Raw genomic sequence first — 144179 nt, 5'->3', positions numbered from 1 at the left:
ACAACAGCATTAGATACTCAGCCAACAAGAGTGATATGCCAAAATGACAAGAGCTGATTTTGCCTGACTGCCTTAGAGACACTTCCTGATTGTGTCTAGATTTGCCATCTGCTTAATAAGAAAAAATAGTTATATTTCTCTCAATAAACTCTGATTCCTTTACTCATAAATTATATCTTCAGCCTAGAGGTAGTTTGAATGCTGATATGACAAAGGACTCTTAGCCAGAGTATTACAGATTAATATTATAGATGTTTAAACACATAGCATCTAGTAAATCCAGCTGGAAAAGTGAAATCTACACAAAATTGCTGAACACCGGTTTGACTTCAATTAAACTGGCAGGTCATATTTATTCTTGTAAGCAATCTGCTACATTTAGTACTCTTTCAGTCACATTTTGGCATATTCTTTTCTCCAAAAGCTATTTTTAAAGATAAAATAATTCTCACAAAGATTAGTAGCCATTATTACAGCGGTTCTCAAAGACATAAAAATTAATTAAAAATTCTTCAATTTCATAATTTTGCTTCCTAAAAGAACCTGGCTCACTTGAAGCTCTTCCAGTGCTATAACATGCGAGCAGTCCATGACCATACCATTCAGAAGTCTTTGTATGTTAAATGTGATGCAGTCCCTGTCTTTTTGCATTAGGTTTGCAGGGAGAGAAGGCAGAATGCATAGAGGCCCTCAGGGTGTGTCACATTATCTCTCTGGCCCTGAGAAGGATAAACTAGGGTCAGGATGAGGGATAGCTAGTGCAGGGTTTGGGGAGGTGGGAGAATCCCTGACAGAGCAGTGCCCTCACTCACATGGGATGCACTCCCAGGGTATCCCAGCAAGGAGAGACCAGGAGGTTTGGCTGTGTCAGTATCCGGCACAGCCCAGATCTCCATACAAACACAGGACAGGTCAGCCAGGAGAATTCAGGCAGAGATCAAGGACCTGACCAGCTCCCAAGACAGGTGGGGAGGTGCCAGAAGAGCTTCTGTCAGCTCCTTCTCACAATGTTGCTGTTTGCGCAGAAGCCTGGTCCATGGGTGCAGCTGCTCAGTAACAGAGCTGACGTTGCACACCAGCTGCCATCCCCAGGGAAGTGGGGAGGCTGCAGAACCTGCTGGACACATCAGCACCTGTATACGGGCCATGAGAAAAGAAGGATCTTTACAGTAACAGGGGGACAGCTGGCAATGTGAGAAGTTGAACTTGAGCCAAGGATGTGCCCTTGTCACAAACCAGGCCAATCTATTTGGACACTGGACCACATTAGACAAAGTATTGCCCAACAGATGGTCCAGGGAAGTGATCCTTCCCATCTGCTCTGTATGGGTGGGGCCACACATGGAGTACTGTGTCCAGTTCTGGGTTCCTCTGCAGGAGACACAGCAACATACTGGAGAGTCCAGTGAGAGGCCACAGATGATGTGACACTGGAGTAGTTATTCAGGATGGCTCAAACTTGTGGGACAGTTTAGCCAGGAGAAGAGAAGGCTCAGGGGGGAGCTTATTTTTAAATGATGAGTACATAAATGATAATGATAGATAGATAGATAGATAGATAGATAGATAGATAGATAGATAGATAGATAGATAGATAGATAGATAGATAATATATTGTATATCACATATAGCAGACAAATACTAATAATTATCTAAATACCAGAAGAGAGAATGCAAAGAGAACAGAGCCAGGCTCTTTTCAGTGGTAGCCACTGACAGGGTGAGAAGAAATGGGCATGAATTGAAACATAGGCTTGTTTCTGTGAGCATCAGGAAAAATATTTATCCCTGTGAAGATAATACAGCAATGTCACAGGCTGTCCAGAAAGGTTGTGGAGATACTTCTAGACATGGTCCTGGGCTCTATGCGGCCCTGCTTGAGCAGGGTTGGTGGACCAGATAACCTCCAGAAGGTTTTTCCAATGTCAGGTGCTCTGATTCTGGGATTCCTCCAGGATGAGGAGATTCACCTGTATTGGCTGCAGCATCTTATTTGTTTAAGCTCCCTGCACTCTCAGGTCACCTCATTCCTCTGGAGGGCTGGAGCACCTGATTTGCAGCCTGCCTAGGAACTGTTCTCTTCCTTTCTGTGAGGCACAGGACAGTGTGACTGACACCTTAATGGTACAGAAAGGAATGAGATGAGTGGGGAGTGCTCCCATATTCCCACTAAATTAAGCATCCTTCTGAGAAGTGTTACTTACATTCTCTATTTTGGGATTGGGTCACACAGTAAATGCAGACTCCTATCCATGAGACTTTGCTTATGAGACTACAGTGGTGAGTTACTGTAATATGTAAAAAAGAGAGGAAGACAGGAAGGAAGGAGGATTCCTCTTTTTTTGCCTCTAGTGGCGATATAAACTAAAAGGAGAGGTTTCTCCATAGAGTTTTATGTATACTCTTGAGTACCAGTATTTCAAGAACCTACTTTGGTGATCCTCATTGAATTCACATGTATTCAAACTGGGCCACTTGAGCAGAAAGCACGTAGGGAATTAAAACATTAACTGCAGCTCATATGGAACTGGGGTTCCTTGATAAATTAACTGATTTCATTGATGACTTTAAATTCATAGACCCTGCCTATTTATAATTTATTTAGATTCTTAAGTCTTCTTTTATATTTCATTTGAATAAATAATCACATTTCTATCTTTTAAAATTGTTACTTCCTTTATTCTTATATTTTTAAAATCATTCTTACATATTTATCTCCAGTCTGCTGCCTTACAGTTAACAGCATAATTTTGTGACTGACTGAGTGAAAATTTGGAATGTAGCTCAAATTATTAGCAAGGTACCATATTGGAGTGGCACTATATTTAGTTTTAATTTGAGTGGCTGGTGAAAGTAGATGGTTTAGACATCATCTGTTGTTGATGGTCATTTGCATTATTACTATGCTGTTCCCTGTGACACCATAATGAAAGTCATCAAGAATATGCTGAAGAGATTGGGATTCTAAACATCAGATTTTTGAGTACAGACATTTTCTGAAATAGGTATAGATCACATTTCTCATTATCTTACCTTGTGTCTTTCTGACATGGGTTTATATAGGTCTGTTTCTAATGTTATTTAAACTGTTGACTCTAGAAAGCAGATGAAATGTTTCTCTTTTCAAACCCCACCTGCCAGAGTAAGCATTTTTTACAATTATTTTCTTCCCTCAGTGTGAGGCAGTGATTTTATTCATTTTTTTATTCATCTTTATTCATTTTTTTACTTTCAGAAAAAAAGGGTAAGAACATGTATTTCAAGGGCTGCTAGTCACTGTCTTCACACTGAAGATATTTTAGAGAACGGACCCATGAAAGGGTAGGAGTTGCAAGTGATTTGTAGCAGAGGAAAGTGCAACAAAGGAAATACAACTGCTAAAGCAAGACTGACCACAGCCAAAGAAGTTCACTGATAGTTTTTTAGTGTAATTTTTTCCTTCACTGAAAGAATTTCTGCTGCAATCACTCATATATCTTATTTTCCTCAAAAAGATCAAAGAGTCAGAGGGGAGATGATCAGTTACATTGAAATTTTTTCAGAAAGAAACCCTAGAAATCAAACTTAAGACCAATAACCTTAATACAACACTCAGCTCTGAAGATTTCATATAAGTATAGCACTAAATATTGAACACCCGTAGTGAGGCCTTCATGTAACATGGAGGTCTATCACTTGTGTTAGTTTAATTATTAATTATCCTATCACGTGTGAATGTATGCATATTCAGCACAAATAACTAAACTAGCCACACCAGGTCTGATGTGATAACTTGCATATTTTGGGAGGCCAAGAGGCTTATTAACTGCAGCAAACCCAGTTACCAAAAAAAAAAAATAACATTCTGTGTTGGCTTGGCACAGCCTATTGTTTTGGTAGCAAGGGGAGGGGAGGGCACAGGGATTGCTTTTGTGAGAAGCAACTAGAAGCTTCCACCATGTCTGACAGTGACAAGGTCCCTGGTGCTGAGATGACCCCGAGGTGTTAGAAAGTCTCTTTTTACTGAAGAAGAAGACAGGATTCCTTGGCGCTCGTTCCCAAGGTTGTTTATTTGCTCTTATCTAATACATTGTCTTTCTGACCTGCCGAGGTCTGTCTGGCAGGTTGGGTTGAGACACACTGACCTCCCTCAGGGCAGTGTTATCTTTTTATACTAAAAACTATGTGTACTTTATTTACAATAATTTTCCAATACCTATCACCTATGTTAAACAGTTTGTCTCTACTCTAAACCAATCCAAAAGTGCCACCATCACAGCAGAAGATGGAGGACAAGAACACAAAGGAGGAAGACAGAACATGCCCACATTTCTCCATTTTGCATCTTGAACCCCTGTTCTAAAAACCCCAACATTCTACATTTTCACCCTGTGATAAATTCACTATCATTTTATTTAAACTTTTGCGGCTTGTACATCTTCAAACAAAGTTGGTAGTATTTTCCATGGGCTGAAATCAAAGGCACAGGGGTTTTTGACTCCGTGCCAAGGGTCTTTAGTCCTACAGGGCAGTCAGAGGAATGTCCTGGGTTCTGACATGACAGAGCCAATCTCTGATCCCTGATGGCTCTGAAGATGGACATGCTGCTGGTGCAATTAGAGAAGTTGGTAGCACCTCTACATGACATATTTAAGAAGAAAATCAAAACAGTGTGAGCGCAGTTTTTTTCCAGGTGTGGCAAAGTGCTGCTGCCAGGGGCCATCTCGATGTGTCTCGTGGCAACCCTTCCCTGCCTGGCTGCCCCTAGCCAGCTGCACTGCAGGCAAAAAAGGGCAGGGAGGAGCAGTGGCAGCTCCTCCTTCCCAGAGCCTTGCATGAAAAGAGACATCAAATGGTGCCACCACTGTGGCAGCCGCCACTGCCTGCGAGATGGCAGCAAGGCTGCCTGACCAGCAGCAAGTGATTTCCCCAGCGTGGGACCTAGACAAGATTAACATTTTGGCACTGTGGGATCTTGCATGAATCTTTGAATTAGTAGAAGTTGTTGACAATGGTACCTACAAGCAGCAATTTTTCTTCTAGACAGAGAAGGGGAGGAAGCAAGGACATGTGAGGGAAAACAACACGGTGACACCAAGGTCAGTAGAAAAAAGGAGGGATAGGAGACATTTCAAGTGTGGGAGCTGGGATTCCTCTGCAAGTTGTGGTGAAGACTGTGGTAAAACAAACTCTTCCTTTGTAATGCATGAAGTCCACAGGGGATGCAGAGATCCGCTCACAGACTGTGGAAAAAGTGCTTGCACTGGAGTGGGTGGATGCCAGAGAATGCTGTGGTCTAGTGGGAAACTCAAACAGAGAGAGAGAGAGAGGGCCCTGGCTTCCAAATAAGACCAGCCCATCTTTCAAAGACTGCACCCTGTGGACGTGTGACCCACGCCACAGCAGTTGTGTAAAGGCTGTTTGCCCATGGGAGGGACCCCAAGACAAAATTCCCATGTCCTGTCTCCCTGAGCTGTTGGTGGGAAGGGAAGAGAGGCTGGGAGGAAAAAAGAGATGTTTTAAGGGCTCATTTTGCTTGTCATTATCCTCCTCTGACTCTATCAATAATAAATTTACTTTATACCTCTAAATTCAAGCCTGTTTTGCCCTTAGAGTGTTTTTCTTGCAATTCTTATCTTGACTCGTGAACCTTTGTTAATTTTTTTCCTTCACCTCTGCCCAACTACAGCAGAAGAGGGTAAGTAAATGACTCTCCTGGATGCTTGACATTTGGGCAGTGTCAAATCACAGCACATCCATAGGAGGGTGTATTGTGTCTGTTATGTTAAGGAACAATTAAAAAATATAATTTGTAATTCCCTCAATACTCTGCTGTTTTGGAAGTCTATACAGCTGGTAGTATGAAAAGACATATAGAATAGTTCTTATTAGATTATTCAACGTCTGTAATGGGAAGGAAAATTAAAAAATAAATTCTTGCACAGACAAAACACACTTTGTCAAAACAGGCCCTGGGTTCTGTACATTTCATTATTTCATTCCCTTGCCACATAAAAGGACATAAGCTCAGATGTACAATGCACAGTAAGAACAATTGCTTGCCTAAAATGAGAGAAAAGAGGTGATGATCTTGAGTGGGATTAGGGGAAAAAGCCCACAGAACTGCTCCTTTCTACACAAAGTAATAAGTCCAAACAAAAGAATATTTCTCTAGCATCTGCACATGTGGAGAATGATTTCAAAGATTTTCCATACGCATTTCAATCACTCCCTGTTGTCTCTTCTAACCTTGTTTTTTCATGATGAAGGAGCAAAAGCACAAGTACCTTGAGATTTACAAGTGCTTTCTGTCTAACCTCTTACTCCCACAAGAAGACTAAGCTAACCAGCTCTGATGTTTTCTCTGTTTACTGTGAACTGTGCACAGAGTTTATGAATCAAGACCTCACTGCAGAGGATTATGCCTAGAGCATAACCTTTCTTATGTTCAGATAAAGCAGTAACTCACACTGGGGTTGAAATTTAATGACACTGTGTTCCCTGCTGTACTCTGTGCAAAGTGTTGCAGAAAAAAGACTTTGGTACACATAAACTGTCATACATTTAACATGCAAATAATTTAATCAAATTATGTTATGATTTTGCAAACAAAAATGAAGAAAAACATTTTCACCGATCTTTTTTTGCTGAGAGATCTGAAGTTAGCTAACCAATTTTTTACATTAAAATGGTTCAGTTTATGCTACCTTATTATCTAAATGCCCTAACCCAAGTCAGAATGAAATGTGAAAACACACTGTACTTTATAGTTCCAGCCTCAGTCCTAAAGGGCTTACAGTGTTAACTGACAACATAAACAAGGAGTAAATGAAGACACATTCAAAAACTAATATCAAAACAGCAGTATTAGAAATTAGTGAGTTAGTGATTAATTTTCCTTCTACTTTAACAGTAGCTGCCTTAAACACATTAGAAAAGAAAGAAATCCTTCAACAGTTCTCTTTTTCCATGATTTTTAGAGGTTATGCACTTTATCCAATAACAAAATATTTGTTGTGGAACTATGGGTAATTTAAAATACCTTTTATGTAAATGATTTTGGCTGAGTTTTCCTGTGCCCTTTAAAGTGAAGAGGAAACATCCTGAAATTTTCAGTCAAAATAGAATTATCTTCTTAAGCCTGAAATTTATAACATTAATCAAATTGTTTAAATCATAGAGTTCCTTTTCTTAATGAATCCTATTTTTTAAGAAATAATTAGTCATTGCTACAATGTTACTTGAAGACAGAGGGATATGCTGTGCTGTAGCTAATTTGTCATTCCTATTTCACAGGGATATTTTTCCTCATAGAGAAATTTCTTAAGTGTCTCTTGAACTCCTTATAATGTAATTGAAAAGACACAAGCCTTATAAACAGAGATTTGTCAAATTAAGTCATATGAATTAATAGAGGTTGCTGGCTTTGAGTGAGTAATAGAAACTTGCATGATTTTTGTGTTAATGTGTGGGAGTGTGCATGGAAAATTAATCTTTGCTGGCCATAGTGCTTTAACTATGCAGTGGAAACAGAATTTACCTTGCAATCAGTATCACTTTAAAAACCAGTTTGAAAAAAAGACATTTTAGCCTCATATTTAGCATAATCTAAAGATTCAAGGGGATAAAGATAAATCCAGAAGTAAATTACAGCAATTCTTCAAACATACAAATATTTCAGACCAAGCCCACTGCCTTAAAATATGAAGTTTCTCAGTATTAATTGTCATAAATGTTTTGGCTGTGTGGTTTGTCATTGATGGGAGGGCAAAGCAGTGTTGTCTCTATTATGCTCTTATGTTGTAGTTAATTGGACAAGATAAAAAGGAGAAAGATTCCTGCTCTGAGAAAAAAATCTTCATGAAGAAAAAATGCTGTTGTAATTCTATACTGAGGCTGGTAAAGAAAATCACAAGTCTTTTTGGCACAAGGAAGGGCATTCATAGTAATCAAAGATTAAACTTTTCTCCTTAGATTCATTTTCTATTATGAGGGAACAGAGACGTCTTCCTCCCAGGGGCTGATGCTGAACATCTACTGTGGGTGTGCATGCTGAAATGCTTTTGAAAGACATCCCTTTCATACACTGACATGTCTTTATACAGACTAACTCTTTAGGGATTTTTGAAAAAGTCATCTGAGTTACACAGTGCACACACTGCCTCCCTCACCATGTCTGTTTTGTAGATTTGGTCAATTATTGCACTAAATCTATTCAATATAGGTAGCTGTGGGAAATCAGCTTTATGAAAGAGGATTCTTGATGCTACCTCGCTCTTCCTTTATATTAATTGCATGGGAGGAATGAGAGGAGGGAACAGAGGAAGGGAGGAATGAGAGGTGAGAAGGGAGGGGAGAGAAGGGAATAGAAGGGAGGGAATGGAAGGGATGGAGGGATGGAGGGATGGAGGGAGGGAGGGAGGGAGGGAAGGAAGGAAGGAAGGAAGGAAGGAAGGAAGGAAGGAAGGAAGGAAGGAAGGAAGGAAGGAAGGAAGGAAGGAAGGAAGGAAGGAAGGAAGGAAGGAAGGAAGGAAGGAAGGAAGGAAGGAAGGAAGGAAGGAAGGAAGGAAGGAAGGAAGGAAGGAAGGAAGGAAGGAAGGAAGTGTCGGAAGGAAGTGTCGGAAGGAAGTGTCGGAAGGAAGGAAGGAAGTGTCGGAAGGAAGTGTCGGAAGGAAGTGTCGGAAGGAAGTGTCGGAAGGAAGTGTCGGAAGGAAGGAAGGAAGGAAGGAAGGAAGGAAGGAAGGAAGGAAGGAAGGAAGGAAGGAAGGAAGGAAGGAAGGAAGGAAGGAAGGAAGGAAGGAAGGAAGGAAGGAAGGAAGGAAGGAAGGAAGGAAGGAAGGAAGGAAGGAAGGAAGGAAGGAAGGAAGGAAGGAAGGAAGGAAGGAAGGAAGGAAGGAAGGAAGGAAGGAAGGAAGGAAGGAAGGAAGGAAGGAAGGAAGGAAGGAAGGAAGGAAGGAGCATGTCTGCACTTTTCCTGGAAGATTCTCCCTTGGCTCTTCAACATGGATCTGGGCTGGAAGGCAGAGAAAAAACAGGATTTCTATGAACAACCCCATAGTTCCTAAACTCTAGATAGTGAATGAGGCACACTGTTATGCATGTACATAACAATATATATTCATGAATGGCAGCAGAGCACATTACAAAATGCCAGACAAAATTGTTTCAACCTTCTCTTTATCCTCTGAACATGCAACTTCACCTCATATTGTAGCATTTCAGTAAATAACATCCTCTAGTTCTTACACTAATATACTTTTTTCCTTTTAAATAGTGATTTTAATTAATTCATCCTTTCTGACATTTGCATTTGTCTTTAAATGCCACTAGATAACAGGGTTTTAATCATTCCAAATAGCTTTTTAATTATAGACCTAATTACTTTTGCAGAAGGTTAAGCTGCACAAACAGGAATAAAACTGTTTGCTTGTGCTCTGTGTTAAGAATGATGTAGTGTTTTCTCATTAGGTATTCTGTAAACTTGGTCAGTTTTATGTGACATTTGAAGAAAAAAAAGGCCCCAAAATGTGCATCAGAAGGCTGGAATTAGATTCTAGGACAGCTTAATACCCAGCTGTGTGGAACAGTCATTGATCTTTTAATTAATTATGAAATCAAAGTTAAGCATTCTTTCCCATTGCCATGGTTGTTTTGGGCTGACATATTTGAAAATGTAAATGTGAAGGGTAACATATGATATTACAGAATCACAGATTCTCAGAACTCTTAGGGTTGGAAGGGACCTCTGGACGGACATCATCCAGTCCAACCCCCTGCCAATGCAGGCTCACCTAGAGCAGGTGGCACAGGAATGGTCCCAGGTGGGAATGTCTGCAGAGAGGGAGCTCCCACAGACTCCCTGAGTACCTGTTCCAGTGCTCTGCCTCAATGGAAAGAGGTCCTGAGGTGAAATTAATTGTGCTGGATAAAAGTTTATTCTCTGCAAACCATTCTTCATATACTTTTTTTTTCTCAGAATATTTTCCACCACTGATGGTACCCTGATGGGTCAATGGAAAATAATTTCTTACTTTTTGTTGTTTATGCCTCTACTGGAGGGTAACCAGTTCATGAAAGTGTAACAGAGTTAATTTACACATCACTTTTTTGTATTCTTCACTTGTAGTTCATCCTTTCTGGGAAATGAAGGTCTGAAAAAGACCTGTGCAGACAGTAGTTCTTCCATTCCTGTTTGAAAACATGCCAGGTATGTTTATATTCTATGGTGTTTCTAGTATACCAGAATAGATGTCTAACTGCATTGCTTAATTTGTACATCAGTGGCGATATACGGTATCCATGAAAAATCATCAAGCTATATTTAGCTCAGAAAATAAAAAAAAATATAATTTTGCTGTTCCTCTAGTCCAAATGGGGTAATTAGAACTGAAAAGCCAAAATGTATTCTTTGTGTATGGACTTGACTCCCATTGGATACCCTATATTAACTATGGTTAAACAATCTCAAGATAATAACATATAGTCTGTGAGAGTTTATTCTACCCCTTTGCCCACTGATGATTTAATCATGCTAATATTTATATTGAATCTACTTTTCCAATTTTCTTGGGTTTATTCTATTCCAAGGAAGGTTACTGTTAGGTTGTGTTATAACTAAATTGCTTTAGATAAACTTGTTTCAAAGGAACTAAAAATAAAATTAATCCTAGGCACAAAGTTTAGGGTAAGAAAAAGGATTTAAAGCCTTTTACCTTTTACAAACAATCACAAAATCACAGAATTCTTTCGACTGGAAAAGAACTGTAAGATCATCAAGTCCAACCACCAACCCAGCACTGCCAACTCCACCACTAAACCATGTTCCAAGACACCACACCAACACATCTTTGATGTACTTTTTGTTATGGTGACTCCACCACTTCCCTGGGCAGATTAGTCCACTTTCTGATCACTCTGTAGTGAAGAAATCTAAATTTCGTGTTGCAACTGGAGGCAAATTCCTCTTGTCTTATCATTTGTTATTTAGGAGAAAGGACTGACCCCTGCCTGGCTAAATCCTCCTTTCAGATAGGTTTAGAGAGTGATAGGGTGTCCCCTAAACCTTATTTTCTGCAGGCTAAAGATCCCCAGCTCCCTCAGCCACTCCTCATATAACTTGTGCTCCAGACACTCCACCAGGTCCATTGCTCTTCTCTGGACACCTTCCAGAACCTCAAAGTCTTTCTTGTAGGGGAGCCTGATCTCATTCATGGGACCTTGTTGTGGGACCTGATAAGATGCTTCCAGAGACTTTAGGGAATTAACAATGCAATTACTAAGCAACTCTCCATCATATTTGAAAAGTCATGCCAGTCAGGTAAAGTTCCCAATTACCAGGGAAAATGTTAATAAAGATAACCCTGGAAATTATGAACCAGTCAGCGTCTCCTCCATGCCTGCTAAGGTCATGGAACAGATCCTCATGAATGATATGTTGAAATGTTTGGAAGACAGGGCAGTTTTTAGTGACAGACAACATGGCTTCACCAGGGGAAGATCCACCTGAATCATCTATTTGCCTTCTACAGTGGAGTGACTCCCCCAGTAGAGAAGGGAATGTGAATGGGAAGGGAAACGAAGGGAATATGGATGTCATCTGCCTGGGCTGTCTTTAAGGTCTTTGATACAGTCCTTGCTACTAAATTGACGATTTATGGCTTTGGTGAATGCACTGTTAGATGGATAAGGAATTGGCTTGGAAGTCCATGCCCAAAGTGTTTCAGACAATCATACATGTCTTAATGGAAAGCAGTAACTCATGGTGGGTCTTAAGGATCTGTAGTGGCACAAATATTGCTCAGGATCTTAATTAGTAACATATTGTGACTGAGTGAAACCTCAGCAAGTCTGTAGAAAACCAGTTGATTTGCTTGAGGGAAGGGATGTGATCCACAGGGACTTTGACAGGCCCGAGGAGTGCGTCCATGTGAACTTCATTCAATAAGGCCAAATAGAGCAAGGTCCTGCACCCAGTTTGGGGAAATCTTCAGTATCAGGCAACCCAGAGAAGCTGTGGACTCCTTATCATTGGAAGTGTCCCTGCCAATGGCAGGAGAGTTGGAACTATAGAGGTCACTCTCATTCTATGATTCTCTGTAGATGTATTTTCTGTGGGATTCTTCTGGACAGATCCTTGAGAAGATCTGCCCTCCTGAAATCCAGAGTTATTATCCTGCTTTTTGCTTCCTGTTGTCATTTTTCTGAACTTCAACAACCCATTACCAATGGTAGCCAAGGATGACATCAGCTTTCACATTCCTGACCAGTCCTTCCCTACTTAGAAGTATGAAGCCATATCTGAATTTTCAGCATGTCAACTGACTTTTCAGTTTGAGACTTCTCAGATTCTCTAAATGGTAATTTACCTCTATCCAGTTTCTGTTCTTTTGATTGATCAGTAGAATCTTGCAAAGATAGAACCATGGGCATTATAGTAGCCTGATAGCATCTTCCTACAACAGAAAGAAGGGGCAATCAGGTATTTTTAGAATACTGGTGTTATCTTTCTTACCTTTTTTTTTTTTTTTATGATCCCAGGATTCAGCTTCTGTGAAAGCCAAAATCTATAAGATGCATGAGGTCAAAGAAGTAAATTCTCCTAAAGTGGCTGATGGAATGGACTCATTTATGCCTATCAAATATACTGTTTTTTAAATTTCAGATATTAGACTTTATGACAAGGTTCTGAACTCATAAAGGGAGTCACTTTCTTGAGTGTAGAACTATGAACATAATTGCTTATGATTAGATACTGAATTTCTAAGCTAGTTTTGGTGTACTAAAGCAAATTTAAAGTAGCTTTAAAGTGCAGGAAGAAAGTGCTTTGTGTCACAACAGCACTTTGCAGCTACAAAGTACCACCCTAAAATATCCAAAACCTAAACACAGATTTTGGATTTTCCATATTTTCTCCTCCTAAATGAACCTATAATAGCACTTTACAAAAACATCATTCTCACTTGGCAGTTCTTAATGCATTTATAGATTGTTGCATTTCTCTCTGGGCTGTTAAATTATAAAAAGATGGGTAGGCCAGATGCAATAAAAAAACCTTGGTTTTTTTTTGCTGAGTCTCCACACTAAAAACATGAGATTAGCTGTTTGATATCTCTCTGGCTCTGCCCTTTTTGCTCTTACTCAAGGTTAATCTGGTAACCAATAAATGAAGTCTCATTAATGCAAGATCATGTTCTCCTTTGCTGTCCAATGTTTATAATTTTCTTTTGTGTACTTACAACATTATGCTCAGGCTGTTCAGCAAAAGATAAAGCAAAATGTCTCAGAGCTATTCTGATTACTCAGAAACAAAGAACAAGAGATGGATGTAAGATTAGTACATATAATTCAATACTTAGAAGTTCCTGTCTTCCATTTTGTTGCCAAATAAAGACTGATTAATTATTCAAAGGAATGTGGGCAAGAAATTGTTTCATAGCAGCATGAGGTAGATATCAAGCCAAAAATTCATATGATGTTGGATAGAAAGAGTGACTAAAAAAGAAATAATGAGTCCAGAACTGTGAGCAATATGGTTTTATTGTCTTATTATCTTTCTTGGGTAGTTACAGCTCAATAATTTTTCTTCTTGATGAAGTTATTTACACACAGACATCCACTGCCATTTGAGATGCATTAGATGTAGTTATAATTCATCTCCAGACAGCATTCCAGAGAGTAATATGTTGAATGTGCCATTATATCTACCAGACTGAGGCGCGCCTCTCAGGTACCCCAAATCATATCAAGATGCCTAAGTGCAGTGAAATGACAAGTCTTTGGTCAGGAAAGCTAGGGGGACTCTTGAGTTATTTAACTGGCCTCATAGTGGTGTGCTCTATGAGTTGAGCAGCTCTTTAACAACCACAGGTGTCACGGGCCACAACAGCTCCTTTATGGCTGAAATCCAACACCCTATTGGAGATCAGATTTGGTGCTCCTGAACATCTGAAATCACACTAGAAATCTAAGTGAAGACAATTTACGTCTTTCTCCCATTTTCATTCATGGAATGGGATTCTGATATCTAAAACCTGGGCATCTTGTGTCATGTTTTTGATACTGGGTCAGTACTGCATTAGCTTTTCAGCTCCCACCACAGAGGCGCATATTCATGCATCATACCTGATGTCTAACCACATTAATCTGTTAATCTGAAATTGAATGCCACAAAAATCTGTTCATGAACAAATTTGGTTTAGCAATTTTGTTTAAACAGATGAATGAAATGAATACCACTGATTTCACTCTAAAATTCTGTTCATTATACTAAACTATGTATTGAATTAAAATGAATGAAAGCTCAGCTCCAGTTTAATAATCCTAAATAAACTAAAATCTCTTGAGTGTTCTTGACCTCTTTTTATGGACATAAAAAAATCAACAGTTTTAATTGTAGGTGAAAAATTCCTGGTCACATAGAAAGATACCATGTGGGTGCTAAGTAATGCAGGAACTAGGACCTGTCTTTATTTTGTAGACAGGTCTAAATGTACACACAATAATAGCATCCAAAGATATATTTCTTTTTTTTTTCCCCACTGGTGGCAGCTATAAATTAACAGCAGCAACAGCAATTATTTCTTCCTATGAAAAATTCTGTGCTGATGAACTACTCCTTGCTTATCATATTTTAAGAAGATGTGATCATCCCCCTGAATTCATACCATAAAGAAAAATGATTATGCAGCATGCTCATCTTAATTTGTGCTCATTTGGATTTCAGTTAGGAAAAGTAAAAGGGGTAAAGGTAAGTGAAATGTGAGCCTATCTCAATGTGGCATTTGTGAACGTGGGAACATTGGTATTTTATACAAATTGCAAGTAACTTCCATTCATTGCAACGTGGCTATTTCCATTTCTGTCAATGCTCCTTTATCTCTCCACCTCTTCTAAATGTAAATGTCATTGATATTACAGGGGTTGATATCATCATTCTTCAAACACTGGGAAGATAGCCTTAAAATTGTAATTGACTCACATGTTGCTGACACAGTAAAGTATTTCCTAGCCTGGCCTGAATTATGCTAAGGCATTGAACTTCAGTCCCATGGCAGACAAAGTCTACATTACAAAAACCCAACCAAACAAACATAAACTGTTCTGTGCAGAAATAGTCAAAGGTTTTCCTCATATCTTTTATGAGAATGAATAACCTTTTTGGCAATATTATTTCTTAGGATGATCTTCCCTTCAAATTAACGTCATTTAGAGTATGGAGACCCCAGAATCCTTCTAGAATTATCCAGCAGTGACTCAGAATATCTGCAAACCTGTGTAAAGGAGATGAGGGCAAAACAGGTAACACTTTCTAAGAGCACCCTATTGAAATATTTCAAAGAGCAGTTTTGAAGACAATTACAGCTTTTTAGAGTAAAGAATAAAGTCAGCAAACCTGTGTAAAATAAGCCATTCCCAACTTAGTTACTGTATGTCTGATCTTCTGTGTCAAGATCATGAGTTTTGATAGGAAAATGCTGGCTAAAATGTCAGAAATGAAAGCAAATTTGAGAAGAAAAACATTTATCTGAAACAAATGGCAAGGGTTACCATGAAAATCTAATAGGGTGGACAAAGAATTTCTTTAAATTGATTTATTAATAGATAAGTGCATTTTCTGTCTATCACTCACAATGCATTTAAATTGGAATGAGTATACAGGAAAAATTACATATCTGAGTTCAGGAAATAAGTGAAATGTGCTTAATTGACAGAACAAATATAAAGAAGGGCTCTAGTTTAGGGGACAGACAGAGTATGTCTAATTATGTTAGAAGTCACTTACAATTTAATTGGAGACAGAATACAAAAACATGTAATAATATCCCATCATAGCAGTAAAAGGATATTTTCAAAGTGAATTTTATTTTTAAAACTGCCATTTATTCTTGGATCTTGTAGGATCCAAGCAGAGCCCATGCCTCCTCTCTCAGAGAGCAGGCTGAGTGGAAGAACAAGAAGAATGTGGCTGTTCTCTCTGGAAATTAGGGGAAATAAACATTTCTAGCAACAGCTGGCTCCTTTGATCCTTTTTTAATGCTCCACAACATCAAGGACAAGAAGCCTTAATGCTGATTTGTAGCTCATCAACAAGAGTTGACCATCCTTTCCCAAATGCTTTCCCATTCCACACATATTTTGACAGAAACAACTTGAGAGGCATTGGATAATATTAATGACATGTGATTGGTTGTACAAGAAAAGGCAGAGGATAGACTTTTTGTGATGAAGGGAACGTAGGCTACTCACAGATGTATGGGAAAAGAGCTCTGTGCGGCACAGACTGAGAGAGACTATGGCTGTGGTTCCATTCTGGCTCCCTCTGTGGTTCCGATAAGTTTTGAAAGCAGAGAATGAGACAAAGAAATAGCTGGAGGCAAATATCAGCCATGTTTGTCACATGATGACCAAGTTTAACATCTACTATGTGCTATATTTGAAATTACTGAATTACTTTAATTTTCAAAAAATACATCTTCTAGATTTCTTGGAATCGATCTGTTCCTTGACAGCATGGAGCATCATTATGAAAGACCTCTCCTTACACAACTGATGCTGTCATGGCAGCATCACTTAGCCAAGACAAGTACTGTAGCTGGAGTCAGTAATCCCAAACAGGCAAAGCTAATTAGTTATCTGGCGTTGGGAGGTCATATGAACACCTTGTTTCCAGAACAGACTAATGCATATGACATATTTCTACAGTTAATACCATGCCACTGTTGTGTTTCCCAATGAATTGAAGTGACATGGCACATGATAAAAAGTAAAAGTTTGCTTATATAGTTCTAAGAAATGAACGAATTATATTCTGTTGTTTTAAAATTAAAACATTGTTGCCACTTAGCAAAACATGTAATTTCAATTTCACCATGCTCCACCAGGAAATCAAGCTGTTGGCAGATTTCCCATTCCCCTTCAAGAACATCCCAGGATAAACCAGCTAACAGATGAAACTGGTGGAGAAAGGACAAAAAAATGTGGTAAGTGCAAGGCATTGTAATGTTGAGCAGATCTAATAGCTACAAGGTAAGAATTTATAATGATAATTAATGCACAACTGAGCAAGGAATGTCACCAGAGAAATGAAGTTTTCCTACTGACGCATTTTTGTACACAAGATTAAATGAAATTATAGGTCTGTTTCACAAAGTCTCTCTTGTGGACATCTTTTTTTTTTTTCACTGAAGTTCTGAGCATGGAAATTTTCCAGAATACTGTGTTTTTTTCAGATAGGTTCTTCCATCTTTATAGATGCAGAATATTTGCTTTGCTTCTCAGGTGTGAGTATAGAATTTCTTAAAATGAGGTGCTTTTTACCAGAAGCTATTATTCTCTTTGCAGTAAAGTTTCAGTGAATAATCTTCTTAGACTTGTCATAAGTACTCCCTATGGATTGTTTGGCTTTCAAAGGCACAGAATTCCTTGTTTTAGATGTCTGAATCTCATCATAACTGGGCAAAAGCATGGCCATTTTGTAATTTCTATACAATCTTTAGAGGCTCTTACAGCACTGTTAAAAGCCCCCAGCAAACTTTTGAAGTGGATAACTGTATGTGTAATTTCCTATTTTGCATTGAATTGTATTATTTCCTGACATATTTTTATAAAAAAAAAAGAGAAGCAAACAGCAAAAGCTTTTAAAAACATATAAATCATATAATCTGTGCTTGCAACAAAGTAAAAAAAAAAAAGTTTAATTATCTAAAATAATTAAACTGATTAGAGAAAAGGCAAGATTTTTGTTTCATCTAGAAAGTATAAATTCAAGGAGACACTCATGACTTTGAGACAAATACAAACCTTTTTTGAAGGGAAAGAACTCTGAATTTGGCCCATAGACCTTTTCACAGCCCTCAACTGAGAAATGACAGCAGCTGATATGTTGACTGATTATTTAATGTCTTTTGAAAACCAAATGTTGTAGTGTTTACTAAAAAATAGAGGGAATTGCATATTTGCTAGATGTACATGAATAATTCATAACAAATCATTTATTCAGTGATTTCACCTCTTCCTCAAATTGAGTAGATTGCAATTTTCTTTAATATATGTTCATTAATTGAACAGCTTCAGTGAATAATTCTGTCATTCTCTCAACAGGACTATGACACAGAGTATTCAGAAAAAAATTCAGCTTGGTTTTAACCCAGAGAAATAGATTTTTTTCTAATATGGTATATTCTTATTAAAAATATTTATATGAACCTTTACTATTGAAATAGCAACTGAACAAAATAATTTCTGACACTAGCCACCAACTTTTCCTGCAAGTTTTTTTCTTCTGTGAACATGATTGTACTTGTTACTACTTCTAAAAAAATAGCTGTTCTGAATATTAATTGCATTTCTCTTTTCCATGTCAGTCTTTCATAGTGAATTCAAGCTTCTGAGTACTGAAATAAGAATTTAATCTCCTGGAAGACAAAATATTAAAATTATTATGCAACAGTGCTTTTGTAACAACTTTGATTATTTAGTTGGTGGTTTCCTTTCACTAGAGGCACACCTGATTTATTTTTTTCTTATCCAGCTCCAAGTATCTGTTGTCTTTTAGGACACAGTATTTATTTGTTCAGTCTAATTTCATTATCACCTCCACATTTCACCCTTTATAGGTCATCACATAAATCCTAATATATGGTTTTAGTGGAATTGGATCAAAATTGGGGTTTTTTTGTAGCATTCTCCTTATGCCTACCTAATCGCTGGCACTTGAAGCAAGCATCTTATGATTTATGTACTAAAATTTCATCCTTCCCTGTCTGTGAGCTTTTCCAAAAGTTCTAAAATTGAAAGAAAATATACAGTCTTGATATTTGTTACTTGGTTGTTTCCAGGGGACAAAAATTAGAGGATGATTTCATTTTTGTCCTGAACATGTCTTGAATTAGGGATTGCTTTTAATCCAAAGCCATTAGGCAGTCCAAATAGATTAGAGATCCACTAGAAATCTGAGCTTTCTATTTATAAACAGCTCCTGTAAAAACTAAACGAATAATTGATTTTTTTGTTCCCCAGCTTGGTTGCTGAGATGAACCCTAATATCTGTTCAAATTGAATTGAATTTATTTTCTAGTTTTTCTGTGCTGGGAAAAGAAATAAAACAAAACAAAACCAAGAAGCACACTATGTTGTGTCAAACTGCAATTTAATTTAGTGGGAAATGTTTCATTTTCAAATGGAAAAAAAAAATATCAATGAAGAACAAGCTAGATAAACACAGCAAGTGAGGGCTGTCCTTTAGGAAGTGCTTGGACATCTCTAACAGGATGAAAAAGACCTTGTGTACCTTCTTTTAAGTAGGCCAAGAACGTATGATATAAGAAAAGTGGCAATCATTGTAGCCACTGAGAATTCCAACATGGAAAATAGCATGGAAACATCAACCTTTCTCACTACACAGGGTCTGTTGGATTACGTACTTACTAGTTATAGCAAATCTTCTAAATTTGCAATATTTATGCTCCCCAGTGACCACTGAAGTTTGATCTCCCTGTCCAGAGGTATTGGAGCAGACCACAGGTGCTTTGCTGCCCAGACATCCTGGTTTTATTTCAACTTAAATTGGATCTTGAGAAAATGTTTCTGACATTGATTTCATTGCAGCATGCAGGGAAATGGTTGTCCAGTTCCCCAACAGAAACACATGCTCTGAGTTGGGTAAGGAGACTGCATGGTTAAGTTTATAGAAAAAAAAACTTCCAATAAAGAGAGTACCTGTACTCTTGACTCTTATGCAGTGACATTTGAAGAGTTACAAAAAAGGAAATATATGTGAGGGATGTACATGGATGGATATGATGGACATGTAAATGTGTGCCCATATTTCCTGCCACCATATGATGTTGCAGCTACATTTCTTGTGAGGGAAAAAATGTGATAGGAAACTCCTTTTCCCATATCTTTGGTGAAAATTACAACACCACAATTCACAGTCACAGCAGAAAGGCCAAAAGAAGTTGATGGCTCGGAGACTGATGCTGCCTCAAGTACGCAGCTCCTTCACACAGGAATATTAGCAGTGCAGTACAGCTCCAAATCTTCCATGAATATTTGGAAAGAATCACTATGTTACTTTGAGGCGGAAGCAAATCCTTTTTCTTCAGCACTTCTCTCCCTCTGCAAATCTTTTGAGTCCTTAATTTTGAAATACATAATAAGAATTTGACTTGATGATCTTAAAGGTCCTTTCTAACCTAAACGATTTTATGATTCTATAACCACAATAAAAAATATTCTACCTTTGACAGGGCTGAAGACATTGACTTGGCCTTGTTTTACATTGTTTTGTAGCATCCACTGAGTGCAGTGCTAATATTCATTAGCTAAACTACAGCAGGTAGCCAAGGGCACTTAGGTACTTCAAGTTTCTCCTGGATTTCACTGATTTTCATCTACAGAGCTGACACATTTGAGTACAAAGCAGGATATCTATTATTAAACAAGAAAAATCTGGTCTTCTCTCCTCTCTTCTAGAGTTTTCTCTCTTCCTTCTAGAAAGAGGAAGAGAAGATCATATTAACCCCCTTGGACTAAAATTAAAAATGTGATATCTGGTCTGTATCCACCACTGTATAAAATGCAGCATTAACACTGGGATGTAACAAGAAACTGCAATAAAGGACATATTTTTATACTTACTAGACTATTTTCAGAACAAGGTTGTAACAGAAAAACTGAGCACAAAATACAGGGGGACTTACACTACAGAAGTGCAAATGCTTGCAAGTTTGGCCATCTGTGGGCCAGTGGACAGCCAAAGGGGACAGGATGCACCAGTTCAAACCTGTCCTTGAATCCCAGAAGCTCCAACCTGGAGCAACTGGGCAGGAACAAGTATATCTTTTTTCGTTTTTCTTTTTATAACATAAAGCCTATTCCTTGAAGAGGAGCCTGCTCAGACATCAGTTTTCCCATCATTACGGAAAGTCATATAGTAGAGCACCATATTTCCAGTACGTATCCACAAATTATTAGTAATCATAATAAAAAACATTATAGGGTAAAAGTCTATCAGTCAGTGATATTTAAATCCCAAAATATTTGTGCTTTGCTGTCACTTAGACATAGCAGGCTACATCCTAACCATTATTTTTCAGTTAATTTAAGATGTTTTCAGAACACAGAAGTGCCCTCTTTGTGGAAGCCCAGAGCACCAGGAATATTTCTCTGTCTGCTCTGAGGTGCCCTGACCCCCATGGGAGCACTGACTTTGACCCTCATTCATGGAGAAAGTTTCCTAGACTTCAAGATAGACTAGAATACACAAAAGTGTGAAATAGATTATAGAGAGTAGTGTGGGTGTATCACTTGGTGAGAAATGTTGATTTTGGGATTTTTAGTATGTTGTGGATGGAAGCAAGATGGAGGGCACAGGATGTTTTCCTGGGTTTCTTCTTCATCCTTCTTCTTCATGCTTCTTCATGGGTTTGGGTGGCATTTTGTAATTGGGCAGGAAAGTCCGCACTGGGGGCTCTTTGGGATCAGTTATTGGGCTAAAAGGGAAAATAATCTAGGTGTCAGTTCTTAATTGGATAGTTTAGTCTTAAAAGACTTCGTAACAGGAGATTGTGAGCCATTTTGTGCCTGCTAATGAAAAGCTGCTGAACTCACAGTAGTGAGACTGTTTTACTGGTAAGAAATAATAAACACTTGAGTTAGAACATGAACTACCATCTCAAGTGCCTTCAATCCAGACATAGAGAAACTGACAACCGGGACCCCGACACTTCTTAACTTCTCTATGTGACTGAGTTTTGTTGTCAGCCTTGGAAAAACATATTTCTATTGATAGTTTCTTTTTTTAAGAAAAGGCTTCATTTCAAATGTGAACATCTGTAAGAGTATGCTCCTCACTTAAATGATTTTAAAGTAATTTATTGTCCTTGCAACATGAAATAAAATAAAAGAGTAACTTCAAAGAAAAAAATCTTGAAAATTTTGTATGACCAGGATACATTTATGGCATGTCATGAGTCTGGAAATGGGCCTGTAGTATTTTCCAATGTTAAGCTTCTGTGAAATGAAAAATTGATTGAAAAAAAGAAATTGCATTTTGAATTCTGAGCTCATGCAGATGTGAGTTTTTTGCTTAATCTCTTGTTTAGTTATCAAAACCATAATTTGATGTTGTTAACATAAACCAAATGTATTTCTGAAATAAAAGAGGAAGAAAGGTTTATGACTGACAGGAGAAGGATGAGGCAGCAGTAGGAGAACAGCTGCTTCCTCCGAGTATTTTTCTTTTATGATTTTTACCTTAAGATGTCACTTTATATTTCATCGTTGGGTATGGGTTGTCACAAAAGCTTTATGTAACCAAAATTTGCACTGTCTGTATGCCCTCTCTTCATGCACAGCCGTGGCACTGAGGGTGACACCTCACTGCTTCTTGGCTCTGAAGAGAGACCTCTGTCTACCAAAAGTCTCTGGACATCACTGAGGTATGCCCACATGCCTTCATCCTCTACTGGGCAAATTATTTTAGGAAGGGATAATTTCTTCTCCTTTGTGGCTGAGCAGAAAGGACAAAGGATGCCCTTGTTTATGCTATGAGTGCCAGTTATAAAAAAGGGGAGTTTTGTTATCCTTTCAAAAAAAAAGAGATTGATTACATTTTGCATAGCAGATGGTCTCTTGGTATGGAACTACCTGTTGAACTGTATACAATTGAACACAGAGCTAAGGGACATAAATACTTTAATACTTTAAAGAACAAGGCTTACTTTTTTTCCTTTTTTTTTTTGATCTGACTGTGATCTGACTACCCTAATGCAGAAATATATTTCATGCACATAGCTATGTTGTTCAATACCAAATTGCACACTAATTGCACATCTTTTTCACTCTGAATATATTAAACTAGCTATTTAGAACCCGACCATCAGGTTTCAGTGAATCCTGTCTACCCTTCCAGAAGCATAAGCTGCATTCCTGGCCTGCTTCCTTAAACAGTCTCTGAGGGGAGAGAGCAGGCTGTGCCCATATGCTGCTCCCGCCAGAGATGGTTAGATGGCCTCAGTGACTCTGCCTCCATGACTAATCTGGAACACACCTGAATTAATTTGTTCGGATTTCTCCCATAACTTCTGCAACAGCGACAGGATCTTTTTGAGGCATTGCGGTTAAAAATATCCGCGTCTACGGCAGTTTGCATTTCCAATTAATTGATTGCCTATGATAGCTGTCTATTAAAGGCAGATACAGTATGGTTTTCTTCCTTGAAGAAACAAGAAAAAGGGACATATTTGCATTCAGGAAAGGAATGTAGAGCTGGAGGAGAGGACTGAGAGATTTTTTATTTCATCAGCTTTAGCCTGTCTTCCAACATGTCTGCCAATCAGTGCTGGTATGAATTTCCTGTTATAAACTAACAACAAGGAGGCAAATCCATCTCAGATGCCTGTACCTGGAGGCATCCATGTCTCAGGATGGTTCATCATACGCACTGTTCCTCGCTCAGGGCTGTGCTCACAGGCACAGTTTAGCTCACAGGTATTTGAGTTGCCTGCTCAGTTGTCTCATCCTCTCCTACGCCAACAGGAGAGGGCTCCCTTTCATGTATTCTGAAATGCTTTGTCCATTTCCTTTTTGAACTTGACAGCATAAATTACTTTCTCAATTTTGCACACCCTTCTAGTCATAGTAATGAACATTTCACTTTTCAGTCAGTCCTCATTTGGATGCAAACTCTGCTCTCGAGATGTGCATGGCTGATCTTGATTAAGATATTCTTCTCCTTTTACAAACATAATCCTTTTGAAGTTCCATCCATATGGGAGAGAATAATATTGGAGTGGAGATATGCCTTGCAGATCTGAGAGGAAAATTCCAACCTTTTGATTAGGATCATCTTTTTTGAATATGACATAAGCAATTCAGTAGCCTATATTGTGTCTTCTACAATACAGAAGAAATTTTGCAGACATTCCTATGGGAATGACCAGATTCTTTAATGCATAGACAGCCCAAACACTACTTACTTGATTCAAAATACTGCTTATAAAGTAAATTATGTTATAAAACCAAAAATAACATGAACTGACTCAGATTATGCAGTCATAAACACAAAAACTAATCTGATATGCTTAAGGGTTGATTTCAGTGTGTGCATATATATATGTGAGAGAGAGACAGAAACAGAGATGGGGGCTGTAGAAGTGGTATGGATATTCAGTCCATTAAGAAAATCTGACCTCTGCTCAATTAATCTGTTTGGCCTAGGAATGTCATGAACCCACCTGGCCAGGGTGGATTGGCTTCAATCCACCATTGGCATCAGTACTGTACCAGGTACAGTACTGTTCATCAAAGAGGTTACCTCAGTGTGCCTCCCAGAATGAGCATTTCAGCATTTCAGCGTAGTTGTAACCAAAAATGCCTCATAGTGCTTAAGAATAAAAATAATCATACCACAATTTCTAAATAATTTAAACTGAAAAGTCACCACTGCTCGAGTCCATACAATTAAATAAATTAGGTTTATACCAAAGTGCAACGTTACAGCAGAACTGCCATTGCCTTGGACTTCTGGTGGAATTCAAGAATTATCATAAATTGCTGTGCCACCATCTAAATCATAAAAACCACATTGACTTTTTAAAAAAGAAAGCTTTTGACATCTAAAGGAAAAAACTGGCAGAGCGTACTCCTCATGAGAATGTTACAGACTTTCTGTCAGCTGTGAAATAAATCCTACAATTGACCCAAGGAATGTTTTAGGATCTGTAGAAGTTGTTATCATTCTGCAGGAAAAGATACACCATATTTTTTGTCTGAATCTGAACACAGGACTGATTGCTGCTTGCTTTAGGCTGTGAATAAGGGCAGGGGGAGCTCAAGAAATCTGGTCCTTCACCTCTGATTCTCCAAGCCACAAATTTTCATCTGAGCAGGATTTTATCACAATGGTTTCTGCCAAATATGTAGTATTTGAAAACCAACTCTTTCTTGCCTCCAGTCAAGTTCAGAGAAATGCAAGTAAATGCTACCATGTTCACCACAGACCAAAAAAAAAAAAAAAAACAAAAAACAAAAAAACAAAAGAAGTAGTAAAACCAAACCAGCAAAACTTTTGGTTCAACAACTGCAAAACCAAAACCAAACACCAATTTTTCTTCAGTTTCTTTAGATGGAACTAATTTTATAAGCCATATGTGGTAGAATGCCATTTTATATCTTATACTGACAGTCTCAGCTGCACCTGTACACAAAGGTAAGGCTCTTTTAAATCTCCATGTTTGAATCACTTTGTGTCTCTCTGTGTATCTATAATCATGCCAGAACTTCTCTGGATTCAGAAGAAAAAAACACTATTACACAGTCTCATAAAGGGTAATTTCTCTGCAAATCTGAGTCTCAAATTCAAGGAATCCAGAGAATCCTGAGAGATGTATTCCCATCACTTCCATGGCCATAATTAGGAAATTATATTCTGACAGAAGTCCAATAACAGAAGTTCATCAGTAGGACATTTTAAAATGGACCTTTTCCAACATAAATCCAGAAAGAGTAATAATTCAAAAGTATAAAAATAAATAAAGTATTTTATCATAGATTTCACATGTGGCTTAGTTCTTATGTATCTCTGATAAAGACCTTTCAATATCATACTTTCAATATTTGCCTGTAAAATGTATAATAAAAAAGAGCCAAGTTATGTGTTGCTTTTGGGAAGAAAAAGGATTTCACTTTTCCTTCTGCTGGGAAATAAACACCTAAAATCTTCAAGAACAACTCATAAATCCTGTGGGGGGTTTATGTGTGGTTAAATTCAACTTTTTTGCTGCACATTTTAACTGTACTTGTATGAATAAAATAACAGTGACTTTCTTTATATAAGGCATTAGAATGAAATTTGAATATGTTTCCAATTTTCTTTCTCATCATTGTTTTACAGCTGAAATCACGGGCATAAACTGGCTTTTCCAACTATTAGTAAAATCCCTCCAGCAACACCACTTCAGACAGCCCTTGAAAATAACTTCAGCGCATGTTCTGAGATATAAATCTATTGCTTTATAAGGATAGATGCTGAGGTTATTTCACAATCTTGAATGTTAATGTCCACTGCAATTAAAATGCTGGACACAGCACATAATGCATAAGTCCTGTCCCCCCAAGCAGACACAAGACTTATTTGTGAATCACAGTCACTAGTTTCATAGCAAGCCAATATGCAAATAAGACAGAAATGCATTATTTATCTTATGTTTTCCAAGCCAGGTAGGGAAATGTAATTTACAGGATGAAAACCTAGATATGGATGCTTTTAACTGTCATTCACAATTAAATTATATCATTCCCCTCATTTAAGTAGCCAGAAATGTTTCATTTTTCATATTTCAAAATGGCTGAAATGTGCACGTTCTTTTCTTTGTGCAGCAATGAAACAGTGCAAAACATAATGTTTCTTAAGAATCTTTTTAGAGGTAATAGTTTGATTTAATACATGTGCTACATTAGTGTAGGAAGAACGTTCCTTTGTCATTGTTTTGCCTGAAAAGCTTTCCTGCACTTGCTCTGAGAGAGAAAGAAAGGCAGAAGACAGCTGCTGGATTTCTTTATCCTGTCCTTTTACTTGGTGCACTAAATTCTGAAAGAAAAATACCTAAACTAATTGCCCATTTCCATTTGTACTCAACACATTTTATTGACTTAGGTGTGACTATTGGGAGTGGTAGAGACAGTGAGAAATGTGGTGTGCTCTGGGATGATTATTTACATGTGCTTGCTTGGTTGCATGATTTTGCTTGTTTTTTTTGGTTTTTTGTTTTGTTTTTTTTTTTTTTTTTTTTCAGAAAAGTGACCATGAAATTGTTTTTTTAAACCCTACACATATCTTTAATATCTGTTACCTATGATTCACTATGGTGAACAAAAGTTTCTCCTCTGAAGACCTAGTCATCAAAATAGACTTTGCTAACCAAAATGAAGCAACAAGCTCTTCAATTTGGCCTTCACAGAAAAGTGTGATATTTTAAAGACTGGACTAACTGTGTCATTTTCAATCAGATCATAGAGTTTGCCAGAGGAACTGGGCTGAAAGACTATTCTCTGCTATGGTTTCCAGTTTTGTTTCTGTCTTCTTATTCTGTCATGTTTTTCTCCTACAGTGATCTGTGCTATGTACAGGACATTCAGCTATGGCAGAAAAACAGTATCTGCTGTGTTAAAAAGAAAGTCCTCAGCTTCATCTTTTTATTAAATGATTTCTTTTTCATGAGTTTTTGGGGAAGATTACAAACTGACACTGCTTGTATAGCTCACTAACTGTGGGGTGGGGTTCACAGCTCAAATGCCAACTTCATAAAGTCTGAACACAGACTTCTTATTTAAGTGTCCATAAATAAGAAGGAAAACCACCTTTTTATCAAAAATCACTTATTTTTGAATATATGTATATCCTTGTGTGCTCCAGTCAAAGTGGCCATAAGGAAAAAGAAGCTTCTTCTTAAACATGACCAGCTAATTGTTTTGACTTTTTCTGCTTGACCTCAGTACAGGCCTTGATGTAGACAAGAATTTAAGCACATATTGATTTTCAGTCTGGTAGCCTTTTCATACAGATTTCTCACCTGCTTTCCTCAAATGACTACTCAAATAGTTAAGATTTGAAAAAACATGTGGGATTACTTTTATTATTCTAATGAGTTCTCTTTCATTTAATGTTGGTTTTATTTTTCTTTGAGAACAGTTGCTGCTTTTAGCTGTGGGCTTTTGAGTGGCTCTGCTTTGTGACTTGAAGCACGGCTGATTGCACGAGCAGGAAGGAGGGAAATGTGAAAAATGAGATGTCTTGACAAAACAGGATGAATTAAATTAAAGTAAATTTAAGTGCTGACCTTCGATTTCAACTCATTCAACAGAAATGCTCATATAATTTCTTTGTGGAAAAACCATCCAGAGAAGAATGGTGCTATCTGTTAAAGTAAGAAATCACAATTTTATTCTTTTCTCTCTCCCCAAAATGTCAAATGATTTTGGTTGTTCCTCTGGAGCTCTAAAAAAGGTTTAGGACTGCTCAGTGTCATAGAGCATAGTGTCTATAGTGCCTCCTCTCATAGAGAAATTAAAATTAAATCTACTCAATAATTGCCTTTGAAAACACCAGATGTTTTTCCCCCTTTTGAAAAAAAAAATTCTTATTGTTATAACAAAAATCCTTTTCAAGACCGGAAGATTTTCACAGACTAAAAGCAGAAATGTTGGGAGTTCATTTAATTTCCTTTAATTTTTGATGTTTTAAAAAGGACTGCCTCTAAACAAGAGGAAAGAAAAATTTCCCCTCTTATTACTTTCTGATTGACATTTTTTTGTAAGGCTCTGTTGTAAAAACATGAGCACCTTAAAACAGTTGTATAAGTTAAAGAACTGTTTGGAAACCCAGTAATTGGAAGTGTCTGTAGGTTTCAGAATATGCTGCTCAGTTATCATTGAGGTTTGCTGCTTTCATTATACTTTAGTCTGCCAGTTGTATCTGATCCAAAAGTACAGAAGCAGACTTGTTTAAACTCAGCCATTGTGTAGTGTTTGTGATGTGTGCATAATGAATTCTGAATGCAAATATATGCTGTAAAGTGAAATCCTGAAAACCTGTATGACAAGCAGTAGGGCTGCACAACACAAAGTATGGCTTTATAGCATAAATATTCACTTGTGTCAAAAATATAGGAGCTGTTCAAAACAGAGCATTCTAATTACACACAGTTTGTTTCTCACTCAGTTTCAACTACTTGAACTCTTTCATTTGAAGTGTTTGACCTTCACTACAAGAACAAAACTGAAAGAGTAAATATCTGACTCATAAGATTCCCCCCCACAAACACAATTCTGCAGCAGCAGAGTATTTTCCACTTAATTGTCATATAGTTAGCTCCCTGAAAGCATTTGGAGACAATAGTTAGGTTGTATTAGTTTGGGGGTTTTTGGGTTTGCTTTTTTTTTTTTTTAATCTGAAAATCTGATTGTCACTGGATATGAAAAAAACATTTTATATCTGTAGGAACAAGAACAGCTTTTATCTCAGGCTGATTGATAATGTAAGCTAAGCAGCAGTACAGGGAATGGTACAGGTACAGGTGAGACACATAAGGTTATGGTTTTTAGAAACAACTTTAGAATTTGATATACAAGAGACTCCAAACTTTACTAGAGTCTTAAATAACTCTTTTTGCTCTCTTGAGTTGGTGTTCCCACTGTGTGTACAACTGATGGTCTTTTGACATTCCTCTGAATTGCTGAGTTTCACCAGTTTTATCTACAGTTGTTTGCATCTTCAGATCTAGAGCTTCAAATTAGTGCCCTAAGGGCATTGTATGACATTATATTTAAAATAAAGCAAATCAAAAAACCAAAATAAGACAAAACAAGAAACAAACAATTAAGGAAGAAGCTAAGAATAAATTAAACCTAAGGAGAAAAAATCAAACAGACTGCTTGAGCTGAACTTAAATCAATTGTAGCAGCTCATGTAACCTTCTTATTTGCATTTAAATTTAATGGCTTGTCTTTAGTTAAAGCAGCTGAAGACACATAGTTCTTAAACCCAAGGAAATGGACAACAATATTTCAGATCCTGACTGAAATGAAACCTGTAGAATATCCCACAGGTAATAGAAAAATCAAAAGAAGAAAGTAAGACAGCAGCATTAGTCTGCAGAATTTCTTGTCAACAGCTTGGTAATTTACCAATTACATTCAATTCAAGCACCATGAAAACCTCAGTTTCTTATTGCTCTTTGCAATAAATAAATTCAACCAGAAAGGAAAGGAAACGAAGCCTGCCTGTTTGTTAAAAGACAGACAGATAGACACCTGTGGTACACAATTTAGCAAATCTTTGTAATCAGTGGCAGACTGAAGACATGAGGACCAGGCCATACAATCAATCACACAATGAGAATATCCGGAGTTTGAAGGACTCCACAAAGATCACAGAAGTCCCACTCCTGGTCACTCCTCAGAGCAACCCCAAGCATCACACCATGCATCTCAGAACAATGTCCATATTTTTCTTGGAACCAAGAATTCTGTCAGGTTTTCATGTATGCAGATAGCTTCAGGGCTGGGCTGTGTTGTTGCAGCATGTTGTTGCATTTTTTTCAATGTCTCCTGTAGGACAAGTGCTTGCCCACAGGAATGCACAAATTCTCTCAGCTTCCTGCAACATTATGGCTGCAGAGATAAATATGGGTGCACTGAACACCAGGAAAAGGGTTCTCACATTTTATTTTATAGGAAGAAACCATCTCAAGCCACCCAAATCCTTCCCCCTTCGCCCCCTTTACATGTCTAAATATTGGCAAAGGTTACAGTTTTTCAATGTTGTGCCTAATTTTCTGGGTAGTTAACTGAAAAGCACATTTTAGGTACAGTTGGCACATCCAAGAACAGAAGTTCATTTTAAATGAATTGGAAAGTATTAACATTAAAACATGAAAACACTTTCTGGGATATTGGTCCAGATACATGTTCTTAGATAAATGGCATTTAAAATTCAATCTGTGGCTATAACTTGCTGGAAAAAATTAGTTTCATGTGCACTAAAATGCTCATGAAAAAAGCATCCTCTTTTTCATCACACTTCCACAAACACTGGAAAATATATTGCAAATAAAGACTGTTCTTAATTTGCAATATTAGGTCTGGGAATGACCTTTAACCAATCCTTTGAAGGAGACACAATGATACACAAAACATTCTGAGAAAATAATTTATTTCCCAAGAATTTTCCAAATTACAGTAATTCCAACCCCCTATGCTACATATTACAGAGTGCTGAAGTAGGGCTTAGAAAAGGCACAGGCTAAATCTTCAAGTTATTTTGATAACTAAAGCTTCTTAGTATTTTATGTGCCTGGAGACTTTTGAATAGAATTAATATATAAGTATGGAAGATCCTCAATCAAAGGAATTGTTCACTGTGTTGTCTCTGATGTCTGTACCCTCTGCAGCAAACTTAGATGATGACAGCAAACTAATTTTCCTAATTCAGCAATTTCCAAACTGTTTGGGAATGAGTTCCTCAGTTCTAATTCATGTTTCTGTACTTAGACACACAGTTAAGTCTTCAAAGCTGTCAAACTATTTTCTTGAGACTTAAATTCAATCAAAAAATACAATAACTTAAAAAGAAAAAAGAAATACCAATGAAATCTGAATTTATTGCTGCACTGAATGCTTCTCTCCCCCTCTTAAGAGGTTGAAGCTGCAGAAAACATCCAGGAATTGCTTGTGTGGATACTGTGTGTATGGGCAGGGTTTTACTCAAAGTTGGATCTATTCATGGTAGATAAGAACTACAGAAAGAGAGTCTGAGTGTGAGGCTGTTTTCCCAATTCATGAAGCAGTGCAGTGATTTTACACCATCAAATGCTGTGCTTTGGAAATTTTGACTTTTCAGAGGGGTTTTACATGCAGAGCTATCATTACATTAAAAACGAAAATAATTCACTTTCATAGCAATTTATCCCAAATTTTACTTCTATTCTTTTGCTTTCCAGGAATCTGTTTATTTTAGGCTTGATTTAACATGTGAGGATATATGAAACCTTGTCTTGATACCAAGAGGACTCTAGGCAGAGAATGGGACTTGAAATTATATTTATGATGCAGGTTTTCTCTACTTTTTTAGAACAGTTCACGTTTGCATGCTACCTCATTTTCTCTTACAGAGTCCTTTTGTGCTCATAGGAAAGGTTCTGCCACAGTGTGATTTCTGCCTTCTTCCAGCATAGTTGACAAATTTGTTTCCTAGAACATTTGTTCTAAAATTTTTCATTATGTGTTAGTTCTTTTCATCTTTTTAAAACTTATTTATATACCTGCAATATTTGGCATCATCTTAAATACAATATTTTTTCACTTTCTTCTCCAGAGAATTCATCAGTTTCTGATTTTTTTCTTTGCAATGCATCTGCATTCCTGGGAAAAGACACTAATTATTTCCCAAGGATACCAATTTTTTTTTCTAAATTTTCCCTTCATTTTATCTGCAGATGCTTATCACATTTATTGTCATGCCAGTATATGCCCATGTAAATATTTACAAGTCTCTACATTTTAAAAAATTTTGATTTAATTTACTTATTGTATTATTATTTGAGGTAATTTTAACATAAATATTTATATATATACACATTGCATTTTTTTCTTGACAACTGACTTTCACTATCAGTAATTTTCATTTTATTGCCTCTCTGTTATATTTGTATTTTCTCTCAGCACATCCACTGAGTTTCCACCTACTAGGCCATCTAGGCCATGTACATTCTATCCGTCCTTTTTCTGTGAAAGATAGTTATTTCATTTGGAGTCCTGCTATAGAAATGAACTGGTTATTGGAATAAAATTGCTTCTAATTAGTTTTGAGTGGAATAACTGCTCCTGCTGCTACCTTCCTTCTTTATGTTCATCAATGATTCCAAGTTTTTTATGAAATTGGCAATGATGTTAGTCACTATCTTCATCAATGTAATGGAGCTTGGACTTTACCCTTAAATCTTAAGAATACATTACATTTTCCTCCCTTACACTCAGTGCACTTTCCCCAAGACATCACCTGCTCTCTTTCTTTTACTTATTGCATCCTATTTATTCTACTTCTGTGTTACACTTCACTGACCATAGGCCTTTGGATTTTCATTATTTGTAAGACTTCCTCTTTTAAATTCCTTTTCTCAGCCTTGTGTCCCATGAAAGAAAATGATTAGGCTTTGCATAAATATGTATAGGCCAGTTTTCAATTGTTTCTTTACAAATTCGATGGCACTGACCATGACTATTTCTCAGAATCCTCATCTTCAAAATATTTTAAGCAGACCTGTGGTTTACATTATTTAGTGCACAAGAGTCCTCCTGCAGTCAACCATATCTTAAACATTGCCCAGAAAATTCCCTGTGATTCCAACATTTTATCCAGAAAAAAAATGCTGTGTCAGAAAATAAAATGCAATATCTTATTTATTTTCAAAGCAAATGCCAAGCAGATATTCTTGCACTGTAGAGCTCAAATACAAAATTCAATTTGCCTGACTCATATCTAGGAACACAGACATGGGAGAATGCTAGAGGGCAACATGAAGGACATTGCAGAATAATCCCTGCATCACTTGGCCCAGACATTCCTGTAGGATAAAGAAGAGTGAAGAATAAAAATTTGAATTATCCACAACAATGAAATTGGAATATAAGTCTCAATGCATGGATTACAAAACATATAATGATGAATTGTGGGACAATATTTCCATTGGGGGGTTCTAGTGAAGGCATGAACTGCACAGCTAAAAGCATTACTTTCAATATGCTTATCTAGTTTTTGTCTTACATAATTCATGGTTCCAGTAACATCCAAGCTGCAGCACATTTTCATTTGCATTTTCTTCTGTTTGACTAGAGGACAGGGCAAATAAATGCAAATAAATGTTCATTTTTTTGGTTTATCTCTGTTCTCTTGCTCTTCATTTGTCATGAAATCAAATAGCTTGACATTTTGACAGCCAATAATATATTCTTTTGGGTAAAAGTCAACAGATTAAAAAAAACCCCTACCTGACTTTCACTATTTCAGATAAGACTGCTTCTAGAATGAAGAAGTTCATGACAGTAGATTCTTACAATTTCTACAAATTAATTTACTCCCATATTATTTAGGTGCTCTGTGATGGCATTCCTGTAAATAACAGTATTTGCTCATTCTTTCTGTTCTATGATTCTTGAATTTTGGCATATACTGGGCTGTCTCCCTGTTTCACAAAGTTTGACTGGAGATGATTTGCAAACTCAATTAGCTTTTCCTAAATATCTCTGGGGAAAAAATTTGGAGCAACTTACAAAATTGATATGTGTAGCATTGCACAGATTAGAAAAATCTGGATGTACTAAGGTGGGGATGCTTTGTGCCTCAGGTAGGGACTTGCTGAGTCAGAGAGAACAACTGTGATTAGGATGCTGCAGGGTATATCTGAGATGATTTAAATCCTCAGGTGCTTCACTCTGAGAAACATCTTATGTAGTCAGAGAAAGCAGTCACTCAATAAAATAAAAAGCATTTGGGAAAAAATGCATACATCCTGTTTGCATACAGATTCAGGTTTTTCTTCTCTTGAGACATTTATTTTTTAGTTTAAACTAATTCTTCTCTCTCTAATTTTCAAGTTCATAGCTCAAACACAGAACTGGCAACTCACAGAGAATTAGGTGGGAATCTTTGACACAATATAAGATAGTTCAGACTTGACTGACTCTGCTGCTGTACCTTAGTCCATTTGCTTGGCCTCTGTAACCCAGTGTAATTTCTCTTGTCCTAATTGCTTCTTTCTCCTTTCCCTTCTGATGTTTCATTCTTTTCCCTTGAGATTGCCTCACTTTCCTTCATTTAATTTCTTATATGATACATACAATACTTCTACAGCTTTTATATCACTGTAGTATCTCAGTATCTTCTTCCTTCCAGCTTTGTGCAATCGATTTTTTCCTAATCTCTTTTCTCTCTTCTTTTTCTCATTTTGGTATCCTTTTCCTCTCTTTCTGTTCTTCACCCCTACCTTATCTCTTATGTATTTTCTTTCTCCTGCTGCTCTTCATCCACTTCAGTTGCCCATTTTCTCATCACTCCTACCATGCCACTGATTTCTTCTACCTCATTCTCCATGCCACTCTTTCTATGTTTTGTTCCCAGTTGTTTTCTCTGGACCATTCTGGCACTCACTGTAGCTTCCCCGCTTGAAATTCTTCTCCTCTGTCATCTATTTTCCAGACTTTTAAAAGTGATCTTAAACCCTTGAAGCCTTTCTAAGAGAGGGCATTTCTGAACACATTATTTCTTTTTGCATTCCCTACTACAAAGAACTGGCTTCTCAGAATTAGTGTTTTGAGGGAGAAGAGGAAACCAAATATAGAACAAACTTTCATAGCCTGGATAAATTACCCAAGTCTCTTTACGTCTTCAATTCAGAGAAAACACTTGTCTGTGCTCATCACAATAAAAAAAAAAAAAAAAAAAAAAAAAGAAAAATATACTTTTTTTTTTTAATTCTCAACTAAAATTTTTGTGCAGTGGACAAAAAAGGTTTCTTTGAAATTGATTATTTTATTTGTAATACCAGTGCAGTCAAAACAAAAGGAAATTTCTTGGGTTTGGACTGATGTGTACAATTATATGTGGAGATGAACCTGTTCACTCCAGGTCATTGCAATACAGATATTGATTGTCCAAGTCATTGCAACATAAGTTATTCATTGCTATTACTAATCTTTATCACTGTTTTTATGGCAATAGCTGAATTTAAATATGAAGTAATAGTAGTGTAAACAGAGTGCAAGCAGTGTCAATACAGCATTCAAGTACTGCTCAGCAACACATGGGAAATCAGATCAATGGGAAGTTGAACTTGTTAAACTGAGAAATAAATCAAAAATAGAACATGAAAGGCTACTTTTCTCTCCCTCTCCTGCCTCATCCTGCAATACTTGCTGTAACCTGACTTACTCATAAAAGCTAATTTTTTTTAGGTGTTAAAGTGAGCAAAGAATTCACTCTTACTCAGTGGGGCCCTGATATAATTTACTCCTTCTGTCATTGCATTTTGTACAGAGCACAACATGCATCTGCAGTCATAGAAAATACTTCTGTCAAAATCCTGAATCTAGCTGTTTGTGAGAATTTCTACTGTAAAAAATACAGCACTTTCATACACTATTCCTTGATTCTTGATTGGTATAATCAGTAAAATTAAAAAAAATAGTAGCGTTGGAAAACAAAGAAAAATATTCATGGTACAAGCACCAGATCCGAGAAGCAAGGTAAAATTGCTCCTAACTAAAATAAACCACATTCAAACGGCCCTGGACTTTTCCATGACAACCTCTAGGCCTTAAAACAGTAGAATTGTGAACTTACTGTTTTGTTTTGACTAGGCGTGACCATTCCCCTCAAAACAAAAGCTTATTATTCCTACCTAGAATTCAAGAAGCTGTAAAAATTGCTAAAATAAGGAAATTTCTACACTAACCTTGGTCACTGACACTGAAGTTAAGGTTTATTTTTGAAAAAGGTTATAAAGTTATTGTAGTATGATGGTATTGGATATGACAAATTGTCAAGGGGGAGTATGAGTGAGCTTTTTTTTTAAGTCAATCAATGACACATGGTGATATAAATGGATTTCTGCATAATTTGATGGTGAGGAGGCTTACCCATGTCATGGGAGACTTGAATTGAAGAACCATTTTGAGGCTCTATACCTTTAATTAATATGTTTACTGTGTTATTCTAGAAAGGAGTTTCTCATCCTGTATTGTCTTCAATCTTTTTCCTCTGGTAAGAAACTGTACTGAATTAATTGGATTAGCAGAGGGAGGCTGCCTTTCCCCCCTCCCCTGCTCAATTTCCTTTTCCTTCTCTGACTGCCACAGAATGAGGTGTAAAATTTCCTTTTGCTCAACATCTTCTCCATCCTGGATACTACACATAAAATGAGACCATAGCTGGCTCCAACATTATTTGTTCTAAAAAGTGACAGTCTCTACCTCTTTTATTTCAGCAAACACCCAGGTAGAGTAAATCTTAAAGGGAGAAAGGTATCTAATAATCTAATATCACGTCATCTAATATCATATTTCTTTGCCTTCAAGAGATCTCTGTATCTTCAAAAGAGAGAAATAATCTTCAAAGTACTATTCAGGATAATTTTCTGGATGTCTCCATCTCTGATAACATCTCAGATAACTGAGGTCACTATCTTTTCTCTCTCCTAGTTTCAGAATAGTTTTAGTCCAAACAATGGTTCCTATGTTTTTGCTGTACCTCATATAAAATGTCTTTTTCTTTTTTTTTTATGTTCTTAAAATAGTAATGCCAGAGAATTCAATGGTCTTGTGCTTAAGGAATCAGGACATTTGGATTTTGTCCCAGGTTTCCAGAATCAATATAAAGGGATCAGTATTGATTCTCAGATTATTAAAGTAACAAATAAACCAAACTCTTTTAAAGTCTTTTTAATATATGATAGAAGAACAGTTTAGTATAAAGATATATATTTTTGTATTTTTTTAAGAATTGTGGCAACATCAGAAATAAACTGTTCAGACTTTTCAGCTTAAAAATACGTCCAAATCTAAAAAATAGATCAGTGTTTACCTTTACTTTTATTTAGAGTTAGAGGTCATAACACTTGAATTTCAGTGACATTAGAGCTACTGAAAATATCCACACTCTAAGTACTCTATCTTAGAAATTACAATACCAAAGACTTTATAGGCAACCTAATTATTTCATGATGACAATTAGTTCATGTAGCTTATAGGAAAAACACAGACTCCTGTTATTGAAAACTACCAGATTTGGCTGGAAAAATTATTAAGGAGTTGTTCCTTGTTAATTAAACTAAATGAAGGCCATATGATAATTTTAATATGAACAATGAATTATTGAAATACATTATCTTTTACATTAAAAATATTTTTGCTTTTTAAAATAATATTTTAACATTAATAAAATACAAAAAGGAACAAAAGAATTGGAATTAATGTGTGGTTTTTTAGCAGCTTCTGAGTTTCTGCACATTTTATAATTGTATCAAGGTCATCAACTCTCAGATAATGTAGCTAAAATTGATTTCTGAATAGTCTCCTGCTGTGCTTGATGTCATTTTTTGTCCTTATAAAAGATGAAAAACTCCAGGAAGAAGGTAAAAATTCTTGTTTTTCACAAGATATTTTCTTTTTATGTCCTACTGTTGCCGTTCTTTTACTTGCAGATTTGTTTATCTGATGATCAACCCAGAAGAAAAGTTAACTATTCCTGAGTTTAATGTTCCTTTCTGGAAACATTACATAAATATATCTGACTATGCCTTTTTGAATTAATGGTTGTATGTAGTGAGCAAGAACATTTTCACAACCTTTTTGAGTGTTGTTTTTTCATTTTATTGTGCTGCTTTTGTGAAACTATCTATTTACGGCTTGCTTTTTTCATAAACACCAAAAAAATCTCTGTGGCCAAAAGAGTCTGATCCCCAAATGAATCAGCATTCAGAATTTTATTTAGTCAGGAAACAAAAAACCAATGCATAAAGTGAGGAATTTAAAAAGTTAGTTATATTTTTTAAATAGTCATTCAAAAGCTCATACAGGCATTCCCCTTCTTTTTTTGTCTTCCTTCTGCAGGAAATGTGAATTGACTTCAGTCCTTTCATTACATTAATTGTTGTAGCACCTTGCTACCAATAAATTTCCACCTACTCTCCTGTAGAGAGATGGAAACAATTGCAAAGTCAGAACCAACAACAAGCCTAGCTTAAGGCAACATCTGGAAAATGTTTATTTCACAAGTTATTTCTGCTGCTAATTAAACAAGTAAACCTAAAACCAGAAGCTTCAGAATATTAGGAGTGTGCTAACGAGTCCAGGGGAATGGCAACTGCACCACACTTGTGACAGGAAGTAAAAGTAAGATAATAAGGAACTGGCGAGAGAACTGAAGCTGCAGAAAAAAGTAATGAAAGAGTCTTTAAAGTTATACCAGGGAGCCATAGAAGAGAAGAAAGAACCAATCTGAATTTTGGAAGAAAATGAAAGAGAAAACCAATGTCTGCTTGAAGATAAAGGAGGGAGAGAAATTGTTGGGAGTGAGGTTCAGACAAATTTAGCAGGTGAATTTTATTTGTGCAATCAAAATTTGCATGCCTCTGATTCTAAAATTAAAGCCAATGTATGTAATAATAAAAATAATAGGAAGTATTTCTCATAACAGGTCCGACAAAGTTATGTTAAAAGTATTAGTGTCAGTTTCAGAGGGGTATTTTGTTTGAAAAATGTCAAGCCTATGCATATGATGCATAAAGCACCTGGGTACAGTGTTGTGATTCTCCTAACTGATGAAAAAGAAATGGAGTAACAAGGTAAAATTTCACTACAAACTTAAAATGAGACTTTAGAAACAATGGAAGGGATCTGTTTTTTTCATATCTCTGTTTATTTGGTTGAAATAAACATCATTACATCAACAAAATCTCATTCTCCTAGAAAAAGAAAAATGTTTATTGGCATAGTATTTTGGAGAAAGTAAGAAAAAACAATAATCTAATTTAAATCTATGGTAGAAAAAGCCACTTTTTCTTTGCAATCAATAACGGAAATATTTTTAAACTTAGACGTAAGCAAGTGCCCAAACTACACATCTGGATTAAGTTGGAATTATCATATTCAGAATTGTTAAGTTTTAGACAGATAATAGAAACTTATATCAGAACATCTTATTGCTTTTCTTTTTTACTAAAAAAAGTTATAAGTATTTTTTATAGTTATTTTTTTATTCAGTCAAGAAAATTTTGCTTTTCTACTTCTTTCTACCAAGGAGGATCAATTGTGTGAGAACTGCATTAATTTCACCTAAATTATGATTTCATAGTTTTGAAAATAATAGATTAAAAACACCAGCATCATTCAACTCTTTTATGAGTTACATTTTACACATTTTATAAGTTGAATTTAAAAGATAACAAAAAAGCCTCTCCTGTGCTTTTTCACAGCAGGCACAAATAGACTGGCATCTCAGGAGAAGATTAGTCTGTCTCCATGACACCTTGAAATATCCAGTTACCATAGTATCCACAATTTTAAAAGGTTGGCCATTCCAAACCTTTTAGTAAGTGCATGAAGGAACTAATCCAGAGGGTGTTTAAATGCCTCAATGCCCTCTTGTTCCACGTAATAGCAACTTCTACAAGATAGCAGAGGCTTTGTTTAAATGCTTGGTCTGTTACTCTTTCATTGTAATATCTTGCATGGAAAAAAATTGTACTACAAGGTGGAAAAGACAAGCAATAAGTTCTTTTTTAGGTTACTTATAAGTACAATTTTTAAAGCACATGAGCCCAGAAAACTAAAATAATTCTTCTTTATCTGTAAAATTCTGCCAAAATATTTCAAAAGGTCTGTCTGAGTAATCTTTTACAGATAGCTTTATGCAAACTGAGTGCATCTCAGACAATTAGGAGCTATATATATTTTCAAAGCTTCCTATCTTATTTGGAGATATTAATTTTCAAATCCAGTAAGAAGGATTTACCTAATTCATTGTTATCTGCTTTATACCTTTTTACTTCAATCACTAGATTAATATCTTGCAAAAGGACAAACCATTTGATGCAGAAGATTATGGGATATCCTTCAGAGAGGTGATTATAAACAGAGAACTGGATGACTTCACAAAGCAAGATCCTGCAGACTTGCAGAAAAAGGGCAATGAATAGGAGGAAAGATTCAATAAAATATTCTGAATGGTTGAAAATGTTATTAGAAGTAGTGAAGTAGTCGCTAAGCTCTTTACTAGTAATTACACTCACTTTACATGAAGCATGACAAAATATTAAAATCAGTGGAGAAAATGCACTGGTAGCCTACTGGCTTAAAGAAAACCTTTACACTAAAAGCTATAAAAAGCTCAAATGTTTACATTATCCAAGAGAAAGTAAAATAAAGTCTCATATGTTTTAAATTAGTAACTTTATAGATATCTCAACAATGGCTAAAGAAATTTAAGAGAGGCTAGTTGGAGAAAATTGAACCGAGTTAGTAGAAACTAAACTGGGACAGATTCAAATTTTACGACAAGAGACATATTTTTGATCATGCGGACTGGTAATTTTTGCAACATCTGCCAAGGGAAATTTCAAATTCTTTACCTTTTGATAGCTTCAAGTTAAGGGGGATGTAATTTGTCAGCATTATATTTTGCCTCACAGAAGTACCTGGGCTCAGTTTCTATACCATGTGAGGAATGACAATGCAAAGGTGCTACTAGACTTTCAATTTCTTTTAAAAATTAAAGACCTTGAGTTAGATTGTGAAGTCCTGTCTTATACATGGACATTATTACTGCCCTTGGACTTAAAAAAGCTTACAAAATTCCTTTATCTTATATATTTTGTAATTAATTAATTCACTGACAATGTAGCAGAAATTATGAGCTATCGATGGAATGTCTCAAGTAATGGTCATATTAACTGATGACCAGTTTACTTTTCTTAGTTTAGTGATAGGAAAGTAAGGATGGAGTTTTTAGCCTAGCGGTCTCTGGAAAGAGGAAGGGGCTGTACCACAAGGTTAGCTGCAAATATTTGTTAAACTAAGCTGGTAAGAGTGAAATTGAGTCAAACTTTTCTGAGAGTTTAGATGAGCGCTCTTGTCCAGGTACCACAGAATACCAAAGATATCTGACCCCACCTCAGTTAACACACACAGGAAAAGGGAATGCCAACATTTTTTATGATATTGCCTTGCTAAAAAACTGCAGGCCCTATTTTTTTTTTAATTCTGCCAAAAAGTCTATCAAGTTAGGAAAAAACTTTGCTGCAAAAGTGAAAATTTCATTTAAGTGTTTAACTCCACTCTTTCAGTCTAATTTAACCTATGGATATATTATTAATTTGTGTTTAGAAGTCAAGAAAATATTCAATTCCCACAACAGAGAGCAGGAAAGGGCCATTATTTACCATGGACTATTGGCTTAATCATGATAGAGATGGTAAAGGACTTTCTCACTAGAGGCTGGGGTGCTGAGCTCTGCAACTAGGTCTTCACTTCTGCTTGGACAGGCTGAAGGGCACATTAACAAAGGCAATTTGTACTGTGAAATGTAACTTTAATTTGATTCTAGTTTAAAGCAAAAAAATTTTATATAAGCTCATAGTATTATACTATCCATGCATAAAAATTAAAGCACTAGTTATGCAGAAAGTTCAATTTCTATTTTAGAGCTGTCTAACTTAAACTGTGTTTATTACATGCAGCACAGTCCTGATCAAGCATGTAAAAAGGTATTGGTATGCCTCTTACACAGAAGAAATACTAAATGTGTGTTTTTTCTGTAAACTATTAAAATCTGATTCAAATATTACACAGGAAATAAAACAGACTTTCTCTTTTGCAATTGCTGGATATGAAAAGTAGAGACAAGTGACCACAAAATTATTTCAGTTGACCTCAAGTTGTCAAAATCATAAACACAATTGAAATAGAAAATCCTGCTCTGTAATCAAAGCACACATTCTGAATTTCAAAGTACCTAGCAAGTGAACCAAGTCTGTATCTGGCTTTTGGGACAAATGGAACAAACCTATGGGCTTCCTCATGTTTTGCCAAGTAACAACAACTCCTTAAGGAATGTTCTCTCAAGCTGGAATTTCAGCAACACAGGAACTCTTAAACACAAAAATTAACTCCTTACAAAAACTCATGCAAAGCCTGTTCTTATTGGCTAAGGCAAGTTGCCAGGTGTGTACTGCTGGCCTGTGAGGGTTTCCTCATACATTGAGAGTAGCTAGCTGTCTGTTCTGGGAAGCAAATATAGCACACGTGCACAGCAAGAGTCAGGAACTCAGGTCTGTTCTTTACACTATAAGCTTTTAATATGTTCAAATGCCTTGAAATTATAGCAGTCTTAGAGCCCCTTTTTCCTCTTACTATGAAACACAAAAAAAACCCTGGCCATTATTCCAGAAGCCTAAATTGAATAGATCCCAGTTTCTCTTTATGAGACGTTTTCAAACCTCATAATTTCTCAATCATCAGCAAGTTTGACTGATGGCTACCTGAAAGAGGAGTGAGTGACTAGTGGTGTAAGCTGGATAGCAATTAGAGAGGACTGGCAGATGGCAGCTGAGCACAGGACTGGCAGTGGAAAACCACAGAGCAGACAGGAGTGCTTACAGTGATGACAGATTGCCTGACTGGAAAAAAAGCTTGAATTCTCTTGTGTTGTTTTCTCCAGAGTTATAATGGTGGACACAGAAGTTCAAATTTAGCTTTACATCCATCTTTTGGAATGATAATCTAAATTGAACATTAAACATACGGTATCTTTTATGTCCTTTTCTGTTGTCACAAAGTAGCCCCTTTCTCCTATGACTGTGATTGTTAACAATTATACAATGTCTCAAGGAATATAAATCCACTGTAGTACTTCTACAAATATTAAGCCAATTAAAATACATGAAAGAAAGTAGCACATAAACTTGCATATTCTCTAAAAGTGTAATTTGTTAAAAAGTTAGATTTTTTTTCACCAACAGATCTCATTGGACTGCTTAATCCAGATATCCTTAAATCAGACCTGGACTCCATCGTCCCCAGTTCTTTGAAATGTAAGTTCATCCCCAGTGTCACTTGTATAGACTGAAAAAAGAGACTCCAAATCTTCTCTAGTTATGTCACCTTTGTCCAGTGGACTTTATTAGCATTACAGTATTTTTGGTGTTTCCCATTTGAAAATGTTATTTGCACTGGTAACCATTCTTCCATTTTTTTAAAATAAATCAATTCATGCTTTATTTAATCTTATGCATTCTTGTGTGATGAAAGTCTCAAAATGACCTTGGCTGTTTCCAAAATCAAGTGAAAAATAGCAGCAGCGAGGATAGTTCAATGAATATTGGCCTAAGATTCTGACACTGCCATGACATTTGATTTGTCTTTATCAGAATTCAGGGGTTATCAAGTCTTTAGCACTCCTCTCAAAAAATAATATTGCATTCCACATTCAGGTCAGTTTTCATTCTCCAAAATCCTAACTGTTAAATCTCTTATTATTGTTTTTTAGTTCTCAATTTTATTGAATAGCTGATTTACAAAACTTTTCTAACAACATTCTTGTCAAACCTATATATAGCACAAGTCATGATTACTGCTTTAACTTATTATTCTCTCTCCTTCCTATAATGTATTATTTTCCCAGTGATGCTGTTAGGTTTCGTATCTCTTTGATGCTAAAGATCCTTGAATTAGAATACAAATGTGTCATTTGTTTCTCGTTGACTTTCTTAAATACCTTGTCAGTTGGAAACAGATTTTCACTAATTATATTGCCCTAGCAGATGCTACTGCCATCAATATTGCAAACCTTTGCTGTCCATTCTGGTCATTTATGCCACTTTATCCAATGCTATGTCTTTCCTAAAAGGACATATTCTTTCCACTAAAATAAAATAAAATAAAATAAAATAAAATAAAATCATAAAATAAAATGTGAAAACAAGAGAAAAAAGGATATTTTAAAATTTCTGATCAATAACTACTGCATTAAGAATTTATAAATTATATTTATGGTTCATTAGATGCATTTATAGTGTTTATAATTTAGCACATGGTTTGTGGCATGCTTATATTTTTAAGTAAATTAAGTTAATTTAAATAAAGTTTCTGTAAAGTTATGGCTTAGGAATTTGAAATCCCATTTCTATTAAGAGTTTATGATTCTTGTTCATGGTTCAAAATATCCATGATATTGAACTGTGCAAAACTGTTTAGGTGAAAATAAAGGAAAAAAAAATTGTTCCAAGTTTCAAGAAAGAAAGAGTTGGGATTATTTTTCTAGACTGGAAAGTAATAGCAACCCTGAAATATCTTAGCAATGTATTTTGCAAGACAAAAAGCCTCTGGTCATAAAATTGCTTCTTATGAGCAAATGACAATTCTCTGTTATAGAATAACCACAGAAGTACAAGTACAAGTACAATTACTTTGGTCAGAATTTTTATCAGTATCTTATACTTGAACAGCAAGCTACATAAGCAAGACATTCCTGGCCTGCTTTTAAACTTGCATCTAAATGCATGCCAGGAGCTTTTGTAGGCACACAAATTGATCTGATATGTCTATAAAATCTGTAGACATCTATCATTTCCTGTAGATGTGTCCTTTCATATTAATTTTCTGCCTGCTAAAAATCTTGTCTTTTCAGGAAAGCCTTTAAAACATTCAAACAATTTATGACTAAATGAAAAAATATATTTAAGTCAATGTTTACTCACAGACCACACCATGTCTTTGACAGCTCTTATCCCTGAAAAATAAATAAGTAGTTTGAAAAATTATTTGCTTAGTATAAATACACAAAACATTGTACAGGTGGAGGATTTCTCTACTTCAGATTTCTCTTGGATTTTGTCCCAGAAGATATTAGACATCTTGCAGCCATATGCATAAAATGAAATGCTTCACCTTCACTAAAACCAGAAAAGAACAGAATGATGAAACACAACCCTAACATCAATATAAGTTGGTACTACAGACTGTGTATCTATCTAGTACATTGTACAGATTTTTACTCTGAATTTTACTAATAGGCTACTCATTGCCTTCACAAGAATATATAGATTAACTAGGAGGAAGTTAATAGAGTATGATCAATCCTAAAACCTATAGTCGCTGGAAAGAGCTGTAGTATGGATCATGCTGTGAAAGGCAGAGACAAAATTTACCTTCAGGGCCATGAGTACAGGTACCAAGGCCATCGAGTGCAGAAGGATCTACTTGCTGACTCCAGCAAGAAAGACATACCCTTTCTCAGCCCCAGTCTGTTTTGTTTTAAGCCTTTTCTCTCCACACCAGCTTTTCTGTAGCTGCCAAGTAATCCAAACTTAAACCATTCATTGTAACCTATGGTGAAATTTTGTATAAATGTGCCAGTCTGCTTCTTCAGCTCTGAGAAGAAGATAAAAACTGGTACATTTCATTTTCATTAGATTAGTGAACTTTTGGAGGCTTGCTGTCTTCCCTATCTTTCATTTTTACACTGTAATATTATTTTTTTCCATACTACTTCAAGTTTCTTTTGGTAGACAATGTGACTGTGTTAATTTTAGGAGTCTTTCTAATCCCTTGCTGGACAAGTGTTTGACTTTTGGGAAATAAAGAGGCACATGAGCATCAAATCTTAATAAAAGTTGCACATTAACAATACCAAAATAACACTAGAATATTAACAAACAAATTGATAAAGCACAGAGAAGCTAAAATCCTATTGTGTGCTCCTCTTCCTACAGCAATCTTTTCCCCTTGTTTTCTTTTCCCAAGATACTGACACATAATGTTTCCCTCCATTCATTCTGCTGCATTCATTTCCAGTTCCTAAATTAAAGATGCAGCTGTGTGGTGTAACTCACACCCAGGGGGTTTTCTATGGCCATCCTCATTCCACTGAAGATTGGCAGGAGATGATAGGGAAGTCTGGGGAAATGCTGTAATTTTTGTTTGCCCTGCTACTGCTATGCTTTAAAAAACCTGTATCTGGCCAGGGGATGCTTGAGCAGATACACTTTGTGCTCACCTGGGCTCCTTGCGAGTGCCTGTGTTTTGTTCTGAAATATGCCTCCTACTCAAAAGTATACACCATCATCACCCTACATTTCCTTATTGTGGAGGGATAAAACTTGTGCTGATAGGTTATCTTCCATTTGGAAAAATGTACAAACAGGTTTTCAAAATATTTAAATAGTGAGCTATTTTAGATATCCCTTCCTTTCTTATTTGTAGACTTGGAAACACAGTTGCTTTGAGCTTCTGTACCTTGTTTCAATTTCAAAAGAAAAGGGTACCAAGTTTTTACCCCTTTATATAAGATGTGAAATCTTCTGGAAGGTTATTGGATTTATAAGTACTTTTTAAGAATAACTGATGGGAGAGCTAGAGTGGACGTGATGAGAGAGGGAAGTTTGTCATGCTTAAGAGTTATAGAAGATAAGCTGGATGTCACTGCAGTCCTCTGGATAGATGTACCAAAGAGAGATTTCTTCTTGAAACTTCTTATATAAATTTGGGAAAGGATATTTAAATTATTTTAATAATAAGAAACTAAACTTTTGCAGTTATTCTTCTTTTGGTCAATGTGATAATATCTTAACACTCATGCATCCCTACATACTTACGAAGAAATAACAGCCTTGTGTTCAGTATAAATTTTATTGCACAGTGGAGAGCAGCAAGTTTTTATAAACAGAAAACAGATTTCTTGTGGAATACCTAATGCTGTGTCCATCATCATTCTGCATTGAAAATGATCTGTCATTTAATTATTATTCCTTTTTCATACTGGCCACCTTCATGTAAGAGCAGCACAACCTTCACTACAGGGAAATCACTGAATTTCCAGAGGAAACACACTGGGTTGTTAACTCTATAAATATGCATAAATTTTCCACATAAATTTTGCTCAACTCAAAAAAGAAAATGAGCAAACCAGTTGTTCCTGGCTTCCAGACTCAATACATGGCTATATACAAAATAAAATCTTTATTTCATCAATGTGATTTCATATTTATTACAGTAAAATTAATCTCGATTTTAACAGAATTTATTTGACAAGCCTGTCAAATTCACCATTAGTTAATGTCTTTGTAACTGTTCAGAGGTAAAAATATACTTAGGGTATAATCAAACTTCACAGTTTTTAAAAATGCCATTAGTTATAAACAATATAACAGCTTTGTTCATTAAATATTATAAATATGTATCCTGGACTGACTATATGATGCTTTTATCCTTAATTGTCTGTTCTGATTACGCTGAATAATAAGTTTTTCACCTTTAAGGCTTGTTCTGAGAATGAAGGGGTGAGAAAAGAAGTGCGGAGTATACGAATAGAAACAGAGAAAACTCATAATTTTTTCATGTATATTTCCAGCAAAAATTTCAAGCTCATATCTGGCTTTATGTTTTTCATCAGTGACCATGGATTTGTATCACTGACAACTCTCTACAGAAAAAGGAGTGAAGAAGCAATCAGAAACATTGGTTTGTTTTTTTAATCCTTTCTTGCTATCTGATTTATGCTAGCTGACCACACACACATTTTCTCTCAGCATTCCATAATTCTGAATCAAGACACATCAAGCCTTAGGTGCAAAAATGTTTCATTCTTAAGAGTAATAATGTCACATAGCCAACAGAAACTGCATTGTCTGGTTTATAAAGATAAGATAACACACTAAATTATAAAGATTACCTAAGCAACACATGAAGTCTATAACTCTATTGAAAGTGTAAATGATGAAAAAACCCAAATAAATAAATATATAAATATAAATAATATGAATATAAGTATATATATTGCTTATACACTTACTAGTTTCCAGCACAGTGGATTCTTAATGTCTGAATAATTACATACTAGCCAGCAAAGTCCACTATAAAACATACAAAAATAGTGTCAGGAACATAGACTGACCATGTAACTTGATAAGTCTATCTCTAGATTTTTATATCTATGAATATCACAGTCAACTGGAATTTCTGGTGGCAGCTTTGGAGCAAGCCATGGATTTACCTGCAGGCTTCACTTGGCATCCTGAATGGACCACTGGGGTGAAAGGAGAAAGTTGGTGATGTTGAGCAGTGATCAGGAATGAACAGTCACGGGATGTTCTTGAGCAAATGAGAGGCTTAGAGAAGATAACAGGGTATGTTCACAAAAGTTCTCCAGCAATGCAATAACCAACAGAGAGTAAGTGGCTGGACGCTCCAGCAGCTCTTAAAATGTGATACAACTATCACTTGTGGCTCACGAGTGATAATAAAATTTACAGGCTGAAATAAGAGCCTGCATGGATAAAAATAAAGATATTACCCAGCTGCTTGAAAGTTTTGATGAAGTAGCTATTACTGCTGTTGGAAAGGTGAAGGCCAAGTGAAATATTTGCAGAAGCAAATTTACTGTGTAGTGGCACCAGAGACACTTTAGAACATGGATTCTGTGTAGATTTCATTTTATCTCAATGCTTAATAACTCTGTGTTAAGAGATCAAAGTTACTTTTGATGGGACAAGGACAGGCATGAAATTTTATTTTCAGGCTTTGCACATGGATTTATATTGAGAAAATAGAGATACAGTGATGATTTTGTATAAAACCTTAACCACTGAACATGACAACAAAATATTCTTGCTGTTGTGTTTTCTTGGCATGTGCTGTTGTGGCATATATATTTTTATGCCTTCCAATATATATCCATATCCAAAGAATAAAAAGTAACGTATTTTTTGCTACTTCTCATAAGAATTCCATTTCCATCTCAAATACTGAATATTGTTTCAAAAATACATTTGGATGTAATTTTCATTTCAATAAGAAGATGTTTAAGAGTTTTCTAGTATATGTTATTTTGCTCTTCTTTCAGTATTTTTCTCCATGGAGGGATATTTTGTTGCTAGAAAATTACAAGCAAAAGTAATGACATAAATTCAGAAGAAGATCAGCCTTTTTATATCAATGTAAAATAAAACTTCCCAGAAGCCTAAAACCTAGAAAGTTCATTGGCTTTATTCTCTGTATCAACTGAAAGTGAGTACATAAATATCTTTTTAGTGTGAAAAACAAACTGTAATATTTAAAATTTCACCATTATTTCACACCACGTACATCTACACTACAAGACAAGACATGGCTCTGAACTACTCACAGCAGGTAAGGACACTTTCCACGTGAGTGAACATCCAGAAATTCACCATATCAAATTTCAGCCTCTCAGTCGTACTATTAATACCTGTAAAGGACATATATTACAGCCCTTAAGGATGATCAAAACTCCTTAACCTTTACAGGACAGACAAGTAAAACATGCTTCAGGGGTTTGGAATGTCATATTCCAAAACAGAGAGAAACTGACTGTTTCTAGTTAATTGGGTAAACAACACCTTTTCAAGAGGCACTTTCCAGCACTGTTTTCTAGCCTTTCTATTGTTTCTGCATTGAGGGAAAAGTGGTCCTTCCTATTTTTATTCCATGTTCCAAGCATATTGAGGAGCTACATTGTGGAGGCACAGCAGGGGAAGGAACCTAGTCTGAGAACACTTCTCTGAGGTATGTGAAGGGAGAAATAAGCGACAGTATTTACTGACTGAAACAAACAGTTTCATTTTGAAATAAAGAGTGGAAGATTCCCTATCACTTCATGTTTGCAATTCAAAATGTATTTCCTTCTTGAAAGTTATGATTTTCTTGTAGTAAAGTTATACAGTCTCTTCTTCAGGTTTTATTTCGTTAAATTGTATAATTTTTGTGGTTTTTAAAGAAATCACAGATAATTACAGATTGACTGAAAATACTTTCAGTTCAGAGGCATGGTGAGTAGGTAAATTCTGTATAATCCATTAGAGAGATCTCAAAAGTAAAAGAAATTAAATCCATCTGTCTTACATAAGAAATAGGGACTTACATAAGTATAAGGAGTTACAGACTATGAGAATTTAAGAAGCATGAAGGAGTTGATACAAAGTAAACTAAGATAAACAGGAAACTTTCCAATCATTTAGTATGCCAGGCACTGGCATAAAAAAAGTGGTATAAGGCCACCTTATATGTATGGATACCTGCAGTCAGAGCTGAATAAAATGGATGGAAATAACTGAGGTGGGTTGCTGCTATACAGCCTTCTCACCTTCTTTCCATGTCTCCGTAGCGGCAATAATGGCAACAGCATCCAGATCTGAAAACAAGAGCAGTGAGGTGACCATTTGGATGCACACAGCCTTGACCAGTGTCCATGGCACATAATAAATATGTAAAATCTCTTAGGGAGAAATTTTGTGCCAGAAAGTCTTCCTAGGCCAGGTATTATAAGCAGAAATAAAACCCCAAAACTGGTCCTTCCATCTACCTTCCATTTTTCTGTTTGGATTTCCAGCCTGTAGCAGGATTGTCATGAGGTAACAAGAGGGGAAAATCTCTTATACCAAGAGACCCAATACCAATATCCAAATCACTGAAGTCTGTTGCCACCCTGAAGGAACCAGAAGAGCTCCTTAGTGTTGTGCTCATCTGTGGTGGGGGGAAAAAGAAAAGTGATGAAATCAAAAGCAATTGAACTGCAAGTTAGTGCTTCATAACTGCAAAGTCCCCGCTGACGATCTGCAACCTGTCAGCTTGTCCCACTCATCAACAAACAAGATTTCAGTTTAATTACCTTCATGCTTCCAGCTTATGTACTGTCACGTTCCTTGCTCGCTGGCCACAGTTATTAGTTGAAATTCTAGCCATAGATCTTATACTTTTGTAACTACCTTGTAAAAAATATATAAATTTATGCTGATATTGCTTTTTATTCTCCCAAATTAATTTGTTTGCTTTTAGCACAGAAACACTGGTTTGATAGAACTATTACGACCATATAGCCCCATTATACAGTATTCCCACTGCTATTTGCAGGCCAAAGCTTTGTTCTGAATTTGCAAGTCTCTGGGAATGAAGTTAGTCATACTTGCTCTACTTGAACTTCTCCTATGCTGCCTGTAATTTTATTTTACTCAGCTTAGTTGTGACAGCAATTTTCTCTAATTGACCTATGGTTGATTTGTTTTGCTTTTGTTTACCTTTGTGTGGTCCCAGCAACGTTTTGTATAGATTGCAGTAAAAGTAGGTATTCGATGTAGAATGAAATATTTATGACTCTACCTTGCAGTGTAATGTGGAGGAATACAGGGCTAGCGCTAGAGAAAAAGAGACATAGGACAGAAGGTAGAGAAGTATAGGCATTGAGTGGGACACAGGCTGGACACTGGAGATTCCACAGCTATGAACAGCTCAATAATTAATCAAAGAAATGCAGACCTGGAGCTGGGCACAGCTAGTTTTAGGGCTAACAAAGGAATAACATCTCCCACACTTAAGAGGTGTTGTATATGTGAAATTTAGATGTAGTGTGGAGCTGCAAATCAATGAAGAATGAGTAAAGGTGTGAAAGCATATTAAGAAATGTTTAAAAATAATTACAAGTGGATCCTACAGGGAGCAGGATGAGAGTGGGCATAGAACCAGGAAAAGTGAGGGAAACTAAGCTTGCAAACTGCACCTTTACTTTTCTTTTTCTTCAGTAATTAAATCTGCACTAATAATGATTAAACTCTTCAGACTTCATTTTGTACTAACAAGAAATTCTTGACTTTAAGGTATGCTTCTACTTTGCCTGTAAAAAAGATTTTGAGCATAATGCTGTCTTTCCTTAGGGTAATTCAAATGAGTCACCGATCCTAGGTCTTAATTATGTTATGCAGAAGTAAAGAAAACAGTAGTTCCAAATTACTTTCTTGTATGATTCCACAATCTGTTGTCTACTATAATCCAGTCTAGTTTTGGGAAGCTGCTTGTCAAATCAGGTACTTTTTCTCCCAGAGATGCTGTATATCCACAGGATGACAAAATGCTCTGACAAGATTGGAGAGAAGAAGATTGGAAAGAAACACCAAGGGAGAGCAACAAGGGGGTTAGGCTATTTTTCTCAGAATTTCTGGAGAATTAGGACTTAGGGAATAGTGGTAAAAAACACGATGTTGGGAGAAGAGGATGGAGTTTTGGCAAATATACCTTGTTGAGGGGGAAAAAATGAGAAAAACAAAACAGGATGTCTGAAAACAAAAGCTTTAATGTAATGTAAAGCATTAAGCCAGGCAGGAAGAAATCTGGGAAGATAAGCTCTATATGGAGTGGTGAACAATGTGTCTAAGATATGGTGTTCTACTGGTTTACCCTATTTAATTACCTGATAATGTCCACCACACTTTAGCCTGGGCAGGTTAGCACTCTCACAAACAAGGCACTGCTCAGGGAACAGCAAAGAGCAAACACAGTTCCCAGAGGGCAGAATGGATGACTCCAACCTGCCAGGATGAAGGTGGGGAGAAAAAAGAGGGGTTGAGCCACATGATGACACTGTGGAATGGTCCCTGTACAAAGAAGCAACTTCAACATTTTTTGTGTACTAGTCTAGATGCAGGTTGATGTGCCAGCTGGGACTACTGAGAGGGAAGAAAAATAATTCTATACTGCTTTGTGTTCCTCAAAAGGGCAGGTGCTGTAATGGGATGCATGGAATAAAGAGTATTTAAAAGAGTACCTGGGAAGTCTCATGTACAGCTGTGAGACAGTTAAATCTGACAAAGGTCACAAAGTACTAATTCACACAGCACTTGCAGCAGATAATGTTTGCTCTGTGATGCAAAACTTGTTTGTATGTCCAGAGCAAGTCAGTTACCACAGATGGCCTTTTTAAGAAAAAAAGATCACATAATACAGGCACAATTGGATTTGCAGCTGTGTAACTTGGAACTGTGTGTACCAAACCCCTGATTTTTATTCTTTCTGCAAATAATTTTCACAGAGCTTAACATTCACGTACTCTGAAATCCACAATGCAGTTTCAAAAGAATTATATGCCACTTTAGTACGCTCTAACAGGGTGTAAGAGCGCCATGAAAATCTGTCAGGACTTTTTTGCATGAGTGATCATTTGTTACAAGAGATGAAGTGTAAAGAACTTCCTAAACAACGATTATTGATTGGATTTTCTTTTTTCAAAATTATAATTGGGGAAAAAAAAAAAGTTTAAAAAAAGAGTGTTGAGACTATAAACAAAACCCCATAATTTGATTGGTCATTATTTTTCTTTAGAAATTGTATTGCTTAGGCAGTACCCATTTTATTTTTTCAAACACATCCTTTTTTAGGTGGTCTCAAATATATAAGATTAATATTTGTTTGTGAAACACTTTAGCGCATGATCTTAAGAGAGAACAAACAAAACAAAAAAGTCCTGAAGGATAGCTTCGTATGTCATGTTATGAGTGGCTATGGTGCTTTTTATCTCTGTTCTGTCACTAATTGTGACATCCCATGAACACTTTCTTTAAGTAACAGAATAAAAGGTAGAGACTCATTCTGCAACAAGTGGGGAGACATGGATTTTTGTTTTGAAGAGAAAATATATGTTTTGGAGTTTAAGGCAGGGATAAAAATTTGTAAGTTTTCATCCACAGGAAATGCTACTCATCTATCTTCTATTTTCAACCAAGATAAAAATTTCAGGTTACAAGAAAACACGAGAAGTATTCATTCACTTAGTAAAATTTTTTTTTGCATTTGATTTTGAGTTTAAAATGTTTCAAGCATCAAAACAAATAATGTATGGATTTTTAATTTTTTTCTCTGCAAGGTATAATTCAAATTGCACAATTAGAGATTTGAAAATATAAAAAAATACAGTCATCAGCTGAAGCTGATACAAAATAATTCATATAACAGAAATAGAGCTTTTGTACAAAAAAAATCCCGTGGAAAAATGCTGATTTTTTTCTTACTGCTGAGATTTAATTTAATTTTAAATATAAAAAACTTCTAAAGCCTTCTGTCTCAATAATATCCACTTTTACATTGCAAAGTAGAATGTTATTTTTCATTTTCATATTTTTTAAATAAAAATATATTAAAATGTTTATTAATTGATGGCCACAACCCAGTAAAAGCAATTTTGTGTCGTGTTTGCCAGTCTCACCATGCATAGCTTCAAACACAGGTTAAAAAACAGTTGAGTACAACAGAAAGCTTCACCACTTGTTTCATTTTCGCACACAACCAAGACAGCAGTAGAATAAAAATGTTGAATGAAGCTCTCTTCCACAAAACCAGCCCTGTAAAAGCCAAGCAGGGCAGGCATGCATGAGGTTAGGAGTGGTGGAAAGCTGTTGCTATAGGACACAAGATAAAACAACTCGGACATTGGAATCTCTAAGGCAAAATAAAGAAGGTTTTATTTCTGACTTTAATATTTATAGATTTTCAAAAGTTACAGTGGATTGAAGGGTGACAGTGCCACCTCTCCAACAACACTGGACAAACCAACAATCCATCAAAGTTTTCCTCATCCAGAAAAGAATGCAAAACAATGGGTACTTACAGAAAAGCACATAAGTTCATTACAAGAATGTAAACATCAGAAGGCTTAGAAGAACTTAAAAAAACCCAAAGCAACATAAAGCAGTGGGGACACCAGCTGCCGTGGGGGATTTGACATGAGCGCTCAAGTATTGTTATTATATTTCTGCTATCATATTTCTAGACTCCCATACCTTCTGGGTGGTTTTACTCACACACAGCTCTTCACAGCAGTATTGTTGCTGCTTCTCAATCAGGGCTCCTCCAAGGCTCTCCCTGAGCAGCCAACCCACCCCCTTTTATCCCAGCTACCTCCACGGGCTACAGCTGCTGCCCAATTAAGGACATCACAGCTGCAGCCTATTTACAATAACTAGAATCAGGGCAGGGTCACTTATACAATACCGAGATCTTTTACTGCAATACATATATTTACTCAGGCCCTTACACTCAAGCACAAGGCCTGAAAGTTTAGCCATACGTGTTTTCAGTGGCCTGCAGGCCTTCACAGATTTGGCAGCTTTAGCACTTGGACCATGTTGTTCTGCTTCTGGTTCCAGAGTTATTTCTGCCTCCCTTAGAGTGGCAATGGTTTCCTAGAATTCCATGAAATTGAGGTAAGGAATAGTCTTCTTGGGGCCATTGTCATCTCGAGTAATTTACACCAAATCCAAGACCTTGGGTCAGGTTTAGAATCAAGAAATTACAAATGGTATTTTTGTGCTCATACAGTTGTGGTATTATTTATCACAAAATAAATACATGTACTGTAAAAGAGCTTCATACTTGATGCCTTGTTTTTATTCTTTCTTCTTATATTTTTATTACTGCTCAAAATATTGTGAAAGCGTGATTTAATTTATACGAACAACAATGCTCTGAGAAAACAATGTCTTGGTATGAAAGTATATTCAAAGATTTTTAGCTATAAACTTAGATTGCAACTTGCTTCAGTTTGCCATGTGTAATATACAATAATGTAATCTAATACACTACAAAATCCATCATTCTATTACTGATACTTATTACAAATGATTTTCCACATCAGAATATACAAAAATATGTTTTTGACATCAGAGACAAAATTATGATGAAGATAATGCATTAAGGTTAAGGTAATGCATAAAATTGGTGTGGGGGGTTTGCTAATTTAAGCTCTTCCAGTTTAATGAAAAATGCAATATTTCCTAATTAAAAACAACTGTTCAATTTCTACTTATGAAATTGACAATATAAGTGTTTGTGAAGACATAATTTACAGAATTAATGCAAGAATTCCAGGGATTGAAATCAGTTATCTTTTTGTATGAGCAATCAAGTAATTTTACTGGTCTGAGCTTTAGTACATTTGATAGCCAGATTGTCAATCAAATTTTATTAGAAGTTTTATTTTATTTAAAAATGGGATAATTTATAATATAATAGTTTGAAGGAGTTCATTGTAGATCAATAGCATAAGAATGAAAATAAAAAAAAAATGAAACACCATGAGTCCAAATATGCTCCTAGAATATAGATCTGAAACCTCAACTAAGGTAAATTCAAAGACCCCCATTCACACTTAAAACAACTTCCAGATTATTTTGTTGAGTGCAAAGCAAATACAAATAAAATCAAAAACTCTTTCACCACTTAGGAAGGAAGAATGTCCTGGCACAGAGACTTGTTACAGCCTATTTCCATTCTGAAAGCCTGATTTCAAAAATTAAGCTGTTCAGTTTTGCATATCTGTACATTACACACATTCCTACAGGCTAAAGTGGATGCCATGTTTCAAAAGGCTGGCTTTCCCTCATATACACTTGATTCAACCACAGTGCTAAAACATTATCATTATTTTGTTTCCTTTGAAAAGCTTTCTGAAGTATTCTGGACATTTAATAAATAAAGATCAGCCTAATGCTTGCTGCTTATCAATATACAAACGTAATAATCTATAAACTGTCAATGATAAATTGTCTTACCTAAATGGCATTCATTAGGTCAAAACATTGTCCCATTTACTATTTCATTAGTATTGGCAGTAACTTTTTATGAGAAGTGAGAAGATGAAAGGAAATTAATGTACAGTTCAATACAATTAAGGTATCTATTTTGCTAAGCAGGCTTAAAGGAAATTAATATAATTTGAAAATATATGATGACAACAATTCAAATAATTTGGATCAGTGATGTCCAGAAAAGCAAAACAGAATATTCAGTCTTTACATTCAAGCCCAATGGCAGTCTGGAGGATAAATAATAAGAATGCGATTGAAATATTAGGAACAACATCTCAAATGGGAAGTCAGACATTTCAGACATCTGTGTAGTTAATTATTCTTTTGTTCTTTAGGAACAAAAGAATACTGTGCTGTCAGATCATGCAGTGCTTGTTTAATGCACCTTTCTTATAGAAGCTGAAAATACAGATTCAAGTCTGACATTTGTAATCATGATTAATAAAAAAAAAAAGGAAAAAAGATATTAAGTATTGATTCACGACAAATGACACAACCATTTTTTCTATTTCATTTGGACTAAAATCTGTAAAATTGGGTTCATAATTTTTAATATTTTATTACTATTATTTTTCTTTCTGGTCACCATTATTTCAACTCTTTTTTAAACAAAAGTTTTTATCATATGAGTTCTCAGTTTTGGATTGTTACTGATATGTTAAGAAAATTTTACTTCAGATTTTTATGTGTATTTTCATAAAATTTAGAAAATTTGATTAGTCCCTTTATTATTTGAGCATATGTTTTAGTTTCTTTTCCTTTTTTTTTTTCCCGATCAGTTGCCCTGTTAAAGTTTCTTGTAGAACTAGCTGAGAAAATGTTGGGTTCAAGTTTTCCTTGTTAGAGAATCCTGTGATTTGTGTATAAATTTTGTACTATCATTAAATTGTAAACCCTACAGATACATGTTTTAATTCTTTAACTAAAAGGAGGTTGACTTCAATGGCAGTTGAGCAGCTCAATCCCCTAATCAGCTTTGGAAATCTAAATGCAAAAGTCATGCTGACAAAATAAATTAAGCAACAACCTACGTGTCCTTTTCATTCCCTAAACACAGAGAAAAGCTTGATAAAAGGAAAGATGAAAGTAAAGATTGATTCTATGCATGAAGTTTAGCAGATCAGAGTCCATTCTAAGCAACCCACTGCTGGGGGCTGAAGCATTTCCTTGGACCACAAAAGCAGCAAATAAGCTGTCTGACCAAAATGACAAAAAGTAACTGGGATCAAACTGGGACCTTCCCCTTGTTTTCCTACATATTTACACCAAAAATGGAAATCAGATGCAGCCTGATAGTTTGGCTTTTAAAAAATGTATACACATATATATAAAAAGAAAAAAAACAAAAAAACAAAAAACCTCTTTCAAAGTCTGTCATCTGCCACAAATTATCTCTGCTCCCACTATCAATCTGTCCTTCTCTTTCCATCTTTGGATGTCTAGTAAGCTTTCAAAGCTTCAGAGTTAAGAAGAATAGGAAGAGACATCGATGTGTCTTTAATTACACCACAGGCCTGAGTCACTGAAATTTTGCAGCATGTTGCCTGGAACTGTTAAATCTGCTAGTTCAGTTTTGTCAGAAACTTCCTAGATGTCGTTTGTACCCCTACCTATCATGCCTGCCATTTAAGTTAGAACCAGAGATTATTTCCACCATTATTGAGTGAAATATTTTAATCATATTAATTATCTAGGACTTGCAATCTTGTCATCTAACATGTCTGTCGACTAATCTTCTGACACTATTGCATGGGATAAAATCAAATAATAGCTGCAGCCAAGACATAGAGGAACAGTGTAATACCATTTGCCTTCATAATTTTTGCTTTCCTATATTTTATATTTGGTGTTCCTATTTCATATAATCAGTGAGATATAAATGTTTCTATGAAGAGCCATTCCATCATAATAGTTTGTCTATTCCAATATTGTTAGAACAATGACCCTACAAAAAAACCTTTGCTTGCAGAGTCTAGAAAGTTGCTCAGCCAACACCTTTTCCTTGTCATCAGGGCACCTAACGCAAGTCCTTTAATTCTGAAAATCTCTTCTGAGTAATATTTTATATTGAATGTGTTTGTTTGTCTGAAACACAGTATAACCAAAATATAGTCAGTAGTGCTGAACTTCATTTTAAAGTAATATGTAACAAACTAAGAAAATATAAACCTGAGCAGGTCCATTCATTCAGTGAATTTACACATAGTCCGAGCAAAGCAGGTTTGTTAGCCTCATGCTATGTTCTGAATATCTGTTCATTTATTCATTTGATTTTGAATATCACATCCTAAGGGAAGAAAAATTATCCAAAAACCAAACCCAACAAACTTTTCAGAAAGTGGCCCTCATTCTTCTCTAAAACTAGTTCATTTTTCTTCAAATAACTCTTCTGTAGGAAAAAAAGTAGATCACATATGTAATGTGTGTGAGTATTAGAAAGAGAATCATAAATATTCAAAATACGGGGGTTTGTAAAACATTCTGCTGATTTGAATCCTCATAATTGGTGATGAAGACTAAATAGTTGACTTTTCCATATCCATTGAGGTTCATGATTCTGCAAAAGTAGCACTGAAAGTTATACATATATGATATATAATTCTGTATAAATTATATAAACATGCCGTAGAGAAATAAATCCTGATGTGTAACAAAATGACTTGTCACCTAAATTATAGACCCCTTACATGTATTAATGAAATACACTCAAGAAACATAAAGGGTTCCTAACTTGTTTAACTTACCCTGAAATTTAAAGAAATAAAGAAGGAAAGATATATAAATGAGATACAGAAGAAATGTTTCAACAAGGTTCAGATAATAATAGAAGTCACAGTACTGTTTGCTGGGTGACTATCCTCTGCAATGAGCCTTTTCTAAGCAGATCTTTTCATTTTTTACAAAATATATTATTCAAAATCTGTTACTTATTGATTCTTCACCTTTTTCAGTTAAAAAAAAACAAATCAAGCTTATCGTCTTCATCTTAGAAATACTACATAGCTATTCCACCAGGAAAATTCATCATTTTCCTAATGCCTTTTTTTTGCAGTATTTTTTTTCATTAACACTTCATTAACACCTGCCTTTGTAACATTATTTTACTCCTTTTCATATCTGTTTTTTAGTAAGACAGGCTGAGCTCCTGTATATCACAGAAAGCTACCCATCAAGCAGCTGTCACCATGTCATGCCCAATCAGTTGTCCTTGACACATGGTCATCCCCCCCACACTCATTTTCATTCAAAACCCTCCTCAAGACCAGCTCATTCAGTTGCATAGCTCTCCTTCCCAGCCTAATGCCAATATAACTATTTATGTTAGTAGCAGGAAGGAATGGGAAGGTTAAAAACTGGACTGAACATTTTATCTGTGCTGCTGGACACCAGCAGTCATGAGACGCTGAGTGAAAGGACAGCTTCTCCCTCTGTCAGGAATTTCACAGTATGAACACATATCTTCACTTAGGCATCTTAGTTTCAATATCACAAATTAAAAGCATATGTAGTAAGGAAATTTTCAATTATTCCTCATAGCTATCAAATCTTTGGGCTCTGATTGGAAGATCCTGTGGCATGAGACTCATGACAAATTCTCTTTCATGTGCCTAACTTTAAAAAATTAGCAATACTAAAAAAAAAAAGGGTTGCTAACCTGACTCTAAAAGGGTAAATTTCTTTACAAATATGACATTTAGCAATAAATTACAAACACATGAAAATCTGTTCTTGATGTTAATTCAAGTTAAGGAGTTTGTTTTGTGTAGTGTTTCTTTTATACCACCCTCCCATACCTTTTTTTTTTTTTTTTCTTGGAACTTTCTTTTCTTGGAAAAAGCTGTTCTTGAAGAATTCGGTCAATAAAACAGCAAATCCATTTAGTGCCCTCCAATCTCATAGACTCTCTCAAACACAGCTGTAACTGTAGTTTGATAAAGATAAATTACCCCACTTTCTTCAGACTTTAAATTACTCATTGTGTGTGCATTAGGCATTTCATAGCAATACCTATTAACTCTGTGGCACCAGAACCTCTAACACAGGTTCAGCTGAATTAGACACAAAATTTGTTGATTTTAATCATATTTTTTGACTCAAATTCTATTTTTTTATTGGACATTACTTAACACACTATTATCCCAGACACTGAAAAGTGAAATGCACAAATGCCTTGGTGTAAGATCAAAAATACCATTCCATCAGATATCAAAACACAGCTACTAGAAAATATTTTATCAGGGAATTATCAATAAAATCAGAAAGTGTTAACAGAGGGTACAACATATATTTGAAGACAGATAGGTCAGTAGTTCCCATCAGTCAAAATAATTTATTTTCTTATCACAAGAGGGACAAGGACATGCTCAAATAGAAGATATTTGAGGGTCAGGACACAGACATTTTATTTTTCTGGTCTCCTTTTTTGCACAGAGCAGTAGAAAGCCTAATGAAGAGTTTATCAGCATCCATGTGTATCTTGTGTACATTTATTGTACACATTAAGGTAGGTTAATTATGCCTAGGTTAATTATACTTATGAAGATTTTATTAAGTTTTTCTACCCTTATTAATCTCCAAAATATGGAAAAAAGTAATAGAAACATTCTGAGTTGTTCATACTTCATCTGCAAAAATGTTTTTTGTTAGATAAGCATATGCTATATAAATCTCACCACAAAAATGTAATCTATAATGAAAATAATATTCAAATATGTCATTGCAACATAAGCTGAAAACCAAGAAAAAAATTACTTGAAAGAAAAAATTACTGTGACTAAATCCTGTAAAAAAACATTTTACAGAAAGATCAATATCAAACAGTCGACACCAGTGGTCTTATTTATCCTTGTTACTTTGGGTGAGCAAACTACCCTTCTTGACAGGACTAACCAGACCTGTAGGAAAAACCTGGAGCTGGACAGACTCCTAGGGGAACACTCACCCTCTTGGTAGCATCTTAATCCCAGCTGCATATGCCCGGGTATTGTCCTTTTCTACTGCCTAGTAACTCATCACTGAACAGGAGAATCTGACTATGTTTCCTGAGTACATGAATTATAGTGAAAATATTGCCAGAATCAAGAAATTAATTTATAGTAAGTGACAAAACCCCTGTTGCCCTCTGAATAGAATCTGATTTTAAAATGGTCCTCCAATCCCAGATACTGAACACCTCTGAAGGATACTGAATTATTTTTTATAAAATGACATTGAAGAAAGTGCATCAGCCATTACAGATGTGCTCAGCAATAGCTCACAGGCAATCTTAGGTAACAGAGTGAGTTTTATAGAGAAGAGATGTGCCCACAAGAGTGCTATTATCTCCAGCTCTTATCTGAAAATGTCTCTTATGATTTTAGCATATATTTGGAAAACTGCCAGAAAGCTTGTTTTAAAATGTCACCTAAAGTACAGATAGCTCTTCTATCAGTAGAGCACTAGAGAATGCCACTTTGAGACTTGAACCCATGACATGGTGTCAGGTGCAAAAATCATAACAAATGAACCAGAGAGAACCTGGCAGCCTACCTCATGACTTCTTATCTTAACACAAATTGCTATGACAAAATGCATTACTTCTTAAAGATAAATGTCATTTGCACCCAAACCTGGAATTATAACATCTGGTCTTTATTCTGTTAAATAACCAGAGTTTAAGGCTGTGTCTTCTTTTATAAACACTTAGGTTAATACTTCAAAGCAGGAAAAGGATATGTGAATATTAAATACAATTCTTAACAATGACCTTAATTTTTACCTTCCCATTTATTTCTGATTGCTGCTATATGTAGTTTTACAATAACAGTAATGTCCCTTTAAATAATGAATTGTTAATGCAAGAACTAATTCTTTTATGCTGAATGGCAAAATGAAAAAAAAAAACAACCCTGGGAAAAGTATTACTGAGTGTGAATTAATGGCAAAACTCATTAATTCAAAAATAAGAATTTGATAGATGTATATTCCTTGATATAGAGTGAGAATATTGTATAATTATTAATACAAAGCACATTTTACATATAACACAGACAATATAATTTGCATCCCTCTTTTTAGCTTGTCCTAATGACAATTTAAATTTTTGTTTTATTCAAAAGGCCTCTATGAGGATGAGACCAATCTATAACTTAACAGTTGCATTCCCACCATGAGCCACTAAATTCTTCCATTTTCAGTGAGATTTTTCGAGACAAATTAGAAACCAGCCTAAAACATGACCTTATCCTTTTTGTGATTGCCATAAATTTGTGTGCCTTTAATTCCTCTATCTAACAGGCTGATGGCTGACTAAACACGTGGTTATCTTTAGGCATAGTTCCCCCAGTAAAAGGGAAGGCTTTCCCAGGACAGCTGTGTCATCTCTTTTGTAAAAATCCACACCTTCTGTCTGTCACTGCTATTTAGCCAAACAGCTGTATAAGAGCAGAGTTTGCCATCAGAGGTTTTGTGGAGGTCTTAAGTGAGACCTTTTGAACCAGTGATAGAAGATACTGGCAAGTCATTTGTCCATCACAATATTTTTAACTTTGTTCTTTGCTCACTTGCTGAAATATCTATTTCCCCATGCTCATTTTCTTCAATGATATAACTCTGCATTTGAGAGTATACAGAAGTTTCAATTACAGAAATGGACACTGATACCATATCACTCTGCAGAAACTGTCCTTTTTTTTCTGCCACTGATTTCCATAGGATAAATGGTACTGAGGGATTAAAGTTATATAACTGATTCATTCTTTTAGGTACAAGATTTTACACAAGCATTTTGTCATGCCATCAAGCTTCTAAAACAACTGAGATTCCAAGTAGTCCTTTCTATTAAGTTCCAGTTTTTGTTTATGTTCTGTACAACTACCTATCCAGCAAGGTACTTCTGTAGTATCTGATGTAGTGCATGTTTAATACAGTGTTCTGTAATGTATTCTGATTATCCAAATATTTTTTAGTTCTAATAAGAAACATTGAAGTTTGTAAAAAGGTTTGACAGTGGCACCTGCATCCTGACACATAAAAATAATTTACAATGCTTGTGATGTTTTCAACAGCATCTTCCTTTTAAATAGTAAAAAGTACATCAATAAATTTTTCATTAAAATTCTGAAACCCCTCAAGTTAAAAAATATTTTGGGTAAACAAATTGTACCAGAATGAAGTATGTATGCCACCATACATCTTGTGGGGCAGTCGTTCTAGCATGCATTCCCTTTGTGCATTTTTCTTTTGAAAACCGTCTTTGTTCTAAGTACAAAATTCTATTTTTAAGAACCTAATTTAATTTTTCATCATTTTCTTCACCAGCACACATTCCTAATGGATAACTTGGGAAACCATAGATCTTATATGTACTAACTTATATGTACTACAAAACAGGGATGGTTTAAGAGATGGTTCAAATTTCTCCATCATTCACCTCTCAAGGAGTACAAAGAACCTAAACCTCTAAGTTGTGGCTTCAGTGTCTTCACTGCGGAAGGAAGATTTCATTACATGGGTATAGTTAAAATAAGTCTGAAAATGGGAGATACATGAGTCAGAACAGCACACCTCAGGTAAATAGATGTACAAAGGCAAGGCTAGGTAGATAGTGCCCAGCATAGAAATTTCAGTTTTCTGGGATTTACCTAAATCAAAACCAAAGCTGTACATTCACAGCTTTGAAACATATTCCATGAACCAACTATTTTTTCTAGGACCCTATTTAGGGCTGATCACCTTGTGCTGTGTTACCAGCTATGAACATGTCCTCAGGATTCAGCTGATAAAAGAAAGAACTAGGACAAATTACTTTTATTACTTTTACATTATAGATGGTATAACAAGACTGACTTATTTCACAGTAGTCACCATCAACCAGTTTTCAAGTAGTGAAGTAGATGTAATGTTCTGATTCAAGGAATTTCTTAATTTAATTAGGTAATTATCAGACAAATATGAATGGCTGAATTTGGAGATTCCATTAATTCAAGCTTAATCTGTGAGAACACATTCTACACTAATATTCATCATGTTTAGAGTGAAACCAAAATGAACTATTTTTATCACTGCAAACTTCTTTAGAAATGAGCAGATGATATCAGTGATTAATATTCTTTATTTTTTTCTGTGACCTAATACAGTAAAAGGATATGTTTCATGTATTTGATTTCTTTCTGTTAAATTCCCTGTAACCCCAGGATTTGCCTTTGCTGCTTTGCCTGAACCTCTGTTCTCTTGAAATGCACTGCTCATACTCCTAGATGTGCTCATGCCAGCCTTATTTCTGCTGTAAATTGATCACGTCAGCATCACAATTGGAAGCATTTGGTAATATTTACTGTAACCAAAATAAGTCCATTTACAAGGTATATTTTACAGAATCAAAGTTGCACATATTTGTCTGGAAGAATTTTCTTTCTAAATCTCCCTGATTGAATCCACAAAGAGACTTTACAGAAGGGCAGAATTGATGGAAATAAAATACCTGAGGAAAATACATTAATCATACAAGATTTTAATGAGTTCTGGTCCTTGTTACAGTTAAAAATATAAAAGAAATCAAATTCCTAATATAGATATAAGTCTTTGCAGGGTTGTAACTAATTAACAAAGCAAAAAGGATGCTCAACACTGACATAAGTACATCTAGTGCATTTTGATTAAAATGTGGTAATATCCCCAAGCGATAGGCAAGTAATGTGAGATTAGATGAAAACTATACAAACCTCTAGTATTAAATCATTCTGATTAATACCAAGCTGAGGAAAAAGGAAAAAAATATTTAAAAGATCAACGTTCTCTACCTTTTCTTTTCTCGTACTCAATGTTGATCAATTGCTCATTTCCAGTAAAATGCCTTTTTAGGTTACAATAATTCAAATTTAAATTATATCTCCTGCAGTATAAAAAGAAAAGAAAGTAAAATCCATTATATGTGATTCTAAGTGGGAAATTTTAGCATGCAACCCTGCTTGACAGGCACTTGAGTGTATTGCGTATTACTTAATTTGTTTCAGCTTAATATACGTTCCTATTCAGACTTTTTTTCAGACAAATGTGAGCTACTTTCCAGCTTAATGTGACTATTTTTGTGTTGTCAGGATTTGAGCCTGCTTAATAAATTAAGATTTTCCTCCACCTTTGTGAAGGGAGAAAATAAATTTGAAACAAGGCTTCAGAAAAGAGTAAATGATGAATGAGTAAGTGATGTTTTCCTGTTTTGCTGCTGCATAGTGGATAAAACTGTTTGGCTATGAATTTAGAAGAGACCTTGTGCCCTGCATTGCAAATAGATGTGGAGGTACCTAGCTCAGATTCAGTTTCTGGGGAAAAAAACAACAAAGAGACAAGAAAATAAGTATGGAAGATTGCATATAGTTTTTCTTCATTAAAACACTGTAAGAACAGGCAAAGAATAATATGATGCCTCTCTGCTATCTCCCATGGCAACTACAGATTCAGAGAATTTTGCATGTGCACATGAACAAATTGTTGTGAACAGGATTATTTTAAAGGTTGGTTTGTGATACTGTTTTTGGAAACGTTGTGAGAGAAAGGAAGATAGAGAAGTAGCCATGAGTAGAATTTTGCATTTTAGTTAATTTTAACTTGAAGAAGCCTATAGATGGATCATAGAGTAAGAATTAATAGTGAAGCTGATGATCAAATTATCTATTTTCAAAAGCTGAGAAGCTTACTGTATGTGTTAAAGGCTTGCTTTTAAAAATGTTCTGAAGAAAGTTGAAGAAAGAATTATTATTTCTCTCCCTTTCCTTATCATCTCTGTCATTTATTTTAATTTGAAAAAATGAAAGACATGTCAGGAGAGGGAGGCTGAAGAGCAAGAAGAATGAGAAAATTTTAAAAAAAGGAGAACATTTGATGAGAATGATGTTTTACCCTCTTTTAAATATAGATAACTTTGTACAATTTTAGGAATCTAAAGAATGTATAATTTTAATCATTGGACAAAAGTCTTGGGAGACCAAGTTACATATTTGACATGGATTCATACGAAGGGTAGTGTAATTATATTGCTGCATGGAAAAATTGAGATGAATGTCATTAGGGCAAATACAGAAAAGCAGAAAAATCTTGAAGCTTTGTTTCCCTCCTCTGGACTCATTCAATGACCTTCAGATCCTCTGACTCATGAAGCTCAGAAGTGCACACAGTGCTCCAGGTGAGGCACGCCGGCACTGAGCACAGCAGGATAATTGTCTCTTTTGACTGTTGGGTCATGTAATGTTTGATGCGCCCCAGGCTGAGGTTTGCCCTCTGGGCTGCCAGGGCAGCGCTGGCTCCCACTGAGCCTCCTGCTGGCCAACTCCCCCAGGTCACTTTTCTCAGGTTGATCTTGTGCCTTGTCTTACTCCATTCTAGGTGCAGAATCCATCAAAGAATACAATTACTTATATTTGTAAGAAGAAAATGTTGTATTTCACTTTGTGTTAAATTTCTGGCTTTAAAGACTCTAAATGTAATTTTTGTTCTTTCCTATCCATTTATATTATTGTTCATTGTTTCAAATATTTTATTCAAGGGAAAAAAAAAAAGGAGCACTTTATCTCATTGAAATATGTTTTCTAGTGATGATAGTGATGGGTAAATTAAATATGAAAGTCAAGAAGGCCCTTTGAGATTATTTTCAGCCACTCCTCTCCCAGTTTATACTCATGTCTGGCGTTATTACATCCCAGGTTCAGAATCCAGCATTTGTTGTTGAAGTTCATGCTGTTCATGATGCACAAGAGCTGTTGAGCAGTAACTAAAACATAGGGGTTATTAACATTGTGTTCATAACAAATCCAAACCATAGCAACCTCAAAGCTGTACTTGTCCCTTGTGAGAACACCTCCCAGTTTGATATCACCAACAAACTTGCATGGAGGTTGTTGACAGGCATACTGGACAGAACTGTCCTTAGAACTGCACCCTGGGGAGCACTGCTCGTGACCAGTTGCAAGCCAGATGTTGGCCCATTCATCAAAACACTTTGAGCCCTGCCCTTCAGCCAGTTCTTCACCAAGCATTCTGTGTATCTGCTTATCTGACAGCTGGAAAGCTTGTCCAGAAAGATGCTGTGAGGGAAAGCATCAAAGACTTGACTAAAATCCAGAAAAACCTCATTCGCTGCCTACTGCTCATCCACTAGCCAAGGGACCTTATCACAGAAGGATATCAAATCAGTTAGACAGGAATTTCCCGTCATGAATTTGTGTTGACTGTGCCTGATGAGTGCATTGCCCTTTAAATGCCTTTCAATAGCACCCAGTGTGACCTCTGTAATTTTTTCCAGTTACTGAGGTTAGCCTAACAGATCTGTGGTTTCTGTGTTGCACCTCTTTATCACACAGCAGAAAATTCAGAACTCAGGAGAAAGGGGTATTTGATTTACCTTGCTCTTGTCAGACATTACCTTTAGCAGAATTTTGCAACAAGGACTGCATTTCATTATTGAGAGCAGCATCAACTCTTCCTCAGGACATATGTACCTACTGAAAATCTTTGCAGTTCTCTGTATTGCAAACCTCATTCCAGATTTTTCTTCTAGATTTTCACTGGATTTTGTAAGACTGCACCAGCAAGGACCATTTTCTAGTGATTGTATCTAGTGATTATATCTGCCCTTTCTTGGTTCAGGAAGTAGTCTAATATTTCACACTTTCTCAGATCTGTATTTGTGCTTCCTTGACACGTAGGTAAGGGGCAGAAGATGTGGCTTCCACTTTTCACTGAATACCAGTCAAGACTCAGATTACCTAGAGACAATTTTTTTGTAAGTTCTAAGCAATTTTCTGTGACCTAATTATAGACCTGTATCACTACCAGTAGGTTAGGTGAGATACAGACTAATGTCAGGCCAGGTCAGTTTATGCTGCAGGTAAGAGTAAGGCTGAGGTCTTTGCTGTGATGTTAGAAATTACTTTTTCACAATGACAACAAAAAAAGCTCTGGGCATGTACTGCTTATATGCATTTGAGCTCGAGCTTATCTCACTTATGTGATGTTTTGTGATATTTTATGATCTTATGGCTGTTTTCAAATATTGAGGTAAAGATTTTATCTAATTTTCTAACACATCTCCTTGCAAATATTTTAAAAATGCCCAAGGTGAGATACAGAAAAACTGTTTATAAAGAGGACATCTTCCATGCAGGTTTGTTTGTGACAAAGACCCCAATTCTTCTCTTTTTTTTTTAGATTATCTATCTATCTATCTGTCTACTTTAATTGGAGTGCCTGTTTCTCTTGGCTAACTACAAATTGACAGCAGGGTAACTAGTCCAGATGCAGACAGACATCTATACTGTAGACATCTCTCTGTATTGTTTTCTGTAAATAATTCAAATGAAATTACACAAGAGACAGTAATATTGTAATATTATTCACTGTTTAAACTTTATGCTGCTTTTTTACTCCATTCTGGGAATTTTTACCAACTTTATCAGCAATTTGTCAAAAGGCAGCAAGAAAACAGTTAAGTTTGTAGAAGAGATATAACAAAATACCAAAAAGATGGAAATATACTGTTAATTACCACAAAACAATGTTTTGAGGGTTTTTTTTAGGTAGTAGCTTTTTTGAGTTTGTGAGTTTTTTAAGTTGGTTTTCTGATTACAGAGAATAATTGAACTAATCAAAAATTTTAAAAACTGTGGTTTTTATTTATGGAATGTTGAAGGCTATATATATTCAATCAGTAGTACAAATCTTCAAATATTAAGAAAGTCCAGTAGGAGAGAAGTCATGCTCAATGTACTGATCGCTTATGAATTCCCAGTGACCTATAAAAACTTTTACCTTCACTCATTAGCTGCTTATGCAAAGCTGAATTCTTAAAAAAACAGCTCCAAGGAGAGGAGTATTGTTCATAACCTGCAGATTATATGAAAGGTTTATGGTTTGTGACTGTGAGATTTAACAGTGCTAGATATGTGTGGACAGTGCTATTCACAGTAATCGTACTGATCTCAGCAGAGCTGGCTGCATTTTGTGCATGTGCTGAAGATTTGAAGGAATAAAAATTCCCCACTGAAAAAGTTTGCAGTCTCTCTTGGGCATAAACAGCATAAACAAGAAAAGAAAAAATGTTGAGCAACTAAAGGCAGCAAAAAGTGATGAAGACGTGTGTGTTCCACTACCTCCAAAAAACCCTTGCTTGCCTTTGGTGGCTCAGTTTTAGAATACAGATTTGATTTCCTCATAAGCTGGTAAGAATTCTCTCTATTTACTTGTGTAGCTGATCATTTGCAGTTATTTACAGTAACCTGTAAATACTAGTAATGGTTTACAGAATTTTTAATTATGGAGTCACATTTGCAAAATGGGTACAATTTTCATCAATATTATTACATTAAATGCTGGCATGAGTAAGTAAGTTTCTGTTAGATGAGAAATCCAATTTATAACCAACAAGGCTCCACTTGGGTCATGACCTCTAAAGAACTATCAGCTCAGGGTATGACTTCACAGAACAGCTCTAGGCACTGAAGAGATACGTGGATTAAAGACCTGTACATCAAACAGACATGTCCAGAAATACTCTGTCTCTAGTAATCTGATCATTTAAACCAAGAAATGTTCCTGTGTTCAGAAGGGAAAGAGATACATTTCTTTAAAAAACTAAACTTATTGTATCATCTTTGTGGAAAATGATGATCCAAGCCGATTAATAACAACTGCAGCACTTACAATCAACAGCAAGTCTCTTGAATCATTAATGAGATGAGTTCAAAGTCCCAGAAACTAATAATTTGAGTACTTTCAGCACTAAATGAACTCATCTTTCTTTTCTAGCTCTTCCAGTGTCAGAGAGATCCTGCATGTAATGCACCGTATCTGTTGAAACTTCTGAATTAACAGTGTAATTACACTTGGCATTCCAGTTCCACTCTGTGCCAGGCAGTGAAAAAGTGAGAAAGGAGACAGTTTGTCTCCAGATAGGATTGAACTCTCCTCTTTAAATTTCTACCATGTAGGTGGCAGTGTATGAGATGGATGTCTAGGCTTCCAAGAAATGCAGAAGAGAGTGAATCAAAAATAGTTAATGCAATCTGGAAAGTAATTTATCTCTCCAGAATTAGGTAGGCAGGTACAGAGTCAGTTGTGTGAACACATTATGAGATGTTCTAACATATTTAAGATTTCTAAGGGCTGTTGAACTAAATGAGGTTGGACTAGATGATCTCCAGATGCCTCTTCCAGCCCTAAAAATTCTGTGAATCTGTGATTCTGTGTTACTCCAACACAATGTTGAAAAACATGGTGTTGGATCTACAGAAAACTTGTCCTCTTCTGAACTAGCAGCCGGAGGAAAAGTGGGACATAGAAGCATAAATTTTGAGTGTAAAAATAAAAATAAAATCTAAACCAGTAATTTAATAGATGAGAAGATACCCAGAAGTAAGCGTTATTGATGGATTATTTTCCCCCATGTATTTGTTGGCATACTAGAGAAAAAATGGTGGGAAGATGTTGAAGAATTTGAAGAAAATAATTTAATTCTCTTCAAAAAGTGCAGATGAGCTTGTTGCACAATAAAACTTTTAGCACAACTTGGGGAATGGGGGTGGTCATTAGCTGCAGTAAACTAGCAAATCTTAAGGAATTTAGATTCTTCTGAGAAGGCTTCAATATCCCATCCATCCATTTGAAATATTCAACAATTGATTCACTTCAGTAGTCTGATTAGAGCTACAGATACTATGAACCAGTAATCCAGGTCTTGGCTATAGATACTGTAAAATAATGAAGCTTTTTTTTTTCCCCTTTGCTTCGGCGTAATCCCTTGATTCAAAATATTTCTGTTCATTCCTTTCTTGAGGCATTATCCACTGGAACAAGTAATTTTGAGGGGTATCAAGTCACAACAAGAACAATTAAGAAAGTATTTGATGCAAGTAAAACCAAAGAAATACTAGATCTATGGCACAGGAAGTTTTGACAAAAAAATTAAGAGAGGAAGGGCTTGAGGAATGTTACATATTAGGCAGTAACACCAACTTAACCCTGTATGTACTGCATGTACCATTAACCATATATTCACAGAAGAGGGTAAGGTTAAGCCCATTTAGACTGATAATCTTTTTCATTATACATATTTACTGATTTGAAAATACTGATAAAAGAAAAGATAGTAAAGTAAAGAGCTTTGTGGACAAGCAGCAAAAAAAACCTCTTTCTAAAATATTTTTCTGATCTGTTGTACTGCTTCTCCCCCACAAAACATCTCTAGTGACCTAAAATGTTTCTTATACATCTTGTTTTGATTGAGAGTTGACACATTTTCACCACATATTAAATTATTCAAGTATGTAATTATTCTTGTTCATATAGAGCAATTTATTTCATGTCAGTACACCAATTTTCTCTTGCTGTTATTTTCAACGGTCTTGGGTTTTTTCAACTGTCATCAAAAGATCAATCTGTTGGCAACACTGTGGGCAAATTTAATCTATTTTAAAAATACTTTTCAATCTATAATACCAAAGAACAATCAGGCAACAATTGTATTTTGGGCTTAAATGCTAATTTATGAATCTACAGTAATTCTATAACTTAAGGCAAAAATAGCTATTGTTAGAACTTTGACACATAAAATGTTAAAAATTTCCCTCTGAATTTCATACCTTTAGGACACAAATTTGTCAAAAAGAACCACAAAAACTAGTGGTTCTTTAAGGGAAAATATTCAGGTCAATCAAGGACACATTGCTGAAATAAAGGGATACTGGGGAAGATGGAATATGACAGCTCTCAACTGTCCTTATCTCTTCTCAGCTTTTGGAGCCAAATTATGCCTGTTCACAACTTGAAACTCTGCTTTGTTTCCTGCAGCAGACAACCCGAAAGGACTGATCAGGCAGCCAGTCTGATACCCAGGGACTGTGATGCACAACAGTATTTCCTAGATCCATAATCTAGGGAGGAACCTGCATGTAAAGGAAATCCAAGCCTGGTTGTTTGAACCCATTAAGTCCACTTTGCACTTCAATTAACTGTAAAGGAAAGGATGAGGGTGTGCCTCAATAGGAGAAATAAATCTTACAGTTCTGGTTAATCACCTTTGTACTCCATTGGGGCTAAAGCATAGAAATGTGGAAGGAAAAGCTATATGCTCTGGTGACTGACTGTAAGCAATTTTTAAACTTTTAAATGAAATTCTTATAGCCAAATTTTTAAAGGAAATAAATTTTCATAGTTAAGAAAAAAAAATCCACAAAAAATCAAGGACAAACTGAAATAAGCAAAATGCAGTAGTCTAATTCTAATTTATACTAGGCAGTTTTATGCTACTCTACTACTGCAGTGAGGTTTGAAAATACTTGCAAAAGTAATTTATGCTGACTTTAAAACCCATTTATGCTGCCCGAACAATGATAACTGAGTCACTGAGCTTCTGAGAGTCAAAGCAGTCAACATTCATCAAAAAATTCTAAGACTGCACTTACTCAGTACAAGTGTCTAAAAATATTATTCACCCATGAATGCTGAAAAAATTACAGTCAGCAAATCAAGAAGGAAAAGCTGTCACATGAGCCAGGCAACCAATTCCGTTTCTCTAGAATTTTCAAATTGTAAAGCTCTAACTAACTTTACTGGATCCAGAAATTGACTTCTGCAGAGTGATCTTAAACTTCCCTTTAACAGAGAATACCAATGAATTGGAATTAACTTAGTACAATCTGTAGATGGCAAATTATTTGGACAAAATTTCAATGATCATTTAAAAATGGCAAATGTTGAAACAAATAAGATTCAGATTGGGTGAGCAATCAAACTATGTTGATATAAACTATTATTATTCATTATAAATGGCTATTTCAGCTCTTCAGAAGAGTTATTTCAGAAGGAAACATCATTAAAATCATTATGACTGGCAGTAAAATTGCTACATTTTTCTCTGACCCAAACTTCTGATGTACATCTAGCTTGCAAAAGTAAAAAAGAGCTAAGTAATTCTTTTGATTGCAAAATTTCTAAAAAAAAAAGGCCAAAATCCTGAAGTTACAAGATTCCAATATTTTACAAACAGTGATATCTTTTTTTTCCAGAGATATCCTTCTTGAATTTATCCCTTTCTCTCACCTAATTTACTCTCTATCCAAAAAGATCAAAAATGTTCATTTCTAAAGATATTTCTAGTGGCAAAAAATATATTAAGTGTCATATAATGCAGCTGGAGAATTGAAAAGTATTCAATTTATAAATGTCATTCTGCAGTAGACTACTTGTTGAAATTGGGAACACTTTGTAAAAAGCCATCCATATTTAAGAGGCAAAGATTCATCATGTAATGATTAAATTCCTGATAGTCATTAAAATTAAGGAGCCTGCTGAAGAGCAGCTTCAGATAAAGACTTGCAGAGAATAAAGTAAAGATTATCACAGACAGACAAACACATGGTACATGTGACATCAGTTCCAAAGGACTTACTCCTGTATTCTGCAAACTTAATTCCAGACATAGTCAGCTAATGAGCAATAGCTCATGACATAACTGAGATAGAGTTTTTTCTTCTTTGCTTGTCTTCACCTTCTTTAATATTAATGTCAATTCACAATGCTTAGAAACTTTCAGCTCACATAGTACAAGTTGAAACTTAGAATATAATCCAGCAGTTGGGACAATGTGACGGATCAGTTGGGATGTGCAGTTTATATTTTTATAATTACAAGTATCTTTAAATGTCCATGTTAGGTTTAGTGCTAGTCTTTTGTCTTGGTGATACTGGGGCATACCAGGTGGTTTCTAAAACTGTGGTAAACAATCTGGACTGCATATGTGAAATACAGTAAGTTCTCTTGTGTTGTTTGATGAGTTTCTCTGCACTGTCCTATTTAGTGGATATAGCAAGAGCCTCTCCCTTCTGCTGGTCCCTCTGGAAGAAATACCACACATGGGCTGTTTATTAAAGAACACCAGAGTACACTTTTCTAGAAGCACATATCTCAGAGTACCAGAAACCAATTTTTATATGCCTTTACAAATTCTGCATTCCTTCCAGACCGTCTGCTTAACAGATAATAGAAACATCTGACACATATTGAACGAAGTGTCATTCAGGTTTAAGGGAAAAAAGATTTCCTGGATTAATGATTCACAAATGATGGCATTAACTGGTTGATTAATCTTCCAGAACCTCCTTATATATATAACATGATGAGGAGAAGGCTTCTCCCTGCCTGACTTTAGAATGCTTTACAGAAGAATTTCTTTAAAGAAGTGAAATTGAGAAGATAAGGGTCAAAGATTACAGACTTCAAACATCAGTGGATGCGCAAGAACAGACTAAGAAAGAAGACATTTCTCTGCTATATTAAATCTTCAAATCAAAGTTTTGCGTACCAAGATGTGCACCATTCATTTCTCAGTCATCTGCACATAAAACACCCATGAAAGTCAGGGAACTGGATTTTTAGTTCTTTAGTCTCTGAACTCAAACACACTTTGCACAGCTAATGTTCCTCCTAGATAAAACACTGGAAGCAAAAAATCAGTGTGCAAAAAGTGGTCTGTACCAAAAGATATTGAAAAGGTGATATATTAAATACGTGCTACGTTTTATAAGTTGCTTCCAGCCTGTAAGCTGGTAAAACCTTTTTAGTTTAAAGTAATCAGTGTTTTGCAAAGAAAATTGTAGCTGACCTGAAAAGCAGAGTCACCTTCATGTAAACACCACAAACCTGAAAATGCCATCTCTCTTAAACTATACTGGTGGTTATTGTCATCAGCGGGCATTTCACTGTATTTTCCAAAATAAAATTTTTCATATATTTATTTTCTCAATTTCTTTCCTGCTCATTTTCACCACAACTATTTATGCACTATTCTAAAAGCGTATTAAAAAAATTCATTGATAAATATAAATATCCTGCTAAAATACCATTTTTATATTAATTTTGATCTGCTTAAACTAATTCTAGTCAACTAAGTAGAAAAGGGGTAGTGGTGCAGTGCAGGATGAAAGAGGGGGAGTTGAAATATTCCTGAAAATAACAGCCATAGAATGAAGCAGTACATAAGATGTTGTACTACTTCCCTGCTTGAGTGACTTCTGGACAGTGGATAGAAGCAAGGCCTAATTTAGCATCAATTTCTCTCACATGAGACAGTAGGTAGAATCATAAAGTAGTCTTTGGCATTCTCTGGACAGCATTAACAATCTCTGAAGCTGGGGAGAATTTCTGCTTAGAATTCTGCCTAAATCTGTGAATTTATTATTTCAGTGCTGTGAGCTGAAATAATAAGGCCTGCCCTCCATGCTGAATTTGATCAACAGCTCAATAGAAATTTTGAGCTATCATTAACCATTACCTAAAAGTTTAATCATGTGAATAAGCTTATGGCACTATGTTGCACCTACATTTATTCTTCAGCTATTTCTGTGGTTGTATTTTTAAGTACTGAGAATTCAAATATTTCCTCTAAATTCTCTTTATAATAGTCATATATCATGTTCTGTAATTTCTATGCAATGAGGTTTAAAATAAATATATTAGGCAACATTTTGGATGCAGTCTTATATTAATAGAAGAAGTTGAAATTACCAGTTGGGAGACATAGACAAATTCTTTTATCCTTATCTTTATTTAAACACAATTTCTCTACAAAAGTAAAAAGATTATAAATTAGAGAAAAGGTTGAATGGAGACAGTGAAAAAGAGAAGAGAGAAATGTGGTGAGGGGGATGTAACACTGCAGTGGAAATAAACTTCTTAATTATGCACTGACAACTCTTCCCATTTCCACCATGACTGAAATATTTTACATCAACTAATAAGGACCGATGTGTAGTTAAATGTTAGATTTCTAAGCATGCTATTATTTTAGGGAAATGAAAAATCATGGTAAAGCAAAATTGATACTTTTGCATTTTGTTGGAAGATTTAGTCATTCCTACATTAAAACGTGTTCATAGGTGTATCTATTGCATTTTATCTTCTTCTGACAAGCATGAGTTCTCTTGGGGTTCTAATCTACCTTTCTTCTAAAAATTCTACTCATGCCAAGCTACTTCAGGGCACCTAAAGCAATTCTGGTTTGCAGTCAATATCCAGTAAGTGGAAAAGAATTATCTCAAGTGCAAGAAAAAATGTAACTTAAAATTTGTTGAACTATGTTTTAAAACTACTTTTTGAAAATTGCAATATCAACCACTTATTGAAGAGATATGAACAAAATCAGAAAAAAAAATTCTTGAAAGTGTTTCATTTGAAAGTGGAAGACAGTGATAGTAAAATGGAAAAGGAAACTGAAGAAAGTAGGTCTCTTTGAGAAACCCAAATATTTGAAAACCCCAAATCATTCTTTACCATGAAAGAAAACCTAAATCAAAATTAAGATAAAGCACTGTTTTCCAAGGAGGTGGTGTTCATTGCATAAAGCATTGGTTGCAACAATCCCATGGAAATAAACAGACCAACGCTTAATCTAGGACACGAGAACCAAAATTACCAAACAGTTGATTGCCTTTATTGTAAGACAAAGATGCAAAAAATACGCAATATTTATCATTATTGAAGCTCCTGAAAATGTTCTTAACTGAGCTTGACTGACATCAGTCCTACTCCATACACTAGACACGATAGAGATATGAAAGACTGAGCTGTCAAATTAAAGAGCATAGAAAATAAACTCACAAAAAAAGGACAAGCAACAGGCAAGCTTTTCTTACAGAAATTCATACATCAATTAGAAATATTTGATTAAAAATTAAAAATAAAAGAAGAATTTTGATGCTTCAGTGGGTCATATCCGCCACTAGCAGGGTAGTGTTTCTACGGTTTGTTACCAAAACCTTAATTAAAAAATCTCATACATAAATAAATAAATAAATACAGATTCAAATGATCAAATGATGCATCCAAAAGAGAATATGAAAAAGGATTGTTTTAGTCAAGCAGTTGTCACTTGCCGAAAGTACAAGCAAAATAGTGATTTAAAGAAAACCAAATGTGCATCCACTAACTAGTAGAAAATATTCTTTGACAGACTTCCATAAAATGAAAAAATTAAAAAGATTAAGCAACTTCTAGGCTTCATAAAATTTCTCAACCTAAAGAGGGGCCAAAGTTGAGCAGCACAACGTGGCTACAAGATTTCCCAAAGATACTTTAAACTGAGTAAAATCTAACAATCATACTAGGATGGACATATTGCAGTGAAGCCTCCTCATGTACATCCAGATACGCTTCTCAAAGCTTAGCGTGGAAAAGTTATATTAAAAATTTACAAAGGAAGTGAACATCTCTTCATTAGGACTGAACTGAAAAGTAATTCTGTAAAAGAAAGTGTGGATTCAAGTGAAGATAACTCACTGTGCTGTATTTATGCCATTTTAATTCAGCAGGCTACTGAAAAGTAAGTGTTGTAAAAGAGTCTGAGAAATAGTAATAGATTTTTAGAAGGGGAAACTGAAAAGGTGTGAGAACCCACAGGTGCAAAATGTGAAAGACTGTGCAAATATAGTCAGGAAATTTAAAGGAGTACTTTAAAGGCTTTAGAAAAATGGAACAAGCCACTATTCAGTTATTTTAGTCCAGTCTAAAATCAGAATATCCTCTAAAACCCCCAAACATTGATTTTAGCAATTCAAACTTATTTTCCCAGTTTATTGCTCAAGTTCTCATGGAAGCTGATGGATACAGTGCTTAAACTTCTACTCATAAAACAATTTCACATCATAGAGCGCAGGACACATAAAAGTTTAGGTGGCAAAACAGAACACCAGTGCACATATCTATACCTCTACTACCTCATCATCCTCACTGTTTTATTCTGCTCAAACTAGATTTCTTAATAAAGTCCAAAGTAATTCTTTTCTATTTTCCATCTCATCTATCACAGTCTGCTCTTTCACCAAGTCTTGGGGTTTATTTCTAGTTTGTGCTTAGGGCTTATGGTTTTTGTTTGTTTGCTCCATTATTGGTGCAATTTGGTGTTTGTTTGGGTTTTTTTTTTGGTTGTTTTGGTTTTTTTGTGTCTCTGTCTCAACTGATTTAAAGGAAATTTGAAAGAACATTTTCTTCATAACTGTATGATTTGCTTTGTTTTCTTAATCCTCTTCCCCATGCTGAAATATTATTTAGTTACTTCAGTATGCAAAGCAGTTTTGAATAACATGGACTGCACTGGTGTGGTAAGTTAACAAAACCACCCAGTCCTTACAAAATGGAGAGAACACTAGGTGAAAAACTCATGGGTTAAGATGAAGGCAGTTAAATAAAGGCTGCACGTGGCTCTTAATAAAGGCAACGGCCATGTGCTACAGTAAAGGGAACAAAAAAACCCTTTATTTTTCCGGAGCACCAGGAGGCAATGCCCAGGAACTTCCAGGGAAGTAGGGCTTCAGCATGCTTGCTGGTTGCTTTGGAGGACAGACATGTTAGTATCAAATGCCCCTCCTATTCCTTTCTCTTAGGTTTTTATTGCTGAGCACAATATCATATGGTGTGGAATGCCCCTTTGGTCATTTTGGGTCAGCTTTGTTAGCTGTGTCCCCTCACAAACTCTTGCCCAGCCCCAACCTACTGGCTTTTGGTGGTGGGATTGGAGAGACAACTTTGATGCTGTTTGAGCACTGCTCAGCTTTACCCAAAACATTTGTGTGTTATAAACATCCTTCTAACAACAAAGCACAGCAGTACAAAAGCCACAATGGAAAAAGTTAAGTCCATCACCACCAGACGAAATATAAAAATCCAGTTCTTTGTTCGCACAACCACTAAGGTTTCATGATAATCACCATCCCTTGAAACAACAATCAAGACAGAGCAGATGGAAAATTATATCCATTGCTTAGCCATGGATAAAGTCACCTGCTCTATTTTCAGGAAGAAGTTTCAGGAGTGAAAATCAGAATGGTGATCAGTTAATTTCCTTTTAAAATATGAATTTTTTCAGAAAAACCCTCTTAAGCTTCATGCTGAAGTTTAAGAAACCCCACTGGCTGTCCATGTGGAGGCTTGCCATGCACTTAAGATGCCCACCCTAGAGTGATGCTGTTTTTTTGGTGGTTTTTCCCCCCTTGACTCACACTGAGCAATGTGCCATTACACAAGATGGAACCTGGTTTTCCTTATCATAAAGGTGATTTCCAAGCTTGTGTAAAAATATTTTTAATTTCTCTTTTGTTTGTTCTTCTGCTCAGATTTCTCTGTGCTTCTAGATCTACTTCTAGTTCATAGGCACACATGCATGACATCCCTGAGTGATATTTTCACATTTCCAAAAGAGTAGCTGCAGAACCTGTTCAGGCTTGTCGTTCCAGGCATTTAGTAAGAGTATTCATGAAAAAGTTCATAGATTTTACATATATTTCCAGACTTGACAAAGGTTATAAAATGCATTTATTTTCTCAGCACCAATCTTGATTTAGAGTGTAAAAACGTCACTGTTCTAATAGACTGTTAAAGAAAATGCCAACCAACCAAAGAAACAAAAAGAAAGACTTTGGGTAAGCACATCTATATTAATAGAAAAGGCCTCTTCCTAACATATTTGATTACATTTTAAGAACTAACTTAAGCTAATGCTAGTTTATAGACAGAATCAATCTCTTTAAGTAGGGGGAAAATTGGGCATTTGCATCCATTTCCTTGTTAAAGAACCTTTTAAAAGAAGTCCAGTATCAATCGCTTTAAAATAATTACCAACTATAATTGCCTGAGAATTAAAGAATTTGCCTGTTTCTTGTGACTTATTTAAACATATTTCTATCTCAAGTTTTTTTGCCTTCTGCTGCCTTTCCACCAAGAGGTCTATCATGTACATTTATATCCACTGAGGGAATACAAATTATCAGAGTTTTATTCTCTGCTAGTAAAACTAATGTCAGCACTAATTATATAAACTTAAGCTTGTGAAAGACAATTTATGTTGACCTTAGTTTTGAAAGAATCATAAAAAAGAAGATAAAAAACTGATTTGTCACAAACTGTTAAAAAAATAGGAGAGGGAAAATATTAGGCTTTTAAGAAAAAAAATAGTAAGATAAATTAACCTTTCTAGGGATTATGGAAAAACAAGTATCAATCCGCTGCCAAGTTTTGAATCCTAATTTAAAATATGTTCTTTGCAAGTTCCTTGCCTAAGAAGGAAGTTGTGGTTGCACAGGTGCAGATGACAAGACTGCTATTCTCTCTCTGACAAAAATATGTGCAGAGAGGTAAAGCAATGACTTATTAAAGCATGAATCATTACTGGGCACAGGGAGCAAATCTTAAATAATGTAACAATTTCTTTACATGATATTATTAATAGCACTAACTCCAATGAAGAACAGTTTACTTGAAGCCTCTTGTACTAGATCCTCCTTTTACCAGTTTGCTCTGATGAAACCTCTTATTCAGACTAATGCAAACATTATCTTGCAGGCAGATATAATATTTTTCATTGTACTCAGAAGTAGAAACAAAGAAGCAGAATTCTGCTGGCAAAGAATTTGCCATCCCACAGAGACTGGTCTGAATTTCAGGTGCTGCTTTAAAGAAACAAATCTATTTGAAAGCATGAGCTTAGTTGAATTTTTATATTTTGGTGGAAGAGGATGTGGATCAAAAATAATGCATCACACCACTTGTGTACAGGGTTCTGATTCATAATATCCCATGTGAGTGATTGTAGTGAAACCCACAACTTTAGCCAGGGCCCCGAGGAGAATCTGAATAATAGAAACGCTGACACAGCAGCAAAGAAGTCCTGACTCCAGGGACATCCGCCCTATAACCGATCCATATAGCCATGTAAGGCAATATCTTGTTAACCCTACTATTGGTCACTTATGGTCACTCTAACACCTTTGCCATTGGTTGAGACAGGAACCAGGCCAAGGGTATAAAAGTAGCATACTGTACCCCTACTAACTCGGAAGAAGAAGTGCAGAGACCCTTCACGGACCCTCCAATAAAGCCATACTCGTGGAACAGCTGGCATCTTCTCCTTTTCTTCTCTCTACCGTCTGCTGGAGCCTCAAGCCAAGGGCAAGCTACCTAGCAAGCAAAGCTGAAATCATAAGAGCTGGCTAATCACTAAGAGCTGAATATTCCCTGCTTGCTAGGGGCTGACCCGCGGCCTTGGTCTGAGCGAGCTGGCCTCTGGCACTCAGTACCCCTGGGAGCTGAGCTCTGGAGCTGTCATAGCTTGCCTAGGATAAGACCAAGTAAGGCTCATTTAAGTCATGAATGTGGATGTTTCTTTTTCTTATATCAAGTAATTCTTCCATTATCTCCCTTTCCCAATTTTTTAAGGTGTTAATTGTTACACTCTCATAATGGCTCTTTCCACCATTGTCTCTGGTAGCTGTCAATGCTGCACCCTGAAATATTACAGTGTTTTTTAAAGAATATCAAATAAATCTTTCTACGCAAAAATCTGGGAAGTATTTCTTATAGAAAATGATTGCCTTGCTATTTAAAATATCCTCAAAAATAAGGGGGCCTGGAAACTATAGGCTTTGAAAGCCCCAAATATCACCTTGAAATATGTATCTAGAGAAAATAAGATATTACTTTCCAGTTTCTGCAGGGACATGCACTGGAGAGAAAACAAATGCTAATTTCACCAGAATGCATCCCAGCACCATTTTTAATCATAGGAACTCCAACTAAATTACAGTTAAGCATAAGAAAGAAAAGAGCAGTACTTTAAAATACAGAAGGGCGTTTTGGCCTTTAAAAAGTGTTTGCAACTAGAATTTTGAGAATATTGGTTCATACAAGCTGTTATAAATCAGATACCTGAAAGGGTATTCCCAAGATCAATTAATAACTTCACTGTTTGTTTTTATTCGCAATTCATTCTAATTGTATGAACCAATGAAACTGCTATTAAATATATGATTAGATCTTTCTTCTTGTAGAATAATATTGAACAAATTAATAAAATGTGATGTAGCCTGACTGTGTATGTAGCATAGTGTTCTAAAAGCTAGCTTTCTTTTGTATTAACAAAAATGTTGGGATAATTAATGTGGATATTTTAACAATTTTCATTTGCTCCAGAAAATATTGTGCATCTGCACAGCTGTAGATTAGTGAGTGAGATGGAGAGGGCTGTTTGATTTTTCTTGTGTCCTTGAGTCTTCTTTTATTCTGAGTTAACAAGTATCTGCAGAGTTTTCCAGCAAATTAAGGCATGATAAGTTTTACATTGTCATCTTGACAGCTGAATGTATTTAGGGCTTATTACTTTGCAATATATTTCATAACAATCATATTTCATAAACAAACAAACTAGCAACATTACAAAGAGTGACAATTTAGTTTACTTACATGTATCTAACATCTTCGGAACACAGACACATACAATAAAAAAATGTAAGGGTCTCTCTACTAGTTTTCTTTGACCAGTGCTACATCACTTGGGTCATAATTTCATTTGTACTCCCAAATAAGTAAAATAGTGGGTGCCTAAAGGGATTTGGATCCTCATTTTCAGATCATATAGGCAGTGTAGCTGGGCTGGAGTGTGCCTCAATACTGGTCTATGTTCCTGACTTCTTTTGTTAAAAAAAAGAATTGAATCTGTACAATGGGATCAAGGGGCTTTTTAATAATTTATACTTTCACTGCTGAGCAGTTCCTCCTGTGGATAAAACACAGCCGGAACTAACCCTCCAGACGAAAGGTTAAGACCTTGGACTAGAATTGGAGACCGTAAACGCATTTCATCTCTAGGCTTTAAATAATAATTCAGACTAACTTTCTGATCACCTTCTTGCATTTAGATATAAATCCATACCTTAGGGCTTTGGATCTGTCTGGAACAAATGGGAAGGAAGAACAAATCTTCTGCTCAGATTTGTTCCCAAACTGTTTCCTCAGTACCTATCTGTTATTTCTGTCCTTTAGTCCTGTAGGTTTTTCAGGTGTTTTTGCTGATGGAATGGAAAAATAATGTCTCCTATGCAATGTGGAATGACTCAGAGGGAGAGAGTTATGGGTGGTGGTGATTGATCCTGATCCTTTGCTGCATACTGTCACATGTGGTGGAGTGGGAGCTTCTATCTGAGGAACGAAATACCAAAAGTGTGAAATGATGGCCAAGCATCAGCTGTGTAAATGGGGAAGAAGGTGCATGCCTACTTCAAAAACTCTTTTGAAATGTATCAAAAAGCTATTCTGGAAGCTTTGTGACAGCAATAAGTCTGTTTTCAAATCTGCTTTAAATACCTTCTGGTCCTATGTATTCACACTTGTCTATGCTTGGAAAAGCCTGTGATTGTTAGTGTTTTCATCATCTGGTCCAAAAGATCAAGGGTTTGAATTTTGTTTTCCAATTTATTTATTTATTTAATGGTTTCATTTTCCCTCTTTTTTTTTTTTTCTCCCAGATAGTCATTGCCTTAATTAAAGGGAAAAAAACCCCAAATACGAAACAAAAAAAACCCACACAAAAACCCCACACAATAAAAAACAATACCCTAAAAACCCAACCAAAAAACCCAAAAGACCCCAACAACAACTAAAAAAACCAACCAAAAATCAAACAGCCCCCCCAACAATTGAATCAATCTACTTGAAATAAAATGTGCTATTTATAAATTTTACTGAATTATTGTTATTAATACTAATGAATGAAAAATTCGGAAAAATTTAAGAAGAAAATTTGCTTTGGCCTAATTTTTTTCATTATGCTTTTCATCTGCTATGTAGTCAACAGAGGTGGCACTGCCTATCATAACTGATGGAGGACATTGATAAAAAGTAGTTATTAAAATTATCTCCTTCAGTCTCAAAAGATAATTTTAATAGCAACGAAGAAAAAAAGAGTCATATTAAAAAACTACATTTAGAGCAAAGACAACATGATCCAAACTAAAATTAAAAAACATCTAATTCTCATGTTAAATATTATTGCATTCAATTGTTCTCAAAAACTGTAAGAAAAAAAGCCTGATTTACATATATTCTTAAAAAAGTTTTTAGCATTCATAGTATAAGATTTACAGTTTTCATTACTTTTTATTTAGTGTCTTATTTGGAATTTTTAAAATCTTTTTACATTGTATATATTTCACACACCATAGCAACATTTTCCATAGGTTCATAATGTAGGTCAGAGAAAGAGCAAAATACTACTATCTTACTTTTGTAACTTACACAACAGGAAAGGTAAACATGTATATATATATATATATATATATATATATATATATACATATATATTTTTTCCAATGCTCTGAAACAATATAAAACTGTGTCCACTAAATATATTCTTGATAAAATAATATCTGTAACTATACAGCTTGTGATTTCAGTGAAAATTCAAAACGCTGAGAAATACATTCTCCTTGACAGTTATGACAGTAAAATGAAACTATATTTAAAAAAATATATTACTTAAAATTAAATTATGGGAAGAAAGAGACAGAAATTTGACTTTTTAATTCTGTATTTTCCTATTTCAAGAAATAGGCATGTAACAGGAAAATAGTGTTTGTAAATATTGTTCTGAAGATCTGTCTATCGGATATTATGGTATTTTCCAATTTTCCTAAAACCTTTTTTGAAAGAGAAGAAGCAGCAGGATAAGCAAAAACAAGACCTGACAAACACCATTGTTGATATGGAAACAAACATTGTTTTAGAATTCTGTCAAAATATTAAGATGGCCTTTGGGAGTTTTTTATTGGTTTAAAAATTTTCTTATTTTGGAGAAGAAAAACTGTTCTCTGAGCAGTGGTCAGTGGAATGTGCTGAAGTGAGCTGTGGTTTGATGAATCAGCTCCTGTGGAGAGTAGTCTGCAGATGTTCTCAAGATTCATACAAAACAGAGAAAATTCTAAAAATATAAGTTTCATAAAGAATAGTCACTGCAAGAAGTTCTAATGCAATCCACAGAGATTATGATGCTATTGCATGAGTTTGATCAATCTTCAGCAAGTAAGTAAAATGGCAATTTACAAAGACAAGGATCTATCAAATGAGTAATTGTAATATGTTCATACTAGACCTGAACAACCAGGTCTAGCATCCCTCCAAATATTTTAAATACCAATTTAAATACCAATAAAATCCAACTGAGAGGAAACCCATGCAATGATTTCAACCACTGGAGGAAAAAGAATTACAGAAAAAAAAATACAGGAAAAAGTGAGCAGAACCTTTTGTTCAATGCTAAGATTCCAAATTTTAGGACACCGTGTTTTACTCATTCTGGTGTTCATGTAACTGGTTTTGGTTCTGTTTTCAAAGAATATATTCCCTGGCAATTTTTGGATTATAGAACACAAAATCTATGACTGAAGATAGTCACAGAATGTCTGCTAAAATGGTATAAGATTCTTAAGTGTAAAATATGCATGCAAGGGTTGGAGGTGCCTCTTTATACATAAAGTGTTGTTAAATTAAAAAAAAATTAAAAAAATAGCACAGAACTTGTCAAACAGATCAAACATCCACTTCTTTCAGATTTTGTAGTGAATATTCCTCAAGGGTTCTAGTAGAATGCACTTACTAGATAAATATGAATTACTACTCTACAGGAAAAAACTAGAGTGGAAGTTTATGTTCTTTACATTTTACAGCAGACAGTTTCATTTTGTTCATATTGTATTTTATAAATTTTATCCTTAAAGATCAAATTTGGCAATGAGTTCAAAGTTTCAAAGTTAATTTTGTATTTGATAAATCATGAGGGTTTTGGTGGGTTGGTTTGTTGGTTGCTTGTTTGGTTGGTTTGGATTGTTTGCTTACTTTTTTTTCTTGGGTACTTTAATTATCTCAAAATATCAATCCAAAGATATTTATCTTCTATCCTTAATTAACAGTGCTTATCCAAATAATACACATCCAAATTATTTTCCTTGGTCTTTTTAAGCAATCTTTGTCTCCACTCTTTAAAGGATGAAGGTTATATATATTCTCCCCAGTGTCGACATTTCCACCAGACTCTGATCATGCTTTCAAAGTGCAGAAGTTTAGTTTTGCAATGTCATGGAGGAAGAGAGTCAGTTCAATATAAACACTCAAGAAGGTCCTCTTAAAATTTCTAATTGTGGAAACTGCCATGAGGCTAAAGTTGGATAATTTCCCCAACATAGACGAAACAAGAGGAATGTTGGGAAGGGGAAAGGGAGAAGCAGGCCATAGATAACAGTCACATCAGTTCTTGAAGTAAAATCCCAAACCACCTAAACCACAACATGGAGCAGCCTGACAACATTACCCACCTATTCTTTCTGAATATTGTCTCTAGAATGAATCTGTACTATCCCTTTATTTGATGACTTAGTAACACTTTCAGGACTATTTTCAGAACATTAAAATTTTTCTTATTTTGCACCACCAACATGCGTAGAAGAAACTTCCTAGATGAATGCCATCCAAGTCTTTTTTCTGTCAGTGAACAAGTGATTTAGAATGAGAAATGTGTGTTCACATTTTAATAAATTTTTCTGAGGCTCGTCACTCTACATCCATTGTCAGTTATTATTATATGATTCCAGTTATTTCTGTCCTGTTAAATTTTGTTTGCAATAGTTGGACAACTGTAGATTTGGTGTGCATGTGTCTCTCTCATGTGTTGTTTTGTTTTTTAATTTTTTCTAAGCCTTCTGATGTTTACATTCTTGTAATGAATTTTCTCACACACTTTATGTAAATAACTTATTGTTTTGCATTCTTTTATGGAAAAAGAGAAATTTGATAGACTGTTGGCTTGTCCAGTGTCATTGAAGAGGTGGTGCTTTCACCCTCCAATCCACAAGCACTTTTGGAAATCTATAAATGTTAGAGTCAAAAATTAAAAATACTCTTTTTACCTTGTGAAAGCTGTGTGTCTGCATCATGTTATTTCGTGTCCTATAATGACACCTGGAACTTAAAAAACAGGGAACTTAAAAAAACAGGCATCATGTTTGCCAAAACCAGATAAATAAGTCACAGTCTGCCGATCCCTAGAGAGGAAGTTTGAGATGGTTTACTTCAGTGTTAAAAGAAGATTCTCTCTTTGGATTTGCTGGTATATAGATAGGCAATATGTAATTCCCAATGATGTTTTTCAGTAACAGTTAGCTTTATAGCTTCTGTTTACCTTCTGAAAATACAAAACACATATCTGACTTAACAATAATCTGAGGAAAAACAATTTCTTCTACTTTTCCAAAGGGTATCCTACTATATTAATTTCATTTTCCTCAAAAACTACTAATTTACATTTATGTAACATTAAGATGAAGATGTGGAAAACTGAACCTGTCTCTACATATAATTTTTTTTCTTGCAAAACTAGGCCAGAGCTTGTATTAGTAAATGCATGGTTGAATTGGTCTGATTTGGAAATAATTAGTGATTATAATACTGATGTTGGGTCAGTAAAAGTTCAATTTTAAGGCATAAGATTGTATTTGAAGCATAAAATCAGTAGTACATCATCAGCCCTCTATTCTCTTGATGATCTCCAATATTTTGGCTGGTGTTTTTCCAGCCACCTTCTGAATTATCAAATACTTTCAACAATTTTGATTGCATACATTTCATGAAGGGCTCAAAAGAGCATGAACAATTGATCATGAAATTTGTAATATAAGAATGTACACTAATATGGTGACAATGAGTTGATTGAGACTGTATGGAATGATATTATGTTACCCTCTTAAGTATTTCTGCCATAATAAAAATCCCTGCTACTGGATAAGCACTTAGGCTTTATCAAAAACAGATAAGTAAAGGAGTTAAAATGAATCCTCTGAGCATGCATTTGTCAGTGCTTACTGAAAATGCATTGCAACCTCCATCAGCTGTGTCTGCCAAACTCAATAAGCAAAACAATGTGGCATGGTCAATTTGTGCATGAGACAGATGTTTTGTGGAGTATTTGTTATGCCTGCAGGGAGCTGAGTGACCACAGCTTCCAATCAGCAGTAGATGTAATATAACATCCTAACATTGCTTTCCTCTGCAACAAGATTTAGCATGTTGCACACAATACTAGAAAAATTGCTAGTTTTTTCTGAATTGTTCTAAAAATGTCTGTTGGAATTGAAAGTAAGTAGAAAAAATGTCACTGGAAAAACAAGAATGAAGTGCTGCATTGCTCTTTCATTTTAAGTTAATCTGTCAAACAGTAAGCTGTTTTCATCATGTGGCAATCTAATTCAATGGAAATAAAAAAAACGATTATGGGACATAAAGTCCTAAATTATATTTACTTTTCCTAGTAACCATGCAGTTCTTATTTCTCCTTTGAAAATCACTCCATACTAATCTCATGTAGGCAGACCCCATTCTATAGAATTCTTTAAACTTGATGATAAAAAGAAAAAAAGTCTCACAGGTCTAAAAGATGAATGCCGAAGAAGATAATGCAAACAGGGGAACTTAGACTTAACATTTAGGTCATGAAACAGAAATTTCTTTCAGAAGTGCAGGATTGTTCTGTCTCACTGGTGCCAAATTTTGTTTCCTCACAGTTTTAATTTTATTTTCATTTCAGATAGACTGTTTTGTCAGACTATTGCTTACCTAGTCTGTTTAGATAGTATACATTAGTGTATATATAGTTTAGATAGTTCACATTATCAAAACAGAAACACTGAATCTAAAAATAATGAAACATACTTAATTTTTCCCTCAGAAATTTCCTACTTCTTGTGGATGACACACCTAAAACTGGTTTGACTGTAATCTCAGTATTTTTAAATAATATAGAGGGAAAAAAAGAATGTAAAAACCCCTGCGTTTCCTGGCATTCAAGAAATATAGGTTTATCATTGTTTGGGGCAAATTAGCTATTATGATTCCAAGACACCATGGCCTTCAAATGGCTTAGTCCTTTTTCAATATTAACACCCTTGAATATGGTTTTGGTTTTCATGGTTTGTTTCCCCATGTATCCTTTCAAGCAGGAAGTACTTCAGTGAACAATATGGCAATTTCAATATGTTTGGCTGAAGATGTGAGGCTTGGGTAGTACCATTTCTACACCTTTTTCTGGTGATGCATCATTCTTGTTTTTATTTAGTGTGCTTCTGAGACCAAGTCTGTTTGTCCTTTCTCTTCCAACACTTTTATTATGAGCATGAGGTGAAACAGACAGAAAGAGCTTTCCCAATTAGATGATTTTGTAAAAAAAATTGGTAAAAAAATATGTACGTTTTGACTGGTGTATTATTTGTTACTTTAGATTTTTAGAAAGCATATGTTTCTGTCCATCTATGTTTTATAAACTGAGAATATCTCCATTGGTTTAGGAGAACATCTTCATATTCAGGAGGAAATTCAGGATGAAATTTAGGATGTAATAAATCAGAGAAGGTGCATCTGGAAGATTCATATCTTTCATGTTTGACAAGTTTGGTGATACATGACACACATCTGCAGATATTTATCCAGTTGGCTTCAAAATGTCTAAAGCCCGAAGCGTCAGAAGTCCGTTCTTCACAAAAGAACCACTTCTCCAAATGAGTGCTGACAGTACAGAACAGGAGTCATGACTAGCAGCAATTAGAAAGGATAATTCTTACTGTAGAAGAAAAATTTAATTCCCCATTATGTCATCCAGAGTGTTACTGGAACTACTGTGTGATGTTTATATAATCCTTATATATATAATATATATCTTAAATAAAGTCACGTTGCTATGTTTTGCATAGCGTCTTGAGTGTAAGATAAATACCATAATTTTCTGTGAAGTCTGAAAAGCCTGTGCAGTAGCTGTTCAAATAGCAAACTATTCCTCTACTTCAGCTGTACAATCTGCAACTGGCTGGACACCAAAATTCCTTTTAGAGAGGTTCCTTCTAACCTTCTAACTTTTTGAGCCAAGTTTCAATAGCCTGCAATTTTTTAGAACCTAGGATAACAGGACTTATAATGAAAATACTTATGCTCTTGTGGCTATAGATGTGCCAGCTACTGCTGTAATAATCAGTAGATAATTACTTTTAGCTTTCCACTCAATGAATTAGCACAGATGAAATTTTTCATTAAAAGATGAGATTTGCTGTAAGAAAGTTCATTTCAGGACATGTCCACAATGATAAACTAACTGCAGCTTGTTCTGTGATTTCTCAATACAATTTTTTTCTGTGTGCTATTTTTTTTTTTAATTCATGAGGACTAGCGTGACTGAGGATATTTAGAATGAAAGGGCAGGTAGCTGAGTGCAGCTCACTTGTCCTTTAAACATGACCCATCAGCACAGAGCTCATGGTCAGTGGGATGTGCTGAAGTGAGCTGTGGTTTGATGAATCAGCTCCTGTGGAGAGTAGCCTGCAGATGTTCTCAAGAAGTTCTAAGAGCTGTGTGATATTTAGATGAAAAAAATAAAAATCCAAAAAGTGTTGTTTGTCTGACTGCATGAAAATCACCCAACCTACCTTATTTTTTAGGAATACTGATTTCTGGTCATTTTTCTTTTATTAGGAATGAAAGCAACTAACCCATTGCCACTGGCAAAACAGTGATTATGAAGCTCGCGTTATGAATTCTAACTTTTAAAATATTCCACTATTATTAAGTAGTCATTATTATGGTAAATCATACCAGGACTGGATATAGCAAAATAACAGCTATTGTTATAATTTATCATTACTTTAGTTACTCAATCAGTGCTCAAGGCTTTTTTTCTGGATGCTAACTTGACTCACAGGATAAATTAAATTGTGTCAGGTGATGATTTCTTTCATCATGAGAGGAGTTGACCTTTTACCTAGAAAAACATTCTTTGTAATAAAAATTGCAGAGTCATTAGATAATCCTTTATTGTTGTTTTGCTTCCTACTGTTGCTTTATAACTTAATTTGCCCTCCTGAAATCTTCCAGGACTGCTGGGGCAAGGAAAAAAGGAACCAATGGACAAATGAAATATATTTGTATTGTCTTCTGCTTTCTTATGTACTGATAGTAGGTGGCATGCAGCAGACCAGAGCTACTTTAAAAAATAGTTGCAGTTAAAATAATCTTGAATTTTCACTAGTTTAGGAATACGAATCTATATTTAGTTTTATTAGTAAAATTAGAATAATTTCAACTGAGCTCTTTGTAAATTTGAAATATTATATAATTTATAACATATATATTTTAAATTAAAATTTTTTTAAAAGAAAAGCTGCTCCTATTATGCTCAAGTTTTATTTTGCTTCCTTTCTCCAAACAAATAAAAAAAAATGATTCTCCAGTTTCTTGTCAAATCCCATCCATTCCTCTTTCATGTAGTACTTCTTAAAATAAGATATGGCCATTGTGACTGCAAAAGACTAATGATTTCAGGATTCAAATTAAATCAAGTTGGAATTGTTAGAAGAAGGACTCTAGAATTGGTGGTAACAACAGGAAAACTGACTAATTTGTCAATAGCTGAGAGTGAATGCTGCTTTGTCATTTAGTTCACTAATTAATCATATCTTCAGTCATACTGCTCTCAGCCTTGGTTTCCATTTCCTTCTTTTCACTTTGTTTCTACAATGTGCTCTCCTGCAAGGTATCAGATGGGTTTTTCAAAAGGCTATAATTCTTTCATTAATTTTTCAATTACACAGCCCCCTTATGACAAATTCTTTTTATTGTATTCCCCACTTTCCTCCCACCTTGCTCTGCTCTGCTAAACCTCCAGTCTATAAAGTCATGGTTATATGAGAAAAGTTTTGTTATCTAGACATTCAAATTGGAAAATAATGACATTTCAAATTTCATCCAATCACAGATATTTCAACCATTATTAAAAAAAAAAAAGATAAGGAAAATATTTGGTGCTTAAAACACGATAGATATTTCACTCTTTTCCCTTTTGATTTTATTGGTGACTAAATTAACTTCTTTTTTTGACTATGTCATATGAAGTCTGGAAAAAATACCCTACTTTCTCAAAATGGATAAAGTAAATTTATTATTGTTTGCTATCTCTAGTATAAGGAGAAATATATAAATATAGACACTTATATCTGCAGCAGGAAATTTTCAATAAGGGCAAACAAATTTCTTCCTAAGACAATTCTTTTTTTCCTTTTTGAACAATACTCTTCCTGTAATTTGGGAGTAGCACAGCCACCTTTCTTTGGTAATAGGGGGATAGGACCAATATATATATTTCAAATGTTTGAATGACCTACCACAGGAGTGCTATTTGTTCTTGCTAAGTGTATTTATCATCCTGTTTAATTTAACTGAAAGGTTAACTTGTAAACTAGTTTTGCCCAGACACAGAATGACACTGGGAAAGAACATGAGATATTTCCCCTTTCTGTTGCTTTTGAGATGTCTTGAGAAGAATTAATAATTTGAGATTATGTTATTTCAAGGTATCTTCATGAACTACTAGAAGGTTTTTCATCTTTGGTTCACTCACATCCTACTGCTCAAGAGAGCCCTTTGTGCTATACTAGACCATGGACAGCTATTAAAGTTTCCTTGTCCCGCTTGTCAGAGAAAGTAAAGAGTGATAATTGCCCACATCCTTTGCTTGCTCTGAGTTTTTCCTAATGTTTCACTGAAGTTGATCCCTGATATTTTAACTCAAACAATCAAATTTACAGATGTTCTCCCTACACGTATGGAAGTGATTCCTGAGGCCTATGGACTAAACCCAGAATATAATTTGATTTTCATAAAATGGTAAGTGTATCGATTAAGAAGCTCAGATGTTGCTATGGAACTAAGAAGTATTGGGATTTAAATGTTCTAAAGCACCTGAAAATAGAAAAAGGAATGGAAAGATTTTTCTAAGTCTTTTGCCAGACTATAGAAAGATTTATTATGGGTAATATTTAAGAAAAGGAACACAGTGCATAAAGTAAGCTATAATTAATAATATTAGGATGTAAAACATCTCTCTGCACCTTTGCTCAACTCTGATGCAGCCTAAAGATGCTTATAATGATAAAGAATCATTAAGCAAATTGAATTTCCAATTAAACCACTTATGTAAATTGAGAGGCTTTTCTACAATAGTATACTTGTTGTACAATGCTATACTTGTTGTAAGATTATATTTGTATTTGGTCAAAGCATTTCACACTTCTCATCTCTTTAACTTCAAATATGCAACACCTGTGGGGATTTACGGTAATTTTGTGACTTCTGTTGGAGTTGACACCTGCCAAACTTGGTTCATTTGTTTAGCTTATGGGCCCAGTGTGATGAACACGTATTAGAAGTATAGGTGGATTCTCAGATATAAACGGTATAGTAACTGTTTATGTTTAAAATCAATCTTGAGGACATTTGGTTTTCAGTTTGACTCAAAGATGTGCATGTGTAGCTGCCTTTCTCCTTTTGCTCTGATGTGAACTATAATGTTTAAACTGATACTGGTGTGAAAAGGATCAGACACCTACTGAAACTTAAATTATCAGGCTGTCACATGAGATTTCCTCTTTCTCTGCGCTAAACCAACATATTAAAAACTGAGAGTGGAAGTAGAAATAAAACAGCAAATGATGCTTAGTCTACAACATTTGACCATTGTCACTAACTCTGTTGTTTTACAAATAAACTAAATTAAAACCAGAGCAAGTGTTGTTATCAAACATTTGGAATCTCAGTGGAAAAAAAACATTTCTCAAAGGTTAATAAAGACTGCTGGCAATTGTTATCCAGCAGTGTCTAAAAATAAAACCAATATGAACAAATAACACACCGAGTATGTTATTGCATTTTCATAATGCAGTTTAATTTTGCAGTTCTTCAACAATAAAAGTAAGTGATTCAAGTTTAATAAAAAAATGGAGTCAAAGTGAATGAAATATCTTACTTTTACAGCTGTGGGAACAATTTGTAATGCAGAACATCCAAGTGCAATAATAAGTTATGAGAGCAAGACTGACAGGAAAGAAATAATTTTACAGTTTTAAGATGGGCAAAAAAATAGGAGCAAATTAAACTAATTTGTGGAATAACATTGGCCTGTACTGAAAATACTTTATTATTATAATTTTTTTCCCTTCCTCTCATAAGTGTATGCTTGGTTTGCATGGCACGAGTTTGGTAGCAGGTGTTCTGGAGAGGTGGCTCTGTGAGAAGAGACCAAGAGTTTCCGTGTGTCTGACAGTGACTTTTCCAGCTGGCTCCAAACAGGACCTGCTCCTGGCCAAAACTGAGCCCCTCAGCCACACTGGTGGTGCCACTGTGATAACATATTTAAGAAAGGATAAAAGATGCTGTGCAGCAGCTGTGAGAGTGAGAGTGAGGGAAAAGTGAAGGAGAGTCAAGTTTTAAATATATGAAGGGTAAGTTAGAGTATACTAGAATACTGAAAAGCAGATTCTCAAACCAGAAAATTAACTTAAGTTTCCACTGATCTAGTTTTAGCCTTCAAGATTTTTAGAAAACTACTATCACAAAATGCTATGCATCCCACTCCAAATATCCACTCAACTTTTCACTTCAGTGCAGCTCTGGGTACTTATCTTCTGAGTTTAAAGACTAAATTTAAGTTTAAAACAAAAATGCAGCACTAACCCCTTGATTCTTTGTGTAGCCCATGGTGAGGTATCAGCTCTTAAGATAATGCAATCAGGGCAATTATGTAGATTATGTAGATTTTACCCCAATTAATTTAATTCCAAATTCTTTGTGGAATTTGAAATATTTTACAACTAACATCACCAGAGATTGCTACACTACTACACAGTTCCTGGAAGCCACAACCTTCATCAAGCATGGGTAAAACAGGTAAGTGCTCTAGGCAGAATATCAGCAGCAGAAGAAGAATTGCATTCTCAAGTACAGAAAATTGATCCTATGTACACATTTATCTGTCCAAATAAAAAAAGGGAAAAAAAGTTTAAAAGGACAGTGGGACAAACTTGGGCACTAGCTCATCCAAACCACTTACATTTTTGCTCCAAGGCTCTTTTTTATATCTCCACAATGGTGGATTTTTGTACAAAGACTCAAACATGACCCTTGTCATGGTAGCACCTTGTAAGAACTTCTTCCAAGGGGCAATGTAGTGATCTAGCGCCATAATGGGCTGTTCCAAGGGTTTTCTAGCACTATTCCAGTAGGCTTGGTCACTGTTTTCATCTTGAATCATGCCACATCCTCAAACTAGTTCTATAAAGCATTAGTCTGTCATATTCTTGAAGGCATTTTAAGGTGAGAAATAACACAAAGAATTACTGTTTGTCTCTTAGGTCCACAGGACTCAGAGATAAAAACAATGTTGTGTGACATACCAGCTCACACCAGCCATAAACACAGTGAGTCAGTATGTGTGAGCCAGGTTTTTGTATTTACTTGTTTGGCCACTTTGAAACAGCATTGTGTTCACTTCACATGCACTCAAGAAGTCTGAAAGCATGTGAGTGCATTAGGGTGCACAGATATGCATTTTTTGAGCAAGTTCTAGGCATGCAGTAAAGTACCTAGAACCTCCACTGATCTATTCCCCCAAGCTCTGCTCTCCAGACCCTGCAGGAATGGACAGCAATGCAGGAAACAGAGAGACAGAGCATGGTTGGGCTTTTTTCCTGGTTGGCAGCATTAGTGACAGAGGCAGAGTGAGCCAGACTGGTGTTCTGTGGAGAGCTAGTGGGACCAAAGGCATCTAGTATTTAAGTGAAGGAATTCATTTCCTTTGACCTGCCCTGAAGCTATTGCAGAATTAAACTCTGCTGGTTCATGAACTGGGGACAATAGAGGAATTTTAGCTACTTTACAAAGGCACACTTAATCAACCCTGCTAAACGACAGCAAAAACTACTTGCAAGTGTAGGAGCTAGTTTTTAGCCGAGTATCTAATGCTATCTAAAATATTAGCTCTTCATGTTGACACTGTTAATAAAAGCATGGTAAATTAATTGTTTCATCTGTCGGACATATGGAAAACAAGAAGCTTGGCTTGTGAAGGGCAGACCAATGCGGCATCACCAATATGCAAAGTACTTTGATGGAGTATTCTGATGAAATGCTCTCTTTCCCTGCATATTATTGCAGGGATGCAACGTTGTCCCATCCTCTAGAGTTTAGTGCCCTTCTTTATCCATACCATAGCTTCTGCTCAGAACATGAGTTGCTGTGACAAAGGCGATACATTTCTAGTTCCAGTTTTTCTGCTGCAGTGAAAGCTCAATTGAATAAGATGGAATAAACATCGCTATAGAACACAGAAATATGTGAACTCTTGTCTAATCTTGTCTAATCATTGTCTCTTCCAGAAGAAACTTTAAACTATTTATTTAGAAGTGAAATAATTATTATTTGGGCATTAACTTATTTAAACCTGAAAATTAATAGAAACTACACACACACAAACACAAATGTTTACATATAAAAAAAATTGAACAAACCATCACATTTAATGGTCCCTAGTTTAGTCTTTCCATATCCTGAGTTTACAGGGCCAGAGATGATCTTTGTTTTGATGAAATTATCCTTCTGGGAGATATTTGAATTTCTCATGACATCTCTGCACCAAAGTATTAACTCATTTTACAGTCATGTGAAAGTTCTTTGCTTCATACCTTGTTGTCTTTCAATCTGCTGAAATTTCTGTATTTCAAAAATTACAAAAACTTAGATTTGCATTTTATACCATTTACATTTGAAAATATTTTTATTTTCTGCAAATTATTGTATCATCATTTCTTCTTTACATCCTAAAAGTATCAATTCATAACATGCTATGATACTTATATTTGCTGGGTGTATTTAACTAACTTTATAAAATAGGAAATTCACTATATCATATCAGATTTTCTCAAAATACTTCCATATTTTGACATAGCAGTATAAAACAGTGATAAAATAGATAAAATATCTATTAATAATTTCCATTCCTTTCTTATTATTTTAAATGCATGTTCTTACTGCTCTGTTGCCTTTTGACTTAGACCTTTCTGAATTTTGCAAACTCAGCAGGCAAGGTATATACAGCTTACTTACTTCAGCATTTACCCAAATGAAAATATATTGTTGACATTCTTTATGAAATCATATATCTGACACTCTGTAAGAGGAGAAAATTATCTAAATTGTAACCTGGAGAAAATAATACAGTTTCTGTTCTGTGGAATCACTCTTCATGGGTATCTGAATGTACAAAATCTGATGGCCTTTAATGACACTTCAAAGACATTAAAAATTCCAGGATCTAGCTATTCAAGATAAAATTATTATTATTTTTTTATTATTGTTATTATATTATTATGTTGTTGTTGTTGTTGTTGTCATCGTCATTATTATTTTAGGCTATGTCTGAAACACTTTATTAGTTTCAAGATTCATCACTGTTTTCAACTAAGAGCAGCATCAAATACCTCTAAGACAAAAATGTATGCACTGCTGTAATTCTTTTCATAGTTGTGGAATTACAGAATATGTGGAGTTGGAAGGAACACATCTGGATCACTGAGTCCAACTCCTGGCCCTAACAAGATAGCCTCAAGAATCACACCATAATTTCTTGTGCTCTTTTTCTTCTCTTTCCACTTCTCACAACATTACATGTTTTTATTTTGGTAGCATATAAAATGTGAAAAAAAAGTGAATATCCCTTATTCTTCAGAACTATCTTTTACATTGTGAATATATATAGCCTGTATTCTCTGTCTTATGATTGGGATAATATTGCTTTTCAACAGAAGTGCACTGAAAGTCCCGTGTTTCAAACTCACACACATACATACATGTTTTTATCAGTTTCTACATTTACCTCTCAGTAATGAGATATGAAGATCTCACAAGCATCTAGTTTTCCTTCTACAGGAATGACATGTTTTGTGACACTGCACAAAAAAACTGTCTTGCATGTTTTGTAGATGCCATTGTAGCCCTAGGGCTCTGGTCATTTTAAATACCATGGACATTTTGTAATTCCATCCCTACTCCAAAAACACATACATCAATGGAAAATAAAATGTCAGATTCAGTACTGTGTCAATAAAAATATTAGCCTTCTTAAATGGCAAACTGACTAAATATAAAAATTAGAATATTCTGACAAATATTTCGGAAAAGAAAAAAAACAATAATACAAATTACACATAACTTTTTGTGCCATATGAGATATGTACCTTTCCCTGACTGGCCTAGTTTCTACTTCAAGGCCTTTATATATTCACATATTGCCAGAAAGCCCTACGTGAATAAATTGGTCCACCCAAATTTAAACTACAAGATTTTGGAACCAACTCAGCTTCTGTGTACACCTCTTCACTTTGGTTTTGTGCTGTTCATCTCTAATATTACCCTATTGATTTTTTTTCTGCTGCTACAACAGCTTGATCTCTCACAGAATTTTCATTTTTATGTTTTAAAAAGCTAGAAGAGACTGGTCTAGAGTTAGTTGTGTTTTTGTTATTGTTGTTGTTAATTTTTCATCCTTGTTCCATTTTTTTGTTGCTGTTATTGTTTTAGTTTTAACATGTGTGAACATTAAAGGTAAAGGTACATTGCTACTGCAGTTATTAAGTTTAAATACATGATACCTGATTTTGGTATATGATGGGTTCCTCTGAATGGTGAGTCGTAGATGTAACCCAATTTCCTCACCCTTGCCAGGTTTAATCTTTGCAAAGTCAAGTCTATCCCTCACAAAAATTTCAGTATTTTACTCAATTGACAATGCATCCAACACGTTTTAATGTTTGTTAAAATAATAAATTATATGTAAAATATAGATCAAATACTTATCTAAATCTATAAGTATTTTTCTACTTAGTATATTTCAGTCCCTTTTGTGCTCCAGCTGCAAATTACAATATTTAGAAATTCTTCAGAAACTTACTTTTTGTCTTGTCCTCCTGCGCACTAAGAGATGTTTGAGGCTCACTTTAGTCAGTTACTGCCTTTGCTATCTCTGATATTGTGCATTAGAGTATGTTGGTAAAATATTTTCTTTGCAGGGAGACATCACTGGCTCTGATAGAATGATGCCATATCTTTGTCTCTTAATGTAAATTAGTATTCACTGATTTCAGAAGATACATTTGCCAGTCGACAGATGGGTCAAACATCCTGTCTGCTTAGAACAGCTAGCCAGCTATGTTGTTTCTTTTCACAATAAAGATATAAACCTTCCTACAGTTCAGTTAGTTTATCTCCTCAGTGTCATCAATATGTGTTTTTCATAATACTTTTATTATACTGTTCAATTTTTTTTAATTGAGATGGTTATGTCTTTTTTTTATGTCTTATGGGAAAGAAAAAGAAACAACCAACAACCATACAGTCACACACAATAACTTCCTTATTTGAGTTAATTTTATTTGTGTGTGTATTTACATTATTTAAAATGATGGACTATTCCTTACATAGACACAAATATGAAAGAAGCAAAAGCTGAAGGTAAATGTAAGAGTCCGTTCCACAATGGAATTTTTGAAGACAGATTTAAAAATGTGACACATCTTTAAATCCAGGTATAGCCAATGCTTTCTCCTGTACATTAAGAAAAGTTGTTTCTAAGCAACAAAGGGATATTTGGGAACTCACTTTGACTTTATTCAGTGCATATATGTTATAGTGTTATGTCTTATCTCAATCATTCTCCAGGTGGAAATCAGTTAGTGAAAATGAGAAATTTTTGAAAAATATTTTCAGAAAACCACCTCCCCAAATAGGGGGAAGGGCAAGTATTTGTTGATCTTTTGATCTATGTGGTTAGACTTTGCATTTTCTTATGTTGCAGGATTGTAGCAATAAAAGTCATGATTTCACGGCAGTTGCAGTGAAGTTGTGGCAATAATATTCATTTGACTTTTGAAAATATCCCAAACATAAACTTAGAATTTTTTAGAATGTGGTCAGAATTGATTCAACTGGAGAAACCTTTCTTTGGTATTGCTCCTGCTGCTCTGCTGACTTTCCTTTCCTGTAGACAGCATTTGTGGAAACAACATATTTGATGAGGATTCAGTCTGAAGCACTGGGCACATTTGAACTGCTCAGTCCTGCAATCATACAACTCCAGTGGGCACATAAGCAAATGTAGAGCCAGGCCAAACCTGCTGCAAACAGAGGATGTTAGGGGCAGAAAAACAATGCAGGAGAGCAACAAGTGATAGAAACAGAAGAGCCTTGAGGGAAAAAGATACAGGCAGCACAGGAGAGGTTACAGGGAGAGACTGGACTATCAGCTACGTGGCTAGATACCAGTAGCATAAAAAGAGGGAAAGAACAATTCATAACTGAAGGGAGCACTGGGAGGATAAAACACATCAATAAACCTCTTTTTAAAAAATCATTTTCTCTGCAAAATAGTCCAGAATACAGAGGAGAGTACTTCTGAGAAATATGGCCTCAAGAGACAAGAATTAAAGTGTGACTTGGGAGCCGTGAATGGGAGGAATATATGGAACTCCCTGACATATGATGGGTTGACTGGGAATAAATTTATTTGAGCATAGTTTTAAACTCTTCTCTAGGCTTTCCAGGTTCATAAACAGACTTGTTTACTGAAATTCAATGGAGCATGTTGAAGTCAGAGTGAAAACCACAGTCAGTTTCAGCACAGGGAAGCCAGATTGGGCTGGTGTCACTCATCACTGCCTCTCAAGGTTATCAGGAAAGATGTAAGGACAGTGTATAGGGAGCCTCAGGACTATTCTGACCCATCTGAGGGTGTCACCATCTCCCCAGTCTCTCATAGCAAAGTCTGTGATAGCTCTTCCATGACTGCCTGTGCCCCATGGAGCGGGTCTGTCAATAAAAAAGTTGACAAAAAAATTGTGTCTGTGAATCCCTTAAAAGCATAACCTATTAAGATTTTTTTTTTTAATCTGACCCTCTCAACTACTAAAGGGATGGCAAAGAGTCAAAATTTTAGTGCAGGCATTCACAGATAAAATGTGATTTTAAGATTTAAGATTTTAGCTAACAAATAGTAAAAAATTCTGCCAGTTTTACATTTTTAAATTCAAAAGTTAAATAATATATGCGTAGCTCTTAAATGAGTAATTTTCTCTATAGAGATTTCATTTTTGTAGCTGTTTGCTTCACTCATGCTTACATATACACATACTTCCCCTCATGTAGACCCACTATCTTCTACCAACAAAAAATTCCCATACTGTCTCCCTTCAGTAAGCTTTGGAAAAGTGACCCTGACCACGACCAAATTAAACTTAGTGCCAAAATTCTCACCCTGATTTCCTGTGCCTAGATAGCTCTGTGAAGCCTCGGTAAGAAATCCCATGTGTGCCTGTACATGGCGTGCCAATGACTTCCTTCAGTCCTGGAGGCAACTCCAAGTGCACAGAAAATTACCTTGTAAAATTATGTTTTTTCCAACTTTAACATTTCTCAGTCTGCCCTCAGGCTTGAGATCTTGCTTTGGACTTGTCTCTTCTGTCCCCAGCTTCCTGGGTCTAAAGAACTTAATAGTCTCCTTCAGACAGAATACTGAGTAAAAGAAAAATAACTTAGAAATGGAAAGAGAGAAAAGATGGACAGGGATTTTTTTAGTAGCTTTTATAATTTCTCCCCATTTCTTACTCCCTTGAGAACTGCGCAACCTCATCACAACCACTGCAAAGTGGCTTTTTCTAAGGGAAGGATTATTGATTCATTTGATGTGCATTAAAATATTCTTTTTGTTTCCATCTCCTATTCTTAATTTCAACTAGATTTTAAAAGCATGATGTGCTGTAATTCATCACTATAAAATTTTGTATATGGAGGCATATTTTTCCTTTTATTTTTTTTTTTTGCCTTTTGTTGCCTATTTTGAAAGTCTTTTTTGGGTACATGAAAAAGAAAAAGGTGCTTGGGAATAATAAAAATAGGCTGATCAAAGGCAACTCTTGCCAGACAAAACATAGTCAAACTATTTATGATGAAATTACTCTGGAAAAGAGAAAAGCAGTGAATGCTATTTATGTCTCCTATAACAGGTATTTCTTCATGGTTTTTCACAGCCTTCCTGTATCCTGGTTAGGATATTAAGATCTTAGATATGGAGACTACTATGTGGATGAAAATCTGGGTGAGTTTTCAGACACACAGTACGATGGTAAATGGTTTTTATATTGCCAGTTAGAAGAGTTCCTCAGGGGTCAATACAGGCACACTTCAGTATCTTTTATTCTACTCAATACTTTTAACCTAGAAAAGGAGATGGGGTGCAGCCTAATCAAATCCAGGGATAATTCCAGACTGGGAGGTACCCAAGGGCCACTCAGAAGGACTTAAGCTGCAGAAAGGAATGGTGTCAGCAGAAAACTGCAGCCCGTATATTGAGACATGTGATTATTCTCCTCTCAGAAGCATTGACTAGTTCAGCTGAAATATACTTTTGGGACTGCAGGGCAGTAAGGTTTTTGACAAATGAAACCAAATTCATCTGATCTCTGTTGACTTGCTCGGAGTGGGAGTGAACCAGGGACCTGCTGAGGCCCTTTTGACCAGAATAGTTCTCCAATTCTCAAGTCCACCGTTTAATTCGTAAGACCTTGGCACTGTTGCAAAGCATTAGGAAGTATGTAATTCTCATTTTGTGTGTTTTCTGAGCTTGAGGTGTGACAGATTGCTGAAACTATTCCCTGAGATTATATATCTGTTATCTTTCTGCCTCTTCTTCCTTAATTATCTCTTGGTAAAAGGCATTCTATTCCCCATAAACAGTGCTTCTTTTGGATGAAATTCTTATTTGACTGCAGGACAGTTCTGTGTTGCTTTTCTTCTGCTTGTAGCCATAATGGCATTATTTGCATGGGCTGGTGGAAGAGCCTTCAATACCACAACAGATTCATGTTTTGTCTTACATTATGTTACTACCTACAAGAACCTAGTCATGCCAACATCAGACTTCTAACACTGAAGCCACTCATATTTTTAGCTCTGTTGAAATATGTGTTGATGACTAACTGCTCTTAGTTCAATGATTCTGTTTCTTCATCTGTTAAAAACTAATCAGAGCTTCAGTCCACAGATTTGTTAGAAGATTCTCTCTGTGACTGAGGTTTCCAAATACCTGAGAGACCAAGTGTGATATGTGATGTTTTTAAACTCCTATTTCCCCTGAAATTATATGAATTGATGTTTTTTGAGGTATGAGTTGTGTATGAATTCCTAGCAATATTCATAGAATATTGTTTTTTTCTGATTTTGGCATGAGAGTTTGGTAGATGCTAACTTCTTTTTCAGCAAAACATTTTCAAGTGAGACTACCTCAGGGAAGTGAGTATAATAGTCTAGAAGTAAAAAAACCTCTTTTACCACCATTTCCCCCCAAGCCCACCATCATTTTAAGTTCCTTTGTTTGACCTTTTTATTTTTTAGTTTTCACAGGTTTTTGATGCATGTACTCATTTCTGAGCAGTATAAGTATTCTTTGTCCCTTCCCTTTTAGAATTTCTTTTATTCTGCCAGTGAGCTACTTTTATTGACTGTTTAGTTATAAATTCTATTTCCCTTATCTTCTTATTACTCACATTCTTGTATTTTAGAGCAAGACCTGGTATTGAGAGAATCTGTAAACTCATATGACATAGTTGAAAATAGAGATTTGACCATCTAGTGATAACAATTGTTTTCTACCAGTACAGGTTCTTATGTTTCCTTACAAAAGAATGAGTGTCTGTCCACAGATTTGAAATGGATTTCTATTTCAAGCTGGGGCCTAGTCATGTTGTTTGAAACATTTTAACACTACTGAGCTATGGCATGTGCTAGAAAGACTTTCACAGTATTAAGAAGAAGTCAGGGTAAAAAGCCTGGAGGGCTTTTTTGTAGTTCAGTTCTATTTAAGGGAAATATAACAAGAAATCAATGTTAATCCAACATTTATGAGATTTCTTAGAAGTTGTCCCTATAACTCCAGTTCCCTGGTAATTTTGTGCCTTTCTTCCTTTTTTCTCCCTTTAATTTCTTTCCTATTTTGATTCAAAATGCTCTGAAAGCTTGTATTTATTAACAGGGCAGTTTTTGACTCATGATTTCAGAGGGACAGTCTGGCTCCAAGCACATTTGAAGAGACATCTAATGGCAGCCCTAATGGTTCTAGCCCTTGACCATAACCTCATGTGAAGCTTCAATTATCCATTCTTGTCCAATAAAAATCACTCCACTAGTTCCTTCACATTCGTCTTGCCCAGGTTTTGTCTAATATTTTTCTTTCACATTATATGAGTGATTCAGAAATAGAAAAAAATAAATCTGAAAAGGCAAGGTCCTGATACTGCCAAATTGTTTTACATAGGTTTCAGTACAGTCTGTGAGCATTTTGTCATTGATGACACTGGGAGAAGAATTGGGCTCTACATGCTCATTGTAATTCAGTGGCTCAGTTGAAGAGTGCACAGTGTCACTAATAAGCTCCCTTCAGAGAACAGTAATGGGAAACTGGTTTCCTGGCACCAGCTGTGTACCTTACTGTGCCCTGCTTCTGCTGAAAATGAAAATGACATATGAATTCCACTGATCAGAACATATTACGGCAACATGCAGAAAGGAGCAAGTTTCATTTTCCACAACAGAAAGGAAGATACACTGTAAAGGCTAAATGTTCCAAAGGACAAGCATCTTGGGCATACTCTGGGTAAAGGATACGTGTCCTGGGAACACTTTGTATTAAACAGAGTTGAATGTCTGACAGCAAAGCAAGAGCAGTCAGATGAGCAAAACTGCCTGAAACATTAAAGAAAAAAAGCTAATTACATGTTTAACTGAATCAATGATAAACCTGGGATTGCTGAGACTTCTTTATTGTTGTGTAGGTTTTGTTTTCCTTTGCAGTGCTTGTTTTTTTTGTAATTGACTGATTGGTAGAGTCTTGCTCCTGAAAGGCCAATCTTATTATTCATCTCAATCTTCACCTTTCACTAGATGAAATCTCAGAGGCAGTCATAGCTATAAGCTCTCTCTTCAGTGCCTCTGTAGGCTGCCTTTTGAAGGTTAAGTGAGCACCAAAATGTTACCTTTTGTTTTCTATTTTTATTTTTTTCTGTTTATCACAAGATTTCATCTTCCCTTTTGAAGCTTATGGTGTCAATTTCTTGTGTGTTACCTCTAGTCCTCTTTTCTTGTTCTATTTCCCTTTTAGTTTTCCTCTACTCTTCAAATTTTGTCTGTGCAATTCCTTGGAGTTTCATGCTGGAGATACATGACTTGTCTGCAAGTTATCAAGAGTCACAAATGAAACAAGCTTAGGAACTCCTACTCTCTAGATACCAAGGGCAAAAAATTTGCCTAAATGCTGTAGTTTTGCCCATCAGTTACTGAAGCATGAGAGAAATACGTGGAGTAATAAAATTATGGGACATACTGCAAGAAAAACCAGGAAGTAGAAAGATTCTTGATTTAATGGAGAGGATCATTATTGATTCTTGTCCTCTAGAACTGAGCTTAAAAGCAAATAAAGTCCATTACTTTCAATGCCAGATATTTTAAAAGCCTCTTTGGAATGTTTCAAAACATACTATACTGGAGTTACAATATCTCTTTATTGTTGTACACTTCTGTCTTGTTACAAGTGAAGTCTTTGCTCTTTCACCATCAGAAGAACCAATTTTCTAATAAATACAATAAGTATCTTTATAGATCCAATTGCATCTGGTTTACTACCTTGCCCAGTGTTCTCAGCCAAACAGGATCTACCATGTCAAAATATAATTTGCAAGGAAATACTAGATCTTGCTGGAAAAATTCTGTAGAACTTGGAAATCCTTGACCTTGACTCAGCATTGCTTTCAACCCCCAATGCATAGCAAGGGAGAACCATGGTCTTCGAAGTGTCTCTATTTCAACTAAAAAAGATGAAATCCCCTGATCTCTTTCAAAAGTTATGGTTTACTTGGGGTCATGTTGTCATCAGTTCAGATTTTCCTTCTTTCTTCCACTTACACCATCTCTTATCAGCAAACATTAGAAGTACCTTCCCATGAAAGGCCTTTTGTGAATCAGATCTTAGAACACTGGTGTACATTATCTTCACCTATTTTTTATCTTCATCTTTAAAATGGCCTCTGTTTCTTCCTGCAGCAAAAGATGCAGGGGAAATCCCAGTACCTTGATAGTGTGAGGTTGTCTGCCAATTTTTGCCCCCATATTCCTTACCTCAGGAGCAAGTACTGCCTTGGCAAAATTATCTTGGGTAGAAGAATTTAGAATCGCAAAACATCATTCTTCAATTTTCCTTATCCTTTTCCCCTCTTTTCTCTTTTTTTTTTTTGTTTGTTTTTTGTTTGTTTGTTTGTTTGTTTAGTCTATTTTTAGGAGGGTTTTTTTTTTCCCTCTCTAGTTCTTGAAGCATTATTTCAACATACCCTGTACTCATTTTTTATAGGGTGTAAAAAAACCCAATAACAAAACACACAATATTTCAGTGTCAAAACTGTTTGCATAGTGCAAACTGAAATGCCTTGCTACATTGGATTATAATGTAATTATATATAATATTATAATTCTTGGATTAAGCCAAGAATTGCTTAGATTTAAAACAGAGCCCAGGCAACATTTACTCCTGCATTAGCCCATCAGCATAGTAGGAGTGTTTCTAATAATTTGACAGAGAGATGGTTGCACAAAATGTTATGTCATTGTAATTAGTTCTGACTTTGCATACATATATGTTGCAGATAACCTTACCTGTAGTGAAAACCAAAAAAATAAAAAAAAAACCAAAAAACAAAAAAACAAAAAAACCAAAACCACAAAAAACCCCAAAAAACCCATCTGCAGGTCTGTTATTTTCATTTATAGTACTTTTTAAAATTTTTTCTTTTTATTTTACAGGACTCCACATAAGGAAGAATGATATTTAACCTGATGAAAAGAAAAGTGTAATTCCTATCTGCCCTCTCACTGAAAGCTCAATCAGTGAGAGGCACTTGTCATCCTTCCTCAGGAGTCAGCAATAAAACAAGCTGGTCAAGAATGCAACTAAGTCTATTTAGTACTTCTTTGATTTAGCCTTTTCCCAACTTGTTTATTCTTCTACACCTTTGAGGACCAATAAAAATATCATAGGCCCCTATCAGAACAAATTTGTGAATAACTTTGTATTTCATATTGGTACAGGTTTTGTATATCATATAAGTACAGGCTTTCTGCAGGGAATTATCAGACAGGAACAGTGTTGCATATAATAAATAAAATGACATAAGCTGCACCATGTATCTCCTTCCCCATACTGTATCACTACTTCAATGGTAAAGCCACTGACAGTTTATTTGAAATCCTTTTTGCAAATATTCTCTCTGTTTTTCACCCCCCACTGATGTATTTTGATTGTAATTCTTTTTTTTTTTTTTTTTTTTTTTTTTTTTTTTTTTTTTTTGTCTCAACTGAAGAATCTGTGGCTATGAGAAATATATGCTTTTAGAAGTGGATATAATATTTTGTGATATATGCTGTTTTCCTTAGTAGGAATACTACTTCTTATAAGAAACCAGAGCTGGTACTTGTAACTGATAATTCTTTACAGCAAAAAAATTCTTTACACATATGGAAAGGGCTTATAGATTGCTAACAATAACTTTCACTAACCACAATTAATCTTGTTTTCAAAAATCCTGGGGAGTTTCTAGACTTCATAAGCCTTCTGGAATTACCAGTTTCCTCTGTTGTCATTTATGTATGCCAGTATGTATGTATGTAAGCTGAGCATCAGCTCTTGTTCCAGAATTTGTCAGGACCAAATTTTCTGTTTTTTTAATCAGCGTCTTTTCCAAGTTCTGTCTTCAAATGGCTCACTTAGAAAAATCGGATTATTTTTTCCTTTTGCAAACTCCATTTTCTTCTGTATCTTTTCCTAATTCTCTTTCAGATGGAATGTAATAACCATGACTTTGGAGTGACATAAAAGTGCGACCTGCAGAAAAAATTATTCTCCATGTGAGGATTATGAAGAATGTAATTCAGTAGACCATCAACATCTGGTCCTTTCCTAGAATTTCAGAACTAAAAGGAGCTGACTCCAAATGTTTTTAACTTCTAACATTAATCAAATGTTCACAAAACTTTCTAATTAATTAGAGACACTTGTTTTCAGTTTCTCAGTGACCTTTCAAACACTGAGTTCTGCAAAAATTAAGACAGTCTATTCTGTGTTCTATGAAAAATGGAGACCATTTATGTAAATGAAGAATAAGAACATTTAACCATTGTGAACAAGGAAATGTATATGTATCTGTATAGATATATGTATATATATATATGTATACAAACACACACAGATTCATATATACATATATATGTATATAATTCCAATTGTGTATTCTTCTTCCTAACTCTCTGCTTGAAATACTAATTTAGAAATCAATAAACCCATTATAAGGAACAAAATTCCATTATTCTGGTTAGACCACCACTGTCCCTACTACTGGTAGTATGTGTATTTATAAATGTGTATTTATAAAATTTGTCTATTTTTCTTGACATTAAAGGGACACCAGCAGGCTTGACAGAAGCATTTCAAAGTAGGGCTCTGCCATTCAGACAGGTCTTGATTCACCTCACTGTCCTTTCATCTACCCCACGTTTCCTGAGCTTACCTGAGAGGATTTCATGAGTGATAGTGTCAAAAGCCTTGCTGAAGTCAAGGTAGACAACATCCACTGCTCTCCTGTCTTCGGCCCATCCATCACAGAAGACTCTCGTTTTGGTCAATGATTGATGCTGATCTTCCATTTAAAATCTCCCTAATTTAGATCTTTACCTGTGTAGAGAACAGATTTCTTAACTTTGTCATGCATGCAGAAGATAATGCATGTTCTTGGAGATGCCTTCCAGACTGTAACACTCTGGAGTATCTACAGCAACCTGAAAGTGCAGTTCATGAGCATTAGCAACATCCTCTATTCAATCTCTCTTGAGATCTTTGAGGAAGAACTTAATGGCCCTGGTTAAAGCATCCATCTACCTCATGCTCTTGGCAGATGAGCTTGAAAAATGTGCTACAGAAAAGCAAGAGGAATGCTTTAAATTGACCTACTCTTCTAATCAATTTTTCTGTTACATATCAATATAGAAACCTTAGATCATTAAATGTCTACATACAATTATGTTATTTAGACCATACAGCACAGGGGTAAGAGATTTTGTGATTAAATGCATGCACTATGTCTTTGATGAGCTTTATCACTGTGCTTGCAAGTATCCATTACTTCATTTCCCACGTTAGGAGTGGTTTGTGTTTTCTCTCTTTAAGATCATAAAGCTGTTTTCTAGCAATATTTTTATAATCTGTGCAGAAGAATTGAGAACTGAAACCTTTTAATTGTTTCAAGATTTTGCACAGCAGGGCAGAATAGAGAATTTAAGCTTCAAAATCCTCAAGGGATTTGGAATTGCACTGAATGTTTTGGGCTTTGTTCCATGGGGCGATGACACAAAAGCTTATATATAAAATCTCATCTTATGTAGCAATTTTAGCTCTTTAATCCTTGTTAGTTCATTTCTGTAGCTTTTTCAAGAAATTAATCATCTCTACAAGTTCAGACTGGGACTAAAATATCCAAAGATCTTTCTACAGTCCACCGTACCCCACAGCATTTACAGTTAATGAGGCTAATACTGGTGATAACAGTGTTTATCTGAACAATATTTGTATGCTTTTAATGAGAGGTTTTATACAATTTTTTCACAGGTTTTAATGCTCCAATAGTTTTCTGTTTTCTTGCTGTTCAAATAAATTTGATCTCTTCTTCGGTTTTAGTAATGTTACCCAAGTTATCATTTTTATTTATAATTAATTCGTTTTAGGCTATTAATTTTACTTGCAGTCAAGTTGCTCTAGCAGTAAAAAAAAATTCTCTATATTTATTTCATACATCTAAAAAAAATCACTGCCCTTGGAAAAATGTAATTCCTTTTATTTGTGTGGCTTGTTGTTTTTTTCAAAAAATGGACAACAACTTCCTGTACTTCTGCATTTCCAATAGAACAGATTGTTTTCACTCTCAAATGACAATGTATATGTATTGTAGAACTGTTTACTCGTACAGATCTTTTTCAGTGTAATGGAGCAAGAAACTTGATTTTATTTGCAAAAGTGTTTCAAACTAAATGAATCCATTTTCATGTTCTAGATTCCATAGACCCCAATTTGCTCTTAACAGCAAAGTAAGGGATGATAATAAAGTGGTGGATATCTGGTAGTAAAGCCATATTGGTGGGACCAAGCCTTTTTCTCCTGACATCAACCCCACACACTTGTAGGCAACCAGTGCTCAGAGGGCTGCTGCTCCCTGCAGTTGCTGTAACGAATTCTAAATTCTTATGCTCTCTTTAGGTAAATAACTTTTTAAGGAACCTCAGTGTATCTTGGTACTGCAAATTAAGTTATACCAAATGTTGGAGCTAGGAACATGGTGTGTTTTGTTTTCTTTTATAAATATGATTTAGGTCTCTTTACAGAAAAGTATTGTCCTCTGGGAGATAATTTCTCCCTGATACTGATAAAACAAGATGTGTAACTGACAAAGGAAAAAAATAAACTTTTGGACTCAATGAAGAAATTCTACTTGGTGGTGCTGGTACTAATGGATTAAAAAATCCAGTTTGTCAAAAAAAATATATTTTATAAAATTCTTAGTATACAGCAAATTATAAGCTTAAGGCTTTTGGAATTTAAAATGTAGGTGTGTTAACATAACACAGAAATGTATTAATAAGAAAGGATTCTGTAATAACATGGTATATATTTTATCAGGAACTTCAAATTGGAAGTAAATGTAGTAACCTCATGTATTAAGGGTTGTCATTATTCACTCACTTAAAAAATTACTTTGTGAAATAAATATCCTATCAAAAAAAACAAACAAAAAACCCAACATGGACATATTCACATATTCCCTATGAGGGATCTCATGAGACAAAAATATTGAAGCATATGGAAATACATATGGAAATAACTGTACAAAGTTTAACTTGTATAAAATACTGTCATTAGCTCTCTACAGCAATATCTATGAGGCTCTAAAAAAAAAAACCCAAAGTTTTTTAGATGGCTTTGCTCATGGCTTCAATAGATGGTGAGACTGTAGGGAAGTGAGAAAATACTTCAGCATTAACCAAAATAGGAATTAGCACCTGCAATTTTCCACTGTTGTACAGCAGTTCAAGATCACAAAATTTAGTTTGACTACATAAAGAAAAATAATTCTTTTTTCTATATTTGTAACTGTTCACAGCTCTCAAAGTGAGAAAAATATCTGCACAGTCGCTCCCAATTCAGCCATTAGAGAACAGATCGCAACATAAGAATAATCCTGATTTATGAGATTCTTCAACATTATTCTTAAGAATTGCTTAGCATGCTATGCAGATCAAGGCTGGCAAACAAGTTGATCAGGAAAGGCAAAAACCACACTTATTAAACATTGTTTAGAAAGCAAGCAAGTGTTGAGACAAGATTTTAAAACTTACATTTGGTCTCCATTTTATATACTGCCTGTTATGAGGAAGGCTGGCAAAGAGGTTGTCTTTATTAAAATTGCCACTTGTGACTTTTTAAAATGTTCTCTAATGATCTTCTCTTATGCAGCACAGTCAAAAAATGAAACCTGGGACAGACCACAAAGAAAATTGTGGAACTGCGCGAGGGCGTATTTGGCCCAAGTGTCCGGCTAGCTGAAGCTGTGGATGGAGGTGGCCGACACCCCCGGCGCATGCAAAGCCAGCCCCCTTTGGCGTCTCAGGCCTCAGGCTGGGCTGGATGCGCGGAGCGGACGGAAGCGCAGAGGAACGAAAGACGAGGTGACCACAGGCTGGGGGCTAACTCCGATTTATTGATCGTCCGATGGCAGGGGCAGGAAGGGAGGGCGCCAACCAGCGTGTGGCAGGGAGTGGAGGGAGAGGTGCAGTTTTAAAACGAAGGGGTGGAGAGAGGAGGGGAGCCCAACTAGCCAATCAGGGAAAGATACAAACACAACTGACATAGGTAACCAACCAATCAATACAACATAAAGGAGGAGCCCCGGGACCGCAGCCAACCACAAACCCCAGAAAGGAGAAGATTCCAGAAAGCTAGGAGGAGTGGGGGGTGATTGACTGGGCCCAGGGAGGGGGAAAAACTTACATATAAGGTGTACAGGGGAGGGGAAATTATATAACAAAGGGAGATTGGCAGTTGAGGGGGAAGGGGGTTACCATGGAGATCAACTGTAAGGGAAGGCAGTGGCGGGAAAACCAGGGGAGGGAGGAACCATTTTGCAGAAACTAAGGGGAGAATACATAAAATAGGGGAATAACTGGGGAAACTGAACAACACACCACAACATCTCCCCGTTTCTTAACAAATAAAATGAAAGAACGCAAAAGTCCATATAAACTTAAACTTCAGGGACCCGCGGCTGGTCCGGCCAGTCTTCGTCTTCTTCGAGCTGGGGCTCGTCCGCCCATAGATGTTCGACGGGCGGCACGGTCGACCCCTCCTCATCTGCAGCTTCTTCGGCCTCCGAGGAGAGGTCCCCCAGCTCGATGTGCTCTTCTTTGGGCACTGTCGCATGATTAACGCTGGGAGAAGTGGCCCTGGATATCAGTCTCTGGACCAGACCGCGGATCACCATAACGAAAACTGAAAGGACAATCAAACTCAAAACGATTTTTATAACACTTTCAATAATGGAAGTGGCCCACCCGCTCAGGCCCCAACCCTTGAAGAGGTCCCCCAGCCAGTCCGAAGTCTCTCGTTGGACTTTATGGACGAGGTCTTGCAGCTTGCGTATGGATTGTCTGGCGTCCTCGGCTCGGGTGGACAGGTTCAAGCAGCAGAGGCCCTCAAACTCCTCACAATGATGGTGGTGGAGCAGCAATAGAAAATCTATTGCTGCCCTGTTTTGGAGTGTCGCCTTCCTTGTAATCTCCTCGTCTGACAGGAGGTCGTATAGCGCGGCTGATGTAAAATTGGCTTGCTTCGCCACCCAACACTCTAGGCGGCCCAATTCTCCTAGAGCCTTCGCCACCGATACCCACGGCAACAAAATGGTAAAGGCGACGGACTTTGAGTGTGACCAATGAGTAATTTCGGCATCACAATCCTCGGTGAGATCCTTAAGATCTCTTTTAGACCTGCCCAATTCGGATGTGATGTTGGATCTTTTCCAATCAATAATTTGGGACATGTTGGGTGTGAACAGCGTCAGCCGGCCAAAAGTGCACGGCCCTCCCACCAGGCCAGAGGGGATGCCTGCCCACGCTCGGTCTCCGCAAATTAAAAACACACCCCGAGGAAGGGAGTAAGGGGTCCGGCCAGTAGTGGTGGGGCCGAGGATCTTCAGGACAGCCTGACACCACTGTCTGGCCTGATATTCTTTTTTGGTCTGGAGGACCACCTCACTACCCCTCTCTACGGGGGTGATAGTATAGTCGAACTGAAAACAGATAGAGGCATTGGCGGAGCCGAGTAGATGTAATTCTGTGGGCTCAGAGGTTGCAGGAGCCAGCCTGAACACTCCGTCTCTCCAGGCATTTGAGGAGTCAAAACTGGGGAGGATAGTAAGGCTCCGGGCCAGAACAGGGTAGAAGGAAGGTTGGAAGGTGGGAGGGAACTCGCCTGGAGAGAATGGGATCCCCACAAGGCAAGACGACATCGGGTCCTCTGCTGCGCCGGTGTCTAGGCAAATACTGTCCTGTCCGAGGGATTGAGCCAAGGCACGCCAGACGTTGACCTTGGGCTGGGGGACAACCCACGGCTCCGCAGGTGACATCAGGAGCCAGAAGATGGTCACAAAGATGGTCAGCGCTCCGGGGTTTGGGGCCAGCGTTGTTGTAGCGGGGGCCATTGGGGAGATGTTACTGAAATGATACAAAACAGTAAAAGTACATCGAACTCATAAGAATGGTTCCTCCCCGAAAAGCCAACTTAAATAAAACATGCGGGGTGACATATCCGGGAGTGGGGGAGAACAGGAGGAGACATGAAGGAGGAGGTCCATTGGTGGAGGAGAGGCTGGAGGGGAAGGCTCTTCCTCCACGGAGGGAAGGTCTGGAGGAGCAGATGGTAGTGGATGGTTTTGCCTCCTCCGCCGCCGCCAACACGCCTGCCGGACTTGTGGCACAGTCCCTGCTTTTGTCCCCTGCTTCGGGACGAAGGGCCTTACCCACTTAGATGGAACCCACTTGGGACCTGAGGGGGTAGACACACAAGCGTATCCCCTCCCCCAGGTCACCAAGTCGAAGGGGCCCTCCGTCCGCCAGGTCTCCGGATCCTTAACCAGAACCGGAGGCCTGACTTTGGGCTGCAGCTGCTGGTGGCTGCCGAAGTGCCGGACCACTGGAGGATTTTGGCTGTCGAAAGAGCAATTTAGGAAGTTGAGGGTATACAAAGCTCTCGACAGCCGGACGTGGGGGGTCTCCACCTTCATCGCCGGTTGTTGGCGGGACAGGGTCTTCTTAAGGCTCTGGTGGGCCCTCTCCACCATGGCTTGGCCTGTCGGGGAATAGGGGATGCCGGTCTTATGGACTATTCCCCATTGCTGCAGGAAGCTCCGCAGCTCCTTGGAAACATACGCAGGGCCATTATCAGTTTTTAGGGCCCTAGGGATGCCCAAGACAGCGAATGCCTGAAGCAGATGCTTCTGAACATCCGCTGCCTTTTCCCCTGTGTGGGCCGAAGCGTAGATGGCACCGGAGAAGGTGTCTACCGAGACGTGGACGTAACACAGCCGGCCAAAAGATGGAACATGTGTTACGTCCGTCTGCCACACCTCGCAGCTCGCCAGGCCTCGGGGATTAGCTCCCGAGACCACGGTGGGCATCTGATGTTGCTGGCATTGGGGACATGTGGCCACAATCGCCTTGGCCTGGTCCTGCGTCAGATTGAACTGCCGAACCAGGCCGGGCGCATTTTGGTGGAAAAGCTGGTGGCTGATCTTAGCCTGGCCGAACACATCTGGGAGCGGGCCCTGCGTAACGGCAGCCGCGGCCAAAGAGTCGGCACGGCGGTTGCCCTCCGCGATGAACCCGGGCAGGTCAGTGTGTGACCTCACATGCATCACATAAAATGGGTGCTCGCGGTGGGAGACCAGTTCGACGAGCCTGTTTAATAATTCGAACAATCTCCTGTTCGTGACCTCTTGAAGAACTGCATGTTCTGCTCGAGACACTACACCTGCGACGTACGCAGAATCTGTAACCAGATTGAAAGGTCCAGGAAACATCTGGAAGGCCCTGACGACTGCATCTAACTCAGCAACCTGTGGAGAGCCCTCCACAGTAACAACATTGGTCTCCCACTGCTGAGTCTGAGGATCCTTCCAAGTCATAACCGACTTGTGGGATGCTCCAGACGCGTCAGTAAAAACAGTCACGGCATCCAGTGGTTCCCTACTTTGGACCTTAGTTAGAGATAATTTGAATTCCGAATTGAATAATTTGTGGGCCGGCCGATCAACTGCGACGCGCCCAGTGTAGCTGTCCAACGCAAACTGTAGATATTCATTAGTCTGCAACAGTTCTTCAAAGGTCTTTAATTTTAATTGGCCCGCTTCCAATTTAATTGGAATGTGAATGCATGCGAAGTCACATCCTGCCAACTCCCTGATCCTCGATCTTGCCTTGAGGATCAGTTCGGCTACCAACTCTTGTGGCCGTGTCATCCTTTTGGACCTATGGTGGCTGAGGAACACCCACTCTATGATCAAGAGGGGGTCACCCAGACCCTGGTCCTTCAGGTCTTGGTCCCACTGGTGGATCATGCCATGGAGGTGTGGCAGCTTTCCCAGTATAATAAATTTGAATGGCAGGCCCGGATGGTACCGATGGGCCTGCCTGGCCGAAATAATTTTTTGCACCCTCTCCAGAGCCACCTCCGCCTCTGGGGTGAGAGTCCTAGGGGAACTAAGCCCCTCTCCCCCTTTCAACAAATTGAAAAGGGGGGCTAGGTCTTCGGTGGGAATGCCCAGCCAGGGTCTCACCCAATTTAAAGACCCACACAGTTGATGGACATCTGCTAGGGTCTGGACTCTCGTCCGAATAGCCAATTTTTGCGGAACAATGGTCCGCTTTGTGATTTGGAGGCCCAGGTACTTCCAAGGTGGCATCCGCTGAATCTTATCCTGCTGGAGCTCAAACCCTGCAGCAACCAACGCATTGGTTGTCAGGTCAAGCGCATGGGCAAGTAGACTGTGGTCGGCCGCACACACGAGGATGTCGTCCATATAGTGATAAATGATGACGGCATCCCCGAGGGCTGTACGTAAAGGTGACAGCAGCGAAGCGACGTACCATTGGCAGATCACAGGGCTGTTCTTCATGCCCTGCGGTAATACCCGCCAATGATAGCGCTTGGCCGGGGACTCACGGTTGATAGACGGAACCGTGAAAGCAAAGCGCGGAGCATCGTCCGGGTGAAGGGGAATTTGGAAGAAACAGTCTTTTATGTCAATTACTGCCAAATTCCAATTTTGGGGGAGCATTGCTGGGGAGGGCATCCCTGGTTGGAGAGATCCCATGTCGACAATTAAATCGTTAATTTGGCGGAGGTCGGTCAGGAGCCGCCACTTATCTTTATTGGGCTTCTTGATGACAAAAACAGGGGAGTTCCATGGAGACATGGACTCCTCGATGTTGCCCTTAAGTAGCTGCTCCTGCACGAGCTCGTTGAGCGCCTTCAATTTCTGTTTGTTAAGTGGCCACTGTTGGACTTGTACTGGTCTATCAGAAAGCCAATCCAGCTTCCAAGTCCGGCGCTCATCAGTGGCCACTGCCCGAAAAACCTGGGGAGCCTTTGGCAGGTCAATTCTGGCTCCCCACTGGGCTAGCAGATCTCTCCCCCAGAGAGGCTCGCTGTAATCTAAAACGAACGGGCGTACTGAAGCCAATTGCCCGTCGGGCCCCTTAATTTGGACAACGCTCTTCGATTGTTTGGCCAATTGTAAACCCCCGACACCAGAAATCGTGCCCGCTGCGCTTTGCAAGTCCCAATGCGACGGCCACTCCCGAGAGGGAATGATCGTCACATCTGCACCCGTGTCCAAAAGACCCCTGATGACCTTTCGATCCCCGCCCAACGAGAGCTGGCATGTCAGGCGGGGCTTCTCCCTCCCCACGAGCTGCGCCCAGGCCACCGACGGAGGCGATGTCTTCTCTGCGCCGCTGCTCCAGTGGTCTTGATCGGGCACGGGGATGGCCTGGGCGATAACCTGTCCCTTGGGAAGGAGAAGTGGGGGTCGGACACAGTACAGCCCTACCGTGAAACGATCCCGGTCGGTAGTGACCAGACCGGGGATGATATGCACGTCTCGCGGCGTGTGCTTAGTGTCACCGACGACAGTCCACCTGCAACGTCCTAGTTTCCTCCAGCGACCCGGATGTTGGAGGTCGACAGACACCAGCTGGATGTTACTGCTAGGGATATAAAAATCCCTAGTTAGCTGCAGCCTGTAAGGGGAAGCAGAGGACAAGGTGTTAAGCGCAGGAACTGCACCACAGGTATTAGTCAAGTCCGTGAAGTGTGTCAAGTCCGGCAAAGTGAAATTTGGCGGCGGCATTCCCTCATCTCCTTCCTCCCCGCGTTGTGATCTTTTGCCCGCCGCATTTTTGTCTTGGCGCAGGGAGGGACTGCGCTCTTGGCCTAGTTTTTTGCCAACTTTTTCTCCCTCTCCCTCTGCTTCCTATAGTTTAAATAGTCCAGTCTCATTGGACACTGGGGCATCCAGTGCCCAATCTCACCACATAAGTGGCAGGGGTGGGTGTCCGATGTTCTTCTGCTGGGCCCTGGTGTCGGTGGCCCAGCAGCGGGGGCAGCCTCAAGATCGAATGGCTCGGGCTCGGGGAGGTCGGCAAAGGCTACGGAGTTACGGCGCGGGCGCACAGGGAGTGGAACATGAGCCACTACCGCCTCCATCATTGCCTCCACCGTGGGCCGGGGAGTTCGGGGGAGAGTCCGAATAGCCTTCCGGCATTCGGCATTGGCATTATAATATGCCATCTTTCTTAGCATGTACTCTCTCTCCCGGTCCCCTGACACCTGTGCCTCCACGAAACGGTAGAGGCGTTCGATGAAGGCTAAGTAGGGCTCTTGCGCGCCCTGCCGCACCTCGTCCTCCTCCCATTGGGAGGTGAGGGTTGCCAGTTTGAAAAAGGCTCGCTCCGCAGCCTGAGCCGTTACCGTCAGGTGTTGAGAAAAGAGAGCCCGAGCCTGTGCTGCCCCATTTGCCCATTGCCCCTCGCCCAACAGCTGTTCCTCCTGCACTAACAGGCCGTCCGCATCGTGAGAAGTGGCAGGACTCCCCCAAAGATCTGGGAGAGCCTCCACAATCTCACTCTTCCACTCCTTCACCCATATGCGAAACTCCATAGGGCCGGTTAGACTGGAGAAAAGAGCCCTCAGGTCAGCGGGCACCAGATCTCCCTGCGCAAGGGCATTACGGAGCAACCCCCGGAAGTATTCAGACTCCCGGGAGTAGTCCTTCTGCGCCTTGCACAGTTCCTTGATCCGGGCCGGTGCTAAAGGCACCCACTGCGCCAGAGAACTCCCCTCTCCAGTCAGGGTGTAAGAAACCGGGGCGGCTTCCAACAGGGGCACCGGCCCCGGCCTCCGGTCATCCACCCCCCCCCCCCCGGAACACGAAGCGTGGGAACCGGAAGGGGAGGCGTGGGAACCGGAAGTGGAAGAGGTCGAGGCGGGGCCTGGTAGCGAGGCAGGGCGAGGGGGTGGGCACGACACACCACCCCTCTCCGCCCCCTGGGTGGAGCTTGGGGGCGGAGTCGAATAGGGAGGAGTAACAGGAGAGGGATCTACGGGGGGCTGAACCGGGGGAGGGGATACGGGAGGAGCCGAAGGAGGAGCCGACTGAGGGGGAGGAACCTGGGCTGGGTCAGCGGAGGGCTGTACCGGGGTCGGCACAGGAGGCGGAGAAACGGGAGGAGTCGGGGGAGGAGCTGAGTACGAGGGAGGAGCAGAAGCGGGGTCAATAGGAGGCTGGACCGGGGGCGGAGCAACAGGCGGGATTGAAGGAGGAGCGGTAGGCGGGACCAAGGAGGGGTACGAGGGAGGGGTAACCGGTGAAGGGGTTGGGTCCGGAGGGAGAAAGGGGTTGGGATTCGGGAGAAAGGGATTCTGGGGAAGAGAAGGAGCCCTGGCGGGAACGGCCATGTGGCCGGCGCCATTTTGGGCATCCTGGGAGCCATCTTCCAACTCTTCAATAAACCGAACTTTAGGTCTAACAACTGGGGACTTGGGGGCAGGGACAGGGGGGTCGGGACGGAGAGAAGCCTGGCCAGGGCTCCTCGAAGGGGGAGGCCGAGCAGGTCGAGGGGGAGCAGGGGCAGGTGGAACCCCCTGCTTCTTGTCGGCCTTTAAAATCCCCCTCGAGGGCTCCTGCCTGTGGGATGGGCCGGCGGAATGAGGGACAAGGGCAAGCGAACGAGGGGAACGTGGGGACAAACCAGAACTTGCGGGCCCTTTCTTCGGCTCCCCTACTGGGCGGAGAGTGGCAAGCACAACACCCGCCCAGTACGCCACGTTAGCCAGATTCGTCTCCCCAGACTTCACTACCTCATTTAATTTGGCCACAACGGCTGTCCAAAAACGTGGTTGCTTTACAACTTCTGGGGAGACGTTGGGGAACTTCGAAAAGACCCACTTAACCAATAACTTTAACTCTGGTTTGGGCGCCTTGTGCCCACCAGTGAACAACAACCCTCTAACATAATAATAAACCTCTTTTTGTTCCTTTCCCAAGCCCGCACCCATGGCACCTTTCTAGCAGCAAAAGATTTCACTACTAGAAAGGGGGAAAGGAAACCGATGACACTCCCCTCTCGCCCGGGGAAAAACGCAAACGAAAACACCAAACCACTAACGACGAGCCTCCGCCCTCCCACCGCCCCGAAGTCTGGGAAAAGGTGCGAGGGACAAGGAAGTAGGGTGGTGGGTCCGGCCCCCGCGTCCGGGGAGAGTCCGGCTCCCACAGGAATATTAAAACAATAAAATTGGGGTTTTAGGGAAGAGGGTGGGGGGCAGGTCCCCAGAGCAGGGCCCGTACCCCTAGGGGAATGTTTAAAAAGGCGGAGGGGAAGCCCGGAGAGTCCCCGGAGAGAAGGGGCCCGGACTTACCAATCTCGTCGATGCGGCAACCAAAAATCGGGCGAGGGGGCTTTCGTTCCTGGAGTCCTCCTCAGGCGGTGCGGAGGGCTGGGACTCCAATCCTCGGGGAGCGCTACCCCTAAAACGGGGTCTGCTACCACCCGAGGTAGGTTGACGGCCAAAAGAAACTGCAAGTTCCACTCCGCGGGGTCCGGTCAGTGGTCCGATGTCCAGATGTCCACCTTCGGGCCCCACGTTGGGCGCCAACCTGCGCGAGGGCGTATTTGGCCCAAGTGTCCGGCTAGCTGAAGCTGTGGATGGAGGTGGCCGACACCCCCGGCGCATGCAAAGCCAGCCCCCTTTGGCGTCTCAGGCCTCAGGCTGGGCTGGATGCGCGGAGCGGACGGAAGCGCAGAGGAACGAAAGACGAGGTGACCACAGGCTGGGGGCTAACTCCGATTTATTGATCGTCCGATGGCAGGGGCAGGAAGGGAGGGCGCCAACCAGCGTGTGGCAGGGAGTGGAGGGAGAGGTGCAGTTTTAAAACGAAGGGGTGGAGAGAGGAGGGGAGCCCAACTAGCCAATCAGGGAAAGATACAAACACAACTGACATAGGTAACCAACCAATCAATACAACATAAAGGAGGAGCCCCGGGACCGCAGCCAACCACAAACCCCAGAAAGGAGAAGATTCCAGAAAGCTAGGAGGAGTGGGGGGTGATTGACTGGGCCCAGGGAGGGGGAAAAACTTACATATAAGGTGTACAGGGGAGGGGAAATTATATAACAAAGGGAGATTGGCAGTTGAGGGGGAAGGGGGTTACCATGGAGATCAACTGTAGGGGAAGGCAGTGGCGGGAAAACCAGGGGAGGGAGGAACCATTTTGCAGAAACTAAGGGGAGAATACATAAAATAGGGGAATAACTGGGGAAACTGAACAACACACCACAACATGGAACATGAATCCTTATAGATCTAAAATTGAAATAAAGGTCTGCTGAAGAACTAATGAAGCACATAGACTATGCTTTGCTCTATTTTTATTACAATAGCTAATCACAATTCTAAACATTAGAGCAAAATAACCACATTTCAAGAATGTTTGCACGAGTGTTTACATCCTCCCAAACTAATGCATTTCCCTGTTGAATTACCTGTTTAATATACACAGCAGAAAATATAAAGACTGTAAATTATATGTGAGACTTTCTTATGCTTTTATTTCTGTTAGCCTTTTACTCCCTTGTATGGAGGGAATGTTTACATAAATGCCATTCAAAACCAAATCAGGTGGAGTAAGGGAACATCAGTATAAGAAGCAGAAATGAAAAATGCAAATTATATCAAAGTTAAGAACCATCAAAGTGTTATCTGGAGACTGCTTGGCTCTTTTTCTAAATATCTCCTATAGCCACAGGGTATAAGATCACCCACATAAGTATGGACATTCTTTTGATATTGATTTCCAAAATACATGTCAAGCAATTTGCACTGTGTACTGTACAAATGTCAGTCAGAGGTAGAAACATGGCCACAAGGGAGGACTGTTAAAACATAACATAGTATCCAAATCCCAACTTTAGTGGAAAAAAGTTTAGCAACAAAAGTTAAAGTAGGATTTTAAAAAAGTAGGATTTTAAACAAAAGTAGGATTTTAAAAAAGATCAATGTAATCATAATTAAAAGAGGTTAATTTGACCCTTTCTCCTCCTGACCTCAGCTCATACTAGCCCCTTACATTCTTTGAAATACAGATTTAATGACAATATTGAACTAACAACAACAAGCAGTTTCCTATGTTCTATCTCCTCCCTTATACTTTTCTATCAATGGAAAGAATATATTGATGTAAAACCACTAAATGGATTTTCCTGTGTTGTCAATCAATGAGAAAAAGACAGAATTTGACCTTAAAAAATGTAAATATTTGGTTGCAGTAGGCAAACAATATCAAGGTCTTTAGAGGTGTAGATTCAAATGCATTTCAATCTAAGATGCAGTCAATTTTCCTTGTGGTTTGTTGATAGATATGAAGGTTTATTTGATAAAAAGTATAGCCCTTGGTCAAGAATAAATTACAAGTAGAGAAATAAAAATTTATAGTGAAAGACAACCAGAAAAATATTTTTAATTTGCTTTTAATTTTCAACCTATGCCATGTTACTCTCTGGATAGAACCTTCAATTTTCTGGATCTGCTCGTTAATGAATTTCTGTTTCAAAGGCAACTAGGAATAACAGAAGCCATAGTTGTCTCTGATTAATGTAGTTCCAGATACCTCTGCAGTGCCAGGGTCAACAAACAAAGCAGCAGTTTCCAGTCATGTAGTCATTGCATTTCCAAACTGTATAAATGAATGATACATGATACACATACATATCACACATATGGTACACATACACAAACATATACAAATATGTAGTGCATAAAGAAGAATGTGCAGATATTTTAAAACATTCTTTAAGTCTTTCCTAGATGCAATATCAGCTATTCATAAATATTCATATATTTTAGTGTTCACATAAAATTATATAAATAAAGAAGCACATACAAATATAAATATGTATATTTGTAAATATAAATATAATTTGCATGTACTGATAGGGCAATTCTGCTATCTGTATTTTTCACTTTTACAAATTTGGAATGATAATCATGAATAGAAAGCTATCTATCACTGTACAAGAGCATTTTAGTTTAATGAAGAGTAATATCCTTGATGCTTCTGTATTTCTTTTGATATAATAAGTTTTCTAAAGTTTCAGTGATGGAAGGAGATAAATAGAGTTTTGACAGATATTCAGTTTATGGTCACTGCTTGCTGAGATCATTTTTTAATTCCATTTTTTGTGCTACAATTTTGTGCCAGTCTTGTAAGGGGAATGAAATAATAATCTGTGGATTCCAATCTGAAGTAGCATTCCAATACATACTGCATTCATAGAATGGCATCAAAATTGGATTTATGTTTAAATGTAACAAACATTTGTAGTTTGGAGCAAACTGCATAGGAAACTGTTGGGCTATATGATGCCTGAAGCCTTGGACAGAACATTTATCAGCAGAGTCTGACTACCCAAACTGTTTCCATCTGTCCATAATATGACATCATAATGGGGATTCTGCACAGAAAAGGCAGCCCAGGGTCATTGCTAGAAGAGCTCTGAAGCCATCTGCCCCAAGGGCAGGTGGAAATTGAAGTCATCTGCAGCTGAGGTAGCACAGAAGGGTGATATTCAGCCCTGCTGTTGTGGAATCACCTGGAGCTTTTTATCCTCTGGAATGGCTCTCATAAGGCTGACTACAGACACTGTAGCTGCCCAGGCACCTTGCTGTTTGCAGTGAGATTGTAAACTGGAGATTTATGAATATCTAAAGGGTTCATATGAACAGCTTTCTTTGAAGAACAGCAAATCCCATTCTCCTTTCAAAAACTATATAGAAATACCCTTCCCTCTTTATAGCTATTTAAAACTTACAAATGCAGATATTGATATATTTTTTTCAATCATTAAATCAATGTAATACATTGATGGAAATCTTTCATGTTGGTTTTACAAGGCAAGTCAAAGTTTATATATAATTTATATAAATATATGTAGTTTTCACATACATATAATCAAAAAGTTTCCTATGTTCTGTATTATATGAATTATTCTCCAGTAATATTTTCCAGAGTAAGTCACAGTAAAAAAGTCAGCCCTTGTATCAGAGCCAGTTTTAAATTCCTATCTCAGTCTAATGCTAGTTGAAATCCATTAATTTAAGTTGATTTACGTTAGTGTAAAACTGGTAGAATATGAGCTAGAAAGAAAGAATCAGGTCAACACTTTTTAATCAGAATTTTAATATTCACACAGTCAGAGTGGTATGTAGGTTAACTTCATAACAGCTCCATAAAGTGAATTGATGTACAGTACTGTATCATGCCAACATAGCATTGCAATCTATAATTTAAAACTTTTCCTTTGAAACTAGTTAAATACAGATTAAGAAAATAGATGGAGTCTCATCATCTATCAAGTAGATAAAACTACACATCAATGAACGTGCATAAGAATTCTTCTTTGTCATCTCCTGTGCTGTGTATGAGTAATACAATCTTTATTAGCTGAGAAACTTGTGTGGACTTTTACAAGTGTATATATTTCACATATTCCACGGTTTAACAAAAATTGCTACGTAATTATATTGAATCTATGCCATAAGAACCATCACTGCTGATTTCTTCGCAGAACAATGAATTGATACTATAATGCTTAAATGCTTGAAAATCCTGTTTCTCCAATTCTCAGAAAGAAAAAAAGTACCAAATGTACTAGTTTTGGTAATGATGTTGAGTAGGTGGTTGCAATATATTTTCAAAGCACGTGGCTACTACTAATATCTTTTTAATGGTTTTCTTTATGTTCTGGAAAATAGAAGTTGTTCCAGACATCAGAACATATAAAAATCTGCTTTTCTTTTTTTTTCTTTTAAATCACAAATATAGGAACACTCTGATCCAGTTTTGTTCAATGATAGAGCAATTCCCATGCAGAATTCATGTGTAAGAGTAAGTACTGACAAATTATCTGTTAATTTATGGTGAGATGATTTCCTATGACAACAAATGGACTCTTAGGAGTATTGTCTTGGATGGTGTACTTTTCTTGTTCATGTCCCCTGTTCATGCCTACACACTCTGGTACCCCAAAGAAGTCACTACATATCCAAAACGACCATTCAAATTCAGTATCCATATTTTCAAAGTGCTCCTTGCAACTCCTTTCACCTCACTGCCCTCTCACCCTGAAGAAAATCATCTTGGCTTGAATCCTGTGTTTTTTATGACTCATCTCATATTTCAATGCTACACAGCTATCATCTCAATCTCTGTTCCCAGTGGGTTTAGTGAAGTATCTCTCAATTTCATCAGTCAGTAGCAGTAAGCATGTCTGTTAAATTAAATTTATGAGCCAGGAGGGGAAAGAAGTCTGATTATCTGACTACCAGTTTCTTTTAAGTGGTAGAATAAAGCATTCCAAGTGAAGAAAACTAACTTTCTGTGGCTTACCAGAAAATGCTGGCTCTGTCCTTCTGACAAATATGTGAGGTACAAAGTTTATGAGGTTTGTAACTAATTATTTTATCAACCTGCTTTTTCCAGTGTGAGAAGTCTTCTAAGAGACTATTCTATTTTGACTCTTTTTGAAGGTTCAGTTGTAGACTTGGCAGTCCTGGCTTAATGGTTGGACCTGATAGTGTCAGAGGTCTTTTTTACCCTAAATTATTCTATGATTCTCTAACTATCATATCATTTCATATCATCTTAAGTAGTTGCTACAGGGGTACAAAGAAGAACTGCTGTCATTGAAACTTATAACTATTATGTTATAACTTTCATGTACCAGTTTATATTTTTTCCTTTCAGATTGGAAAAATACTAATAATTAGGTATTAATTGCAAGATTTCAATACTGCAGGGTGCTCTTCATAGGTGGCCTTTCTACAAATAGATCAGGAACCACCTAGCACACGTGGTTCCAGATGGCTCCAAAATAGATCCAGCATAGGACACAGCCAATCCCACCAGGAAAACGGTGGCACCTCTGTTAAGACATTCTGAAGGAAGGAAGGAAGGAAGGAAGGAAGGAAGGAAGGAAGGAAGGAAGGAAGGAAGGAAGGAAGGAAGGAAGGAAGGAAGGAAGGAAGGAAGGAAGGAAGGAAGGAAGGAAGGAAGGAAGGAAGGAAGGAAGGAAGGAAGGAAGGAAGGAAGGAGAAAAATGGTGAGAAACATCAGAAGGAACGGAGGTGCTGGAGGAGGAGGGCTCCATGGCACTCACCTGTGTCCCTAGAGGAGTCATACTGGAGCACAGGGAAAGGGTGATTAGGAAAGGGTGCAGATGGAAACTACTGAACATTGAGAGACCAAGTGCAACCTGTGGCAATAATAGTGGCAAAAGAGGGGTGTCTGAAATTGAGCCTGGCAAGGAGAAGAAAAGTACCTAAAATTTTGGGGTTTTTTGTTTGGTTGGTTTTGGTTTTTTTGTTTTCGTTTGGCTTTTTGTTGTTGTTGGGATTTTGGGGGGAGCTCTTTTTGTTGTTATTGTTGTTTTTTATTTGGTTGGGGTTTATTTGGTTTTTGGTTTTTTTTTTTCTAGTGGTTTTGGTTTGGTTTGGGTTTTCATTGTTTTTTGGAGGTGTTTTGTTGTTTTTTTTTTTTCTAGTACATGAATCAATAATTTAATAGTTATGTTAAATGGCAAATTAAATTTCCCAAGTTCAGATTATTTTGCCCAAAACAACAGTTACCAAGTGATCTCCCTGTCTTTGTTTTGCCCCACAAATTTTCTCTCTCCTGGTTCTCTCCCTCATTCCTCTCCAGGTGGAGAAGTGAGCAGCTGTGTGGCTGCTGGCTGGGGCCAACCCACCACAGCGAGATCACCAGGTGGTTACCAAGGCCCTTGTGAGTGAGTATCCCATCAGTCTTAACAAATCAAGGATTTCTGCACGTCATGCACCATTTTGGCTGTTTCTGGATGCTCTAGGATAAATGTAACACTGTGCCTATACTTACATATTTTTTATCTCAATGCATCTTTTACTGTAGAATGACCAATAAAAGTTCTGTGATACTAACTCAAGAAGAAGGGGTTAAAACACAGACTGACTTGAAATATGAGAATAAAATGGAAGAGAATTCAAGTTGGTGAAAGAAATAAAATGCTGCAGTCAATATTGCCATCAAATCATCAAAGGCATCTGAAAAGACAAACAGCACCAGGTGAGAAATACTTCTCTAATGAAACCCAAATGTCAGAAACCTATGACATTTCATCACATTCTTTCTAAAAATCTGCTAGAAAGACCTGCAGCACCAATCACCATCTGTTAAAACATTGATGGCATCTAAATTTGATAATGATTTTCTAATATATTCTTTTTAAAAGCAGCATGACCATTTTTGTACTTTAAAAACAGTTAAAGACTGTGCTGTTGTTTAATGTCCTTGATAGCTTTATATAGAAAAATTTGTTCTTCTATTCTCCCTTCTTTTAAAAGCTGGCTTAGCAAATATAAACTTCCACACTACTGTGCTTAATCAAAGACCATTTTTTTGATGCAGATGATATACATTGTCCTTTAAAACTTCCTTTAAAAGAACAAAAATACTAATATTGAAAGAAAAAAAAATCAGTAGTACATACATCCTTGAAATAGGTGTATTTGGTCAAAGAAATAGAGTTGCAGTCCTACCTGCATTATAGCTTTTAAAATGAAATAGAAAACATAGCCTATATTATTTATAAAGGGAAAGGATTCTTATTGCCAGGATAGATTAATAGTTTTTCCAATGGCAGTTGCTACTTGATTGAATAAAGATATTTAATGAAGTTACTGTGTTAATTACAATAGAAACTTTTAAGAGTCATTACTTAATTTTGACATTTTTCAGTCTTTGTAGAATTGATCTATTTTATAATCTTCAGGTTTATTTTGATTTGTTTTATTTTCAGTTGTGGAGAGCTTCAATCAGACTCTTTTCTCCAAATTTTTTAGGAAAAAATTCAGAAAGTATTATTTATTATTCATGTCTTTAGAACACCAGAAGGAAATTTCAATAGTCTCAAATTCTTTCCTATGATTCTGTTTTTTCAAGATCCACTTTTCTGTACATAAAATCGTCTTAATCATGCCACATTTGCCTCTTAGATAGTTTACATTCATCCTGCTGTCATTTGAAGAGGATTAATTGTTGATTTATATTTTTCCTTTTCATTCTACACCATAATACCTTCTACTCTTGTGATTATGGCTGTAGGAAAATCAATCTTCAACTTTGAAGTTTCACAAGTATGTAGTAGATTTTAGAGATTTTCTTTTTAAGGCTGACAGGAAAGTAAATTTGTTGCTAATGTTTCTTCTGCTCTGCTCCATGAACAGCAAGAAATTCAGGCTTCTTGACCTATGTACATTCCTTCCTACGAAGAAATCCTACACTTAGACCTTTGTGCAAAACATTTTGAGCCAAATGCTCAGATGCACTTTGCCTAGCTAGCATTCCCTGTGTGTCTGTGCCTATGCACCAATGCCTGGCTCTAATTATAGGTGAACCATGTCCTTTCCCATGGGAGCCAAATACAGCTATAGTTTCACTTGCTCTGGCTAACAAACTAAACATTGGGTTGACTGACACTTTTGCTGCTTCTGAAGGCAGACACAGGACACCGACCCTTCTTGAGATGGCCCCAGCAGCTGCATGAATAGAAATAAGAAACAGCAAGTTCACCTCTGCTGAAATTTCTTCCAGACATTATTTCCTCCACTCATATTAATCAGTCCCAAGAGGATTTTTTCTAGTGGAGGGCTGGGCAAGTGAACTCTGATAGCTTGTTCTTGGAACAATGAAATGCAAGCCCTGAGAGAGTTCCATGCAAATAAAAATACACAAAAATTCAGTGATTAATTTGAGAGGAAAAAAATCTGCTATTCTGGAAGTGCTTGATTGCAGAATTTGCTACAATCATTCCTTTAGTTTAAAGTCACTGTGGTGCACTATATTATGGCTGTTCTGCTTGTGTTATTCTGGACAATGCATCCCACAAAGAAGATAAACTAGGTGAGTCTTAGAGTATTTTTATATATTTGACATTTCTGTTTAAGCATAATGCTTACTGTAAGAGAAAAAATACCAACACATGTTCTGGTCAACAACATTGAAAGCATTACACTTATTTAGTACAAATACTAGACAGGGGCATAGGTCATGGAATGCAGTTAAATATATTTCATATACATTAGTTGTTTCAGGAGAAGGATATACTATATATTCTCGTGAACTCAAGGATAACTACAGGGTTAATTAACGGCATTGCGTAATACACTACAATTAAAGATTAACATAATGAAAATAACTGACAGGAAGAATTTAAATCAGGTGGAACGTGTTCTGGTATTAATTCTTACTATTTTATTGATATATTTAATAAAGACTGAACAAATCAGACAGTTTAAAATAAAATAACCAATATATTATTTTCTTGATGCAGTATTATCTTACTAAGAATTCCAAGAAAAGTGTTGAATTCTTCTCAATTTCACCGTTTCTGTCCTAAAATGTATTCATTTAAAGGCAAGAAAACATCACAGCTGTTCTAAGCTCAGACAGGATGTCTGTATTCAACATATGCTGTGGAACACCAGCATGAGTGATACACTGGCATACGCCTCAGGATTCTCTGCTCAGAGAGCCCTAGCAACCAGGATGAGCACTATGCATATGGCAGCTCCTTGTGCAGCTTCATTATTTAGGTGTAAAGCCTGGTGGGCACAAGGAGAGGAAAATATCAGACATGGTGTCCAAATGCAGTTCTAAATGTGATTTAACTGAGATTGTAACGCTGAATTTTTGTGTCACGTAACCTCAAAGCTTTGTGATGTGATTAATGCATCTTGACTTAATGTATGAGGGGAAGAAAAAAATCTATGATGAATTGAAAAACTTTTTAAATTTGTTTCTGATTAGATAGCTTGGGTCTTAAATATTTAGAAGGCATTTTAATATGTTCTCAGATGGCATGAAATAGCCCAATTCTACGGCAGAGGTCTCAGGTTAGAAGATTATTAGGACATTAAGACATTATCCTTTTTTCTTCCACAGCAGAGTATGATTAGGCTCAAGGGAGTAATTGGCTGAGGTGGATAAAGCAGACCAATTTGATTTCTTCAGACAGCCTCCATTCTTCACACTGGCAGCCAAGTGCCCTCTCAGGGCACGAGAAGGAAACCTTTGCAAACTCCTGTCTGGATTCCTGACAAGTGCCTCCTCTGTTTACTAAAGAAACCCCATGACTACTTTCTCTGCTGTCCTGTCCATGTATTTATGTTATAGATTATACTGTGCTGATTGCAAATATGTGCCTTCTCAGCAGCCAGCCAGACAAACCTTGTCTTCTCAGCCATAAATTTAACATTTTAAATATGAATGGAAAATAAACCTTTCCCCTTCAAGAGAAAAAAACAGGGGTTATATTTTGCCTACAGTTTACAATGCTTTTCTCCTGATAAAATGTTGGGAAACCTGCAATTGAGACAAGTAATCTGCAATTACATGTATATTATGAAAATATGTTTTTTATGTATATGTAACATATTTAAGCACAGAGAAGACTTCTATTCCTGGTCACAATAAAGACACCATCCAGGTGTCCTTATTATTTTACTTACTGGTAAATCCCAATGCATCTTCTTTATCTTATAACTGTTTTTTATACTTTTCTTCTCAATTTTAGCCATAAAAATCACAAAATATATATATAACCACTAACACATATATAACTCATCATTGCATTCATGGTTTTAATAAAAAACTATTTTAAAATGGAATATTTACTGCAAACAATTATTTCTGTGCTATACACCACGCCCATTAAATTGCCAATCATTACATTTCTTACTTATTCATACACTTTTTTTATACTATTCTCCTTGGGAAAAGCTGCTGAGTGCAGACAGGCTTTGCTGCATAACATGTATATCAGTTCATAGAAGCTGCAGAAGAATGGTAAATGTGAGATGATGACAGTTGTTTTCATAGGTGAATTCAAAAGGGGAAAAAGGAAAAGAAAACATGCTCTCCTTTTGCACATATGAAAAGGAAAACAAATAAGTGTTCTTTAAAATATCTAGAAAATTCCAGATCTTTTAGTGCTCCAGAAATGAATGCCGGTACCCTGAATCAAATGATGGAATGAATGCAAGCCAGAGAAGAAAAAAAAAGGACAAATCTTTTTAGTTTCTTTAACTTGAAACATTTTATGCCCCTTTCTCATCAATTTGCAGAGGCATGAGCAGTGTCATCCAACCTAAAATATCTTCTTTTTACACTATGGTTTACTTTTCTGAATTAAATTAGTGATGAACCATATATATTATTAAATAATATATTCATGCTTGAGTTCAATACACAACATTATTATTATTGTCTTTGTTTTTGTGAAATATCAGCTTCAGCATGTGTAAGAGTATCCAACTCATATTTGTGTGGTGCCTCAGGAGCAGAAAGTTTTCTCACTAGTCTACTGAATTTGCGAATTATTTCACCAGGCATATGAAATATCTGAATGTGCTTAACACATGTTTCCGAAGAGCTGAGGATTGTCAAAATATCAGCACTATTTCTTTATACTTCCATGGCAAAGAAGTAGCACTGAAGGGGATTACTTAAATTTGAATAGACTTTAACGAACCCTGAGCAAATGTTTGAGCATGGATGTTAATGCCCTCTCAATGGAGATAATGACCTTTCAGGCTGCAGTTCAGTATTCTTGCAGTGCCCAGCATCACAAAAAGTATTTCCAAGATGTTGAAAGGGTGACACTGGCGATGAGGTTGGGAGCTTGTTTTGCATGACCAAAGTTTCCTCCAGAGACTAAAGCATACCATTACATTCCTGGGCAGCAGCATGGTAACACAAAGGAACCTTGAGGAGCTTTGTTTCCCTCTTCATCCCATCCCAATTAAGACCATTAATAACTCATTTGATATAATTTCACATTTAAAGAACATTGTTCTACACCATATTCATCTATCTGCTGTACAGAAATAAAATTTCTGATTAAATATCCCTGCTACTTACATGGTCTCTCTGTTATCTTACTACATAGGTGCTGTTACAAATCAGAGAAGATACCTTCAGAATGGACACAGGCTTCTATTTAATGCTCTAGCATATTTTGAGTAGCTGAATTTTGTAAGGAATTTCCTGCATTTCACTTCAACTTAGTGATAAAATGGAGAGATTTTGGAAATTATTATGGCAAATATGGTTTAGCTGTGCATTTGTATAACTACATGTGCACATATCTCTATTTCATAAGAGGCAAATTTTACCTTCATTGGGATTGCTAATTGAAATTTTCAAGTTATATTCTTAGCCTAAAGAAGACATTCCTATGACAAATGGAACCAGCAAAATCAATGAGAAATGGGAGACAGAGAAAGCATCCTAAATAACAAAGTAATAATTATTTTACCTCTGTGTCATTTACATTGATGCAGATAACTAACAACTGTATCTAGTTGAAAACAACTCCTCAACTTTGAGAAATATTCCCTGTCAAATGGAAATGCTACATTCAAGATCAACATCAACATCAGGTAAAACAGAGGATGAATCCTTAGCAGTTGTTAAGCCATGCACTCACAGTGCAACAGAGTGTGTGATTTAAAAACACAGCGTGAATTAGCAATCACTAGAATGGCAAATAGAGGTTTCACAAGCCAATTTTCTGTATTCTGGATCCTTCTTCTCCCCCAACAATTCCAAGAAGTGCTTGGAATTGCAAACAGAATTTTTTGATGTCACAGATGCAGAGTGGCTGAGACCAGAAAGGACCTCTTGAGATCATGTGGTCCAATCTTCCTGCCTAAGCAGGTTCACCTCCAGACAATTGCCCCAGACCATGTCTAGATGTCTTTCAAGGAGTAAGCCTCCATAACCTCTCTGCAACGTGGGCACTGTTTGGAAACCCTAACCCTGCTTCAAAGGGGCAAACATGATGTTCTCAATGACTGGCTCAGCCACAGGCCTTGTTTTTTCAAATGCTCAGCTCACTTATGCATCAAAGAGGTGGTCAAAATGCAGAAGAGAATTGCTGAAAATTAGTCTTCTGTGAATGTAAAATATACATTTTTAAAAGTCTTTTAAGTAGGTAATGCTTTATATGTGGATACATTTTATTTTCATTTCTTCCCCTGTTTTCACTGTTATAAACTTTCCAAGCTAAAAATCTAAAATTAATATCTATTTCATTAAGCTAAGCATTGTTGTAGGAGTAGCAGCATCTCTCGAGCTTTTTATCCCATGAATCTCTAGATCATGATCTACCCTAATTAGAATATAGGGAAGGGTGTTTCCTGTGGAGGTCTTTTGCACTTGTCTAGGTAAGTGATGTATTAAGCTACTTTCTTTTAATGTTACATGAGGCTAAGCAATCTGAGCAAAACTGCAGTTCAGAAGATCTGGGACATATTTTTTTTGTAATCAGCACTTTCTCCTGGCTCAGAGCTCACTGTAAAGGTAGAAATTAGCTTTATATTTGGACAAGTATCTCTTAAAATGTAAACTAACTATCCTTGCAGACAAACAGATAGAGGAACATTGTTTGGTGGAGACAATATGTAAAAGATTAAGGAAATTCAATGTACAAAACACATTTGCTCTTTTTTTATCCCGAAAGCTAGGCTTAGAAATTTTAATTTATTTCTTCTGCTTAGCTCTGTACTCGGAGAGGAACTGTAAATAACAACTCGAAGGAAAAGGATAGATATAACCTGGAGATGATTCTTGCTTGAAGAAGAAAAGTTATAATAATATTTCCTTTAGCCCTTTGTGTCCTCAATTATTCAGAGCAAGAAACATCTAGTGTATCATGAGAAGGAAATATATTCAGACCTTGAAAATAGTGAGTCAATTCATATTGTAATAGATCAATAATTTGCATAAGTGCTGAACAAATAGCTATAAAAGCAGAAAGAAACCCTCTTTATTTCAATGGTAGCTTGATATAGGAATACTGTTAATGAGCAGCAAGGAAGACTGAACTTTTAAATAGTGCCCCAAATCCTGGTGGTAATACTGAGTGACCCTGAAAAAATATTTGCAACACATTGGTACAGCAAGAGAAGGAAATCCGTATTGCTGTCGCTTATGCTGTACCTGTTGTGTGGATAAATACAACAAAGAACTTCAGTTTCACAAGGCTGCTAGTCTAGCAACTTAGCATTACATTTCAAAGGAAAAAATAGCATTTTACTGCTTCACTTATTTTCTCCCTGTGGTAGAAATTGTTGAAGAGTTACCCAGGGTTTTAGCTGCTCACTTTCTATTGACTGTAATGACAAAAACACAGCGAAAACCCTATGCATCTATAAAAATCTTAATTCTATCTGTTTCGCATACTGACAAAAACCAAGTTGTTATTACTGTCAGTTCAGCACAGCCAATGTAACTGTTAAAGAGCAAACTGAATTGCACTTTGCCTTGCATATTGTCAACAAAATTGTCAGCCAGATTTTGATTCCAGAGATTTTACTGCTAGCAACGATTAGTATTGTGCACAGCTAAATGGCCAGGCAGCTTAGTTTGTTCTGGATGAGGCCCCAAAAGTTCAAAAGGTTCTCTGAACCTTTTTCAAAATCCCATGTTTCAGCAAAACTGAGCTGGTATTCTTGAGAGCACTGTGGTGCCAGATACATTACAAGTTCACGAGCACTTGATGCTACAGGTCATTTGGAAAGCACTGTGAAAATTACTTTTATCGGAGTCATTCTGACTCTCCTGTCAGTGTTATTTTCAACAAAGATTTCACAAAGTTCGCAAGCATGGGCTACATAATAAAATATGTATATGTAATACTTATTCATGAAAAATTAATGTCATATGAACTTTAATACAAGCATTTTCCTTAGAAAAGCCATAGAAAGATTCCTCAGAAACAGAAAGAATATACTCAATTCATGGGAAGAGTGGGGGTGCCAATGGACCTAATAGTGTCTTTCTGTAAGCCTTCCCTACTAAAAAGAAGCAGCAATTCTGTGGGATAACTAGAAAGTTATAAAGGACATCCTCCAAGTCCTCATTAGATTTTTTTTTTTTTTTTTTTACTTAGTAAAAAGTCTTTTACCTCTATCTCATCATTCTAATCCATAAAGGTGGTTTTCTGGAGTTGAGTACTAAAGCAGTAACTGAATTTCTTCTGCCAACAGTGCTCTCTGGGAATAGCACTAGGATGACAGCTTTCCTGCTGGTACCTTACATGTTTCTGAAAACAAAACAACAAAAATTCAAAAAACCAAACCAAACCAAACCAAAAAAATTTTGAGGGAGTTTGTCTGAATGTGTTAAATATCAAAAGCATTTACACCTGTATCCTTCATAAAGGTGTGATGATAAAAACTAGTATTGACCAATTTTACCAACACAGATTTCAATCCACATCAAAAATTCAGAACGATAAAATATAGAGGCAGTTAGTTTCTCTGTCTCATTTTGAAATTTGTACTTCTTGGTTTTTTTACATTGCTACTAGATACTGCAACAGAATGTCTTAATCAGGAAGACTACCTTAAAAATATCAACCTTAAAGATCACAATGCGCTTTCAACATATGTCTGCCATGAGACTTGTGATGCCTAACAAGGAAATAAAGAGCTGACAACACAGCTACAGCATCTAAAAGAAATTAGAATTGTCACCTTAACATTTGTTCTTGATTTGATGATGTTATATGTGTGTGTTTGTCTATAGTAAGGGCAGAAGTTACACACAAAAGAAGTTACACACAAAAAAAATCCAAAAACCAAAACAAGAGCAAAAAAACAGTTCTTTTTTCTTTTTAAGATCTTATAACTATGAAAGAGAAAATATGACAAAAAAGAGATTGATAGGGAAAGAGAAAGGAAAGAGCTATGTGCTCAAAAACATTGATATGCACAGTTACATTCACATCCTGACAGTTATTTGCTTTTATTTTAATTAGACTTTTTTTGTAAAATATTCTGTTGTAAGAAGAGATGCAAATCATGTGTGCTGTCAGAAGACAAGGGGGAAGCCAAAAAGGAAGGCCAGGGCAAACTCAGTGCAGTAAGAGATATTTCTGATGTGAAAGTCAGGATGAGGTTGCCTTCAGGAAGATGACAGCAAGATAGGGTGAGAACAGCACATTCCTGGGCTTGATAGTGGTGTCAGCAGGGTGACCCACTTGAAATAACACAGAGAAATACCCCACTGACTGTTTCTTTACACAGGCTTTCATTTTCCTGGGAATTCATTCAAACTCCCTAATTTGTAAAGACTTTTCTATGCCTAAAATGGATCCACTCTGAGACAGAATTTCCACAGGCTTTTCGGTTGTTTTCTAGGGTGTGCAGCAGTGGAAATATGAAATCAGGAATCAGGCAAGATTCTACCCTGTGGATATGACCAGAAGAAAGCATATATCCTCATTTTTTCTACAGCTCTTACAAACAGGTTTCAAGAGGATCCCTGGAATAACAACCAGGATGTAGAGTGGACTGCAATGAGTCTTATAAATGAGCAGATTCTGAAGAAATTTCTTTCTGTTTTTCCATGGGCTCCAAAATGAATTGCAGCCTCTTATTGCCTTTACTCAAGTGACATCGCCAATCCCTCAAAAAGTGTTGGTCTATAGTTATTCCTTAGCTACTAGAAATTCACATAATGGCTGTGTTTTTATACTAATTATGCCAGCTTTCAACAGAGAAACCTGGCCTTTTGTTTCTTTCTCTTGTGAAAGTAAATAAATTCGTAAATAAATTCATAAATAGAACTTGGAAAATGTGGTGCAAAGATGGTCTTGAAGTTAACTGAAAATGGAGTTCTTGAAAATCGGGTCTATAACATAACACGGCTTACCAAAATATATTTCTTGAGCTAGAGTCAATTTATTGAGCATGCATTTCAGCAGTCATTATACGTTGGAAAAAGTTTTCAATAATTATGGATAATTGGCAATAGAAATAAAATGAACAGATGATAATGGTTCTGTTGAAGACTTAAGCAGCTTGCTCTTTCAGCATGCGTTGGGTAAGACAGAAGAGGCAAAGGTTTCTAAAAGGCAATCCAAAGTGGTCAACTGTTTCTTGATTCTTATTCACCTAAATTTTTGTACTCTGTCTCAGCATATGTTTTTCAAATTGTTGTTTGTTCCTTTTTATAGTGGAGCAGAGGAAGAGCAGGAAGGCTCTTCATAACATCAGAGTAAAAGCATTTTTTATCATGATTGCAGTGCATGCTAGTTTCACTGTCATTAAAGTATTTTCATTATATAACCTTCCATTTTAATTAATTTAAATCTTGGCTTTTAAAAGTTTCTTGACTCAGTAGAATGAAAATAGAAGTCCAAAAGGACTGCAATCACAGTGTTTACAGTATTTGTTTTGAAACTATATTCACTCACCCTTAAATTTCTCTCTTGATGCACCCTATAAAAAAATGATGCATTTCAATCTCACAAACTACATCTGGACATGGTTGTCTATTCCATTCTGCTGTGAATCAAAATTTCTCTAAAGAAATTCGAGAGTTATACTTGCATACAGCAAAAGTGCTGAATGACCTGATCTTTTTAAATACCACAGTGTGCCCAACCTACATATCGAAGAAGTACTGCCTAATTTCAGTGGAAATTTCTAGAATATTGCTTTGTTCTTGAGTAGGAAAGCTTTGAATTACTTATGCAGGTCATTAAAAAAGTGACAAGAGAATTTTGCAATTGCAAACCATCATGTGTCTGAATATACTACCTATATATATGATATATATACGATATATATACCTATATATACTACCAAAAAAATGAATTTAGAAATTCTAGAGAGATTTTTTCATTTTTTAATTGAAAGCCTTCTTTTATTTGCATCAACTTGTAAAGCCAGGAATTTTAGTAAACTTGAGAATTTTTCTGCATAAAACTCATAAAAGGAAAATATATTTTCTGTTCTTAATTATGTCATAGTCTTAAAGTCCATCCTCATGAGATACCAAAGAGATAACAAATGAGCAATGAAACTCAATTTCTGAAATGGCTAAATATTCCCAAGCACAGCAGGGATTTCTTATCTAGTTTAAAGTACTTGTTAGGTCTAGAGTTAGAACGAAATCACTTCCACTTGGCCAGTTGTAAACACATTAATGAGATAGGAATTTTCATATTTTAGAGAAGAGAAAAACAAATATTTGGGTGATTTCATGTTTTAAATATTACAACTATCTTAATTTGCTTAAAGGTATTGCCTTTGAAATAAAGCAACTGTTGAGTTGTGTAAAGGAGAAATTATGAAAAGTGAGATATAGATCCTGTAATTTTGATCTCATGAGTTAATTTTACCTTTTGACAATCTCACTACCTATATGGTAAACTGTAATGATTCTGAGGAAGGATGTAGTTTTGATGAAACTGAATGTTGGAATTATGCACAACAAATTTTCTCATCAGCTTAATGGAATATTAATAAGTAGTAAAAGTGTAAAAGTTCTGTTTTATGTTTCAAGGAAATGAGGATGCATAGTCAAAAACCATGCATCAAATTATTCAATGTGTCAATATAGGATTTTTCTGTTTAATAGATATCTATGTATACAAGCAATAAGTATTAGATATATGATTGCACATAATGTCTTATGTGTACACAAATATTTGGGTTTAGTTGGTAATTTCAGGTAAAATATTGAAGTTTTCTCTGGAGATATTTTATGTATGAGTTCCAAATGAATTCATTGTATGTGCAACTTTACTTAAAGACACAATTTGTGGCTTGAACAGAAAAGAAAAAAAAGACAAAAAAGTAAAATGGGACCAAAGTTTTGTGCACTGTTGCAATTCATAATTTGAAGAACTCTCTGAGCCAGGTTTACCTCAGAATCTAATTTTTTTCAGTGTCAATAAGCATAGGCAAACATTAATACTACAACTGGGCATTGCAAAGCCCTCTCAAAGCACAGGTGGGTAGAGTTCGTGTCAATTTGTAATGGCAGATCAGAACACAAACCTCCAAATTTCTTTTACTGTCACAGTAGGCAGATGAAGAATAGACAAAAACCTCTAAGTTAACAGAGTAGAAAGAATGTGGGATAATATTTTGTTAAGTTGCTAATGCTATATTCCATGAAATATGAGTGTTATATGCTGTATGGGGATGAATGATTTTACTGTTCAGTATTCTTTAGTAAGGTTTTATCATAGATTTTATGTTGATTTATAAAACATGTAGCTTGCTACAGTTTTATATGATTATTCAGCTTGGAAGGGACACCAGTATCTCTATTCCTGGTTCAAAGCAAGATCAGCTATAGCATCAAGTGAGGCGATTCTGGGGTTGAAATCAGGGCTTTGCCCAATGTGAAAATCTCCAAGGATGGAGATTCCACAGCCTCCCTGGGCTTCCTGTGACACTACATTACTGTTCATTGGTGAAAAATTTCTCCTGATACCAAATCTGAAACTCTTTTCTTACAATATATGAGTTTTTCCTCTTGTCTCCCAACAATGTAGCTCTGTGAAGAGACTGGCTCTTTCTCCTCATGGATACAGGGAAGGCTGCTGTAAGGGTGCATTTAAAGCCACCTTGCTGGACAAGCCCCCGTACTTCAGTTTCTCCTCCCATTACTAATGTTTCACACCCTATCCATCTTGGAGGCATTCCACTGATCTCTGCATGATAATTAGGTATTCAGTGAATTGCTTATGTTTAGTAATAGAAAGAAAAAAAGTGATTCATGTACATGCAAAAGTCTCATGTATTGCCTTTGGGGGAAAAATCCTCCCAACTGAAGTTTTAAAAAGGCTTAAACTGAGGATATAAAATGTGATATTTACATATATGTTAGTTCTTGTCTGTATTCCAAGAAAAATAGAATCAACCAATACTGGCATCAGAAGTGGTATGACATGAATTTTCACTTATTCTGCCTTTTTGTCTTGCTAGAGCTATGCCATTTTGTTTACTTGAATAGAAATACCATGGTGAGTTTCTTTTGAGCAATGGATCTATTTGATTTACTGAATCCCATTATATGATAATGAGATTATGTCAGAAAGAAGGTCATAGAAAAAAAAAAACCAAAACCTTTCATCCTTGTGTTCTGTTTTCTCCTAAAACTATTATGACAAATCGCTGGCTAAGGAGATGATAAAGTTGTGTTTGGTGGTGGGGTATTTTTTGTGTTTTGTTTGGTTTGATTTGGTTTGGGTTTGGGTTTTTGGTGGCTTTTTTGGGTATTGTTGTTTTGCTTTGTTTTGTTTTGCTTTGTTTTGTTTTGTTTTTCACTGTATCTGACAGTCTATTTAGGAGAGATGAAATATACCTGGCCTATCTACCCAATCTCTTCACCGGCTTTATTATTTCATCTGTTGCTTTTTCTACCAGGCCTTCATACTAATATAATTTATTAAGTGATAGTAAGAGTCTTACATTAGCTTTTGCCAGAATTTGCTTCTGAGTCTTATTTCTCAAAATTCAGTCTTCTTATGGGACTCATTTTTTCTCTTTGTAGTATTGTCCCTATTGTACTAAACTTCTGACCAGGCTTGCTTGATTGGGGCATTTCCAATTTTTTCTACTGGACACCCAGTATACCCACCACAATAACATATTTTCTACTTCATGGTAATGCCTAAATAGGAAAAGGTATATTTTATGGTATGACATAAATAATATTTCAGTCTCTAACACCAATTTTCCATTCTGTTCAGTCTTTAACCATACCAATATGAGATATATTTTATCTATCTGCCACCTAATTTGTTTATCTCACTCCTTCATAATTAACACATTAAGAATGTACTTTTATTTCAGGACAGATGACTTTGCACTTTGAATATACTTGAATAAATAATTACAGAAGTTTGACCCTGACATTCAGAAGGAGGCTCAGGTATCAGAGGAAGTGATGGTTTTCTTGCATTTAAAGAGTTCAAGTAATCAATGAACACAGAAATGCACTTCCAACATAAAGTCCTTTAACATAAGAGTCACCTTACCTGTCTTTGTGCATGGTCTGCAAAGCAACCTGAGGAAAAGAGGTCTGGCACAGGACTTAAAATCCTTTTCTCCTTAAAACAGTGAAAATCATTTCACCAAATTCAGTGCAAGCAGAAAACTGTTTCTTCATATCCAAGTGGTATTCTAGGAAGGTCTTGAGAATTGCTGGAGGAGTTCCAAACTGCTCAAAAGGCTTTAGGCAAACATTGTAGTCCTGACTGCAAAGGAGGTCTATTTTTCTTTCAGATTTCAAAGACAAGTGCTCTCTGTAATCAGAGACACCACTCTGCTCACAGATTATTGATAGAATTAAATGAGAAAATTGAAATTGTTCTTTATTGCTTTAGAAAATAATTCCATAAAAATCCAAATTTGAAGGGGGTGCTCACATGGAAAAACTTATTTAAATAAGTAAAATTAACTGGAGCTGATCCATATTTTAGAATGAAAGGACTGACATGAATAAGGAAAAGGTGTGTTTCTGTTAATTATTCTCATTTATAAATGAACAGTCCAATTCATCCCAAAAGATTATGACTGAATTCTCATTTACATTAAGTTCTCTTTAAACCTCTTCACAAGTGGACTTTGAAATGCGCATAAATGTAATTAATGCCAGAAAATTTAAGAGTGCCCTTACTGCAGCCCTTAATTTGGAATATTTCAGATGTGTTAAGTTTTTAACTTAACTTAAAAAATACCAGAATATTTTCATATTTGAAGTGGCTTTTTATAAGAGTATAGTTCAAAGGAAGATTTCATTTTTTTAAAACTGAAATGTCAAGTGATTAGTTTGCAATATCCACTAATCTCCTCTGGTAATTTCTTTCAACATTATAAGGATTTTTACTATGCTGCATAAAGCCTAATGTTCCTTATGTACATTTACAACATTCAATGCAATTGCTCTGAAAGAGTTGCTACAGCCTATTCTAAACAAAACAACTCCCTTGGCTCTTTGATAGAATGACTCTAAATTTAGAAAGCAATATTTTGAATTTCAAACATTAGAACAAGTTTGTAACATGCTTAAGGATGCTTATGAAATTCTTATAAGCTTGCAGTATCTCTCCATCAGACAGTAATTCACTGAAGTGTACACTCAACACCAGTTTAAGAAGAGGACTGAGATCCTGTGAAACAATTTATCCCAAATTCAGCAATAAACTGCATGGGACAGTCACAAACCAGATGTTTGTTCCTGTGACTGGGACTCTCAGAACAAACACGATGAACCCCTTTTCTTGGACTCTGGATCTCCTCAGTGCTGCCTTTAGTGTGGCAGCTCTACAGAAATCGTGCATTAACACCCTGACACTTTGCCTTGAGGAACATGATAAGTGGCTGTATAACAGGGTGGCACTCCTTTCATTGAAAGGACACTGCTGTCTCCCTTCACTTCTGTATAATAACACAATGGTTAGAACATTTGCCCAAGAAAATAGAATTGAGTTCATTTTGTCACCTCAAGAGACTTTCCCATTCCAATGAAAGAAGTCTAACCACCAAGTTACAGACTACAAGTCCTATTTGGATTTAGACTCAAGCTAGGATGCTGTCCAGATATGAATGAAGGAATCACCGGACAAGAATGAGAAGGAAATATCCTGCCCTAGTAAAGGCAGAAGATGGACTATGCAGACCCAAGAATTGTGCCTGTATCAGTGTCTGGCCAATGCTAAGTTTATTGGAAATTTCATGAATAGAAGTTCCAATTAAAAAAAATTAATTTTCTTCTTAGAGAAATTTTGTACCCCTCATCCAATCTAAATTTCACTTTGTAGTGTCCATATCCTTTTGGAGCTTGTCCTCCCTCTTTGCACTTTTCAGTAAGTGTACAACTAGTTTAAATGATTTTAAACACTTTTTGAAAAGACCAAGGGCATAAAAGAGTGTTTCTTCTTTTTCACAAGAGTGTAAATATTTGATATTACTGAACATAAGAAGATGGAGAGTAACTCTATTGACATATCAAAACATGTTTCATCAAATGAAAGATTATTTAGAGTTTCAGCTCATATAAGTCTGGACCAGTAGATACTAGTCTAGATACTATATATAGGTCTCAAGACAGTCACAAGCTGGGATCACTTCTGACAGGTAAACTTTCATAAACATTCCTGGTATTACATGGTTCAATGAGAAGTGAACTTGTTTAAAGTAGTAGTAATTAAATTTCACATGAAAGTGAATGTACTTAAAGCATGCAGTAGTGAATTTTCATTCACTACTGCATGCTTTAAGATTTTAACAATTAGTTATTTTTTCCAGAAAGTAAAAATCTTTATTGTTGCAACTCAATGTGGACTTCATAGGTACAAGTTTTGTGCCCCAATGCATCATAGTAATAAAAATATTTCAATTAAATTTTTTAAGAGTTGTAAATAAGTATAGCTCCCTTATAAAAAGAAATGCATAGATTTTGTGCTGTTCATCAGACTTTAGATCCATTCTTTTTCATTTGCTGTCACTTAAACACAGAACTGGGAATTTAATTTTCCTACCACAGAGCCTGTGGTTTACTTTGACAGCCTCCACCAGATGATGACAGAAAAATCTGTAACGCAGATTCTGAGATTGTGAGTTTAACCAACTGTTAGGACTCTAGAGTTTAGGACTTCAGAGTTTAGTAAATTGATGGCCAGGTTTCCATGGGGGACCATAAAGAGGAGCAAAGTAGAACAGTAATATTTAGCACTCAGGAACAAAGTATCCTATTCTACAAAAAGGTAAGACATTTTGGTAAGAGGCTAAGCAAAAATTCCTTACGGACTAAATTTCAAAGACAGCATCCATTAAGTGTAATCAAGGACAGGAAACTAAATAGAAGGTGAAGAGAATTCCTTGGATGTTCAGGTGTGAACGTGGAAAAACCAAAGCTGAGCTGAACTGAACCAAGGTATTTCATTAATGTCTGGTAATAAAAAAAAAGGTAACAGTTACAAGTTAGGGTTTGGGATCTGCAGACTGACCTTAGGAAAACTTCGTCATTATAAAGTTAGGGCAGTGGAGAAATAGATTGTCCATAGAGGTCTTTCAAGATTCAACTAAACAAAGAAACAACTGACCCAATCTAATATTGAATATAGTCCTAATCCAAGCAGGAGTGCACCTAGATGACAGTTAAATATCCTTCCAGCAAATATTTGTATGATTCTGAAAATATGTGTGCATAGAAACCTATTTGAAGACTTTCAGAATCAAAATTAGTCACAGTAGCATGAGCAGAACTAGATGGTGTACAATATCTTTTTGCCCTTTGCTATGCGCAAGGTCATCTTCCTTTTCAATGATTACTCTCTCTTACATTCTTTCACTGATTCTTCTTTTTTTCATC

General features: G+C 36.7%; 1 long non-coding RNA gene across 1 annotated transcript; it reads left to right on the top strand.

The window, feature by feature from the left end:
• Positions 1 to 79859: 79859 nt before the first annotated feature.
• On the top strand, positions 79860 to 130269 carry LOC134430235 (uncharacterized). The gene is made up of 5 exons (XR_010030776.1): positions 79860 to 79894; positions 124788 to 124850; positions 126663 to 126747; positions 126888 to 127061; positions 129939 to 130269. It is a non-coding gene; the product is annotated as an uncharacterized LOC134430235 (long non-coding RNA).
• Positions 130270 to 144179: the final 13910 nt, after the last annotated feature.

The sequence above is a fragment of the Melospiza melodia genome, chromosome 1 (genome assembly GCF_035770615.1).
Source record: "Melospiza melodia melodia isolate bMelMel2 chromosome 1, bMelMel2.pri, whole genome shotgun sequence".
Taxonomy (NCBI): Eukaryota; Metazoa; Chordata; class Aves; order Passeriformes; family Passerellidae; genus Melospiza; species Melospiza melodia.
Note: the sequence above shows the minus strand (reverse complement) of the source record. Positions and strands in the feature narration are given on the sequence as shown.